We start from the raw sequence: 121,792 nt of genomic DNA on the forward strand, positions 1-121,792 counted from the left end.
CCCCAGCACTGGCATCATCTATCAACAGATAGGTTAGGTTAGCTGTTGTGTCAATATTAATAGGATATAGCCTAGGTATTTCATGTGTGTTCCATGTGACAAGACCTTTCCATTAGCACAACATTTGGGGACCTGATGACCTTGAACATGACCTTTGACCTACTTTTGAAAAAAATAACCTTGGCCACAGTATATTATAACCACACGAAAAAGGGCTTTCATATTTTTAGCCCACCATCATCAGATGGTGGGCTATTCAAATCGCCCTGCGTCCGTGGTCCGTCGTCCGTCCGTCCCTCCGTCCGTCCGTAAACAATTCTTGTTATCGCTAATCCTCAGAAAGTACTGAAGGGATCTTTCTCAAATTTCATATGTAGGTTCCCCTTGGTGCCTAGTTATGCATATTGCATTTTGAGACCAATGGGAAAACAACATGGCCAACAGGCAGCCATCTTGGATTTTGACAATTGAAGTTCGTTATCGCTATTTCTGAGAAAGTACAGAAGGGATCTTTCTCAAATTTCATATGTAGGTTCCCCTTGGTGCCTAGTTATGCATATTGCATTTTGAGACCAATCGGAAAACAACATGGCCGCCAGGCAGCCATCTTGGATTTTGACAATTGAAGTTTGTTATCGCTAATCCTCAGAAAGTACAGAAGGGATCTTTCTCAAATTTCATATGTAGGTTCCCCTTGGTGCCTAGTTATGCATATTGCATTTTGAGACCAATCGGAAAACAGCATGGCCGACAGGCAGCCATCTTGGATTTTGACAATTGAAGTTCGTTATCGCTATTTCTGAGAAAGTTATGAAGGGATCTTTCTCAAATTTCATATGTAGGTTCCCCTTGGTGCCTAGTTATGCATATTGCATTTTGAGACCAATCGGTAAGCAACATGGCCGCCAGGCAGCCATCTTGGATTTTGACAATTGAAGTTTGTTATCGCTAATCCTCAGAAAGTACTGAAGGGATCTTTCTCAAATTTCATATGTAGGTTCCCCTTGGTGCCTATAGTTATGCATATTGCATTTTGAGACCAATCGGAAAACAGCATGGCCGACAGGCAGCCATCTTGGATTTTGACAATTGAAGTTCGTTATCGCTATTTCTGAGAAAGTTATGAAGGGATCTTTCTCAAATTTCATATGTAGGTTCCCCTTGGTGCCTAGTTATGCATATTGCATTTTGAGACCAATCGGTAAGCAACATGGCCGACAGGCAGCCATCTTGGATTTTGACAATTGAAGTTTGTTATCGCTATTTCTCAGAAAGTACTGAAGGGATCTTTCTCAAATTTCACATGTAGGTTCCCCTTGGTGCCTTGTTATGCATATTGTATTTTGAGACCAATCGGAAAACAACATGGCCGACAGGCAACCATCTTGGATTTTGACAATTGAAGTTTGTTATCGCTATTTCTCAGAAGGTAATGAAGGGATCTTTCCCAAATGTCATATGTAGGTTCCCCTTGGTGCCTAGTTATGCATATTGTATTTTGAGACCAATCGGAAAACAACATGGCCAACAGGCAGCCATCTTGGATTTTGACAATTGAAGTTTGTTATCGCTATTTCTGAGAAAGTACTGAAGGGATCTTTCTCAAATTTCATATGTAGGTTCCCCTTGCTGCCTAGTTATGCAAATTGCATTTGAGACCAATCGGAAAACAACATGGTCGACAGGCAGCCATCTTGGATTTTGACAATTGAAGTTTGTTATCGCTATTTCTCAGAAAGCACTGAAGGGATCTTTCTCAAATTTCATATGTAGGTTTTCTTGGTGCCTAGTTATGCATATTGCATTTTGAGACCAATCGGAAAACAACATGGCCAACAGGCAGCCATCTTGGATATTGACAATTGAAGTTTGTTATCGCTATTTCTCAGAAAGTACTGAAGGAATATTCCTCAAATTTCATATGTAGGTTTCCCTCAGTGCCTAGTTATGCATATTGGGACCAATCCGAAAACAACATGGCCGACAGACAGCCATTATCGCTAAATCTTAAATTCTATATATAATAGGTTCCCCTGGTTTGAAAAGTACTAGCTATAGAGGGCTGTTTCTGAATTTACACAGATTAGTAAGACTTAGAGGAAGGGAAAAGTAGAGAAAAGATCAATCTGACATGGAACCTATAAAGATCATTCAATGGTGGGCGCCAAGATCCCTCTGGGATCTCTTGTATGTGTTTCTTGTCACTAGACCTTTACATTACTACTAGTTTGCTGACATTGACTGTGACCTTTGACCTTCTTTAAAAAAGTAATTCTAAATTTCTACTTGTTGCTTTAGAAATAGTATATAGATAATGTAATTAATACAATCATAATTAAAGAGGCTTACCCGCAGACGGACCGGTAAACGGCACATCTCCGATCACTAAATAAACTTCTGTACACGTTTCTATGTGACAAAATTAGAGGCTTTCCGACTTTATTTCTTGAAAACAATTACAGAATATGTATTTAAAAGACGTTTTAAAACTCAACCTGAGAGGGAAATGTATGGAATATAACGGCAAATCTTCTTTGTAAATCGACGCTGCCTTTGAAGTTATCACTGTGCGGCACTGTGCACGTGCTTGTTTCTTTGATGTGTAAATCAAATTAGACTCCACTTTATAGCGGGGACTTATTGCGGGTTGCGACTAAATAAATAATATTTAAAAAATGAGGTTTCAATATCACTTTTCAGCGTTTTATAAGGAAAATACTTGTAAAATGAAAAACTCAACAATTCCAGCAATCTGTCATGTGTAAAAAATCTTTTTCTATTAGCCAATTTTTCTGATCTCTCTGCGGGCAAGCCTCTTTAAGTGCAATGTTTTCAGCACAAAATTTGGTAAATATGTATGCTCCGAAATATACATATATTAGTAATACAATCTAAAAATTAAAGTACCAGTAGATGTAACGACACAAAAACAGGACTGACACATGTAAACTTACTAGAAGTTCTCAGTTCAGGCAAGATAATAATAATCGCATATAAGTTATCAAGGGAAGTAACTCAACACAAGATACAGTTATTGGGATCGTCTGAATATAACTTAACTGTTGTGTTATGTTCATCTTTTTATTACAATATTGACGGACTAGTTATCCTCAGGTAGCTTGGAATACAGGTAGGTGTTAAATTAACATGTTGACATTCTACAGAGTAAACTTTAGGAGAAAAGGCATGTTGGGTATTTTGTTAAAAAACACCTTTTTTGTAAACAATTATCAAATGAATTTGGATTTATATATTTTACCAGGAAAGATAGTTTAATGTCTTGACCTAATATGAGGGAGAACTCAAATTACAACAGATTTTCTCCTGTGTGGTGTGAGAAAACATGGAACAGTTGTTCAATAATGAGAGTCTCCCTTCAGGGATACGAGAGTTGGCATCTCTAAATGGTCAATGGTCTAATTTCTCTTTATAGTCGCATGCCTTCAATGATGTCAAGAAGTACATCACTACACATGTAATACGCACCAAATATTAGGTGTATTAGTGTTACGTCTGCTAATGGGAGACAACCCAGTACATTTATTGTCACATTTATCAAACACAACAAATAACAGTTCAAAAACCAATTCAACTTTTATTAGAACTTTTAAGTGCTGAGTATCATTTGACAGTAGAGACAAAAATCTCTCTCCAACATGATGCAGACTTACCAAATATTTGTATTCAATGTGTTTCCACACTTGAATTGTTTTTTAATCTTCAGGCTTATTCAGAAAAAGAACAATTTTTGTGCCTACTGCTGTAAGGTACAATTATTTTGTTGTTATGACCATCTGTAAAAAAGCATTACTCCCATTCCTTATGTGTCTGGTCCAGAAAATATTTTATTTTTCATTTTTGCAAGTTTTATTTTCCACTCTGATATATCTCTCTACATGTAACTGTCCAGAAACCTATTCATCCAACACATTCATGTCTGTTCTGAGGTTTATTTTGTAAATAACAACATAAAACAATTTCAAACTCGTATCCATATGGAGGAAGATTTCATAACATTAATTGAAACAAGGGTTTTTAAATTCATGACTGATTTTATAGGATATGAATTAAGTCCATTATGAGGAATAATTCACTGTTCCAGAATACAGTAATGACAATATCTGGTTATTTAGATTTAAATGATAGACCATATTCTGATGTATGGAATAAGTTTTTAAAGCGAACATAGCTATGATAATTTTATGATATTTTTGTGCTGACAAACATTTGTAAATGAAATAGCTTAGGAGGGATAATACAGATGTATCTAATAAATTGAACATTAAGAATCCTCAAGATTTTTATCTACATATGTAGTTTTCTTATACATCATGTTTTGCTATATACAACAACCTTATCGGGAAGTCATTTCCATATGAATACCACCAGATGGAAATGAAATTATCATCTTCAATCAAATGTGTCAAAATTGTTTGCTCACTCCAACTGAAATGTCTATTTCATTTAATATAGTGTATAAATATATAAAACTAGCTCTTTTTTTATTGAGTACGTACCTTAAATCTCCAGCTACTTTCGGTAACTTTGTTCTTTTTATCACAAAATGTTTGACAAGCTACAGTTATCTAAAATTTAATCATATACCCTGACACATCTTTGTTTGATACTAAATTTGTTCAAGCAAATGCTTATAATGGTTTCCAGCAGAAGCCAAAGAAAATTGGCTGTATGTTCAGATAGTTTATACCAATTTCAATTTGTAACTATGGCAACCATACTTAAATGTATACAGTAAATATACAGCAAATCTAAAAGACCAAACTCCCACGGAATGAAAAGTTTTAATGTATACCAAGGAAAATTTTAAATTCTGAAAAAAATTAATAGGTTAAAAATGTTGAAAGTAATGTGATTTAAAGTATGTATGCATGCAGCTAATTTCTGAAGGCATAGTAAAGAGTTATAGATCTCTCTGTGGTATGAAAGGCAGGCTATGGATCACATGATACTAGAGGGTGAGTCATGTGATGATCATGTGATCTGGCACAATGTTTTAAAGTCACATGAAAAATCATAAACATGTGTTATTGATACAAGCTTGAGATAACAACCTACTTTCATGGTTACATTTGACTTAGTGGGTGGTCAAGTTATACATATTCAACAGCATATACACATATGTGTCTTGCATGTGCATAAATATACATACAAGTGATAATGAAATTATCATTCTAGAATTTAATAAATGAATATAAAATTACAAGGAGTATACATATATATATATAGGGCTGGCAGTAAAATTATGTACATTAAATAAGTGTATTTCTACATTATCCTACCTCTCCTACTAGGTCCTGGCAATATACCCAGTAATTAAAAATATTAAGAAACAACAAATTTACCCCCTCCCCCTCCCAACATCATCATCCAGTAAATAAAATATTTACTTAAATAAATTTTCAATAGCAGTAATTATATTTGGTGTTTTAAACATTTATGTTAACTTCTAACTGCTTCAATGCAATAAATAATTTATATATACAGTTAGTACTGTGGATGTCCCAGGCCATATCTATTTTACACTGTCAACTTTGCTGATGTACTGAAATTTTAGCTTGTTGAAATTTGTATGCTTCCCGTAATACATATATCGTTAGGACATTTCGTTATTTAAAGAACAATAGATGCAAAAAAAAATCAATTAAAATCATATCGTAAAACAAGATACAATAAAATACAACTTAATTGTTCTGAAATTGTTAACAATTTGTAATTAAAACTATCTTTAATGATACATGCATGTACACCATGTTTGTACATATAAAATATAAAAACAACTGGACCTCGGTGAGCTCCTATAGTGTTGGGAACTGAAGGCATTTCTTTGAGGTATCCTGGCTAATCAATCAGGGAAACATTTTTTGTTTTTCTGGTTTTGATAATTTGTATGAGAGGTCAATATTTTTTCATTATCACCATATTTATCAATTATGAACCTTTGATGAGGTCAATATAGAGCTGTTATTCTAAGCTGGTAAAATAAGATATTGACCGAGGACAAAGCCTGAGGTCAATATATATATTCTACCAGTCTATATAAAAAAGTTTCTAAATATAGAAACATCAGGTCAATATCTCAAAATATTAACCTTCATGTGACCATGGTTTAGCAAATGATAACTATAATATTAACACATACATATCTCTTATCTGTGAAACTCCTTTCCCATTCCAATAATCAGAGAATGATTTTTTTAAGAAGTATGCTATACCACCTTAACAATTTACACATAATTTGTCAGTTAAATGCGCATTTTTCAGTCCAAAACAATGCCCTTCATTTCTAACGTGACAATAATTTCTTGACTAGGACCAAAATGCTACACTTTAAAGATGATATAAACATTTTCTTAATGATTAAATACTTGCGGACAGATTAAGATAAATAAAACCATGGTATGTTTATTTCAGTTTCACTATTACCTATTCTCTATAGTTTTTTTTCCATTGTTCAGTTTTTACCCTTCAGAAATCAAACTGTCCAGACAAACAAGGCTTTGATCTTATCCCCAGACAGTAAAAGCTTCCATTTTAGTTTCCATAGCGATAACAAATAAAACCGCAGAAAATGCTGATCTACAGAAACCAATGACAAAATAATAGGCACTATGTATCAATAAACAGTAGCAATAACACATCTATAATTATAATAATTAATTTTCTCTGAAAAGCCAAGGTGTCTAATAGGAAAATTTAAACATAATATTGGACTATTCCTGAAATTGACCAATATGTATTTATATAATTATGACCCTTGTACTCGGGTAAAAAAATCTGTTAACAAAGGGAGGGAGGGAGGGGGGGGGGGGGGGGGGGGGGGGGGGGGGGGGGGTGTATAACAAAAACCCATGAAACAAACTCTTGGTAATGTTGTCTAAAAATTAACACTTTGGAAATTATTACAAAATTAACAACAAATAAATCGAACTTTGCAAATATTTAAATCAAACTGTCAATTTGTGGTGAGGATGTTTCATACAAAATTCCTGTTATTTGTTTCTGTGTTGTGTAAATTTGGATTCTTAGTGAACTATATTCACAAGAATATAAAAAGTCAGGAGCCCTCAAAATCTTCTTTGTGAAGTTCTAGATTTCTCTGTACAGTTGTCAAACACCTGGTTGGGTTCTTACAATAGACAAAAATGAAAACAAAGCAAAAATCTTGCATAATGATCGAAATGTTTTTGTAAGACTTGAAATTTTGAACACATGCATTTTCTTTTATAAATATGAATTATTTTGAATTGCAAATTTCAATGGTCAGTTACAATATAATGATATACTTTATCAAAGGAGATGCAGAAAACTAGACTGATATACTACATATGTATATCAAAAGAGATGCAGGGATCTAGACTAAAGTGTAGTCCGATTCAAAATCATACATACAGGTACGGAATATCTGTTGGCTTGGATAGAGACTAAACATCTCTATGAAACCAATGAACTATTTTTCTGATTTTTAATAATTAGCAAATCCTTTGACACAATAAACAATATTACAAGCCCACCAGAATGAGGCTACCTGTAACTGGTGTGTGGAGACAGACAAAGCTTGTACCGACAAACGAGATATGTGACATAGACCATAACTAAAACTACGAAAGACTTAAAACTTGTACATCATGTACCCAACTACACATACACATGCAGATAATCCAGGGTCAATGTATGACCTTCAACTTACAAGGTCAAATATCTTGTGTAACTTTAATACAGATAATAAAATATTTTCAACAGAAAACTGATCACAGAAACTTGTCAACATAAGAAATGATCAACTGCTGCTTCATAACTTAATATGGTAACTATGGTTACACCACAACAAGTGAGATATATATGGTTACATAGAAGCTTCCCATCAACCATGATTTATTGCAGCCACAGAAAAGCCTTTTATAAACCATGATTAACTGTAGTTACAGAAAAACCTTTTCATGAACAGTTTAAAAAAAGTTTCTAATAAACTACGAAAACTGGTTTTAAAAAAAACTTCTCATGAACCATGATGATAAATGTTGTTAGAGAAAAGCCTTTATAAACCACAATAACCTGTTACTTGTTTTAGACAAGCTAACGTTAACTGTGGTTATAGATAAGCCACTCATTATCCTATAGTTAACCTAGTAACAGTGGTCACAGAAAATTTATCATGAAGCATGAAATAATGTATGCCCAAGAAATTCCTCATGAACCGCAATTACCTTGTTTATTGAGACATGATACTCGTCAACAACTGTATATATCACCACGGTAACGGAGCATTTCCTATATACCATGGTTACATATATGGTTTCCATAGTAACATTTATCATAGACCAAGGTGGGAGAACAAGGCCCTGACGACATAGCTCTCTGGGGAGATTTTTATTTTCACAACTTCCATTGTATAAAATAAAATTCCCACAAAATATTGATTTGGTAATGCTATTGTGCTTGCTAATTCACTCCCTGCAAATGAGATCCACAAAGCAGTATTAAGAATCACAGAATCTGCACAAATATAAAGGGTTCTTAGTAACGAAGTGTTAATGTTCCTAAAACAGAGACCGATACTCAAATATACATTCAACTCAATATGTTAACAGGCTACCAATCTGGCATATCGAAAGCGTTTTTCACATATATCCCACTAAACCTGTTATCTCTACTGTCCAAATATTTGAAAAAAGATGACTGACTTTGCGTATAGACCCCATGTAAACTACATTTACACTGGAACTTTCATTCTACTTCACTTTCACCACAAATTTTGTCATCCAAACATCATCAAGCAGGACACACTTTAGGATAATCCACATCCAAGACTGGGTCAATTCCACATCCGTGACGGAGTCAAAAATGTTTTATGTGGATACTCCTTGCTATGTCCATATAAGGTAATATAATGTCCGAATCTGCCTAGAGGGAGCCACTAGTCTGACCCCACTTTTGCTATTAGTTCATCACAAATTGCTGTCAATTCCTGGTTTTCCTGGACCTGTAAAGACAAGCAACATAGATCTCAATACCTTTGTTGTTGATAGTCATGTCATTAATACTTCAATATCAACCTAATTCACTTTCATGTATTTCATTTTGACATTGTCGTAAAAATTTGAATATTCCCTGGTAGATTAATTTTCTTTGCCCTTTGAACTTTCAATCCGATATCTCTCAGGGACAAAAAATCCCTTAAGGAATGAATGAGCTATAGCACTGACAAATATTCGTGTTACGTGTGTATGTAAGACGGATAAAGAGAAAACCTATAGTCACCACCCCCCCCCCCCCCCCCCCCCCCCCATCATCATCGTATCTCAGACAGAGGAAATATTCCCATTGATATTACAAGAAGTCTGTCCTTGCTTAACATTATATACACCTCAATGGATATTCAATTTCTTTTCACTGAGCTTGACATGTGAATGAACTAACTCTGCCATTGACGAATTTACCTTTAGTCAGAAACATGTCATTGGATGTAAATCAAGGATTACTATGTATAAGATTCAGCATCCACTATCTCAACTCTTAATTTCCAATGGCTTCCATGATGAGGATTACTACCATTTGGTATCTGATCCAGGATATCTACCTCCACCATAACACTCTATAACTATCCTGTTGCAGGAATAATACAATCTTTCACCCCCTTTAGTGAGATAGTGGGGGTCTCCATTTACCTTTTGTTCTAGTGTCTTCTCTAGCCCTTGAACACGGAGATCTGATTTCCGCATGGCTGCTTCCAGTCGTGCTACATCCGCTGTTGTTGTCCTTTTCACTTTTTCAATTTCTTGATTTGCTCTGGAGAATGAGATTTTAAAATAATTAATATTCTCCCAAACTTTCACATCAGTTTTACTATCAAATAGCATTAGTCATGGATCTTAAACCAACATCTGAAACCTATATGTACATTATTCTATAGTAATACCAGTCTACAATCAACATGTATGCTGACTAATGATTAAGTATAATTATTTGTTAGTTTATACATGTATATATTTAGAGTGTATTGCCTCATGAACAGTCAAGAGTTATTTTCAGGTATAATCCTGTTGTAGTAGCTGGTGGCTACCTCAATGAACAGCATGAATGATGCCAAATACAGCTGTCCTGGCCAAATGGGATAAGTGCCTTGCCAATGGACACAATCAAATCAGCTCAGGACGGTCTAATCTTGGCTTCTATGAGAAACACAAACCAGCCAGTTTTGGGATCGAACACTCACCACAGGTTAAGTACACCAAAAATGGACACAGTTTCGCATCTTCATAGAGACAAACGTAGTGTTCATAGGCAGAGAAGTGTAGGAGATGCCTGGACATAGATATAGTGTGGACAGAAAGATGAATGGATGGACAAAATCATAGCCTCCACCCCTGGTTTCATTAGGGACTAACAATAAATATAGTCCACTTATTTAGTTGTTTTTTTCTTGACACCATCCTAGGTCACCAAATGAAGGTAGTGTCTGCAGATAAGGGGGCTACTCCAGGACATACAGTCATATAATCTGACAAGTTAAGAAAAAGTTCACACAAAAGTTAACAAGAGGCCCATCAGGCCTTATCAGTCATCTGACTTGAACAGACCCAAGTACTATTACAGAATACATAGTCAGTAGTGTAGCGGTAGACAATTGGGATTGTGCAATACTGTATGTTGTAACTTGAGAAGAAGCTTGAAATATGAAAACTTTATGGACGGTGCACGGTGACAGACGAAGCATTGATGGCTATAGGTCATCGTGAAATGACCTAAAACAATATGATAATGTTTCCAGTGAATAGTCCTTACAGGTCTAACTTGTCTTCTGCCTGTTGGAGAACATCCTGAAGCTTTTCTTCCGATTTCTTCAGCTTGGACTGGTAATCCTGAACACATTTCTTTAAAACTTCTTCATTCTAAAACAAAAATGTATAAAATCAAATATGGTACAGCCAACCTAAGATTTGTATTTGAAAACTATTCGTAAGTGTATTGTTTATCCTGCAAGTCTGTTCAGTGAATTACATTTAATCTCTTCTCAGCAGTGAAACATGTCGCAGTGACTAATTATGTGCATTAATGTCTCTTACTTTCATCTACATAAAAAGGTATCTTTAATTTAGATACTTACTCTTCCGGAACATCTGGTCTTATTTTCTTTGTACGTTTCTAAGGGTCTCAGTGCGACTCCAGATTTTTTGGTCATATTTTGCACTTCGATTTATCGATTTAGGGTTAGAATTACGATTTCATTATTATGGATTTAGAATTAGAATTACGATTTCATTATTATGTCAGTGTTCTCTGATGTTTTATCTTTAGACTGATCCAGTTCACCGCGGTTAAACGAGTGGTCTATTTCTATTTCATATCTAAGGTTAATTACAATAGCATGACTGACCTTTTTGAAGCCTTCCACAACCCCTTTGGTTTTTTCGTAACGACGATGGAGATCAGAGAAGGCCATCTCAACTGACTGCAGATCTTCTAAGGCCTGAAAATATACCACAGGTGTAAAGACAAATATTGACAGGACAATAAAGAAAATTTGTATGATGTCAAGGCAAAAGCTCAGTAGAAAGGTCGCAGAACACCACAGAGAATCATCACCTGTGGGAGTACACATGAACCAGCGACCACACTCCTTTGCGATACAAAACATCAATGTTTGTGGCCAGGACCCCTGCTGGTTCCAAAGAAGGGTCAAAGAAGCCATCTACATCTCGGCATCTAGACCCGCACTCAACCACGACAGGGGACATTATGGTTAAAGAAGCCATCTACATCCAGGCATCTAAACCCACACTCAACCACGACAGGGGACATTACCACATACCACTGGTCTATGCCAGCCTGATTCAGTCACATGACTTTGGGTTTAATCCCTGGGTCACGTGACTGAATTCCACACTAGATTATGTCTGTAGCCCCTGACTGACCAGAGTTAGGCCTGAAGAAGGCCACCAGGTAATGGTCGGAAGCTACCCATGAGCAGAATTTTTCTGTTGAGTGACATAGTTAAAAACTGTTCATTTAAAAACTCAGTAGTTTGTCTCATATTAAATATCATTAACACACTATAGGATGTTGCATATCTGAACCACTAGAGGGGCATTTGACCCGCCTGGTAACGCTGATGTTTGGATAAATGATTTCATAACATTTGGTGGACACTGCAGGAGATCAGATAGTTGAAATTTCATGTATGTGACTTTCAATGTTTCCTTTTGGATAAGGAGTAAACAAACTATATATAGTCACAGTCAACTTTATACAATCTATTTTTATCTGTGACCTTGACCCCTGATTATACCAGTTCCATCTCGGAGATAGCCTTTTGATATGAATTAATTCTAGACTCCTTATTACTGAATGTTCCTTGTCGTTTATAAAATCAGATTCATTGGCCTTAATGCTAATATGGATTCACTTATCTTGGTATAACAATACATATGTATAGTTTATATATCAGACTTTGAAATCTGACCCAGTCATGACCTTAAACTCAAACAACATCCAATGTCATGACCTTGAGCTCACCTGGTCTCTCTCCTTTACCACATCCTCCATAGACTGTTGAGATTCTGAGCATGATTTTTCTTTTTCCGCTGAAAATATTAATAAAACATTATCAACATCACATTTAATGATGGTGGGCTAATGTGAATGCTTTACCCTAGAGATTGTCAGATAAGAGAGGTTAATCTGACCGTATCTTCTATCCAAGGTCAGATGTAGACATATTAATCTGACTGATATCGTGAGCCCAATAGAGCATCAGATTAGAGATGTTTATCTGACCATATCTTTTGTCCCAGGTATCAGATTAGAGAGGTTATTATGACTGATATGGTGAGCCCTATAGTGTGTCAGATTAGAGAGGTTATTATGACTGATATGGTGAGGCTATAGTGTGTCAGATTAGAGAGGTTATTATGACTGATTTCGTGAGCCCTATAGAGTGTCAGATTAGAGAGGTTATTATGACTGATTTCGTGACTCTATAGTGTGTCAGATTAGAGAGGTTATTATGACTGAAATGGTGGGGCTATAGTGTGTCAGATTAGAGAGGTTATAATGACTGATATGGTGAGCCCTATATAGTGTCAGATTAGAGAGGTTATTATGACTGATTTCGTGACTCTATAGTGTGTCAGATTAGAGAGGTTATAATGACTGATTTTGTGAGCCCTATAGAGTGTCAGATTAGAGAGGTTATTCTGACTGATATGGTGAGGCTATAGTGTGTCAGATTAGAGAGGTTATAATGACTGATTTTGTGAGCCCTATAGAGTGTCAGATTAGAGAGGTTATTATGACTGATTTCATGAGCCCTATAGAGTGTCAGATTAGAGAGGTTATTATGACTGATATGGTGAGCCCTATAGTGTGTCAGATTAGAGAGGTTATTATGACTGATTTCATGACTCTATAGTGTGTCAGATTTGAGAGGTTATTATGACTGATATGGTGAGGCTATAGTGTGTCGGATTAGAGAGGTTATTCTGACTGATATGGTGAGGCTATAGTGTGTCAGATTAGAGAGGTTATTATGACTGATATGGTGAGACCTATAGAGTGTCAGATTAGAGAGTTATTCTGACTGATATGGTGAGGCTATAGTGTGTCAGATTAGAGAGGTTATTCTGACTGATATGGTGAGGCTATAGTGTGTCAGATTAGAGAGGTTATTCTGACTGATATGGTGAGCCCTATAGAGTGTCAGATTAGAGAGGTTATTATGACTGATATGACGGGCCCTATAGAATGTCAGATTAGAGAGGTTATTCTGACTGATATGGTGGACCCTATAGTGTCAGATTAGAGAGGTTATTATGACGGATTCTGTGAGGCTATAGTGTGTCAGATTAGAGAGGTTATTATGACGGATTCTGTGAGCCCTAAAGAGTGTCAAATTAGAGAGGTTATTCTGACTGATATGGTGAGCCCTAAAGAGTGTCAAATTAGAGAGGTTATTCTGACTGATATGGTGAGCCCTATAGAGTGTCAAATTAGAGAGGTTATTATGACTGATATGGTGAGCCCTATAGAGTGTCAAATTAGAGAGGTTATTATGACTGATATGGTGAGCCCTATAGTGTGTCAGATTAGAGAGGTTATTATGACTGATTTCGTGACTCTATAGTGTGTCAGATTAGAGAGGTTATTATGACTGATATGGTGAGCCCTATAGAGTGTCAGATTAGAGAGGTTATTATGACTGATATGGTGAGCCCTATAGTGTGTCAGATTAGAGAGGTTATTATGACTGATATGGTGAGGCTATAGTGTGTCAGATTAGAGAGGTTATTATGACTGATATGACGGGCCCTATAGTGTGTCAGATTAGAGAGGTTATTATGACTGATTTCGTGACTCTATAGTGTGTCAGATTAGAGAGGTTATTATGACTGATATGGTGAGCCCTATAGTGTGTCAGATTAGAGAGGTTATTATGACTGATTTCATGACTCTATAGTGTGTCAGATTAGAGAGGTTAATATGACTGATATGGTGAGGCTATAGTGTGTCGGATTAGAGAGGTTATTCTGACTGATATGGTGAGGCTATAGTGTGTCAGATTAGAGAGGTTATTATGACTGATATGGTGAGACCTATAGAGTGTCAGATTAGAGAGGTTATTATGACTGATATGGTGAGGCTATAGTGTGTCAGATTAGAGAGGTTATTATGACTGATATGGTGAGACCTATAGAGTGTCAGATTAGAGTTATTATGACTGATATGGTGAGGCTATAGTGTGTCAGATTAGAGAGGTTTATCTGACCATATCTTTTGTCCCAGGTATCAGATTAGAGAGGTTATTCTGACTGATATGGTGGACCCTATAGTGTCAGATTAGAGAGGTTATTATGACTGATATGACGGGCCCTATAGAATGTCAGATTAGACAAGTTTCACTGTTGTAATCCTACATATATTATTATACGTACCCTGTAGTTGGGCGATTGTTTTTTCAAACTCAGCCACAACACACCTGTGTAACAAAAGTTGATAATATAATGTCTAACCCAACTCTCAAGAAAATAATCAGACAAATTCTATTGTTTTCTTCATTATGTTTTTTTTAAGTATCTTACAATTACTTTTTGGAAACAAGAATTACATAACATAATGATGATTTAATGGTACTTTAATCAAGGAGTTGCCTTTAGTTCAATAAAATAAATATTTGATTTCTCCAGATTGGTGTGGTTTGCTGAATTCATATAAAGACATATTTACTAGAATATCTGATGATGATTATATATTCCTAAGAACCACACTTTATATCATATTTCATACCTCATGTCATGATTGGCTTGTTTTAAGCTCTTGCACTGATCCTCGAGACGAGATAAATTCTTCTCTCGGTCAGCAAGTTTTCGACTCCATTCTCTTTCTTTATTGAGAAGCTTGGCTTGGAATTCCAAGTCCAGGTCCTGTTTTAGTTTATTCCACTCCGACTGTGAGTACTTTAGCACCTGTCAGAACATAAAACAAGAAATACAGAATATCACAAGATTTTAACTGTCTCATCCAAGATAGCGTCTGTGACCTTCGACCCCACACCACTAAAACTAATAGTAAAACTAGTGTCAGTAGAAATCATATCTTAAGGAGTTACTGAACAAAACATTCAAGTCTACCCAGCTGTATAGACTAGTACAGCATCAACATGCCTGTAAGTAATCTTAAGATGGCTACCAGTACTTTTAGATCCACTCTAAGACATCGTCTATACAAACCACAGACACTGTCATCCAACAAACCCAACGATGCCAGCAACTAAACTCTTTTTTTCTCTCTGAAAGCAAAGAAAACCTACGACTACTTCTACAAGTATTAAATCACACATCATATAACCTGTAATTAAAAAACACCTTGTCAAACTCTCAGTTCATATTCTTAAATAACATATAGCAGAAAATCATACCATATACCACAAAATTAACATCACACACTGGTCATGCAAATTATTGTGAATTGAAACTTTAATATGATTTCAAAATGTCAGTCTTTATAGTCCTGATCTAGAAATAGACTTATTTTATTTTAACTAATAATTGAAAAGTAAAACCTCAGTTTAACATCAACAGCATTTAACAACATCCTTAAAATATCAAATATGATTCAGACTTCGAAATTACTTTTTTTTTTCTCTTCATACCTTAGTTTTAATCATTTTTTTTTTTCCTTTTTACAATAATGCAATTTCATTCAGAAAACGTTACACATTGTCAGACATGATCACTTGATTTCATACTTCCTCTACAGAACTAGCACAAAGGTTGTTTATCAATCAGCTCCTTGAAGTATACCTGTACTGAAATGTTAATACATCTCAATGTTACCATTGACCAAGTATAAACCATGCAGTCAAATAGTACGACTACCAGATATGGTATATTGTGTTAATTGAGTCTATACATTTCTGTCAATAGGGGATGATTACAGTAATGACTCAGCCAACAGATGTCATGCGCTTGGCACGAAAATTAAAGCTAGCATGAACCCTGAACAATCTTTGCAAAAACACTTATTTTCTACACCAAGAAACCCCCTTCCTCCTTCCCAAATGCCTCAATCCTTAGCCACTCGGGCTAAGATTGAGTTGATTCTGGATATATGTGTATCCAGTTACAAGATTCCCATCAGTCCTCTATCAGCAGGTATGTTGAGTTGCTCAGTGTAGGAAATATGTATTTTTGAGAGAAAAAAAACTTGCTGTTGGCCTTCCTCAAGAGGACATGGCTGCCATTTAAGTTACCAGAGTTAAAGAGTGGTTAGTCAACATAAAGACTTCACTGCATTGATAATTATATATACTTCATTATTTAATATAATGCTTTAAAGTTCCTCCAAAGCTCAGATGTACAACCTTCTGAAAAACAACAAATTTTGTGGTGTCTTTAATTTCAGGGTTTGATATATTCTGTAAAACAACAAAATTTTGTGGTCTTTTTAATTTCAGGGTTAGATTTCCTGTAAAAGAATAAACTGCTATGGTGTATCTAATTTCAGGGTTTGATTTTCTGTAAAACAGTAATTTTTTGTGGTGTATTTAATTTCAGGATTTGATATATTTTGTAAAACAACAAAATTTTGTGGTCTTTTTAATTTCAGGGTTTGATTTTCTGTAAAAGAATAAACTGTTATGGTGTATTTAATTTCAGGGTTTGATATTTTGTAAAACCACAAATTTTTGTGGTCTTTTTGATTTCAGGGTTTGATTTTCTGTAAAAGAATAAACTGTTGTGGTGTATTTAATTTCAGGGTTTGATATTTTGTAAAACAACAAATTTTTGTGGTGTATCTAATTTCAGATGTGGTGTATCTAATTTCGGGGTAGATATTCTGTGAAAACAACAAACTTTTGTGGTGCTTTTAATTCCAGGGTTAGATTTTCTGTAAAATAACAAACAGTTGTGGTGTAATTAATTTCAGGGTTTGATATTCTGTAAAACAATATTTTTTGTAGTGGATTTATATTCATGTTCTCAATTTATTTATTCACTTTGCATTAATTAGTAAGAACAATAGTGTTAGTACCAAAAAGGAAGTTGTTATAGATCTGTCAATGAAAACAAAACAAGGAAATTTTATCACAAGTAAAATCAAACTGTACAATATCTGAATTTTATACTTAATTTGTGCAAAATACATGTAATGAGAAAATCTTAAGTCTTTCTTTCAAGGGTTGAAATCTGTAATCAAAAGAACAGCATACGAAGCTTGAAGACATGATCTGGATCAAGCTCTAGGAAGCATCTTTGTTTAAAACCATGTGACACTAATCTATTTCTTGTGCGCAAAGCATATTTCTCTCTCTTTGATGTAAACAAACCTGGATGATTAATTAATATGGCTGTTGTTACACAATAATTAATGTTAATTACAGATGTAACCATTTCTGTTTACATTATATGATCAATCCATTGATTACACAGTCTAGTGTTATAATCCACTGATTACAATTCTGTATTTTAACACAAGACATATACAGTCTAGTATTTAGATACATATTATCAGTAAAATAATATCTTTAATTAAATATATATTAATTATCAAAATATATATATCATATAGAATCACCCCAACAGAGTTATCATGATTGTTCAGATATCATAACTTTTGATACATACAACCTAACTTAACATGACTTTGGTTTGGTTTGGTTTATTTTGTCCTTTTCATAGGCAGGGTCATTAAAGGACGTGCCAGGTTTTATAGGTGGAGGAAAGCCGGAGTATCAGGCAACTGCCCCACATGGGATTTCGAACTCGCAACGCAGAGGTTGAGGGCTAGTGATAAAGTGTCATGACTTTGGGAAAACATGGTTCGTATGCTGCAATTGTATGTACAAAATGTATTAAAGTACTGTACTGTACACAATAATTCTGATTATACCAGTAATACAAACAATATTAAAACTGATTCAAAATTGAGGGGGGAAATTTGAATTAACAATGTTTATTTTTGTTTGTTTAGCTGGGTTTATAGCCCCTGTGAACAGACAGGTTCATTTTGAGGCTGGGTCTCCTTGTAGTAGTTAGTGACTACCTCACTTAACAACACATGGAAGGCCCGTCGCATGCCTTGTAGAGCAACCGGGGTAAAGTGTCTTGCTCTAGGACACACCAGAACAGACCGGTCAGTTTCTCACCTTCCCGAAAAACACAAACTGACATGTGAAGTGAGCGTCGAACCACGCGCCTGAGATCTTCATCTTGAGGTTATGTGGCCGGAGCACTAACCGACTGAGCTAACATACATGTCCCATGCCTCGAATCCCCCCTCCAGAATTAACAAGTTTGTCCCTATATCAATATTATTGTATTTCAAATGTATAAAAGTGAAATTTTTATGAAACAAATGCTTCAACAAACTGTGAGTGAAATGTGATGAAAATAGTAAATCAACATGTGATATATCAGAAAATATACCTTGATACTCCTGTGAAATTCTAGTTCTTGTTTTCATTTACCAAATTCAGATATTTCTCAAATGTATGTGGTAAAGGACATTTACTAGACTTAAAGTATTTATGGTGTATTTTGTAAAATATAGAATTATCAACAAAATTACATTACTACTATAGAATTGTCAATAAAAGTATATTACACCTAAATTATCAATGTTTATCATAATTATTATTCATTAAAATGTATTTACAGTTGTTTAAAGAATTTTTTCAATTTTGCTTCAAAATGCAGCTTGAAAGATTTGTGAAAATGTTTGCACTCAAACAGTTCATTTCCAACCCGAATTTTTATTATTGAACTTGTGTACCGACATGTCTATTCCAACCATAAACATTGGGTTTTGTTTGATTCAGATAATAAGATTTATAAACTTATTTTTAAAGAAATTTATGCCACATTTAACTGTAGGTAACAAGATTCTTAGGAACTGAACACATCTGATGAAATCTATGGTTATTTATTGATTTTTTTTTTGTTTTTTTTGAGAAATGTGGACCAATCTCTCAAAATATTTACAAAAATACAACTTAAACACCAGAACACCAGTAATTTTCAACCTTCACCAATCCAGGGACTTCATGTTAGCATGTCACTTGTACAGTTGATACATATAATTATATAGGGTCAAGATCACAATCAGTCCAGGGCATATACAACAGTAGCAGAGAATTTAGATTCATGCACATCACATTTTGAAATCCAACGGCAGACATTACACAAGGTCAATGCATTCTTTAAAGGTAGAATTGAAATAAATGAACAATTTGTAAAATGAACTGACTTTTCATTTTAAATAATTTGTTTTATTTTCAATCTGTTTTTTCTTACATCAACACTACAGTCTGTAAGGGTTTAAAATAAACTTTTATAATGTCATTAAGATGTACCTTTAAGATTTTTAACCTTAATCCAGACAGTCCATGCTGATGACCTTGACCCATTTTAACAATATTGTTTTATCTGAGAATTTTAACCTTGACCCAGACAGTCCATGCTGATGACCTTGACCCATTTTAACAATACTGTTTTATCTGAGAATTTTAACCTTGACCCAGACAGTCCATGCTGATGACCTTGACCCATTTTAACAATACTGTTTTATCTGAGAATTTCAACCTTGACCCAGACAATCCAGGCTGATGACCTTGATCAGACAGTCCAGGTTGATGATCTTGACCCACTTTATTAACACTGCTTGATCTGATAATTTTGACCTTGACCCCAATAGCCTGGCTGACATTAAATCGCTCAAGATTTATATAACTATCGCTATAAATGATCTTTTCATTTTTTTCATTTTTTTTTTCATTCAGTACACATACATATATTAAAATTGTTCACTGAAGTAATGTGACAGTAAGGGTGGGTGTTAGGGAGTTACGAGGGATACAAGGATTGTGTTGGACTCAATGTCAATGGCATTGAGGAGATGGAGAGTTAACGGGAGCCTTAGAGCTGGATCCAATGGGACTCCAATGGGACTCCAGCTAAACGATTTGCAGTTAGAAGCATCATCACACAGAATGTGCCGTAACACCGGTATAACATACTCTACCTGTAAACTGTTTTCCTGCGGGGAACAACGATGTGAGAACATTTACATAAAGCTGACAATGTCTTGGAGTATCAGAGTTCAGAAACCCATGCTGACATTTTAACAGAGAGACTTTCAAAACTGGTTCTTCCTGCATGTTATTTTCATATTAAAGGATCATGGAGAACTTTAAGCTTCAGTTTTGGCCATAAACAGTCTTAAGATTGTTGATGGACCTTAAAACAGTATCAGGGACAAAATCCGCTTTATATATATAAAGAAATGAAAACAAGTTCAAGATTTTAAACATTAACAAACAACATAAGACAACAGCTTTTACCACAAAAATTAAGAACAATAAGTTCATGACAATATCTCATTGTTAATACAGATGAATAAAAAATTGTATTACCAAAAATGGAATTGTCTAACATGCAAGTTTCCATAATACAAGTGTATGCATATAGATATTGATTTGTCTGAAGGAATGCTATTTAGAATTATTGACTGGCTTTAATGTTGAATCTTTTAAATGAAGTTGAAATACAAGTTCAATTTCTGTTTTTTTCAAATTGAATTGATCGTAAAATAGTTTAGACTGCTTTTTTAACAATACACTATCAAACGTGTATTTTTTGTCTAGATTATAATGCTATATAGGTTTATATTATACTTACTTGGACAAGTTGTACCACTGACTCCGTGTTCTCCATCTTGTAACCACTTCGATCCCCATCCCCATCACTCTGTAACAATAAACCAATAACATAGATTTATTTCCAGATTTATCTACAAAAAATTCCCAGCTTCACTGCATTATATATTAAAACACTATTAACTCTACATGTAGTCATTTTTAATTTTAAAAAACTCATATTGTTGATGTTCTATATTAAAATGATTATGGGTGATAGTTTACACTGGGATGGTTGAAGAGCAGACTAAATAAGAAGTGATGTTCTGTCATTTCTTCAGATATCAAAACTTCATTTGATATTGGGGATTCAGTCAAATTATCACAAAATCCAGGAAATGAAGCCATAACTTGAACTATGACCTATTTGGTGATTATATGAAAGATTGCTCCTCTAGTTGTTTAAACTTTCAATCAATCAAAAATACAGTCATCTGACAACTTCTTACAAACATGGCTGTCAAACAGCTCAGAATTCTCACAAACATGGATTTCAGACAACTTCTCAACATACATGGCTGTCGAATAACTTCTCACAAACAAGGATTTCTCACAACTTCTCACAAACATGGTTAAACTCTCACACACACATAATTTTGTCAGACAACTGCTCAAAAATATGGATGATGGTTAACCTCTCACATGTTAAGTTGCTAGATAAATTCTCATAAACATGGTTGTCAATCATCTTCTCGATATTGAAATATGAATTGTCAACAACTCCTCAACATTGAGAAAAGACAAGACAGATTGGATATAAATAGCTATATGTAGCTTATTCAGTACCTAAACTACAAGCTAAATCTACAATACAAAATGATGATTCTACACTGCAATGTTGGAGTATATACTTTGTGGGTGCATATTATTAGATCTGATTACATTTTTTATACATAATTTGTGTAAACTAAAGGAAATTTGAAGGTATGAAATCAGATGGACAACAAAAACTTCCTAAAACAAACCATTAATTTCTATCCCTTTAAACTATATACCATAATTTACTGGCCCAGGGGGCTAGTGCACTGAAAAAGAACAAAAGTGGAAGTTGAACTTATCCCCCGATAAGACAACTGAGCAAGAGTTAAAATTTTGGCCGCCATCTTGGACTAGACTAGGTGGACAGTCCAATCTACATCAATAATTTATGACTGAAATGTTTTATAATGAAAATTATTCAATGCATTGTTTATTCCATTCAGATCTTCTGACAACAAATTACAGATGTCAGCATTTCTGTGATATTGAACACTGTATCATAGAAAAGTTGTCTATTCTAGAATCTGTGCAGATCTCACCTCCCATGCAAATGGAACCTCCCGGTAATGTCATCTCACCTCCCACCCAAGTGGAATCTCCCAGTAATGTCATCTCACCTTCCACCCAAGTGGAATCTCCCGGTAATGTCATACCACCTCCCATCCAAGTGGAACCTCCCAGTAATGTCATACCACCTCCCATCCAAGTGGAACCTCCCAGTAATGTCATACCACACACATCCAAGTGGAATATCCCAGTAATGGCATACCACCTCCCATCCAAGTGGAACCTCCAAGTAATGTCATCCCACCTCTCATCCAAGTGGAATATCCCAGTAATGGCATACCACCTCCCATCCAAGTGGAACCTCCAAGTAATGTCATCCCACTTCCCATCTAAGTGGAACCTCCCAGTAATGTCATACCACCTCCCACCCAAGTGGAACCTCTCGGTAATGTCATATAATGTCAGATGAAACACACACTCCCCCCTCCTCCCAGTTCCTCTGGTAGGGGACTTATAATATAAGCAGTGAGTGAACAGTAAACAGGTATATCATATTCAGGAAGGTGAGAATGATAATTTACACGCGGGTAAAAAAGACCACCCATATAGCTCTGTACTCTGAAACACTATATCAGGCTCTACAGTAACTTTGAAATCACAGGACAATTTTTTGTTCACAGGACAACTTAATCTGTCACTTTCAGTCAGCCTTATGTTGCTAAATCTGGTAACATCTGGTTTTACTGCGTACATACAGGAGTTAGGGGTTGTGGGGATATATTTAATGTTGGTGTGTATCTATAGATCAATCATTATCAGCCAGGATAATATATAATATACATTTTTATGTCAAATTTGTCCACCGAATATGAAATTATATGCCAAAAACAGAAACTTTTTTTCTTTTATGTGGGTCAAAATGTAGTCCAATTTAGTGAGCTATTTTTGGTACGTGACACACTGCGTCACGGAGAGATGAACTCATGCCCTTAGGTGGAAAGTTCCAGTGACAATTACCTATATAGTATAAGGGTAGGGTTATAGAGCCTGGACAAGATGCAGTGTTGAATGATGACTGGACCGATACAAAACTATAGTACCCTCCCCTCCCCAATACTGACTACAATACATGTAAAAGTTAATTTAATTGTGATCTGAGTCTGTGATAACTACACCAGCCATATACAAGTTAATTAACATTAAATCATTATCAACAATTACTGATTACAACATGATTGTCATGTACATTTAGTAAATTTGTAGGTATATAAGTACAATATCTACTTTCTGTCATTTTTTGAAACAATTGAAAATACAGTAGATTCAGAAATTCACTTAACTATTATGAGAGATACCATTTAATTTCTGTCAGTTCTTTCACCTAATTTTATACTTTATCTACTGTTTTATTCCATGCTTAGATAAAAGAGTAAAGCAAACTAAAAATAGAACTGCTTAGATGGCAGCATCCCACTTAAATTTGCCTGTTACACTGATTAGCAATACTCTGAACCATGAGGGCAGTATAACCAGTAACCTAAGTATCTAAACACCTAATATATCACAACAGGAACTACCTGTAATCAGTTTCAGTATCGACTATGATAATTACTCCTTGTTAGCTCCACAAAAGTACACAAAACCCTCAATATTTCACATGGATGTGTAACTAAATTCTATAGTGAAGGATTGGAGATTGTTGAAAATTTACATTTCTTATACTATTTCCTACAATAAGCTTGTTTCAGTAGCGAACTCCTCTCCACAGTGATCAAGTTAATCTACAAATGTGACAGAAAATAGAGTGAAACTGTGGTAGAAAGAAAAAGTAGAAATATGTTTATGAAACATGTATGTCCCTACTCCCACTTTGATGACAATGGAGATTTACGTTAAATTCATCCAATGTCCAAAATAAATTTTAAAGTGGGCGGGAATAATGAATCCTAGTTCTTTTCTATGTGACGTCTCCTCTGTGGGTTAAACACTTACAATGTCCTCACACGATTTTGTTGATGCTGAACCTCCCATCACACACATCACCTTGACAACTTATCCGGAAGTAAATGTTAGGATCCGAGTAAAACTGCTCGTGATCAGTCCACAATCACATCAAATCATACTGATATCTATCACTTATCCATGATTAAATTTGACAATCTTTTACTGTATCCAGTGAAACATAAAATTTGATACACATCTCGGTTAATGAGGTTGTGTCAGGAACAATTCAATTACATACGTAGAAATAAAACACTGTCCCTAGGACAGTAATGACAGGAAGTTACAAAGTGCATGATCATACGCATTAATACACCATCGTAAAAATAGAATATATAATTCAAGATTCATGCTGTACATAAGTACCAAATCTCCATTCATATGTGTACCCAAACCTCCGTTCCATACACGCGTGTACAGCCACCGTACTCACATGTACATCAAATAGCCATGAGTGTTCAGTAACAATAAGCTTACATGCAGCCAAGTTAAAATGTAACATAACGTAAAAAACCTGGTCATGCCTGTTTTCTTCGTTTCTCAAATTTAATCTTCTTGTCAGCTGGTGTTTTGCGCTGCATTTCCCAGGATTTCCCAGCACAATTCTCACTTCTTTCAACCCCATGTAACATACTGAAGAAATTGATTTTCTACTTGAGACTTTACGGGATATATTTCATCAGATACTCTTCAGGTGATTTGAACACGTATGTGATCCTACGACTTCCCTATCCTGAACAGTAGTAGGATTCTGGGTATACATTATGAGGAATTGCCTGAAGCATTTTACTGATTTCCACTAGTGACGTAATTATTGATTACAGGATCATCTCAGATAGTCTGCTATACTGCAATGCATAAACAATACCGTCACGAAAACCTCACACACCAACTAATGCCCATCAGTCAGAAATCAATATCTAGATATCAAGGGGTCTCAATATCTCTCTATACATATCAATATATCACTTTAAGGACAAACATTTCAGTTCAATCTACTGTAAATATCTACACCAAGGGGTCAATGTCACAGTCCTGGAGTCAATATCTACACCCAGGAGTCAAGATCACAGTCCCGGTGTCAATATCTACACCCAGGGTTCAATATCACAGTCTTGGTGTCAATATCTACACCCAGGGGTCAATATCGCAGTTTTGGTGTCAATATCTACACCCAGGGGTCAATATCTACACCCAGGAGTCAATATCACAGTCTTGGGGTCAATATCTACACCCAGGGGTCAATATCAGAGTCCTGGAGTCAATATCTACACCCAGGGGTCAATATCACAGTCTTGGTGTCAATATCTACACCCAGGGGTCAATATCACAGTCCTGGAGTCAATATCTACACCCAGGGGTCAATATCTACACCCAGGGGTCAATATCTATATCCAGGGGTCAATATCTACATCCAGGGGTCAATATCTACATCCAGGGGTCAATATCACAGTCTTGGTGTCGATATCTACACCAAGGGTTCAATATCTACATCCAGGGGTCAATATCTACACCCAGGGGTCAATATCACAGTCTTGGTATCAATATCTACACCCAGGGGTCAATATCTACACCCAGGGGTCAATATCACAGTCTTGCATGGTGTTAATATCTACATCCAGGGGTCAATGACACAGTCCTGGAGTCAATATCTACACCCAGAGGTCAATATCTACACCAAGGGGTCAATATCTACTACCAGGGATCAATATCACAGTCCTGGAGTCAATATCTACACCCAGGGGTCAATATCGCAGTTTTGGTGTCAATATCTACACCCAGGGGTCAATATCTACACCCAGGAGTCAATATCACAGTCTTGGGGTCAATATCTACACCCAGGGGTCAATATCAGAGTCCTGGAGTCAATATCTACACCCAGGGGTCAATATCACAGTCTTGGTGTCAATATCTACACCCAGGGGTCAATATCACAGTCCTGGAGTCAATATCTACACCCAGGGGTCAATATCTACATCCAGGGGTCAATATCTACACCCAGGGGTCAATATCTATATCCAGGGGTCAATATCTACATCCAGGGGTCAATATCTACATCCAGGGGTCAATATCACAGTCTTGGTGTCGATATCTACACCAAGGGTTCAATATCTACATCCAGGGGTCAATATCTACACCCAGGGGTCAATATCACAGTCTTGGTATCAATATCTACACCCAGGGGTCAATATCTACACCCAGGGGTCAATATCACAGTCTTGCATGGTGTTAATATCTACATCCAGGGGTCAATGACACAGTCCTGGAGTCAATATCTACACCCAGAGGTCAATATCTACACCAAGGGGTCAATATCTACTACCAGGGATCAATATCACAGTCCTGGAGTCAATATCTACACCCAGGGGTCAATATCTACACCCAGGGGTAAATATCTACACTCACGGGTCAATATCTACACCCAGGGGTCAATATCACAGTCCTGGTGTCAATATCTTCACCCAGGGGTCAATATCTACACCCAGGGGTTAATATCACAGTCTTGGTGTCAATATCTACACCCAGGGATCAATATCTACATCCAGGGGTCAATATCTACACCCAGGAGTCAATATCACAGTCTTGGAGTCAATATCTACACCCAGGGGTCAATTTCGCAGTCTTGGTGTCAATATCTACACCCAGGGGTCAATATCACAGTCCTGGAGTCAATATCTACACCCAAGGGTCAATATCACAGTCCTGGAGTCAATATCTACACCCAGGGGTCAATATTACAGTCTTGGTGTCAATATCTACACCCAGGGGTCAATAGCTCAATCCTGGTGTCAATATCTACACCCAGGGGTCAATATCACAGTCCTGGAGTCAATATCTACACACAGGGATCAATATCACAGTCCTGGAGTCAATATCTACACCCAGGGGTCAATATCATAGTCCTGGAGTCAATATCTACACCAAGGGGTCAATATCACAGTCTTGGAGTCAATATCTACACCCAGGGGTCAATATCACAGTCCTGGAGTCAATATCTACACCCAGGGGTCAATATCACAGTCTTGGTGTCAATATCTACACCCAGGGGTCAATATCACAGTCCTGGAGTCAATATCTACACCCAGGGATCAATATCTACACCCAGGGGTCAATATCTACACCCAGGGATCAATATCACAGTCCTGGAGTCAATATCTACACCCAGGGGTCAATATCACAGTCCTGGAGTCAATATCTACACCCACGGGTCAATATCACAGTCCTGGAGTCAATATCTACACCCAGGGGTCAATATCACAGTCCTGGTGTCAATATCTACACCCAGGGATCAATATCTACACCCAGGAGTCAATATCTACACCCAGGGGTCAATATCACAGTCCTGGTGTCAATATCTACACCCAGAGGTCAATATCACAGTCTTGGTGTCAATATCTACACCCAGGGGTCAATATCTACACCCAGGGGTCAATGTCCCAGTCCTGGAGTCAATATCTACACCTTGGGGTCAATATCACAGTCCTGGAGTCAATATCTACACCCAGGGGTCAATATCTCAATCCTGGTGTCAATATCTACACCTTTGGGTCAATATCACAGTCGTGGTTGCAAGTTTGCAAACACAGGAATACAATTTTTTGTTTTATTTTATTCATCAATGGATATATTATTATGGATAATGAAGAAAAAAATATTGCAAACTATCAAGTTTGCACTGTTTATTGTATGACATGGTAAGTTTTTTGGAAAAAACCTAAAATAATAAATGACAAGTCTTACTGCAAGTTTACAAATTATCTCCCCTTGAATAATCTGAGTCATTTGTTTTTTATTGTTTGGTGATTGGCCAGAAATTATTTCGAATTTCTAGCTTTAACATTTAATTACTTTTGGCTAAAAAGACACTGATGAACTTTATCTGTCCCAAAGTATTGTTTACATATTTTGCCTATTAATAAGGGGAATGACAGTAAAAATGTACTCTCAAATGTTATAATGCTTTTATCTAACATTTTAATTGACAAATATCCTCTTGTCAATTTTGTTTGTTCCTTTCATGGTTGTTTTGGTTAATAATTTGTCTGAATGATAAACATAATACTTTGTAAAAAAAAAAAGAGAAACGAAACTGAAAATAAATCAACACCTGTAAAGAAAGAAAAATAAATAAAATGCACAGCATAATACATCACTAAAGATGGAGGTACACATTATACAGGTATAGGCACATGCAACAGAGCAGCCATGCATTGTATAGGCATAACGTGCAGCTAAAGGTTCTACTGGTCACTTGAGAGAAACAACAGACACATACAATAATCCTCATAATGTTAGGACCATAATCAGTAAGGGTCCCATTCATTCTACAGTGAAATATCTGACAGAAACCTCTGACATCTCCAATGTGAACACAACATCTATGCGAGTTGAAAATTTTATAAACCTTGTATGACACATCACCAAATTATATATCAGGCAAAATATATTATTTGATCTTTAAACTTATTTTTTTACTTGCTATAAAATGAATTTTCAGGATAGACTGGCCTAATATATGAATATATCTATTTTCTATTTAGAGGAATTATAATTAAAATCTATATATTCCTGACCCATCTATGAAAAATGTAAAAAAAAAAAAAAAAAAAAAAAGTCTAATTTCAAATGTTATACATGTACATGCTGTAAAAAAAACTTAAAAAAAAACAAAACAAAAAAAAAATTAGGGAATGGAGGCATTTCATCACAACAAAGTTTCCTGCGCGAGGCCTTTCAAATACCTAAATGGATACAATGTGTGGCGTTAGTGAGAGCAAAAGCAGGCAGAGAGGGTACAAAAGAGTTAGGATATATAAAGGCTTGAGACACCGGACTCATTAACTCTCCAATACCTTTGAGCCTCTAGAGTTACGGCCCCTGGCAGTGGGTGGAAAGTCATAAGCATCGTAATATCTGGTACCGTCAATTTCATCAGGTGGAGACTGTGGCTACCGACAAAAAAACAAGGTCAAGAGAAATGACATTGCGTCATCATAAAACAGAAGTAAACCGTTGTACATCTATACAGAAATAACGACCTGAAACTGCAACAGGGTTTTTTCTTGTGTACTGCATAATAATAGTAAAATATTAGTAGTTGTAGAAATTATATCTGATTTTCAATGACACTATATGCAACTATTAAGCAAATCTCACACACAATACAAGCTTATAAGCATTGCTTCCAACTAAGCTTGAACATTCTGTCATTCTCTAATCCGAAACACTCTAATGCAGACAAGAAATATTTTGAATTGGACAAATGTACCCAAAAGCTCTACTATTTCCAGGTACAATGCAAATTTCACTCAAATTTGATGAAGAAATACAAATCCAACCTTACAGTTATAATCCACTTTCCTGTCCATCTAACTTTAAAAGGGGGGGTTGGGTTATGCTATGACTTTTACAACAGGACGTAACTTTACATCTAGTTTCAACAGTGAACAATTTATTTTTTAAAACTATGCCATTTAAATATTTTTGATGATTCAATATTAATATGTCTAATAGAAAAAATATAATGATGATATTTGTTAAATGTATCAGAAACCTACAATAACATATATATGCACAGATGTTAAGATATATTTTTAAAATATGCTGATGTCCAATTCTACACTAAGGCAAGCTCGGGTCATGTTAGTTTTTCTGTCATCTGATTACAAGATCGTATCAGCTAGGTACATGTAAGTGACATGTTTCAATCTAAAAGTCATCATACAGATCTGAAAAAAAAGTTTATCCTTGACATTGAATGTTACAAATGAGACCAAAAATTAATTTGTTGAGCGGCATTCAGTATTGTTGAATCAACATGGAAACATGTAATGCAAATATGATATTAAAAGAACTTTTGAAGACTTTAATAATGTATAGGGGAAAGAAACCTCTGGATAATTATCATCAGAATTCAAAGAAAATAAAGTTAACGAACTGGGGCCCAGACACTTATTTATCAAAAATATAGATATATATTCATAATCTTGAATTTAACAACTTATTAGGAAACCCAACAATTGAAAAATAATACACAAATTAACCATCTAAATACTCTAATTTAGATTCTGTACAATGAGATTAGCCCGAAGAACCTGAAAATCCTAAGAAAGGGAAACCATGCTTAAAGACAGGAACAGCCTCTATAGACTAGAGAAAGAATCTTTCACCAACTATTCATTAAACAAGAGAAATGAGAAGAACTGATTTTTTTCAAACCAAGAAAAAAAACATGAATATTGAGGCCATTGACATATATACTATTAACTTCTTATACTCTCAAAGGGAGATAACTTCAATTTCACAAGTGGAGAGACAGAAATAAAAAATATTCAAGCAAAATGTGACCATGTGATAGAAAGAATATAGAACCACATATTAACAAATAGAGATAAATAACTGTATATATGGTTACACATCACCACTTTAACAGAATCTGATGTATTTCAGTGATAAGTACTTGTGAGTCCCTAGTCAAGTACCCATAGAATTTTGATTGGACTCACTGAATTTCTGGAAATAGTTAATTTAAAATTGTTGGACTCATTGTTTTTAGCAATACAGCTGAAAAGGTCTTAATTATCAAAATGAATTGTAGATTGATCACTGCATTTTGTTAAATTTTGTGTTTGGATATAGTATTAATAAATGTCATTTTATAAATGAATTGGAAATGCAGAAGTTTATCAATAAGAGAAAAAAACCATTTTGTGGCAATCAGAATGAATGTTAAATAAAAAGATCTAGTAAAAAAGATCAATAGATAAAAATAATTAATACCTCTATTATATATAGATTTTTTTTTTTGATTTTTTTTTGATTTTTTTAATATATGAAAAATGTTCCAAATCGCCTCTTTACCCTAAATTTGATAATTATAATTGTATATTAATTTTATGGCAGTACATGTATTCTATAAGTTTACTGACAGTGATGTATCTCCTGGTGCTAGTCAACATGTAGTGACACAACATATACCACTACCCAGAGTACACAATAACAACACAGGCCTTTGGTAAAATGAAACAAAATTCTTTATAAATACTTTATATTGATAATGACCAAATGCAATCTACTTATAAAATACATGTTCTGGTATACTTTAGCAACAATCATCGAAAAAATCCTTTTTTTTTTCTTCTGATCTTTTTTTTTTTAAAACAAAGTTTTACAAATGTTGACCATAATTGCATAGAGATTACTTAAATGTGCATACAATGTATGTATAATATATTTTGCAATAACAAACATCTTTTTCAATGTAAAAACACAATTTTTACAGGTCATGTTATCGTAAATAAATATATATGTTTATATATACTGTACATTGTTTAATTTCTAAATAATATGAAAACCTACTACATGTACATGTATTGGTATATAAATGTACCGGTATGTATTTTTGAGTTAAAAACCACTATACAAAAGTAAATGTAGATATAATTTTTATGACTACACATACATACAAATACAAATCACTTTGTAACTTCTAATGAAATAAAACACCAGCTGATCACCAGTATCATTTTTATGTTATACAACATATGATACATAATTTGACATTAACAGTAGTCTTTCCTTAAAAACGTTATTTGGTAAATTTTTTGTCAGATTATCAAAACTACTGAAAAAAATCATAAAAAAATACATAAAAACAAAAAATACCTATCAGGTAATTAGAATTACTGTAACTAGTATTCACATTTTATACTCTATCACATGTATTTATATTTATACTGTTTGTTCACATTTTATACTGTAACTGGTGTTCACATTTTATACTGTAACTGGTGTTCACATATTATACATTGTATCTCAGGGATTCACATTTTATACTGTAACTGGTGTTCACATTTTATACTGTAACTGGTGTTCACATTTTATACTGTAACTGGTGTTCACAATAATTATACATTGTATCTCAGGGATTCACATTTTATACTGTAACTGGTGTTCACATTTTATACTGTAACTGGTGTTCACATTTTATACTGTAACTGGTGTTCACAATAATTATACATTGTATCTCAGGGATTCACATTTTATACTGTAACTGGTGTTCACATTTTATACTGTAACTGGTGTTCACATATTATACATTGTATCTCAGGGATTCACATATTATACATTATATCTCAGGGATTCACATTTTATACTGTAACTGGTGTTCACATTTTATACTGTAACTGGTGTTCACATTTTATACTGTAACTGTTGTTCACATTTTATACACTCTATCTCAGGGATTCACATTTTATATTGTATCTGATATTTACACTTTTAAGTTTGCACCCTTTTTATCCTGTACTCGCACACACAACATTTCTGGATCCCATTATTTATAAGCATCACTGCTGTAACCAGAAATTGTTGATAAAAGGTCTGATCAGAATTCAATTCTGGGGAACAAAATTCTGGGCAGACACAATTTACAGCTGGTGCATGTCCATAGATGTCCATGGCATACCTCTAGTAAATCATGATGTGTTTTATACTGTTTTAACTGTACATTTGCTCAAGCCTTATAATACTATCGACAACATCAACACAGATATACAATATCTATACCCAGCAATATACTCAGGTGGCCAGCACTACAGCTCCGACTCAAAATAGAGGGATGGACTTAATTCACACCGTAAAATTAATTGGTCTATTTGCATTTTTAAGTGAACTTCAATAGAGAAGGGTGGGTTTAATACCAGACATTGGCTTACTGCTGGATAAGTAAAGTTAGACAGTAAAGGGCTAATAGGAAAATATGTCTTCACAAAACAGAGAAAAAAATAGGCTCTCTGAGAGCAGCGACAGTAGATTTCTCCTGAAATTTAATAGTTTTTCTCATACTTTTATAATAATAGATACATTATCAGTGTGGCAAAACTGATAAATTATACTTCTCGAAATGTCATTGCACCTGGAATGTCCAGAATGAATTTTACCTTTAACCTCAATGCAACATTGACCATTGACATTTGGAACAAAAAATGTTTTGAAACACTGCACTTCCATATTCTACATACATTTGTATATCCATAAAACATCAAAGATCTACTTTGATAAGTAAGAAGTTATGCCTCAGAAAAGGTTTATTCACCATTTTTAGACGTTGATGGGCCATTAAGAGTGTAATAAGAATAATAATCTTGGACTGATGAATGACCTTTGACCTTAATGAGACCTTCACCTTAAGAGATCCAGAATTGGAACAGAACATCTTGCAATCCTACATATATTCAAACAATCATTATACCATTCATGTCTAATGAGCAAGAAGTTTCATTGACATACCCTTAGTAAGAAGGTAATAAACTAGACAATGAATTTGACCTTTCACCTCTATGTGACCTTGAAATTGGGCATATGGAAATTCTATTGGTCAAACTACTGTGATTCGTGATCAGAAGGAAATTTTATTGGTCGAACTACTGTGATCAGAAGTAAGAAGTTATGAACTGGATAATAAATTTGACCTTTAACCTCTATAGGACCTTGACTTTGGCATATGTAAACAAAAATGGCACCTGTTACGCTTTGCCATTACATACAGTAATCAAGGGAATTTTGTTGATACAATCTTACTGCGAATCAGAAATTATGGTTCTGACAAAACCAAGCATATTTGATTAATGGACAGACAAAACAACCGACAGGAGACAGACGAGGCAGCGACTGTAATGGCCTGACCACGAAAATTGGCAAATGGCTGTTAACCAACAAGCTGTGTGATTTGGACAAATGTATGTCCGAAACTTTGGGAAACTTACAGAAAACACTTATGCCATGACGACAGTCTTTTCCAAAAGGCAATATATCATGCTGCTATTGTAGTATCTTTGTTTTTATTTGACAGTACACAATTTACTGGCTGTCTCACATATATATTAAATAACTGACTTTTCAACATTTTAAAATCAAGCATTAAACAAAATATCACAAACCATACTACATTTCACAATTGATTTGGCAAAGATTGAGGACGTTTTTACAAATTTCTTTTAGTGAAGAAGAACTTGTAAATTTGGTTCAGTACTTGATTTTGAACTGTCAAAAATCTGTTTTGCAAAAAGCTTGGGACAATAACAACATTGCATACATAACAGAAACTAATTACGTAATATTGTATACAGTATACATATAACTGCTTCCTGATGTCAATAATCATACCTACCAGTAATACATATTCACGAACAGGTCCTTACACCTTAAACTCACCCAAGAACAATTTTCACCACCTTTCCCATTTCAATAATTCAAGCAGTGAGGGATTTGGGGTACTAAAAATATTCATACTGCATATTTTTCAAGAATTAAACTAATAAATTATACAAAAACCTTATCCATTTCCAAAAAAGATCAGATTTTTTACAAATTCCACCAATTTTGATATATCTATATAAAAAAAAAAATCCACATATTTTCTAAAATAACTGCTTTAATTTACTCAACCATAGTTAGTAACATTAGGTCTCAGAACAATATATATATCTTCCACAGTATCAAACAAGTAGCAAAGGAACTTAAAAGTGATTTGACCATCTTATTGTGGATTAAATTAAGTGTTATTCACTCCAAAACTTTCATTAGGCCCTGTTTTCTTCTTTTTTAATATATATACATATGTGTTCAAAATTAATACTGCTTTACACAGAAGCACTGCAACCACACAGCATTTCACACAGGATGTCGTAATCTCTGAGGTTGTCTATCACCAACTGACATGCCAGGAGTTACCTCCCTTGTGTAAACTCACCTTCACATTGTTCGTTGGGCTGAAGAGTATCTTGTCGACTGAGCGAGCACTGGCATTCTGTTGTGCATTGCCATTCTCTTCAACCTGTTCCTCAAGCACGCGGGCTGCAGGATGTTTGGGGACGCGGGACGTCTTACTAGGGGCAGGGGGGGTCGTCATCGACAGCAAATCCACACTGTCAAATACAGATATGTTATAATAACGGTCTCCAAAATCAACAACTTCACCAAACAAACGTTTAACAGTCAATGACATCAAATACCTATACATGGCCAAATTCACATTAATATAGTTCTGACTGCATCACAATAAAAAGTCAGCCATTTTATAATAATCTATCTCCACTAATTGGTGTAATTTATATTATGGCAGTTTTTTTCACATGAAAACTAGAAATAGTTCTACATGAACCATTTTATTTATATTTTTAATATTAAGTAATCTTAGTCAGGCACTTATCCAATATTGTGTTAAAAGAAAATAGTAAAATGATTCAGCCTTTTCAGATAAATGAGAACCAAACTCATTATCATATTTATCCTAAAAAAAGTCCCCTTCACTAGTAAAAATGTTTAGTACCATTTTTATCCTTAAATGGGCCCCCTCCACTAGTGTAAACGTTTAGTATCATATTTATCCTTAAATGGGCCCCCTCCACTAGTGTAAATGTTTAGTACCATTTTTATCCTTAAATGGGCCCCCTCCACTAGTTATATATATATATAGTGTAAACGTTTAGTACCACATTTACCCTTAAATGGGCCCCTTCCCCTAGTGTAAATGTTTAGTACTATATTTATCCTTAAATGGCCCCCTCCACTAGTGTAAAAGTTTTGTACCATATTTATCCTTAAATGGGCCCCTACCCTATTGTAAACGTTTAGTACCTTATTTATCCTTAAATGGGCCCCCTTACCTAGTGTAAAAGTTTTGTACCATATTTATCCTTAAATGGGCCCCTACCCTATTGTAAAAGTTTAGTATCACTTTTAGCTTAATTACTCCTTTGAAATTGATGATTCTGCAAATATGAGGAAGGGGCTGTTTTGTGAGCAGGGACTTCTTTGCAGATAAATGCGGTATATATACAGCACACCAGGTGTATGCCTTCATTTTGGTTGTACCTCTGGTCAGCCTGGGTTTCTGTGTTGTCATTCCTGATCAGACTGGTGTCTGGCACTACAAAGACAGAACAGACCATATATAATCACAGACACAACACTACTTAATACTGGGAATCATACAGACTTCATCCATGGACCTAAACAGATGGCGTGGAATTTTGTAAGCTGATTCACTGTCTGCATATCTACATCCCCCCATCTGGATTATTCATCCCCCTCCTTTTCTCAAGCCTTTTAATCTCCTCTTCCTCACTTGGACATTCTTTCTCTCTTCCGGTCTCTTTACTATGCAGGGATCTGTAAGTTCTCAACTTTTCCTGTGGTTTGTAAACTTATAGCTATTTTTACTGCTATCCAGGATAACAAAATTTCACAAAAAAATACTTGACTTGAATTAAAACAATTGATGAACAAATTATTGAAAACACAGCATCTATACCTATTGTATTTGCCTTCATTTATGGATTTAGAGTTAGAATTACAGTTTCGTTACTATGTTGGTATTCTCTGTTGTTTTTATATCAATCTGCCCTGATAACCTCATCTATACATGTTATTTACAGGTCACTTTTAAAATATTTTTCAGCCTTATTTAATCTTCAAATATTCATCCTTCTGGCCTGTTTTTAATTCACTCAGGGTGTTGATCGAGTTAAATACGGTACAGCCTCCCCACCCAGCCTTCCAATCCTAACTTAAAATGTGATATGTAACAGCACATGTAAGAATTTTTCTGTCTGAGTCCGTCTGTAGCCGTGGTATTAACTTAGCACATAGGAAAGCTGTTGTATGCAATGAAATCTGCAGTGAAGTTGTACTATCTGTCTGACATTTAAATACTAAAGCCAAACCTGTTTTTGTCTGTAGTGACAAACTGTTACACAAGGACATTAATCACTAAACTAATAGCACACATAATTTTTTTCTCCTTCATACCTAGACTGACAGATTATAATCTAGTTATTACTGTCAACATGCACACATGTAATAGGGATCAAAACCTGTTATAATTAATTTCATTCTTTAAATTTCAACTGTACTATCAATAATAAATAGCATCCTCAAAGTTCACTCATTTAAAACATTGTTTTCAGTAACAGCAAATGATAGATCAACATGTACATTACACTTGATGTAGTTTATGACTATGAATGCCAAAAACTACAGAAGTTCATTAATACTATGAATTCCAACACCTATAGGATATCAGAAAATACCTACAGGACTGTCAGAACTCTGAATGAGTTGTATGGCACTGCCACTATATAACCCTACCAATTCAGTTGCGAGTTCACCAGCTTATGAACTGCCAACTGAAATTTGAATTTGAAAATTTCAAAAAAAAATCGCACGACAAATAAAAAATCGCAGATGGTAAATATAAGCATTGAACGGCTTTCAGTTGGCATTCATAGTCAATATGAATGCCAACTGGACAGTAGCGCGCTTTATGTTGAATTTGCCTCTGTCCAGTTGGCATTCATATTGACTATGAATGCCAACTGAAAGCCGTTCAATGCTTAAATGAATGACAGTAACTATAGGACTGTCAGAACACCTGCTGGAGTTCATGACTCTATGAATGACAATACATACAGGACTGTCAAAACTCTGAATGACAATACCTGCTGGAGTTCATAACTCTATGAATGACAATATACCTACAGAACTATCAGAACCCTATGAATGATCATACCTACAAGAGATCCTGACTATGAATGCCAACACCTTAGAATAGGAAATCATGACTCTGTAAAGTACAATATTTACAGAAGTTCATGACTCTATTAATGACAATACCTACAGGATTTCATTGCTGTAATAACTACTAGAGTCAATTGGCCTTGTAATACATTAAGATCCCCAGTGTTAACAGTGCCTCCATGAGTTAATGGGCTCATAAGTCAATCACACTCCATGAACTCGCCTACATTCACTAAAGCAGTACTGGAGCTATGTGCAGCTGATGATGATGATGGATCTGTCTTATGGATTAGGCTACAGACCATCACTCTTATCAATCAATAACCCGTGTACAAACATAATGAATATGTCATGAGGACAACAAATTCTCCAGAAAACCTACATAGTAAATATATCTACTGCAAATATTTCATCCAGTTCCTTCTACATACAATGTCTTTATTCATTTTCTGAAACACACCACCTTTTAATAACTACATATTTATCATAATTATCTATTCCATTTCTTAGTGTGTGGAAAAATCACCTCCAGATATATACCCAGTAGTCAACTTTTTCGGCAGTCTTATTATCACCAAATATGATTCAAACTGATCTAATTTTGTTATCTGTGCTGAAACCCATTAGTTCGTTAATTTATTTCACCAGCAGTTTTACATTATAACCACCAGCACCTATCCATCCTCTCAAACCATCATTTCCCTACCACATATCCACCGCTGTCCCTTAGCATTTCCCCATCCAAACTCTATACCCATCTAATCCCAACCCTGGGTTCACATCCCACTGTCCCCTCACCCTATATCTCACCATCCCTTAGTACCTCCCGGCCTTCCTTCTGCCTATAGATCACAATCCCACTTTCCCCACCTAAATCTATCCCTATCCATCATTACTTCCCTCCTTCCCCTGTACTTATCTATATCAAACCATCACTACCTCCCAACCTCACATCCTCCGCACTACCGATCTACCCCCACACTACCGATCTACCCCCACACCTCAGTACCTCCCACCATCCCCACTACCGATCTACCCCCACACCTCAGTACCTTGCATCCTCCCCTCTACCGATCTACCCCCACACCCCAGTACCTCCAACCATCCCCTCTATCAATCTACCCCCACACCTCAGTACCTCCAACCCTCGCATACTCCCCTCTACCGATCTACCCCCACACCTCAATACCTCCCACCATCCCCACTACCGATCTACCCCCACACCTCAGTACCTCCCACCCTCCCCACTACCAATCTACCCCCACACCTCAATACCTCCCACCCTCCCCACTACCGATCTACCCCCACACCTCAATACCTCCCACCCTCCCCACTACCGATCTACCCCTACACCTCAATACCTCCCACCCTCCCCACTACCAATCTACCCCCACACCTCAATACCTCCCACCCTCCCCACTACCGATCTACCCCCACACCTCAATACCTCCCACCCTCCCCACTACCAATCTACCCCCACACCTCAGTACCTCCCACCCTCCCCTTATCTGATCTACCCCCACACCTCAATACCTCCCACCATCCCCACTATCAATCTACCCCCACACCTCAGTACCTCCCACCCTCCCCACTATCAATCTACCCCCACACCTCAATACCTCCCACCCTCCCCACTACCGATCTACCCCCACACCTCAGATCCTCCCACCCTCCCCACTACCGATCTACCCCCACACCTCAATACCTCCCACCCTCCCCACTACCAATCTACCCCCACACCTCAGTACCTCCCACCCTCCCCACTACCAATCTACCCCCACACCTCAGTACCTCCCACCCTCCCCACTACCAATCTACCCCACACCTCAGTACCTCCCATCCTCCCCTTATCTGATCTACCCCCACACCTCAATACCTCCCACCCTCCCCACTATCAATCTACCCCCACACCTCAGTACCTCCCATCCTCCCCACTACCGATCTACCCCCACACCTCAGTACCTCCCATCCCTCCCCACTACCAATCTACCCCCACACCTCAGTACCTCCCATCCTCCCCACTATCAATCTACCCCCACACCTCAGTACCTCCCATCCTCCCCACTATCAATCTACCCCCCACACCTCAGTACCTCCCATCCTCCCCACTATCAATCTACCCCCACACCTCAGTACCTCCCACCATCCCCTCTATCAATCTACCCCCACACCTCAATACCTCCCACCCTCCCCACTATCAATCTACCCCCACACCTCAATACCTCCCACCATCCCCTCTATCAATCTACCCCCACACCTCAGTACCTCCAACCCTTGCATACTCCCCTCTACCGATCTACCCCCACACCTCAATACCTCCCACCCTCCCCACTACCAATCTACCCCCACACCTCAGTACCTCCCATCCTCCCCTTATCTGATCTACCCCCACACCTCAATACCTCCCACCCTCCCCACTATCAATCTACCCCCACACCTCAATACCTCCCATCCTCCCCACTACCGATCTACCCCCACACCTCAGTACCTCCCATCCCCCCCACTACCAATCTACCCCCACACCTCAGTACCTCCATCCCTCGCATACTCCCCTCTACCGATCTACCCCCACACCTCAGTACCTCCCACCCTCCCCACTACCGATCTATCCCCACACTTCAGTACCTCCAACCCTCCCCTTATCTGATCTATCCCCACACTTCAGTACCTCCCACCCTCCCCTTATCTGATCTACCCCAAAAACCTCAGTACCTCCCACCCTCCCCTTATCTGATCTACCCCCACACCTCAGTACCTCCCACCCTCCCCACTACCGATCTACCCCCACACCTCAGTACCTCCCACCCTCCCCACTACCGATCTACCCCCACCCCTCAGTACCTCCCACCATCCCCTCTACCGATCTACCCCCACCCCTCAGTACCTCCCACCATCCCCACTACCGATCTACCCCCACACCTCAGTACTTCCCATACTCCCCTCTACCGATCTTCCCCCACACCTCAGTACCTCCCACCCTCCCCACTACCGATCTACCCCCACCCCTCAGTACCTCCCACCATCCCCACTACCGATCTACCCCCACACCTCAGTACCTCCCACCCTACCCTCTACCAATCTACCCCCACACCTCAGTACCTCGCATCCTCCCCTCTACCGATCTACCCCCACACCTCAGTACCTCCCACCATCCCCACTACTGATTATTACCTCCCACCATCCCCAATACTGATCTACCCCCACAACTCAGTACCTTCCATCCTCCCCTCTGCCAATCTTCCCTCACACCTCAGTACCTCCCACCCTTCCCTCCACCAAACTTTCCCCACCATCATATACGCTAACTCTCCTACGTAATCTACTTCTTCTATCATTTCCTGTATCCCTTTTAATCTTTCCTTACACCTATTACAGGATAAAGCTTTGCCACAATGCATACAGACAAGGGACAGACAAGCGTAAGTTTGTTAAATATTATGATTGCTGGTTTCTGGAAGATACAACATATGGTAATTAATCTTTTTATCAAGTAATTATCACGTTATTACAGCTCCAAGTAACCTGGTACCATATGTATCACAGAGAAGGTTATAATGGAACTTGGTATTGAATCAAGTACACACTATCTCCTTACCACCTCATCACTGCACCCCCCCCCCCCCCCCCCCCCCATTTCATTTCAACAAATTCTATTGCTATAAAACAAATGGATTGGACAACAGGCAAGCCTATATAAGTCCTCTCCTACCCCCTACCCCCATCCCCACCCCCATCACCCACCACCCCCTCCACCAACCAAACACTTTTTTTATATTCAGTTATACATATACAATCATTAGACTGCAGTATAATAGTCACACCTTCCGTGTAACCAATACAAACTATCAATTTACCATTACATGCCATGATTTTTTTACCAATACACCATATGTACCTTCAAATAAATACAAATCCCAAAATAACCGAAGAAATCTGCATACCTCTTCATTGGAGTGGTAAATGGTCTCACATCCGTCGTTAAACGTCAGGTTGTACGGTAATTAGCATATCAGTGTAGAAATGCACTCACATTACCAAACAAAAATGGCTGAATGGGAAATGAAATTCCAGCGATCAGTTGACTAGTAACAAATAAAACGTCAATATGTAGCGGTGTGTACGGTGGGTCGATGCTGATGGCTGTACATGTCAACAAGCGTTTATAAGACCTGCTTATCGTTAATGTATGCAGGACAACCAAGTCCTCCACAGCCTGTAGAAATTACAACACTGAGAAACAGGTAGATCCTGAACAAACATCACAGGATAGAAATTGATCCCGTACAACAAGTACCTAATGTGTCGGCAGTACCTGTGTCACCCTAAATCTGGTTTATATGTCCCATGCCGGGTAGGTATTCAGCTATACGGAGATCGATATTATACAGGCTGACCCGACGACCTATTCAGATCAATATGTGATGACCTGACTGTTCACCAGTACAACATAGCTGTATGTTTGTTTTATGCATCAAGTGAAACTGATTGATCAGAAATGGGTGTAAGACTAAGGACCTTAGCAGACGAACAACAATGGAGGTTTCTACAGAAGAAAACGGTAAAAGGTAAGATATAATGGATGGCAAACTATACCCTATACTGTGTAATTACAAACCAGTTTTTAACTCTTACCTACTGTTCTATAGACAGTAAACAAAAAGACAATTGTTTACAAAACATGCTGTGAAAGATAGCCTTACACTTTACCCTAACACTAAAGTCAGGGCGATATATTGTATTACAAATGTTAGGAACGGAAGGTTTTAAACACCTGGCTAGCACTACCAACACAATGGAGTCCTGTGGAATTACAGCACTTTAAAGTAAATTAAGTTAAATTTCAGGTAGATTCACTGTATAAAAGATATATTTATGTATTAATTTTTCATATTTTAAGATTGTTATATCTGCCATTGAGGTACCAGAAAATTTCACTTACTTCTTCAATAATTCTTCATTCCAGAACTGACTTAATTTAAAGCGACATGTCTAAATTCATTATCCAGAAAATTAGCTTTTACATTTTTTTCTCTGAATTAATTATACAAATGCTCATACTAACGAGGTTCAAGTTAACACAATTAAGTCTTCTCTGTGGTGTAGTAATCATTGTGTGTACATTTAATGATCCCTCTCATTAAGTCATTAGCATAATTACACATGTACACGGCAGAAACCAGTATATATCAATATCAACATTTTCACCTTCAATACAAAATTCTTGTATAATAAAAACTCACCCTTCCACAACGGTTTTTAAAAGCCAATCTGAATCACAAAACTCCCATTTATGTTATAACAGCCATGCCTGTTAACTTCTAACACAGCCACACATAGTAGCCTCTAGCTCTTCAGAAATGTATACAAGCTTCACAATCCATTCAAACGCATTGACTCAACAAGCTTACCAGAGATAAGTAAATAACTGGCCGTCAATACAAAAGGTCTCTGTTGTAGAAAAGCTTAGTTAGCTTACAAACAATTAGGCCAGAAACAAACGTAACTGTAATGTTGACCGCTGTGATTATATGGGACCTTAACTACAATGACACATTTTTTTCACTGCTACAGGAAGGAAGTGACTTACATGGACATTTTATTATAACATACTGTTATTTAGAAGTTTTCTTTTTGTGGAGGATAAAGAAATAGCAAAAAAAAAAAGATTTTTAAGTAATCTACTAAAAATTTGGAACAGGTATCAATATTTTGGACTTACAGAATAAAATATCTTCTTTGTTTTCATAGTTTTAAATAATGAATTGAATTTCTGTAAAATCTAATCTATAACAAATATTTTATTTTACATGGTTCGTTTTTCACTGCATAAAGCACACAAGGTATATCAAACTTTGGTCCAGTCCCCTTCTACAGGTAGAAAATCCTTACTATACAAATCTTTACAGGTACAAGGTTTGTACAGGTAGGGACAAGAACACACCTGATCAGGGGAAAACAATCAGCTGTTTACAGTTGCCTTTAGTTAATCAACTGAGTGAATCAGATTTACTTAGTGTGTATAGAACAGCCAGCTTGACATTTTATACAGGTGATACAAACATATGTTTTCTTTACCAATTATCTCCCCTGTTTAACGAGATTCCAGGGTGTATAATTAACATTGAGTTGCTAATTACACCGACATATCAATTAGACAAATCCTAGCAATAGACAAAGCCGTGTAAGCGGTAAACCAGTTACTATTAATTACTAACAAAATAAGTTGATAATTCGTCATCAGCTGAAAGGGCAAAGGATCATAATAGTGCATGGACATAAATATAAATAAATACAAATAAATCTTTGTGTAGCTTCTTAAAGGATGGTTCGTTTTTTTTTAATGTGCGATACTGCTGAAACCTTATTTTGACATCTCATTCTGATTGGTGTAATATATATGCAGTATATTATAGACATTCTTGAAATATTTCATTATTTATATTGCATAAAGATATATATCCAAATTTCATTAAAGGGTTTCAAAATGAGTCAAATTCAGGATTTAAATCTATTTCATAATAAACAGAAATTCCTATCAATTTAAGCATGTTCGTATTGAGAAATGTTTTACATTTTGTACTTTTAAATACATATAATTAAATATATCGGCATTCAGACTTTCCTACATATACATCACAAAGGTTCTTTTCTCATTGAGAGAATTTTTAATTACAAGACCAATAAATCTGATTCCAAATGTTTTTTTTCCCCCTAAAACTGCATTATTAAGATTATCTGTCATCATCATTCTATAAACACACAGACCATGACAGGAATTTCAGATTGATCTTTTTATTACTTGATTTAATCATCGTACAAATACATTAGGTCCGATCATGTTTTAAATCACTATGATCTATACAGGTAATCAAATCAGGGTAAAACAGTACACAGTATTCCCCCGACTAAGTTGTACGAGGGCCATACAAATAAATTTGTCGATATTACCAAATATCATAGACAAACATGCACTTGGCCAAGAAAATTTGTACATTTACAACACAGGAAATGTTACCGTAACCTATATGGTTAAGCATATCGTTAACCATGCTTCCTTAAGTATCAGGTACACCATTTTCTCGTTATTGCTGAATTACTATAATAGCTTTGAATATACCAGAGGGCTATCAATTCATTAATCCATGAGTATTTAATTAATGTATACATATACTCATCACTTATTTTCAAGAAAAGACTTGTTTAGAATATTTATAATATTTTTGCAGACCATCTGGTAGATTAAACTTTGGCTAAGCATGCAACATCCTCTTTAGATAAAGTTATCCGTTACATGATCATGTACTTATTTTGTTAGGTGCATCATTTGTCAATCTGTAAATTAAATCTCCATATCTGTTTAATAATAAAACAATATTTATCCACAAATAAGCCCCTGTCAAAAAATCAGTCCCTGTCCACAAATTAGATCCTGTGCACAAACTAGAGCTGTCACCGAGGGGGTGACAAGTATACCCCCCCCCCCTTTCCATGATTGGTTTTGATACTTTGTGAAGCTGCCTATTTATGGTACTATAACCAAATCAAACATGTTCTATGTTTAGGTAAGAACAAATGAGCTCAAATGAGAAAGACATTGTTACAATCAATTTAATGAGATTGAGCATTTTTTCGGAAAAAGCATTTACTGGAGGCACAAGTGCATGCAGTCCTTCAACTGTGTAAAAAGTTTCAAGAAAATCCATTGAAAACAAAATAAATCCATAGCGGGACAAACTTATAACCATTTCTTACATAAAGGGTCATAACTCTGGGTTTTATAGGAAAAAGCTGTTCCTGGCGACAAAATCCCATGTTGTCCTTCAACTCCGTATAAAGTTTCAAGAAAATCCATCCAAAACTATGTGTATGCATAGACGGACAAAATTTTGCTCATTTTTAAAGAAAAAGGGGCATAACTCTATTAGAACTGGTTATTCGGCAAAATCTTTGCATAGAGCACAGCCTCATAGGGTCCTCTTACTACATACCAAATTTTAGTAAAATCCATTGAAAACAAAGCAAGTGCATAGCCGGACAAGCTAGTAACCATTTTTTACATAAAGGGGCATAACTCTGTAAAAAGTTTTTTTTCGGAAGAAGTCGTTACTGGAGACACAACTTCATGCCATCCTTCAACTCTGTATAAAGTTTCAAGAAAATCCATAAAAAATTAAGTGAATGCATAGCTGGACAAAATTAAAACACATTTTGTATGAAAAAGGGGCGTAACTCTGTTAAAAAGGGCTAAATCGCAAAATCACTGCAGGGGACACAAGTTCATGTGGTCTTCTAACTATATACCAAATTTGAGTGAAATCCATAAAGAAATGAGCGAATGCATAGCCTTTCAAATTTTGTGACAGACAGACGGACAAGGTGATTCCACCTAACTTCATTGCGGGGGGTATAATAAGCCCCTGTCCACAAATAAGATCCTGTCCACAAATTAGTCCCTGTCAACAAATAACCCCCTGTCATCAAATAAGCCCCTGTCCAAAAATATGTCCCTGTCCTAAAATTAGTCCCTGTCCACAAATAAGCCCCTATCCACAAATATAAGTCCCTACCCAAAAATAAGCACATATCCACAAATAAGCCCCTGTCCACAAACAAGTTTCTGTCCACATATAAGCCCCTTTCTTTATTTCTGAAGAATCATCAATTTTAAAGTAGTAAGATGAAAGTGGTTCACTAATAAGTCCTCCCTTTTTAGGATAAACACGATATTGTGTATTTCAGTAATTACAATACAATACTCATCATAATGCTTCAATGGGTATGTATTTTTTGTGACAAATATCCCTATTTTTCAGGCCCCATATCAACTCACCAAGTTATAATGTGGGGCATCATTTATCTCACATTTTCACTCGACTACTCTTGAATCTAACTGTTGCTTTTTTATTTCCCGAAATCTGCATTTCAATTGTTTCATAAAAGTTTCTTTTAGTTTTCTTGACTCAAAGTAACAAAACATTAGACGCTATATTGTATGTTTTTTTTACCTTTGTGTAGGTGCGGTGAATGTATTATAGAATACATTATTATCCCAAATTAGTTAAAATCCCACGACACAACACCTAAACCTCCTCACATGTTGATCTCTAGAATGATGCCAGTAAATAGTGCACATAAATTAAACTGCCTGAGTCGGAGGTCTTTCCCAGCGTGTTCACAGTGAATATGTACTCTTTATCCACAAAACATGATTAAATGTCAACTAATCAACTATCGGCAACTCTTTATCCACAAAACATGATTAAATGTCAACTAATCAACTATCGGCAATACTCAACAATTCTAAATATAATCAGGTATCTTCCAAGAGAAAGTTTATCATTTTCCATTTTACGATACCCTCTGCAGGTGTTTCCTCTGACCGTGACCTACATATATACAAAGGTATAATGGGTATCTACAAGGGTAAAATTCTCAGCCAGTCTCCGCTATTAACAACATTTACCCACAAGGACACTTGGCATACGATTAAATATAAACAAACATAATTACATACATCTGTTTGCCACTTGACGCGATTATACCTGTAATTTACCTGTGATTGTTGATTGTACCTATAATACCAACAGTACACACTTATGACCACAAAGAGAAATTTACGAGATTAGCGATAAACCTTAGCACTGAATTGGAATTAATTAATTTTTCAGATCAGCCATCTGTGTGTATACAGTCTCCACGTATGAAAGTAAATAAGTGATTTTTAGATTTGGGCTAGATCCTTCAGAATATCAAAGTAACCATACAAGCAATAAGGGCTGTACAGGAACTCGTTATCAGATTCTGACTTATCAAATTTCACATTGGCTTTTCTAATAGAAATAATGTATTAATTCAAATTGCACAATTCTGTTGTAAAAGCATTAACTAGAAAGCAAAAGAAAAAAAGTTGTTTTTATGAAATTTAGAGAAAAGCTTTCAATATGAACAAATTCTTTAACCAATTTAACTGCTGGGTATTTATGGGTTTTTTTCCTTTTTTTTTCAATGATAATTTTTTTGGTTTGTTCAGAAGTAAAATATGATAAGTGAGAAATTAATTACCTGGGTATGAATTCAAATACCAGGAAGGCCAGAAAGTGCAGCTGGATATTTTTTTTTTCTATTCAAAACTCATTGACATAATAAGGCACTTGCCTGACATGACTGACTCTAATCAAACAAAATCAACTGACCTGGTTTATAAGATTTCATTTTCCTCCAAATTAGATAACGCAATAATATAATACCATACAATGAGAAAAAGAAAACTCTACCAAGGAATGATATATATTTACTTCAGTTTTCTACCTCATTAGCAAATTCTTATTGGATGAAAAGGGAGAAAGTGGAGGTTTGATAAGGATGGAGGTAGGTGTATACACATAGAGCACAGTAAACTGTGTAAGTACAGTATGGAACTACGTACAGTACAAACCTGGTATATACTGTCAATTTTTACATACCAAACAACAGCTTAGAATTAATCTATGACTAAGTCTTTCAATGTGACCTCTATAATGTCCTTGTATGTGCACCAACATATATATACCCATATTTACTTACCATAGGTAATGTACTACAGGTACCGAACACAGGTAAACTACAGGTAACATACTATACAGGATAGACTGTTTATTGTGGTGACTGACTGGTACATTTAAATCTCGGCCGATCCTCACACATACAACACTGCCAAGACTACAATGCCTTATTAGGTCTCAGATTTCTTAAATTATTGATCACAGACAAGCTATTCTTTTGTGCTTTTGCAGATCGGCCCTTGGATATAGTACAACATGCGACATGCTGGCCATAGCTGTGTTAAGATGTTCAAGGCTTTGGAAGTAAGCAACCAAAGATACATCCAAGAACTATTCCGACCACCATGAGAATTATTGTAACACCTGAAGGGCAGGTGACCACCATCATGGTAAGAAGCTTTGTTAAACATTAACAAGACAGAGTATGATGTTGTAAAGATATGATACATATGTACCAAGGGAAATCTCAACATATTGTTAAACATTGGCAAACAAGTCTATATGTATTTTTCAAGTACACTGCATATTATCAGGTCAGGATTGAGATATTAAAACAATTATCCTAAACCTTTGACACTTGGTGAGAATTTTACTAGAAATAACACTGGTAAGAACTTTACTAAGTATTACGCTAGAAACCTACTAGAAATGATACTGGGTAAAAAACGCTACTAGAAATTACACTGGGTAAAAACTCTACTAGAAATCACAGCAGGGTAAGAACTTTACTAGAAATCATACTGGGTAAGAACTTTACTAGAAATCACAACAGGGTAAGAACTTTACTAGAAATTATACTCGGTAAAATCTCTACTAGAAATCACAACAGGGTAAGAACTTTACTAGAAATCACAACAAGGTAAGAACTTTACTAGAAATCACAACAGGGTAAGAACTTTACTAGAAATTATACTCGGTAAAATCTCTACTAGAAATCACAACAGGGTAAGAACTTTACTAGAAATCATACAGGGTAAGAACTTTAATAGAAATCATACTGGGTAAAATCTCTACTAGAAATCACAACAGGGTAAGAACTTTAATAGAAATCATACTGGGTAAAATCTCTACTAGAAATCACAACAGGGTAAGAACTTTACTAGAAAGCATACAGGTAAGAACTTTACTAGAAATAACACTGGGTAAGAACTTTACTAGAAATAACACTGGGTAAGAACTTTTACTAGAAATCACACTTGGCAAGAACTTAACTAGAAATTACACTGAGTGGAAATTCACTAGAAATTATACCCGATAAGAAATTTACTAGAAATCACACTTGGTAAGAACTTTACTAGAAATCACAACGGATAAGAACTTTAATAGAAATCATACTGGGTAAGAACTTTATTAGAAATTATACTTGACAAGAACTTTACTAGAAATTACACTGAGTAGAAATTCACTAGAAATCATACTTGATAAGAACTTAACTAGAAATCATACTTGATAAGAACTTTACTAGAAATCATACTGGGTAAGAACTTTACTAGAAATCATCCTGGGTAGGAACTTTACTAGAAATTTCACTGAGTAGAAATTCACTAGAAATCATACTTGATAAGAACTTTACTAGAAATCATAATGGGTAAGAACTTTACTAGAAATCATACTGGGTAAGAACTTTACTAGAAAACACACCAGGTAAGAACTTTTACTAGAAATCACACTTGGCAAGAACTTTACTTTACTCTGAGACCCAACTCCCCCTATTCCACCCCATCCCACTATGAGACCTCACCCCCCCCTTCCTCCACCCCATCCCACCATGAGACCCTGATCCCCCTCCTCCACGAGACCCCACTCCCCCTCCTCCACCCCATCCCACTATGAGACCCAACTCCCCCTCCTCCATCCCATCCCACTATGAGACCCAACTCCCCCTCCTCCACCCCATCCCTCCCCAGACCCCCCCCCCCCCCTTCCACCACCCCATCCCACCATGAGACCCTGATCCCCCTCCTCAACCCCATCCCACCATGAGACCCAACTCTCCCTCCTCCACCCCATCATAAGACCCAACTCCACTTCCTCCACCCCATCCCACCATAAGACCAAATTCCCCCTCCTCCACCCCATCCCACCACAAGACCCCACTCCCCTTCCTCCACCCCATCCCACCATGAGACCCAAATCCCCCTTCTCCACCCCATCCCACCATAAGACCCCACTCCCCCTCCTCCACCCCATCCCACCATGAGACCCCACTCCCCCTCCTCCACCCCATCCCACCATGAGACCTAACTCCCCCTTCTCCACCCCATCCCACCATTAGACCCCACTCCCCCCTCCTCCACCCCATTCCACCATGAGACCTAACTCCCCCTCCTCCACCCCACCCCACTATGAGACCCTTTCTCTCTTCCATGGAAGACTTCGAGAATCACACAATTAATTTCTCCCAAAGGAAGATGAAAGACTTTAATGGTTTTGAGATAAGGCAGTCAAAGGGAAATAACTCTTCCACCTGTGGCATCATTATCACTACATGCTATGCCTACCATGTTATCATTACCAGCATTTATATAGGTTGTTGAAGATGTTATGAAACAGCATATCATTTAAATTTCTATCTTTTAGTCATACACAGACAGATTTATCAATTTGGATTGAGCAAAACAAACATCTCTCTCTATAAACCCAACTTTCATCTTTTCTTTTACAAATACTGTAGCTCAGGTTCATTGTAATCACCATGTTCTAAAGGAGATATTTCAAGAAGCACAGAAAGAACACAACATGTTCTTGCCAAGTCTGAATCCTTGTTATCTAGAAAAGGTTATAAATATTTACAAAATATTTTCTTAGTCAAGAAATATTGGTTTTATATATATACCGTATTTGACCTAATAAGGGTGCAGGGCGCGGGTAATTGACAGTGGGGGCGCCCTTATTAAGATGAGTTATTCTGAAGTTTTATAAAACAGACTATACCTTATAGCAGAATACCAAAGGTTGTGGAAACGATAAAATATTCAGTCATAAAAATATCCCAGATGAAGATATCTATTCATTATCATATATTAAGCTTAAACATCACTTGAATACTCATGTAAACTTGTAAACCATGCCAGCTGATCTTTAGACCAGAGAACGTGTGTTCCACCATTTATGTTCAAATGGAACTCTTTTGTGTTCTATTTATAGAAACAGGTGATTTCCCAGATCATATCAGACATCGTTTTCTTTGACCTAATAATTGATTTTTACAATGTCTTTTACTAGCTTTCTGTTCTGGACAAAAGTTATTTATCAACAAGAATGAAGTCTTTACTTTATCTTCAAATAAAGATGGTAAGTTATTATTTGTATGTGTGTTTAGTTTTGGGTGCTCTTTGCACTGACATGTCATCTGTAGCCTGTAGGAATACACAAAATGTGGCGAAAACATGTGTTCCAGTTACTTAATTTGCTGAAGAAAATTGAACACATAAAGTAGCAAAATATTTCACATGAATTATTACTTTTGAACACCATTTTGACACTCAGTCAAAGATTTATTTCCTTGAAAAAAGGTAGGGGCGCCCTTATTAGGGCAGGCGCCCTTATTAGGTCAAATACGGTATATATATAAATGCTGAAGTTATAAGGACTAAAATTTTAATACTTCTGTATTACTTACTTCTTTTCAAAATGAGCAATCACATGATTATGATTCTACAATGACATCTTCTATAACTTTACCAGTGATAAGGGGTATCAATATAACACATAAATGTAGTACATGTAGATGTTTTACCTACAATTCTGTAAAGTTTGACTTTTCTAGTCAGCTGGTGATTACAGAGTCAGTAAGATTCCAATTTATCAATAATATAATACTGTAAAACAGCATTTTGTTCATCCTGATTAACATTTAACGAGGGAAAATAGCCATAAATCATATGAATAGAATATCAATAATACCTCACAATCTTTTTTATAAAAAGCAAACCCCAAAAAAATATTACATGATTATATTGGTAGGTAGGCAGTCTGGGAGGCTTTCAATATGTACTCCCCTCATGTACTAGAGAGCAAAACAACCCAGCTACCTAGGTATTCAATTAAAACCCCAACAATTGTCTTATTACATCTTCTTTTATTTCCAACTCTTCTGCTTCATCCGACCTAATATATGCATTCATATATGAAACACCTGTATATATACGTACACTGCCCTCCAAAAGTTCTGTTACACTTGGAACGTTTAAATCGAATGGCTAGCCAATAAAATTTGAGAAGAGTGTTGTAATATCCGTAGGATAATCCATTTGTAAGTGACGACTGCAAATTATTTGAAAAATACCTCACTTCTTTGAGTTTCAGGGAGAGGGAATGGAAGGTCCTATTTTCCATAATGTTCAAAAATGAATAAAAATATATGCGTTTTTTTTACTGACACAGGGCTCAAAGTGACTGGCGCCTATTTTAGTGGCCATGGCGCCTTAAATTCACCATTGGCGACCAGTTATTGACCTATAAGGTGCCTGCATGCCCACAAAAAAATGTGTAAGTTTGCAATTTGGTAAATCTTTCAAAGGTTTTAGTCAATGCTAAAATGACTTTCACAATTGAAAAAGTTACAGACAGATGTTATATTGAACTAAAAAATTATAAGATTTTTTTTTTTAAAGTAAGACAACTAGGCCGGGCAACTAACTTTTCCAATTGGCGCCTAGATTTTATGACTTGGTAGCCAAATAGGCCACCTGGTAATAATATCCACTTTGAGCCCTGTGACACAAATAAAAGTAATTGTTTAACTGATTAACAGTAAAAAAATATGTAAGAAACGCATTTTTGAAACTTATATTAAACATAGAGGGAAATATCTAGTATGTTGCATTTTGAGGATTTTCATTGTACCAAAATATATGCACTGTTGAAAAATGAACATGAACATTTGAAATCATGAACAAAAACATCCTAAGAAGTTATGATTGTAACAAATTGTAATAAAGACTTTGAGATTAACTTCGCTGTATTTTATGTAATAATTGTAACAGGACTTTTGGAGGGCAGTGTATGTTAGGAAAATTGTACAATTACCAGTAAACTTTTATTGTTCTTTTTTTCTCTTAACGACCAAAAAAGATTCAAAAGAATCCAAGGGTTCAGACCATTACATCCAGACAGGTGTCAATTGGATATAAGGTACAAACTAGAATTGATGTTAAAAATCACTTACCTGTACTGGCAGTACTATCTTGTACGAGAGGGTCAAACTTGGTAAACAAGGAATCCCGTGCCAGATCTCCCTAAACGAACCAAATTAACATCAAAGTTAGTCCATCACACACACTGAACAATGTTGGGGACCTTAAGAGCTACTTGCAATTGGGCTCCTAGACAGTAGACACTATCAAAGTCTATTAAACTTTTTGTACATTTTAAACACCAAAGTGATTAGGCTGCGATTTAAGGGTGACTCCGGTATATCACAACAAGAACTGGGATTTAAGTGACATTTTGGTGACTATATTGTCATCTTTATCAGACAAATGACCAGTACACTTATGGGTTATGTCATCAGATTGACAGGACTTTTTCACCTACATTATATGTAGAAGTCAATACGGCATCTGTGTAGAAATAAATTCAGGTACGCTTTCTTATAACCTGATCGTACACTTCAGAGTACATTCAATGTACTGGTCATATGTCTGATGAAGGTGACAGAGTGTAGTCATCAAAACGTCTCGCTTAAATCCATTACTGGTTGTGACATACTAAAGTCTATTTCACATACCTACTTACCAACCTGAAGATGTTTCATAAATACATGGAATACTTTAGTAATTGTAGCTCTGTACTGACATGTTAATTTCTGTGTTATATCATAGTTCCCTGCTAGTATATACAATATACTGGCGTATTTGTCATTTTCTGATGAAGGTTATAGAATCACAAAAACATCACTTGTTTTGTTACAGATATAAAAATCTGCAATGAAAAGCTTACCTGGCCTTTACTACCAAACTTCTCCAACATTTCCCAGTCGGCCGTGTCAGAGAAAACTGGAATGAAAGTAAATAAAATTAGTCCACAAAGAAAACGGCTTCAGATATGTTATTTAGAAATACTAATTTGTCATATTAATGTACTATTCAGGAGCTTATGTCTTAACCAAATTTAGTTGACAATATTGTTTTGTATCCTTTATCCATATCTACCTTCATTGGCAGGCACAAATCCTTCATTCTCATCTGAATCGGGCATCTCAGCAGCTCCAAAGTCATGCATCATCTCCAAACTCTGGGCCATCTGATTGGAAGATTCTGCATCACCTGACCCTGTTGCAGCCTCCTCATTGGTTGTTTCCTGTTTTGAATCAGGTTCTTCAGTGCCTGGCACTGCCACTTTGACAGGCTCTTCCTCTCTTGGTGGTGATGGACTACTTTCCTTCTTCGGAACAAAAATGTGAATGTCATCATCGCCCTGTCAAGTAAAATGTGAGTAAATAAATACGGTATAAGATAATTACACAATTACCTAAATATTCTGTTATATACAAACAATATCCCTTGGCAAATACCTTTTAAATGAACTGGTCATCAGCTGTAAATATTTATTATACTACATGGTAACTACAGAAAAAACTCTTCCCTTTTGACATTTAAAGTCTTTTTAAAGTGTCCAACACCAAAATAAACTCCATTAAATTCATAAATTAAAGACCATAATTGAAATCAGTACAATAAAATTTCCATTTATTCTCTTTTAGACTATTTACTTGTCAAACATTAATTTGAAAATTAACATGTATATAGAAAATACTTTTAAACTAAAGACAAATAAATGTGATTTACATTTGAACCATGAGACAAGCATTGATCAGAAGTACCAAGGTGACAGCGTATAAATTAAATATTGTCTGTTGGCCTCACTATCCATCTTCATTCATTCACTTTTCGATGATATTCACTTGATCAAAACCATATTTTTTCTGGAGTTGCTATCAGGCGTCAATCAACTCATTTTTGCCATTGTTATCATTATAACCAAATACCTAAAAGCTATTTCATTTTACTAGTGTTAGACCATTTCCTATTACAGTCAATAAATGTTTACCTGGTAACAAGTAATTAGTAAATTGAATGTGAGAATCCATAATCAACTGTAGTAAGTTTCCTTCTTATGCAATGAGGAAAAAATTCACAAAAATTTGCCCAACACTACCATAATTTGCACAACTGGATGCTGGTTATAATGCAAACCAAAATTCCATTGACAGACGTATAACTGTAAATGAGTGTAAGGGAAAATGACAAGAATACTGACATTATAACAAAGCCAAACTCAAAACAGATTAAACAAGGGCAAAATGTAAACAAAAATATAGATTTGCATGGAAGCACCTGAAAAAGTACAAGGAGAATACGACCAGGTGTTCCAGAAGTGTAAGCATCTTCTATTTCATTAACAACACCCGTCATATAAATCCAGGTCACGGCGACACCCGCCATACAAATCTAGGCCACGACGACACCCGCCATACAAATCTAGGTTGATTCAGGTGAAGTCACAATATCAAATAAGGGTTAAGAGTGATGACAGTAGAACCACTGGGTATATCAACAAGTATCTCTTGGTTTGGATTGCTGTCAGTCCAACTTAGTAGACTAAGGGCAGTTAACTCACCTGTGACTGTGCTCCAAAATTCTCTGGAGGTTTAAACTTGGATCTTATCTTTGGCTTTTTAATTCCTTTTTTACCAGCAGGTTTTTTACTGAAATTCAAGTTTTTTCATTAGAATAATACAATAACATGTACTCAACATAAAAACAGTACTGATGGAGTTTGAAAATACAGCACTAATAATTCAATTCAGTGTCTTGCTGGTGTTTCTAAATTTAATTTTATGCTCCAACATATTTTTTTTTTCAATGTCAGATTGATCGAATGGAATGCCATTGTTTTCTAATGTTTGTCTTTAATGTACTATATTCAAAAATGCTAAAAGTAATTTGTTGAAATTAATTATTCACCTTGGTGGTTTCATTTTCGTCTTGTCATCTTTTGGTTCATCATCAGGCATTTTAGGTTCTTCCTTGATATCCGTGGGCTTGATGTCTTCTTCATTAGAAAGGCTTTGTTGTTCCATGCTCGTTATTCCTTCCTGGGGTTCCTCGGATGTACGGGACATTTTGTTGTCCTGTTTAACGGGTTCCTGTTCTGGTACTACAGGATTTGAGGAAGACTCCTCTGACACTTGAGCAGGACTTTTGGGTTGCGTTGTTGATGGAGGAGATGACGAAAGCGTGTTCTTACTTTTAAATGGATCCTCTATATTGTAAATGTTATTGTTGGAGTTTGTGGGGGGTGAATGACCCATTTTTGCTACAGTTTGGAAAGGATTTGTGTTTCCACCAACTGGTGGGGATTGTCCTACAACTGATTTAGTTGCAAATGGATTTGTGTTTTCATCTATCTCATCAAAGTTTAAATTATAGGAACCCCTTGGTATAGGGATTGGAGAGTGTCTTTCTTCTTCCATTTTAGCTTATCTACACTGTACAAGGCTTGGGCATTTCATTTACCTACAACAAACTGAATTTAAAAAACAAGTAAATAATCAATGTAAAAATCTGTCATCTCCTTCATCATCATCATCATCATCATCATCAAAAAAAGATAATCTCTCCCTTATTTCATTCACATTAATTCCTTCATTAAAAATTAAAAATAAATAGTCAAGGAACTTTTCTTAAATTCTGTAATGCTTTCTTGGAAATAAATTTCAATCTAGGAATTTTGGAAATGTTGATGAAATATGAGTCAGGAGCTATAAACTTCTTCAAGCTGTAGAAGAATACAGTCTGATCTTGCATAAAATATCAAACAACATAGAAACAAGTTAATTTGTTAAAGGATTTTAACGAACAAATTTTACAATTTGATAATTTGCAACTGAGAAGCATATATATTTCACAATGGACTTGCAGTATATTTACAAAATTGAGGAACTTCAAATCTAAATTTCACAAGTTTTTGCCACCTCATTCACATGTTCATCAACAGATGCCATTTCCTGGCCTCCTTATCATGACAAATATACACTGTACAAACTTTAATTGTTATACATCTGCATTAGTATCGATGTACATACCGGTACATTTAAATCTAGACATTTCTATAGCACCTAATATATTTTCAGTCAAAGCCTGTCATTCATAAAGTAAAATTTTCACTTTTTGTGCGAATATGATCTGTATATTTTTTGTTGTAGGTTGCTAAATTGTACACAGTTCCTGCAGTCTACCAATTCAACAATCAAGAAAATACATTGAACAGAAAACTGTGCCCACGTCTTTAGACCTTTCCTGACATCGAATCTGGATGGTGTTTGTGTACTTCTGGTACACTACATGTACAGTATATTCCAATATGAACAGTTTAGTTTATATGTCAATGGATTTCAATACAGTTCAGTTACAGAGATTAATATCACATGGAAGAACAAAAAAACCTCTTCACCAGAATTCCCATTTTGGGAATCATTGCAGGACATCATGCTTTGTCATTTCATGATCAGCCTACGACTAGAAAACACATGTACAATGTCCCAATAGCTAGCTATATATATATATCTAGTAGTACTGTGAATTTCATTGTGTATGTTTTCTAAGGGTGTGTAATAACTGATTTGATTAATCAATACATTGATAAAAACATTGGAAATAAAATTAGGTTTAAGACACATTTAATTTGTGGAATTCTCTAAACCTTATTTGTGTTTGTAGATAACCAAGACTGTTTCTTAAATGTATTGTAATATTTCAATGAACATCACCATCCAATGATGAAGAGATAAAATGGTGACGTCTGTCTAGGGTCAGGTTGACATTATACTCGTGTAAGTCTCGGATCATAAGTTTCATTCATTATTTGACATTTGATAGTCACCCCATTGATGCTGTATGAACCTTTTGTGTACATGTTATATAGCTATATACATTGTATATATAGATATAGGGTTGTGTCTTTTTCATTGGAGAAACAACAACTTATTATATATATAAACAAGAGACATTTTAGCATTACTAGTATTGTTCTATCCGCTTATAGGCCTTATTACAAGTGTAAAAGTTGATATATTCATTACAGAGACCCACAGGTTATATAAAATATGTCTTATCAAATTAGTTTGAAGCTATAAGACTACAGTTGTACATTCTGTATTGGTTACATTGCTATATCCCAGAACTGGTAATCCTGCAGTGGAATAAAATATATCATAAAGAATATAAGAAGCATGGTTTCATTACTTCTTTACCATCTATAGTGCATGTTCTAACTTAAATTTGAATGGGTTTTTTTCACGCAAACTAAGAAGTTATCGCTCTATGCATACGTATGACGTCATCCAAACACAGAACTGCAAATCAATAATGGGGATGTTGAAATGACGTCAAACTTGGTTCCAAAAATCCAAAACAGATAATTTAGCAAGGTTAAGTGACCACACCGGCAGGACAAACCGCTTATTCGCCACCTTAAAGTAGATATATGTTTTCTTCAGTGAATATTTGTTCTACAAGAAAATATTCTACACTTCCAGACGCCCGTATATGATACGACACCCGCTCTGAACTTTTAGTTGATTACAGATAACCATATTTCTTAATTATAACTCTTAAATCACAATATTATTTTCAATATTCCAAATAACAGATCACATACAAGCTTTCGATTAAGGGCACACCACGTCATTAAAGATAAAGAAACAAACCATATGACAGCCCGGAGCCATCAAATCAATTCAGACGAAGTCCAACACCCATATAACAAAAGTTTGTAAAAGTTGTTTCGAAGAAGATTTAAGGCTCAATTTTAACATACATACACCAATGTTGTCTTTAGAAATGTCCATGAACGTTTTACAAACCATCTGTTGAAAGAGTTATTTAAATATCAATGTTCGTACTCAAATTAACATTTTCCCTCTCGCGGTCCCATCCTCTGCACAATAACAACACGTACTTTGTCACAAGAGTTCCAGTCTAAGGGAAGTAACTATTGGTTTCGCGGCTGTGACAGTTTATTTCAGACAGGGACATACATAGATACAAGCAGAGACTTTTATAACTGAAGTAAATATATAGATCTCTGATACAAGTATGTACGTCCCTGATATTAGACCATATAGGATTGTTGTATTAGTTTATAGCGCAGCTTAAATAAACGTAAATCAATTATAAACGGTGCCTCTACATCCAATAAAACAAGTTATGCTCCCCCTTATGTTTTGGAAATTGCTATACATATGTTAATATGATGGCACGTTCCCGATTTCTACAGACTCTTTACAATTTCAAGTTTTGTAGTGGTCGCAGTTGGAAATAATTTTTTAAACTGTTAATTGTAGGATTATATACTTCAATTCAATTCAAAAATTTTTAGCTCCATTATATAACTACCAGTGTAATTTGACGATAAAAAGGTAAAAACTAAATCAGACTAGATCATCAAGCTTGTCCTCCTCATTATGACTTTTTAATAATAAAACTACTATGATTCTTATAAACTGTATAAATATTAATATCATTCTCATATTTTTTTCATAACCTTTGAGTGTATCACGAACACGTCCATATGATTCTTCCACGGATCAGTTAAGCATACATGATGGTATCACATTACGGTACGAGTACATCGCTAGGGATCACCACAATTTCAAAATGATGGATGGAGGAAGTACATGCATGTTCACGCAAAAAAAAAAAAAAAAAAACGGTGGTTGTCGGCGTTTCCAGAAACAACATCAATAATGACAATAAGAATAAAGATTAAATTATATTGTTTTATTCAGTTCTTAATAAATATGCATTATAATCATGTACACACTCATATACACATTGTAAATTAACCCAAAATAAGAGCTTATTCTTTCTTTTTTTATATATAAAACTACTAACTTACATTTTTCACTCAACAATCATTAATTTACTTTCACAAAACAAATCTAATCTAAATTCCAACTCACTTAATTTAAAATAACATTAAATAAAATAAACTTAACTATTAATGGTATAAATATGATAAACATTCACATCAAGATCATAAAACATTGTCAAGTTTAAAGTTGAAACATTTCAATTATTTAATAAATTGCTCTATAATATTACCAGTTCTCAATAAATTAACTTAAATTGTATTAATAGAAACTATAACATCTATAATACAACATCTACAAATCAACATAGATAGCAACTATTTCTGGACATAATATAAGAATGCAGTAAGTATATTTAAATGCACAATATACAAAGCTCTGGTACTTCAGTTTGGTGCTGTCAGCATCCGCAACATCATGAGTACTGGTCCAGCACTACCAGTCTGAAACATAAGAAATTACAACTATATATAGAAATAAGTCAGCATATCATTGTGAACATCAATTTAATGAATTTGTACTCTCTGCTTGTATCATTCTTTTCATTCAGTTTTTGAAAAAAAAAAATCATTTATGTATCTTTAAATATATAGCTGGTTGCAGTTGCACTGATTGGCATATCTACCTCAAGACCTTCTTCTCAACGAAACTCAACATCCTGCTGCTCCATGTTGCGGATACCAGCAGAGTTCATGATGTTGAAGCCAATGAGGATGGTTGAGTCTGGGAACCTGTCCTTGATGTTGGTGATGAGGCCAATCAGAAACTTGTCGTGTAGCTGTAAATAAATGTGTGATTATCAGTTAATTATGAATGGAAACAAAAATTAATCACTATCGGGCAAGCATTAATTTGATCACTAAAATATTCTAATATGATGAATATCCATGTAAAACTACTCTAGAAAAGTTCACGAACCTGGATGTTTTATGACATACCTTCTGTTTTCCTGGGGATCTTGAAGAGTACCTCATGATCAAGATCTTTGATCAGCTCTGGAGCAGCCCTAAGTGTCGACCTGGTGTAGCCAGTCTCGCATCATACTACTGAACTTGACCGAAGTCCACCCTAGATCCATGTAAAACAAATCTGAAATGATAATTATATTGAACAATTGTAGTAGTTTACTGTGCATTCTAATGTGCTGCATTTATCATATGCATTTTTTGCAGGCGAAGAGCAAGTGTGCCGTCATCTTAACTGTACAAATATTAATATAATTCTCATAATTTTTCATTAAAGTGTATCTTGAATACGTCCATATGATCCCGCCATGATCATTTCAGGGGCTATATATCCGAGGCTATATATCCGAGTGTAACGTAATCAGAAACCTTGGCTAGCGAAGATGCTTTCAGTATCGATATGTCAAGTGATTTCAACAGCGTTCAAAATTTACTTCAGAGGACTGTGTCTAAGCCGGACTACGTCCAATCCGGATCTCTGTCTAAACCGGTCAAAATGTAGTCCCGAAAAATTCCTTTTCATCTGTAGTAGTTTTACTCTGTCTAATCCGGACTCTGTCTATTCTGCAATCCGGCCATAACGACCCATTCTTCCAAACCTACTCAATAATGGGCTGTGATTTCATATCCATCCTAGTGTATCTATTAAGTCAGGCGTATCAATGTTTGTATATACCACATGTGAAGTGTATTTGGTGACATAGGATGTCGGATTAGACAGGTATGCGCGTTCTGAGTAAAAGTCAGATTATGCAGATTTATGTGAAGTGTATTTTATGTCATATAGGAAATCGGATTAGACAGGTATGAGTGTTCTGACTGAACGTCAGATTAGACAGGTTTATGTGAACTGTACAACCTAATTAAAATTAGACTTATAATTTCCATTCCTCTACGATACTCTACGATACACTTCAATACAAGATTGTAATACAAGATTGTATTACAGTGTATCGTAGAGGAGAGGTAATTACAAATCTGATTTTAATTAGATTGGTGAACTGTATTTTAGGTCACATAGGATGTCGGATTAGACAGGTGTATGTGAAGTGTATTTTATGTCACATAGGATGTCGGATTAGACAGGTATGAGTGTTCTGACTGAAAGTCAGTTTATTTGAACTGTATTTTCTTTCACTCAGTATGTTCTCACAAGCTATCATGTCCGGTTAGACGAGTTTATTTGACCAATAAACTGCCAAAAACAACATGATGTCATGTTAGACAGGTTTGTCTGATAAATGTCCACGTCGTAATAGTCCACAAGTTGGTGACAAATTTCATTGTACACCTGTATGGCGGCTACTTTCTGAATGTCTGCCAAGAAACTTTAGATAATGGGGATGGGTTATGTGAGTACGTGAGAAATGAATTATTTCGAATGGGACTGGGATATACATCTTATAATGTATGTGGTATTATTACGAGCGATAGAAACTTCAATGTTGTTAAATTCATGATACATGATATATTTCAACAAGAGTATAAAGAAAAGATTGAATGAAATAAAAATAGATCCAAAATTTATTTACAAAAAATGCATGATAGGGGATAAAGGGGATAAGCTCCTCGCGGTTTGCCCTAGGAATCATTTCCAGATACAAAAAGTAAAGGGAACCCTGACCAATCGTCATGCTGATATCTGCCCTCATATCTTGTGGACAGCAATGGAGCTACACTTAGATGCAACGAAGGCGGGGCATTACCAGAACGGAATAATTATTTGAAAATTTTCCTTTCTTGTCCTTGGAAACTGAAGTTTCTCCGTGTTTTAGAAACTCTTGACGTGCGAAGAATAAGTACCTTATCAGATAATGAAAGCCCTTTTCTGGATGATTCTTCAGAAAAACAATAAAGTAAATTGTCAGATAACCCTTTCTTTTGCAGCTGTGAGAGTTTGGATTTTGTGACATGGTTCTATACAACTCGGAGACTATGACCGAGAAAACATTTCATGTAGTACATGACGGATTTTGTCAGGACTGTCTCTAAATTCTGGCTGTTACACTCGCCAATCACACTACACTCATGGTGGTTTGCATCTTGTTGCCCCCCCCCCCCCCCCTCTCTCTCTCTCTCTCTCTCTCTCTCTCTCTCTCTCTCTCTCTCTCTCTCTCTCTCTCTCTCTCTCTCTCTCTCTCTCTCTCTCTCTCTCTCTCTCTCTCTCTCTCTCTCTCTGTTATAATGTCTGGATGCAAGTAAAACAGGACAAAACACCATAGCTGAATGAGTATACGGGAAGCGATTATTAAAACGCACGTACAAGAACCAAATGTGTTAAAGTAATGATCGTGGCTCTTATAACACTTTAAAGCTGGTAACGGAACACTAACCGTAAATTAACTGAGTAAAAAAATACATTTCAGCTGTATATTTTTAGCGCTTAGTCTGGTTCCCTGTTGCGAATGCATTTGATAGTCGTTTACACATAAAGATGGATTGGGGATGGAGTACTGTTCTCTTAAATACTCTTTGATAGCCGTTTATGCATGAACATTTTATTACATTACTCGCCATTTTATTTCCGTACCTTAAATGAAATAAGCCGTTCAATTTCAACCGAATTACATGTCATGCTTTTTTTGTGACTATGAGCTGAGAAATAATGAAAACAAATATTTTTCATTTCTTCTTGTGCTCAAAATTACATCACAAGCTCGAAATTATTTGATTTGACCTGGCATTTTTTTGTTCCTTTTTATATTCCAAACGCACATGTAGCTGCAATGTTCTTTTTCGTTTTCCTGGCTAATGTCGTCATGCTCGTTAGTATTGTAGTGGACTGTACGATTCCTATTCTTCCGTCTCCCTCATCTCTCTACCTGTAACAGTATTATTCCATATTTCTGCGAATATTGTACGAAATACAAAATGCCTAATCATTTTCTTCAAAACTTTCACATATGTTTTGTGCAAGGCCACCAGAATCAGGGTTGGCACATAAACTACAAAATTGACTTCTATATTCAATATCTTGAACACAAGATGTGGCACAAACATCCAACTCACAATCCATACACGAGGATTATTCATAATACATAAAATTACGGACAGTGGGTTGTTAATCAGTGTCAAGACCATGTGTCTAATTATGGAGACTCCTGATTGGTGAATCAACTTTGGGGGTTGGGTGCAGAGTAATTGACTGGGGGTAGGTTTACGGACAAAGCATCTTGGGAGATAATTTTTTGTATGGTTTTGGTATTATTTAAAGTATGTTCGAATGAGACCTAACTTATACACAAAGAGTAAAGTCCTTCCTTTTTTTTTTTTTTTTTTTTTAGCAGCAGTATAATGATTAAAAGTCGACATATTACTTTGTATTTACAAATATATAGTTACATCCATTACAATTATTTTCGAGTATCTAACTTAATGCGCCTACCAACTAACTGTCCTTGGCATTCAGATTCAAAATTGAAGTTTCATTTATCACACTGTACATACGAGTAATTTATTTGCGGTTTTGTAATATAATATGCGTTTGAGTGATGATAATAAAAAGCGACTGAGAAATCAGCGTGGCTGCGCAAGCACTATCATTTCGGATATTTTTCGCCAGAAATTTCTGGTAGGGGGTGCCAGAGGGCGAAGCCCCCCGGCGGAAAATGAATATATAGCAAATTTGCAATCATTCGGGATCAGGCGCGGATCCAGGATAATGCGAGCGTGGTAGGCGCAAGCCGAATTTTTTTTCCATTTCTAAGGCTATGAAAAAATGTCCTCCTCCGAATATGCTAGTGAATACTAATATCTAACATAATCGTATTAAGAAAAGACATACAATAATAGGATATATACGACATTATATGTATATCCCTGGTAACATTTGATATAAATTAATAAAGAGTTAAGATTGATATCGATATCTTTGTATGTGGTATCCCGCCTTTCGCATTTTCGTTGATTTTATTGTACACTTCGTACATAGAATTTCTAGATGTCTATTCCATTTTTATACGGCTCTGAACATTTAGCTTTCAAAAATAGAAAAAGAAATGCTTTGTTTACATGTGAACAAAACCACGTATTTCCTTTTTTCATTTGAGATAAAACATACTTTGGTATTTATAAAGATCAAGTGTGGGAAATTCGGTTCATCACGATCGGGCACCTGCTTTTGATTTCCGCGCCAATTCGGTTGTCATCTTGTGTGTCTGCAAGCGATTTGAATATAGTTCCGGTTGCTTGGCGTATTATTATGTAATTCATAACTTCATACGCGGTTATTATAAATATCTAATAAACGGATTTCATGACAAATATTAGTTCTTGATATCAATTGTCACTAACAAAATCATGTATATTTCGCAATAATACCTTTAGATATGACTGATTCATGCTTATGCGACATGGAACTATTTTCTTTGGTGAACCTACTTCCGGTAGACTTGAGGTCAGCTGAGACGACTCGGCTACAAAAATCTCGACAAACTACGTGGTTTCTAAATAGACGTCATGTAGTTGTTTTGACACCAACAATCCTTCGAAGTGTTATCATAAGTTTGATCTGATACAGTGTAACCATGAGGATTTAAAAAAGAAGACAGGCAATGCCCTGTAAAAACGATGCTCGAGTAGAACCTCGGCTCGCAGGTAAGGAAGTCAAAAATTGGGACCATCTCAATCAGGGCATCAGTAAATGATATGTGGAGTCACTAAAGTAGAAAATAACACAATATTTACTCTATATTTCAAGTATACTTTTTATATATTTATCGAACTGCGATTATAAAAACATTTGGTTCCCGTGAATGGAAACAAAATGTCTGCTTATCGAGAACGGCCCACAGAGTCAGAGGCCACCATGGATCGGAGCTAGGCTGAAATAGGACGTTCTGTTCCCGAGGATAGACGCCGTTTATACAAAATCGGATGTTAGCAAAGATAGTTGTTAAAATACTAAATGCATTGTTAAATTACGTAGATTGTTTAAATTAGTTTCCACACTTGTTATAAACATGCATGTTGATCTGTTATGTTATGGTCGGTGTTATCTGTGACAGGTTGGCGGGGCAACGAAATATAGGCCTACCTTAGGGACAAATAAATAAACTGTGCCGCAGATTTTAACTAGTTTAAGATAAAATACTCCAATTTGGATTTCTCAGCGAAAACTGTCTTATTTATATAGGAATAAAAGGTAAGCATGTTTGATAACTTCATGTTACCAACTGAGGATACCCCGGAAGATTATATTGCGTCATTGACTCGACCTTGACCTCAAGCTCAGATTCTAAATTCACCTGTTCGGGGAATGTACATGTCATCATCTATATTGTCTTGAAACAGAAAAATAAATTTGTTTCGTCTAAAATTCTGTTATTTTGTTATTTTCATTTATTTATTTTGTTAAAAACATGTACAGTCAAATAATATCATATACCGTCTTGGGACTAGTACGTATACTGTCTAGAAATGTTGGCAAGCTTCCAAACCACAGATCTATTGCTGGTGATATGAATAATACAGTGATGTATTTTAATTGTAGCTGTCATTTTCTAAATTTTTTGATAATAGACTTATAGTATATTAGAATATTATTAGAGCTTGGTACCACGGAAAATGAATTACCACAGCATTTAGTCAAATAAAATAGCTAGGATGTACCATGGATACAGCCAAAATAGATATGAAATAGACATGTTAAGTAAAGTGTTAACAAATAGGCTTTAGAGGTACAAAGTCAGTTTACATTGATCACAAGAATGAGCTCAAAGTGGCGTTTATTTTAGTGGCCATGGGGTCTTGAATGCATGGCCACTAAAAAAACTGTAAATTTGTGATTTGGTTAATCTTTCAAAGGTTGCAGTCTAAGTGACATTCACAATCGAAAAAGTTACAAAGATGTTATAAGACAACTAGGCCGGGCGACTTACTTTTCCAATTGGCGTCTAGATTTTATGACTTGGTGTCCAAATAATCCACCTGGTAAAAAAATCCACTTTGGGCCCTGGCATTATGAAGGGCTGAAATAAGATTTTAAGAAAGATTTCTTGTGAGCCTCTGATAACTTTTATATGCTCATGTCACAGCATAATATTAAGTTCTACACCTTAAAAGATTTTGGTGATTTGCCTCATTTGTCAAGATAAGGCCAAATAAGAAATTATGTTTTTCAATTTTCATCCTATATATAGCTGCAAGATATCTTTTGAATCGTGGGCCTTATTTACATTCACAGTACTATAGTTATGGTTTGTCATAACATCAATGTCAACACATATTATTGTTTTGGTGGTTATTGGTTAAAATAAAGGGTATTCCACACAATACCTCATTAGAAAAAGAAAAGAAAAAATTGTAGACTACATACTAGCTATAGCTAATATATTTATTGTCATAAGAACAAGACTTCTGCATTTGTAAAATTTTCAGAAAATATAGACGGTATTACATACACAATTTCAGTATTTCAATGCATCAGTTTTGGCATTTTATGTTGTAGGTATGGCCCTTTCCCTTAACGAACCAAGATGTTCCTCTGCAGTCATCCATTCATGGACTGTACTCCGCCTGGGTACAGTTGAAGAATCGGAATAAGGCAGGACATCAGTATCACGTCAACGGCAGCTACGATAACATTTCATCATGATTCATTTATCATTTCTGGGAGCTTGCAGTAACTCCGGAAGGCATCAGGGATGTCTGACTCAATTAAAGATTTTCTATGGTGGTGGTGATTATATTGAACCAATGGACTCCATTTGTTTGTAGACCTAAAGGTCAGATATTAACTGAAGGCCAAGAACGAACTTGCTTTGCTCTCATGAGGTACCTGGAGCATCAGGTACACATGGAGACCTTGCATCTGCCATCGGTCCAGATATGGTTGGGGAATGAGCTGGAGAGTAGGGGTATTGACTCCATGATCTACTCGCGTCATATAATCCAGCTACTGCAGCAAGATGACGAAGAAGAGATTGACTGTCCTGATTACTTTGATTTCAACAAGTATAAACCTAGGGTGAACAAGAAAGGCAAAGTCAAGAAACCAGAGAAAGTGAACCAAGTTAATTTGGAAAAAACAGAAGACAGGAAAAAGAGTGCTGCCATTGAATGTCTTCAGGCAGCTGTATCAGAAGAGGTAAGTACTGTATATCTTTAATTGAAGCTGTATTTCTAAACCATATCTACATTTGACATATCTGTTGTAAGCTGCTGCATGCTATTAACATTGAAATAGATTTTAAAACCAATTTAAGATTAACATTTAAATTTCTGGTGTCTTGATCACATGAAACAAAACTTAAGGAATGGCTTTATAAAAGCTATATATAGATTTTAATGGAAAAATAACAAGATATTCAAAAACAAATTATAATTCACATGTAATTTTAACGCACAATATAATACATAATTATAACATATTCTTTTTAGTTTTGTCAGTCAATGTTTTGGAAATTATCCACATTGATGTAAATTAATGTTTTTCATCATGTTTTCACCTTTTCTCAGGATACTGGTATTGAGATTTTGGTTGAAGAGCTATGCACAAAACTGAAAGAAGTTTGTAAACCAGCACGTAAGTATGTTCATCTAGTGTTCTAGATTCGTCATATCTAGATTGTTGGCTGTTCAAAACGCCCTACATCTGTGGTTTGTGTTACAGCGCTGCGCGCTGAAGTGTGTACGGTACTTTTTCAATAGTAGTACAGCAACGTTATATGCGTACCGTCGTGTACACCGTCTAGACCTATAGTTTCACTGTTTTTTTGTCAGACATGTAAGTAACCAAGGTGATTTGCATTACATGTATAAGCTCACAACTACATGAGTATAACTGCAACTTGCAAGGTTTAACCAGCTAAATTTACAATATATCTAATATTTATACATTTAAATGTTTATTATGCAGATGTTCTTTCAATATGGACAACACAGTCAGTGTATTTTGAAAATTACGCACGTATTGATTGATGATCGTCAAGCTAACCAGCCCTTCGAACTGTCACCAGCTGACCAGGTCGACCCTTCAGTTCGGTGATATATTTTCCCAATACACTGATTTGAGAGTGGGAAAGTCCATTGTATAGGGTAGATAGCATTTGCACTTCCTTTCACACCTCGTGTACAAGCTAAACTATCTGGGTCACGATAGCGATTCAGTTTACATGTAATTTGGAAGGGTCAAACATCAGACAAAACTGGGTTCCGGAGCACAGGGGCTTGGCACGATGGTGATGACGTTCCATATATGTATGTATAGTATATACATAAAGAATACATGGTCAGTGTCTTAAAATATAAGCTGTATTTTGGCGAGGGTAAAGAAATCGCCACTTTTGTCTTTCTGTCCCGAGCCAGAAATACAGCTTATATTTTAAAACACTGACTATGTATTCCATTTATCCTCCAACAGTCATGAAAATAATCATCAAAAATAATCATTTTTATGTGAAACGGTGTCAAATATCACAGAAATATGTTCGTCTTTTAAACGTAGTTTCACTTTGAAGTAGGTCAGTCGAACTGACGCACGTGCTAAGATTCCAAAATACAGCTGTTTTCCGTCACAGCCGTATATACAGCAAAAATATATATACGGTGGGTGTATTCCGACAATGCGGTGGCAGTTGCAGGATAAATTCATATATGGACCTTCATTTATAAACTTGTCACTGAATATTTCACTTGAAGAACATTTTCATAACCCGCCATTCTCGCAAGTTTACTCATGTGCACACGAGTGCTGAGAAAGGTGTGTGCATTCAGTTCGACCAATCAAATCAACGCTTACTCAGCGCGATCGACTTTGTTAGAGTACTGTCGATACACAGTAATACCTGTCGTACTTGTGTTACACTTTGACCGTACACACTTCAGTGCGCAGCGCTGTAACAATCCTTGTTATCACAATTTATTGAGAAGGGATGGAGAGATATTTCTCAAACTTTGACCTGTAGGTTCTCCGTGGTCTGTAGTTTGTGTCTTTTTCCATTTTGAATCGGGTTATCAGATTCAAGGCAGCCCAGGGCTGCTGGGCTACTGTTAGTGTCAATCCCTGTATTCAAACTACCCAAAAAGAAAAACTCGCTCACTTGGTAAATTTTATGCAAATTTCACAGCCAGATAAAACTATATTTGTAACTTCACATGCCGATACGTGACATTTTCATATTAACATTTTTACATGCATGGATACTTTCAGATTTGGAAGACCCTGAAATTTTGCAGCTTTCTGACAGTTCCACCAGTACTGATGAAACTGACACATCAAACAGCAGCCCAGAATTTTCTGGAGATCCAGCTGAAAGGTTCTTATTGATTTTGCATGACATAACTTGCTTAAATTACAGTTCTTTTCCTCCAGCTGCCATATTATTATTAATTTGATCTGGAGCATATGTGTGAAAGGGATTTCGAATATTACTCGCATATATTAGTATATATAAATACCTTTTTGATATACGGTAAACCTCCGATTAATTCGAACACGCGGATAGTTCGAACACACATTTTTTTCTAGAAAAACAGTAATTTTTTGGCTAGTAATAGTTCGAACTCTGGCTGTTTATAACAGACACCATTTCGAATAGTTCGAACTTGTCAAATGAAGAACGTAAAGTAACATTTTTTCTGGCAAACTCCATTGAAAGCTCGCGACGACCCGGCCCCGATGACCGGCCCAGAAAAAATGCCAAGATTTAAATTTGATCAACAAGCACGTTTAGGTTATTAGATTGTATGTGTGATCATTAGAATGCGTCTGTGATTTAATATATGCCACATATTTTAGCGTTAATTTAGTTTTTGTTACATTGCAAAATACACCACGCACGAGACAGCTGGTTGCAAATGTAGGCCCCGACAATGTATAAATAACATGCGATATTTGTATTTGTGCTGTGTATGGCAAACTAAGAAATCGTCCGTGAATTTTCACATATAACTAGTGTTAACTTAGCATTATGATTATTTAATTGTGACTGGACATCTCTTAAGTACTGCCAATCAAAGTATTACCTGAAAACCTGCGACCTCACATTAGGTAAGCATGCTACGCGAGGTGTCGCTTGCGGTATAGTTGAAAGGATCGGCTGCCCGATCGTGCTGAGTGACGTTAAAAGCGTTCATATCCTGTCAAAACAATCCACAGGTGTCCCAATTAGTGATGGATAATTTTGCAGGTATCAACTATGTTTGGTAGATAATACGACTGGGCATATTTAAAAGCAGACATGTTGATGTTCTGACCTAATTTTACCAACATATATATCGCCTAGGGTATTTTTACAGTAGTGCTTTCGTAAACGCAACAGGTTATGTAGACTGCTTTTGATGTATTTAAGAGACCATTTATTTAATAATATAGCGATAGTTTCTCATTCAGATAAAAAAATATAACCATGCAAAGATTATACTGTACAAATGTTTAACTTTTGTGTCACAAATGAAACGTGTACGGTACTGTTTTGGGGCCTACTGTAGCTACGCATTGCCCGAGCGGCTTCGCGCAATAACCATCATAGTTATCGCGAAATGAAGAACGTTAATGATCAATTAACATTGAATTAAATGAAATACTATCATTTTACTTACTTGTAAATGTGCCATTGTTCAGGCCGCCGTTATTACGTATCAGATTTACGATGGATGTGTTTGTGTCTAATGATTTTACTCTGCCGAGATTTTCGTCGATATTGACTCGAATAGTTCGAACTCGCGCTTATTTTCTGAAGCATAATTTCGAATAATTCGAACAGGTTCGTCAATATTTATTTAATTTTGTTCGAACTAACCGGAGGTTTACCGTATTTTCTTTTATAGACAAATAATGTTATTTCTTAAATTTCCAAGCCACTTGTGTAGTGTAAGTAAGCCGAGTGGATTATGATAAAATTATTTTGAAAGGGCGTTGTTTAGTACTGAGAACAGAGTCCAAAATGTTGTGTGTTGCAGTTGGTGTAGGAAAATGTTGTCGCCGCCATTAATTTCAATCTGTTCACATTAGAAGGTTAACATTTCTAACAAAATCCTATAGCTAGCTGAACTGTTTTTTTGTTTTCTCCACAGGTACTATGCAGCTTTTCCAGCATTACATGCACAGGAAAAATCAGAATGTGGTGAATTTTCATCACTCTACTATCAAGACAGTGTTGATGTATGGAAGAAAAATCCAATCACAATGTCCAGTTGTGAAGGCTTCATCGGCAATTTTGACTCTGGAAATGAATCGGAGAAAGATAGCAAACACAGAGCTGGTAAAGACAAAGGAAGCAAAATAAGAAGTGAAAACAAGTCCAACAAAAGTAGTAGGAAAAAGAAATTGACTCGTAATCAGGGAAGAACCACTGGGAAAAATAATGAAGTTATAGGAAAATTTTGTCGCTTTGCAAGTTGGCCTCAGGATTGGAATTATGCTTCAGATTCAGCTGTGGACTATCATAAAGAATGTACCATAGACAGAGAGAGAGAGCTGTGCAGCCAAGTTGAAAACCTTCTGAAAGAAATTCTTCTTCCACATGCAAAATACGATACACATCATCTCTTTGGTAAAGCAAATAAACCTTGTTATAGAACAGCACCAGCATCACTGTCGGATGATCGGTTCAGTCCAGAACTGCAGGAAAAAGATTTCTGGTATACGCAGCCATTCGATGACTTGTTTGAAGCTGAGGAATCATCTACCCCATTTCATCAAAGACTGTATAAACGGCACAGTTATCCGTCATTTGAATGCTTTGATCAGACAGATGACCAAGACATTCTCTGCAATACGTCCAGGCTACCCAAGAAATGTGAAGTGAAAGATGATGCTGACCAACATTTGGATGATGGGAATGGGATTGCCGTCGAAGTCACAACTGATTTGCAAACAACGGTTATGAAAGACGATGAAACCCTTGGCGTGCAGTTATTAAGCCTAGAAGAAACTAGTGATGGGAAGCTAGATTCCACAGATGGAGATGTGTTTGGCCTGCAGGATTTGAATCTAGATACTACAGTGAGCCAGCATGATGCAAGTCTTGATAATGATGACAGTTTTGGTCTTCAATCTTTGATGATGGAGAAAGAAGAATATTTTGAAAATCTGTTGGAAGAAAATTTACCAGAAAAGGACATCCTTGTCATGCCGATTCAAGAACTTGTCCCAGATACCCTCTCAAACCCAAATCATTCATATTTCCTATCATCATCACCTTGGACAGCAACTGAAAATGATTTTAGAGAAGTTGTCATGCCACACAAAGATGGCACAGAGCAAAAGAGACTTGAAGATGGTTCAAATTATACATCACCTGTTCAAAACATAAATACAGGCTTCAAGACCAGACAAAATCAAGAGGCTGGCCGTGTTGTCTCTGATGAATATCAAGATGACAAGTTTTTGAACAGCTATGATTATTACAGGGAAGATAGTTTGCCTTTCTCAGATTCTTCAACTTCTGTCTTTGATTCAGTGTTAAAGTCCAACCGAGACTCCACTACCTCATCTAACTCGTTAACTTCAGTGACAACCATGACAGAGCATGGACCTGACACTGAATGGACATCACCCAACTCTGAGGAGAAAACAGCAGTCCCAGACTATGATTTATTCACCAATCCATTTTCATCACTCTATGCTTCCTTTCATACCACAGACTTCCTGTCTCCAGCTTCCAATACAATTGATCATGAAATCTCCATACCAGTCGACAGCAATGAAGCCACCCAAGCAAATAACTTGCCCAACCAATTCCTTTTTGGGAGAGATGCAGATGTTGTCAGTGGTTCTCATCTAAGTTGGGATATGTGTAGCAGTTCACAATTAGCTTTTGGTGGAAAGGCATCACAGCTGTGGGATGTAAACTACCAGGGGAAGAAAATACATGAGTACCCATGGAAACCATTTCAGCACTTGGATCAACTACAGGAAACTTCAACTGAGCCAAATATTATACAAAGTGTTAACTTGACTGGTAACAATCCATCAGATGATGATACATCTCTTAACACTCTTATCCCACAAATAACTTTCTCCTTAATTTGTGACGAAGAAGAAAGCGCTTTCATGAATAATGATAGTGACGAAGAAAATGCAGATCATTGTTTGTTTTCCCGAGATTGCAGAAAGGATTTTGACAGGAGTTATTCGATGAATGAACTTTCATCTCTGAGGTCAAAAACAGAATCTATAAGTTCCAATTCTCAGCTTTCCAAAAGCTTTGAACTTGTACCTTCGGAACATTCAGCGTTTCAGGATGTTATACCAAAGAGAATACAGCATGCTGTAAGTGAACCAAATCTACAACAATACCATCTGGACAGCAATAAAAATGAACCCAAGTTTCTAGATGAATGTTTGCCACACACACCGAAAAAGGAAACAGATTCCACCAGCCCAAAAGAACATTTATTTTTCTCACCTAAAACTCATTTCCAGCCGATTCAGACACCTGTTGAGAAGAACAATGATACAATCCCAGATGCTTCCTCTTCAGACTTCCATTTGCGAGATCTTTTTGGAGGCTGTCCCAAAACATCGAAAACACCCTACCAAAAGTTTCAAGATGCTAGGTCAGACTCTAGTGAAGAAAGTTTCATACCCATGTTTAAACTGCGGAAAGAACATGATAAATACATTCAAACAAATACTTCTATTACAAATCAACTAGAAGAACCAAACTTAGACGGTGAAGAATATGTTAATATTTGTAACAGATGTGGGAATGTCATACAGGTCAGAAACTGGGGGCATGAGGACAACAAGGAATGTATTTGTATGGAGTTTTATCAGAATGCACTTGAGGACTTTGATATCTATGGTTATGTTGATAGCTTAACTGTCTCTGAACAAAACACACCACAAAATGTCCCCAAGGATATGAAAAATGCTTGTACTGATTCTGGTTATGAAGATTTTGACACAGGAGATACAGGGTTTGAAGGTTCAAGAAATGCTAGATATACATTTTCAGGAGGACATGTTCCTCCAGTTGCAAGTATTCCTGCAGATAACGCATTCGAATGTATAACAGTAGAGAAGTCTTCTGGAGAGAAACAGATATTCAACAGGGAGGACGGCTGGGTTATGTATAAGGTTGAAGGAGGTTTAGGTCTGCAGTGCTTAAACGAGGCTCATATACGGAAAAATTTGAAGTATGCAAAGGCTGGGAAAGAGGAGGAGGATGTTGAGGAGGATGAAGTAGAGGATGGTGAAGAATTTCTTATGCATCAGGTAGAAGAAGAATGGCTTCTAAATGGGTATTACTGTGAAGGGGAGCTCTCAGATGACACAAACAACTTTGAATACCCAGTCACACACAGTGTTTGGAGTACTGGGCAAGATTCGAAGACCAGAGAAGAACAAATTTTTATAGATCAACAATTTTCTGAGAGAGAGGCTTGTATTGAACCATGCATGAGAAAGCTATCGCTGTCTAGTTATTCAATGAATCCATATGCCTCTGAGAATAGTATGTGCATAAGGGATTTTGCTCAAGAAATTGTGCAACCAAGAGATGGGGAATGCATTCAGAAAGATACAAGTAAATTGGGTGAGGATGAAGAAAATATGTCCAATTTTCGGTTTGCTGAAAGGTTTCGTCCAACAGAGAACACCAACATGACTTATGGAGCAGCCATTGAGGGAGAACAAGGTGCTCCCCGACTTCAATCAAACCAGGAGGATGAGGATGTTGTAAAAGTGAAACTAGTTTTCCACCAGAGAGGGAATGCACATGTTAACTTTGGCAATCAGGACATGTACTCCAATACAGAGCTACAGGTATGGAAAATCAAACAAAAGTTTCATTTTACAGAATTTTCAATTAGCATTGCTGTTGTAAAAATTTGAATCGAGAAGACAGAGTATAAATGAAATATACTCCATCTTCTTTTTCTTTTATTGATTGGTTAACAATGCTGGGTCTACCAGTTTTAAGTTTGAATATGTGTTTAAAGAAAGAAATTAATAATCAATTACATCTTTTCTCGTTTGATATGATGATACAAGTTTATTACTTGTTCAATTGCAATGAGAAATTGTCTGAATACAAATGAATATCTAAACAGCTTCATTCAAGACATTTTATTGTACTTTGATTACATATCAGCCATTGTAAATTTTGTAAGCAATGAGTATATTTTTTGTCCATTTTCATTTTGTAGGAGAATATTGATCCCCAGATTTTTATGCCGATGCCAAGCCAAGCTGTCTTTTCCACAGATCTGGAAGAGGAGTGGCTGAAAGGAAAACATGATGAAAAAGATATGACTTCGCTATCTTCATTGAAGGGAGCAGGTATTTAAAGATCTTGTTGAATAGCAGAAAAGTTTTTGTTTTTTTTAAGTCTATCAATTAGTGATATAAAACAATGATTGAGGATTTAATTAAGTTTATCATGTAATTGCACCTATTCTTTAATTTTCAAGTGACATACTTGGGTTAGATGGTCAATAATGAGAAAAATCAAGAACAAAATATAGGCTTATATGATCATGATATATATATGATAATATTTTTTAAGGGAACATTTATTTTTCCTTTAGTGTTCCATAATGCAGATTAGAATTATAGCTTTAAGGCATTTAGAAATTGCCCACAATATATTGTATGTAATAAATTTAAAGAACAACTAATTGAATTTGTTAAATTACAATAAAGCTTCCACGATTATCAATATATATTAGTTGTGCATCAAAAAGGTTCATACACAAATTGTTTATATTTCATGTCTGTCACTTTTGTTATGTATGCATCTATTTTTCCATGTAGGTGGGAAAAAGAAACCTTGCAGCTTCTTCATGGAGGGAATCTGTCGACGGATGGACTGTAAATTTGCCCACGATGTGTCCAATATCACCTGTCGGTTCTGGGAAGAGGGAGATTGCTTCAAGGCTGAGATGTGTCCTTTCTTGCATGGATATTATCCAAAGTCAGTAAATAATTATTTTACAGAATTCTCATTACTGTGAATAATTCTTTCTTTTTTTTTCATACTAGTTAAAACTTCCATGGTTTTACCAAAAGTTTGAAACTAAAATGATGTACCGGGTATATTTCATCGGAGTTATGAAAATCAAATTGGCAATAATTTGCTCTTTCAATTTTATTTTCCAAGTATCTATTTTCTGTCCTCAAAAAGAGCAAAACATAGAACTTTTACTTTGTACATTTAATATGTTGTTTGGTATGAGTGATAAATGATGCTACTGTAAACTAGATGTATGCTAAACTTAAACATCAGAATAGGTTTTCTTATATCACAACCAGTATTAGATTATTATGAATAATCTTTCGGTGACTAAAAGAATCTAACCTTATCTTGAGGGTATGAGAAAGGAATCACCAACCCTCGGGGGATATTCTTGATTGTCTTACCCTCGGCAGAGTCAGAGTTAAGGGATGATTATTTTTCTCCTTTCATACTATTTTATTTACCAAAGTCCTGTTCGAATAAATGTGTGTAAAAGTAGTTCCAGCTAAGTTCCAGCACAGAATGAAAGCACATGCTATCTCATAACCTAGGGAGTGAGGGAGAATTCTCCTATCATTCAGATTTGTCTCCAACTTGTTCAAGCTTTCTTTGTTGCCCTCTGTGGTATATATATATGGCATCTCTGCCAACCCTCAGGGTATGATAGATCACACATTTTTGCAATGATACAGTGATGTCGACAGTAGCAGTTTCATTGCATCATGTCAACATTGTGTCGCATCACGATATTTTTTCAATATTGGAATATCTGGATGCTTTGTAATTTAAAGTTTGACGGGAGAAAATAATCATCCCCTACCCTGAGGATGTATCAGAGAAATATCCAGCTCTCAGGGTGATATTCTTGATTGTCTAACAAACCGTATAATATCATCCCTCGGGTTGATGAATGGAGGTTTCTCAATTACACTTTTAAGGTAGGGGAAGATTCTATTAGTCCTCAGCAGAAAAATCTGAAAATGATTCGAGAATATAGTCTGTTGTCTTCATTAGACAAATGACCAGTGAAAATGTATGTGTACTTAGGTGTGCAGGTAAAATTGACAGGTCTTTACAGGTTCTAATCTTGTGCACTCTTTAAGTTGTAAATAGTGAAAATAGAAGACAGTTTGAGAATTGCTCTCAAATTCATGATGAATAATGATGAAGTAGTAACTTCTTAATGTCTCTTTCAGTGTTATTATGCTTAATGCAAGTTAATAGTAAAATTATTAAAGAAAATTTCATATTTCAAAATTCAGCAAACAGTTATCATGAAATTGTATTTGTTACAGAGTTAAAGGTGAAGCTTCAGGAAGGAAACCAAAGGGTTCAAAATTTGAATTCCAGGCTGAGGACTTCCCAGATTTGAGAAAAGTTTGTAAATTGTCATATTTATCCCAAAATAAGCCCCTGTCCATAGTGTCAAATTTGGGGGAGGGCAAGTGAAGCATAGTGTACTACAAGTATCCAAAAATCAAGAAAACCTGTAGAACTAGAAAACTCTGGTTTCATGATGCCCGAAATAAGTTATTTTTATAGGTGATTTCATTAAATACCATAAACTTCCTTAGTATTATCACTGCTTCAAATAACTGCTGGATCCTGACCAGTCAATATAATGTCTCTGAACCAGTCAAACATTTATGTACTTCAAGCTTGCATGATCGGTTTAGAAAACTGGGTGGGATGCATTTTTTCATAGAAACCATCACCAATTGGATATTCAAAAGTATTAGGAATACTAGCAAAATAGGGCTTTATATATAATATATCCATCAAATTTTGAAATTCCCTCGAGCTCCCACCCATCCAACACAGATAATTATTGAATAGCCCTTAGTATGATCTAAAATATTAGTTTGCATATGTCATCAGCCTTCTTTGAATAAATTTTTGCTTTTGTCTTGTAAATCTTCACTGTTTTAAGAAGAAAAATATTCTTTTAACTGACCCACATATGTGGCCATATCTGATAGAAACCAGATATTTCTATCCTGTTCTTGTTGGAAATTTGAAAAAAATTATAGTGTCTATAAAGACTGGAATTGCTTAGTGCAGCAACTATCAAAATTTTGTGTTGTGAAACTTAATATAAATAGTTAACATTCAATGCCTGAATTGCCACAACATCTACAAATGCAGGGATTAAGGCAATAATACATTAGATAGAGAGAACCATCCTTTCACACAGAATGATACAATAGTTTCAATTTAGTAGCCTTTGTTCACTCGGGAATGGAATCAAATTCATTAAGACAAATTCAAGTATGAACACTACCAATCTTTGTTTTTCTGCTGTGGAGGGCAAATTTAACATAATGAATGTAGATTTTTAGCGTTTCATCAGATAATGGTTAAAATTGCCTCATTGTTTCTGTACCAATTCTCAGATCTCTTGAGAAGAGTTAATATTTCTCTGGACAAGTCCTGAAATGAATTGAGTGACTAGATACTTCATTTTTCTGTTCAGGTCATAAAGGATGGTGATTGCAAGTCCAAGACTGTGCATGCCAAGAAAGTAGCATATTTTGATGCAAAAGCAAGTAACAAAAGCAGCAAAAGAGCACAAACGAGGTCGGGAGAAAAAGGAAAAGCTGCTCTACAAAAGCCGCAGTGTGAGGGGAAAACCCGCTCACAAACGAACATAAAATGTACAGCCTTCCCCAGTAAGACTACCTCTAGCAGTGCTCCCAAAAATAAACAGTGACTCTGTGTTTATCTAGTCATACTGCAAAGTAGATGACTATTTGCTTTGTTGTAATTGGAAGCTTTCTTTGTGGTTTTTCATGAAAACTGAAAGATCACTGTTGTGGCCATTTTTAAGTACTTGCCAAAAACAAAGCTTCTAAATGCTGTCTTTTGTTGGTTCATATTAGAATCTTTCGTTCTAACAATGTTATGTAGATTATAAAATGTATTCATATGTATGTATATTCATGAAAAAAAAAGCTATTCAGTGTCTAGCCAGTGCACACAATTACCTTGTGTCATCATGTGTTGCTTTTGCTCAGATTAATAACCAGTATTTTAAATTCAAAATTTCTTTTGTTTTTTTTTTTTGTTTTTTTTTTTTTTTATTGAATTTTGGTGCTTTTCCAGATAAAATTTTTTATTTGCTTTGAAAATTGGCCACATGTTTTTTTTATTTCAATTTTTACAATGAAGAAAAATATTTTTGAATGAATGAACACTTACATTGATAAGTGTACATATCTATTAAAAAAATAAACACCAAATATTTACCAATTAATAACAAAAATCAACATCAGCACTTGCTTTGCATACATGTTATGCTTCTTTGACTACTGTTCTCCCAATATTATTGTTTAGTGCTGAGAGTAAAAATCTAATCATCTTGTGTTTATACAGATTAATAACATTCCTTCTATTCAAAAAGTCATATGACTGCCTCTTGCAAAACTGTTTTGTCTCCAAGAAAACAGAATCAATACTTAAAAGGTGATTGGTAAATGTTATATTACTGTTCACAAATGTTATATTACTGTTCAACGAAGATTATCAACTGCTATATGCTCTGGTTAGATATGACTTGTGTGTACATTTTGTTATTGTATAGAACTTCTGTGACTGTGTTTCAACTTATTATGGTTAATGTAGGGGCTGCAGTGAATACCACAGTAATGTAAGTCTGTAGTTACCCTGAAATATTTACATTACATTATTCACCAGTCTGGACACAAAGGTAACAAGTGATGACTATTATTCAAATTTGATTGCAGCATAGCACACAGTTGTGTCACATGCATGTTGATATATCTTTTTGGGATTTGACATGTTAATGATACGTTATAGTGAGAGAGCACCTGCAATAGTAAATCTAAAGTGGAAAGTGTATAAATGGCTGTTGTAATTTTCAGTGATGTATTTGATGTTTTGAGAGAATGCTTTATAGACGTACCAAAAAAGTACTTGGGAGATGTACTCTAGTTGTATATATTTTTACAGTCTTGAAAGAGATGTTTGTATATATGTGGTTGATGTGGTGATTGCTGTATAATTAATCTAGCATTGAATAGTAATATACAGTAATTTTTAATGAAAAATCTTTGCGGGGCACAAGGAAAGCCGTAAATTTAGACTGATCTTGTAAAGTTTAAAGTGTACTTGTTAGATACACCAGATGACAATGACAAGTCTTTTTTTTAATCATCTGAAAGATTGGATGTTTGTAGAAAGCAAAATCAGTATTAAAATGTTTGAACAATTTCCTTGATAACAATTCAAAAACAGGTTGGGATAGCAAGAATATGTGTTTCTTTTAAAAACAGGAGTTGGTCAGAATCAATCTGATGTACAGATTTTGAGATCATGTCTGAGAACCCAAATCCCCCAAAGCATAAAAAGATATAATTATATAGTATTATGATAATATATATTTTTCCTTTATGAAAAGAGCACCTAAGTGTTGGCCTTTTTCTATACATTAAGTATAGCACCAGTCCAAGCACTTTTATATATATGTTTGTGTATAAACCTAATGAGATGAAATGGTAGAATAATCTACTCTGCAAATCCCTGCTACATTTGTTTCCAAGGGGAAATTTGCTTCCAATTCCACTATTTTTAAACAGAAATGAAACTAGTCATGATAACTGTATTGGAAATGTCTGCTTGGTTGTATTTCAGTGAACTTTATTCTCTTAACATAATTAATTCCAAATGACCATGACAGAGAAGTGTCGGAGACATTTTACAGGTTATGTGTCCCGACATTTAACAAAGATTTTATCACTTGTGTGTTAATGACATTAATGACTTGAATACTGAATGGAAATGATTAGCGAATGGTCTTATAGAAAATGAATAAGTTATAAACTTGAATGTCATCACTGGAATATTGCCAAGCTGCAAGCAATTTCATTGTCGAGTAAACCATTGAACAGGGGATACCATACTTTTGTTGCCAAGAAAAAATATTATTTTACATAGGTTATGAACTTATGATATGGTATTATTTCGAAATGCATTAGAAATGGTTAATATTTTTTCACAGAACTAAAATAAGATATTTATACATGTTCAATCTGTGTGCTGAATTTTTTTTTTTATCTATCAAACTAACATACAGGAAATGATCCTGTATACTTTTGGATCGGTTTTTATGCCTAAGATGAATATTTACAGATCTAATGCAAAATACTTTTTCTGTCCAGATGATTTGATTTGGCAACATGATATTGTTTACTCGACAATGAACTTGCTAATGTATTAAGTAAAAGACATTTCTGTATTGCAGATTATGTAGGCTTCTGCTAGGAAAAGATACTGGAAAAATTGTGATAATCTAATGATGAATAATAGTGTTATATATAATGTAAATGTGTAAACTTTGTAATCGTGTGTGATAAAAATTTTGAATGCATGTTGTGAATATATTAAGAGGATATCTAGTGAGGAATGTTTATTACAAAATACATTAATTGGTTTCAAAGAGTCGACATAAAAGTTTAGAAGGGGCAAGGTAAAATATAAAGTAATTGTTATTCACAAATCACTTTTATTGCTCAAATGACCAGAAATTTTAAAAAGAAGATAATGATCATCACATGAAAAGTTACTCCACACCACAAAAACTTCAATAGTGATGTAACACTACACCATATTTTGTTACCCCACGCCACAAAAACTTCAATAGTGATTTAACACTTCACTGTATTTTACTTTTATTTAACTGGGAGAGATGTATCCAAGAAAGTAATGAGAGAAATATATATATATGGTTGTATGCATGAGAGAACTTTTTATGTAAATTATTAAATGATTATGGATGGAAAGAGTGTTAAAATGTTCAAATAATATGAATTGATAGATGATGCTCCATAATCTGTGCTGCAATGGAATTAGGGATGTAGTTATCCTGATAATCCATAGAGGAACAAATGAAGTGTTTACACATTAAGCTATTTAATTGTTGTCACTCATTACAAGTGATAAACAAATTAAATCAAATGTAAAAATAACAGATGTTCAGAGATATTTTCCCTGATCAATTAAAAATTTCTTGTTAATCACTTGCAACTTGTTACCTCCATATTCCTTATAACGAAAAAAATAAAAAAACAAGATAATTTAATGGGGAAAAAAATCTTTAAAAAAAAGTGCTAGAACTTTTTGTGACTCTGCAACATGGTCATACAGTACTTATTTATATTGTCTGTTTTTATAGAATTGTTAGTCTGCCACACATTTAATGGGGCAGATTATGTTTGAACAAAAACTTGAGGTTTAATGAACTAATAAATGGCCATGTGTAAAGATGAATATCCAGTTTGAAGGCTAGCAAATGAAACATTTTATTGGTAGATATATTTGGGAAATTGAATTCTTTCTTTCATGTATTTCAGATTCGTGAAAATGTATGCATCTGATATGCGATGTAGAAAATTAAGAAAAATGACATTTTGTGTCTTTTATCTGTTAGTTTCAGTGTTTTTTGTTTGTTTGTTTTCTGATATGATAAAGTTTGACATAACTGGAGATTAAATAGTTTCCAAAGTTACAAAATAATAAGTCTCCTAGATTAAAAGAAACAATATAAATGAGTCAGGAAGGGAAGCCTTTTGAATTATCCGAAATCCTGATTAAGATAAATCATATTGATATCAATTAATAGTCAGAAGTGTTAAGTTTGTTAAATGTTGTGTTTTCTGTGAAAGACAACTTGTTGTTCATGTTTACTGTTATTTATATATTGTATAGATATAAATGGTGTACTTTTTCAAGTGTTACCAAAAGAATGGCTACAGTGTTTTCGAAAGAGAAAAAAAATGTTCTTTTGAATTTTCAACGTGACTTTCCTTTCGTGACTCAAGATTAGTATTGTGTCGCTAACAAAGTTTTCCTGTGACAAAAGCAATAATTTTTGGGAATAGAGGGAATATAATTAATGTTTTGTCACAGTATTCAATATTTTGAACATTTTATGCAGCCTTGTGTCGATTGCAAATCTAAATCAAAGATGATGTAATGTATTTTAAGTTATAAGAAAAGTCTTATGACTGAGAAAATAGATGATTGAACATGATATATGAAATATTGTATACATAGAAACTTACAGGAAGAGAAACTTCCACTCTCTCACAAACGATACTTTTCGTCCCATTTAAATTTCTCCTGGAGATGTATAAACTAGGGAGTTAAAAACTTTTGCAACATTGTCAACTCAAGTGAGTTTGCCCAGGTCTTGTTGGGCAAAAGTGGCCGAAGTTATAAGGGGAGAATGGTATATATAATAATATCATACTTCTATATAGAAAATTATATGATGTTGCAATACATTTCAAACATTTTTATATTACATGTACTGACATTGAAAATCATCTAACATACCTTCCTAATATTTGAAGTCTTGCCTCACAAAGGTAAATTTAAACTATGGAGAGAATGCTCCATTTATTTATTTTATTTTGTTTTTTGTTTTTTGTTTGTTCTTTTTTTTTAAGAAAATAAGCATGATTCAAATAAGGATCTTCCAATGGAAGAAACAATGGATAAGAGACAGTACGTAATATGAGTGCAGAAGAAGTACGAAGAAAGTCATACAAACTCATTCACATCCCAGAGATACGTTTTATTGTCGTCAGGAAGAAAGGAATAGACCCATACTTAATGTACAACAATGGCACTTGTTTTGTTTGTGAAGGTTCTTGTTTCTTTTTTCTTACTTTTTTTTTCATGGTATTTATAATACTCATTATTTTCGTCATTTTGTACAGATTATCGTTGCCTAGTCTTTTCATTTGCCTTGTTTTTGAATCTGATGTTCAGCTGAAGCTGTATTTTTGTGATTTGCCACATGTATCTCAGTCTTGATATAAACATGTTAAGGGCCTCCAGTGTCGTCAGCTGTTGTCTAATAAGACATTGTAAACTGTTAGTTGTATTATTTTTCTATTTATGTTAGATCTTTGCACATTTGTTTTAAGCATAACATGTTGATTATCTGGCAAAATGTCATAGTTCCCCATTTGTAAGAGTTTTTTTTTATTGTCGCCTAGATTTTTAGAATTCCCCCATTGTTTCTACTAAATATTGCCTATACCACACAATGTATCATCTGAATAATAAATGTATACATGTTTGTAATATTCACAAAGTTTGAAGCAATACATAAGCAGATTGTATTGATCTTTTTTACATCAAGGTAACAATTTGGAGCAGTTCCTTTTATTTCATCATAATATTGGTATGTATTTAATCTTTCAGGTAACATATCCTTCATTTTTTTCCATTGATATCAAGTTTAACATTGTTTTTGCAATGTTTTTGCAAATATACATTCAAACTTTATTTTTCATGATTTTTTTCCCATAGTATATTAGGAATATTGTGATCCTTCTTGATAAATATGCAGAGCATAGGTTTCAACGTTTAATCCACCATATATAGAAAAACGTGAAATAAATTAACATCCTGTCAGAGAGTAAGTTATGTTTACTTCTCGTATTCAATTCTTTGTACTTAGTCTGTGCTAGTTAATAACTAAAAAAATTTGTGTGAAGACTTGTGTTTTAAGACAGTTCTTACCTACAAGTGTCAATTTTCTTGTTGAGAAACATAGGGATTTCATTATTTTCTGGATAAATATATTAAATGAAATTGAGGGGAGAAAAATAAACTGTGTTTAAGGAAAAGGATAGGACTTCTAACAACACAGAATCTCAAAATTAGTTTTTTATTTACTTAATGATTGAAGTATATTGATAACCTATCTGACAGGTCATCTACTAGTATAACAGACATGTGTTATCGAGTGTCTTACTAATATTTGTAGATTCAAATGTTTGCAGAATAATATCACTGTTTATATATACGTGTGTATATGATTTTCTATAAAAAGTATGAAAAAAAAATATTTAAAAGAATGAGAGTTCTGTGAATCACGTATCATTGTGAGAAAGTGAATTTGTTGACTGAATATTTCTTGGAAAGCCCCTCATCAGAAATAAGCTGATTTAGTGGGCTATTCAATCACCAACAACAGGCTGAAGAAAATGCCTGTTTTCTGTATCGTTTGTTTTGTATTTAATTTCTCGTGTTTGTCGTATAGGTCTGTGTTTGTCATCATATGGGGTTATACATTTCTTGTTTAGATTTTAATTCCATGTGATCTGAACATCTGCATTGTGTCGCGGTGACAAAAACAAAACTAAAAAACCCACTTTGAAGCTGAAAATCTGATAAATTTCAAAATAAAAATTGTCTTGTTTGGCAGAGAAAACTGTTTTCTTTGCACAAAATACAAAACAATAAATATTAAGTGCTACTTTTATTTATCAAAATTAATATATTTTTGAAACTAAAAATTCTGCAAATTTTTGGCTGAATTGTTATTGCTTACAAAAAGCAATGTTGAAATCGGTGAAATATTAATGATGGAATCACTATATATTTTTTTTTATGCCATCTATAATTCAATCAACCCTGGTTTCTATGTGAAAACACATGTTCATCAAAAGTGTTTTAATGTACATGTTTTTTGTTTGAAATTTAAAATGTTATGATATCTATGTGCTGTGTACATCATTTCAAGAATGGTTAGATTGCAAGTGTGTTATGACAATAAAATCATCTATAAAGTCTTCATTTAAAGAAGATACACATTTATGTCAAGTTTTCTGGATAATTCCCTGCAAATTTCAGTTGAAGGTATGAAATTTAGCAGTATTTTTGTTGATTGAATATTCTTTTATTTTGCAAAAGTAAATGAATACGAGATGGAAAAAAATCACACATCACACATATGCAATATATTTGTTAATGCATATGTGTAACAATTAGAAGGAATTTTTTTAATTTGTGCATGTGTGACAAAAAAAATTAAAATAAAACTAACTTCATTGAAGTTATTCACAGTAGTAGATGAAGACAAAGTAGCAATAAAAAGGTTGCCTAACAATAAGGCCTGCTGGTATACATAATTATTCCAGAGATGGTCAATAAGGCCTACTGGTATACATAATTATTCCGGAGATGGTCAATAAGCAGGTATTCATTCGTATGAAAACCGCAGTCGTTTTAGACTAGTGGTGATCTGTAATATTTCCGAGATAACCACTTATAAGAGATTGATGTGAAACTTGGTTAGCGTTTTATGTAATAATTAGACTACTCTAACCAGTACAATAAGGCGTAAGTATGTGGTTCAGGTTGGTGTTGTCCAGTATATGGACGAAGTGTTGTTGTTAGTGAAAACATCACCTGTCAGAGACAATAAAAGACTTCCAAACACCTCTGTTGCACCTTTGTGTGGCAGAATGTGTGATTGGCTGGTATGATATTGTCAGAATAAAGGAAGAAGTGAACTGGTGTCTTTTGTTTTATTTGCTTATTATATGGTCGTCCTCTGTCCGTCCGTCCGTCCGTCAACTTTTTAACTTCTTAAAAACTGGGTATTAATAATTGGCCAGGAAGTAGCCTACTTGAGGTAGAGTTTTCAAAGCCACATCGGTTATGTTAAAAAATTGGGGCCGCGGTAGCCGAGTGGTTAAGGTGTCCCGACACTTCAACACTAGTCCTCCACCTCTGGGTTGCGAGTTCGAAACCTACGTGGGGCAGTTGCCAGGTGCTGACCGTAGGCCGGTGGTTTTTCTCCGGCTTTCCTCCACCTCCAAAACCTGGCACGTCCTTAATGACCCTGGCTGTTAATAGGACGTCAAACAAAAACACACCAAAAACAATCAAGAAATATCTCCTGTCCAGAAGAACCAGAGGCTTGATTACAAGCATGTACCTAGGACAGTGATGTGAAGTTTCCGGATATATACCACCTTGACCTATATTCAAGGTCAGCGGTCAATTAAGTAAAAATCTATTGAAAAACTACTCTGTTTTCTAGCATGATATTTGGGATTAAGATAACTATTATACAATGCTATAAAATGTCTTCGTTTTGTTAATTGGTCTCTAGAACTTTCAAGGTCACGTGACTACTTTGATAATCTAAGCATGAGGTCTGGTACTTTGCATGAGGAGTGTTATGAAGTTTCTTCATATAATTGACCTTAAGTTATTTTCGAGGTCACATGTGTCAAATACAATGTATTTTTTTTTTTTTTAAAGTCCTTTGAAAATCATCTCAAGTTCTGGAAGACATGCGTACTCGTGTTTGACCAGTAGGTATCTTGTACAACGCCAAGAATCTGATCAAATTCCAGAAGACCCAGAGGTTTCATGTTTTGCCAGTGGGTACCAAGGACAGAGTGTTACTAGTATAATTGGCCTATTTTGAAGGTAGCGTATAACTTATATAAAACTTCAAAAATATTCTGAATTCAAGAAGGCCATATAGGCCTCACGTTTTACGAGTCTTTAGGCCAGACTGCTGTATAGTTTCCTCATAATTGACCTATTTTCAAGGTCACAGGAGTCAATTGGGGAATATTCCTGTGGAAATCTTGGCAAAGTCACTGACCACAGCTAGGGACATGTCTAACCTTATATTAAAAACTAGTCAGAAATATCTATACATAAAGACGAGGGAATCGAGATCGCCAGTGAAATTCTGACCTTTTTTTCAAACTTCGTTGAGTCATACAAAATCTCCACCTACCTTCATTATTCTACTGCCGATCTCTTCAGAAGACTTCAATCTTTTGGTTCTTCCACTTTTTAAGTAACCTGAGACGAAGTATATAACTTATATATAATTAAACTGAGTTATCTCGAATAGTCTCCATCATGGCACAACCGGCACCACATTGTAATTGCCTTGTTCTCCATCGTTGCTATGCGGGTTTAATGTTAAGAAACACCTTAAATCATTATTGAATTTGTATACAATTCATACCATATCAAGTTGTTCTACTGATAAACATGGACATTTACAACCCACGTGTACACATGGTAGAGGACTTGTGGTAAGACGTTTGCTCATACAACTAAACGGTTTCTGCGGACGAATTAACACAGAATATGTATCGGTCTTTAGTCTCATGCAAATGTTATAGTCGAGAGGAATAACGTCAATGTTCCGTGAGTAAAATTGTTCATAACGTGCGTAGACAAATTTGCATTTTTATCAGAAAAAATCAACTTAATGACGTTTAATCTTTGGATCGTCCTGTTTGATAGTTACATTTAATAAAAAGTCTTTCACCACTCTTTGAACAGCTTCGTGTTGTCAGCTTGGGCTCGTATGAAGAAAAGGTTTTTCTGTGTTTACTCCGGTTTCCTCGACCCTTTAAACAGGACTGTCCTTGAATAACCTGTTGCGTGTATTGATCGGGTAGCATAAAACCCTTTCCTCTAAAATAAGCCACCACCTGTTAAGTGAATGACTATTCGAAACAACTTTAATTGAGTGATATATGGTAATCACAAAGGAAATCGTCAAAATACTTTAAAAAAAAAACATTCACAAAAAAAAAACAAAAAAACTGGTAATATCCACATCACCATCACCTCAGCCGGTTGTAAATTTAAAAAGCGTCTTCATTGCCACAGGTGTAAAATATGAAAATGTCTCAAAATTTCTATTTAATTAACACCAATCAATCCAACAAAACGCGATAATCTCACAATATATGATATCGATAAACTGAGATTTATAGTCAATTTGATCGAGGATTTTGCTGTATATGTTACACAATTAGTTGAATTTGACATCTTTGTTCATAACCCACCCCCACCCCCACCCCCACCCCCCTGTGCGCAACTTAGCAAAAACTCCTGTCCATTTTTCTGGCAAATTATAGCCAATTTATCATATCGTTCCGTGATCTGGTTATTTTCCTTGAAGGGTTGCATGATCAGATAAATGAAAAAAAAATACCTCAAACGTGTTATAAACTCCGTCCTCCGTTTGCATTTACTATAGGAGTTATGGTTGCTTGGGTGTTAAATTCATCACAACTCTGCCACCGCGTCTGGGTGAATTGGATTTAAAAGCGACTGAAAACTTGTTTTCCATGAATGTAAAACATCATCGATATTTAATTCCAAGTTCTTTCTCAACCTCAATCGGAACAGACTTAAACTTTTCATTGCCTACGCCAATTTTACTATTTCCTTCCAGAATTGTTTTTCGATTTCCCGATTGGTTAGCTTTGGCGTTTAATTAAAACCAATATCAGGGGAAAGTCACCATGTCCTAAAGAATGATCGTTAGAGGGAAAGACGCCCCTATGTCCTAAAGAATGATCGTTAGAGGGAAAGACGCCCCTATGTCCTAAAGAATTATCGTTAGAGGGAAAGACGCCCCTGTGTCCTAAAGAATTATCGTTAGACGGAAAGACGCCCCTATATCCTAAAGAATAGGCGTTAGAGAGAAAGACGCCCCTGTGTCCTAAAGAATGATCGTTAGAGGGAAAGACGCCCCTATGTCCTAAAAAATTATCGTTAGAGGGAAAGACGCCCCTGTGTCCTAAAGAATAATCGTTAGAGGGAAAGACGCCCCTGTGTCCTAAAAAATTATCGTTAGAGGGAAAGACCCACCTATATCCTAAAGAATTATCGTTAGAGGGAGAGACCCATCTATGTCCTAAAGAATGGTCGCTAAAGGGAAAGACGTCCCTGTGTCCTAAAGAATAATCGTTAGAGGGAAAGACGCCCCTGTGTCCTAAAGAATGATCGTTAGAGGGAAAGACGCCCCTATGTCCTAAAGAATTATCGTTAGAGGGAAAGACGCCCCTGTGTCCTAAAGAATAATCGTTAGAGGGAAAGACGCCCCTGTGTCCTAAAAAATTATCGTTAGAGGGAAAGACCCACCTATATCCTAAAGAATTATCGTTAGAGGGAGAGACCCATCTATGTCCTAAAGAAAGGTCGCTAAAGGGAAAGACGTCCCTGTGTCCTAAAGAATTATCGTTAGAGAGAAAGACGCCCCTGTGTCCTAAAAAATTATCGTTAGAGGGAAAGACCCACCTATATCCTAAAGAATAATCGTTAAAGGGAAAGAAGCCCCTGTGTCCTAAAGAATAATCGTTAGAGGGAAAGACGCCCCTGTGTCCTAAAGAATGATCGTTAGAGGGAAAGACGCCCCTATGTCCTAAAGAATTATCGTTAGAGGGAAAGACGCCCCTGTGTCATAAAGAATTATCGTTGGACGGAAAGACGCCCCTGTGTCCTAAAGAATGATCGTTAGAGGGAAAGACGCCCCTGTGTCCTAAAGAATGGGCGTTAGAGAGAAAGACGCCCCTGTGTCATAAAGAATTATCGTTGGGCGGAAAGACGCCCCTATATCCTAAAGAATGATCGTTAGAGGGAAAGACGCCCCTGTGTCCTAAAGAATGGCCGCTAGAGAGAAAGACGCCCCTGTGTCCTAAAGAATGATCGTTGGAGGGAAAGACGCACTGTGTCCTAAAGAATTATCGTTAGAGGGAAATACGCCCCTGTGTCCTAAAGAATAATCGTTAGAGGGAAATACGCCCCTGTGTCCTAAAGAATGGGCGTTAGAGAGAAAGACGCCCCTATGTCCTAAAGAATGATCGTTAGAGGGAAAGACGCCCCTATGTCCAAAAGAATGGCCGTTAGAGAGAAAGACGCCCCTGTGTCCTAAAGAATTATCGTTAGAGGGAAAGACGCCCCTGTGTCCTAAAGAATAATCGTTAGAGGGAAGACCCACCTATGTCCTAAAGAATTATCGTTAGAGGGAAAGACGCCCCTATATCCTAAAGAATAATCGTTAGAAGGAAAGACGCCCCTGTGTCCTAAAGAATGATCGTTCGAGGGAAGACCCACCTATGTCCTAAAGAATTATCGTTAGAGGGAAAGACGCCCCTATATCCTAAAGAATAATCGTTAGAAGGAAAGACGCCCCTGTGTCCTAAAGAATGGCCGCTAGAGAGAAAGACGCCCCTGTGTCCTAAAGAATGATCGTTGGAGGGAAAGACGCCCTGTGTCCTAAAGAATGGCCGTTAGAGAGAAAGACGCCCCTGTGTCCTAAAGAATTATCGTTAGAGGGAAAGACGCCCCTGTGTCCTAAAGAATAATCGTTAGAGAGAAAGACGTCCCAGTATCCCATTTTCTGTATAACACTGAATGGTCGTTAGAGGGAAAGACGCCTCAGTGTCCAAGTTGATGATCGTTACTGGTAAATACATTTACTGTATCCCAGAGAATGATCGTTACGGGTAAATACATTTGCTGTATCCCAGATAATGATGGTTAGAGGGAAAACATCCTCTGTATCCAACTGAATGATAATCAGAGGGAAAGAAACCTGCTGTATCCAATTGAGTTATAGTTCCACGCCTTATTAATCAAATAGAAGGGAAATACCTGCTTATCATATGAACGATCACAAAATACACCTGGTGAATCAAACTAAAAATCTCGTTGGTGGGAAAAGACACCTGTCTGTCAGACTGAATGACCTTAAAGCTGACAGTGCAAGTTAAAAGCATCCAATTAAGACTAAAAAAGAAAATACATGTACAGATTTCCAAAAATCGTCTCCGAGACATCCCCCAGTTATGGTCGTGTCGTATCTAAGGACGGACAGACATTTTTCTTTTTGGTTATGCGTGGATACGAACCGCTATAAAAGCGCGTGTGTTCATTGAGACAAGTATCAGTCTATCGATACATGCGCAAAGCGACACATCTCTCCATTGTATATAGTATACGTTCTCAATACACACGCCAACGGATTTTTATTTACATTGTACGCAATTGCAGAACTAGAAGAGATAATTGTATATATACATATATAGTTTATTTCACAATAAAAGAAAGAGAAGAAAATATTGACAATATTGGGCCACAACAAAACATACACCTAATAAAATTATAAACAGAGTAAATAATATGAGTAAATTCCTACCCGAGTCTTTCCAGTGGGATGTGCAGCAAGAATAACTTTACAACTGTATATCCATAGTTTCCATCGAAATATTTCCCGTGTTTTCGTATCATTTGTGCACGTGTCATAACGCAATTAAAGCGTGATAAAACTGCACTACTGCACTACAACAGCCCTAGTTTAGTGTAGACAATAGGAATACATCCGAGAAGTTCCGAGTGCTAGTGTAGACGCGAGTAAAAGTCGAAACTCCTCGGACTGTTTACTTGTTATCAAAATGGCTGCACCCACGAAAAACACGTGAGAAAATGGATATAGTATTTGGGATTAACTCGTTATGCATTTTCAGCATTTATTTGGAGACTTTATTTTGAACAAGATTTGAAAGATTGTTGAGAGACACTGACTATCTTTCTGCTCAGGTTACAGGTAAGTGCTTCTGTTTGGTGTCGTTCGCGAATGCAGTTGTAGGTTACGTGGTGTACAGATATAGTGTAGGTGATACAGGTGTGTCACCGTGAACACCCGAGGTTAGAGTGAATGCAAGTGTGACGAAGCACCTTTTTATAGTAGCAGCGGCTTGGATGTATCCACGCATAGCAAAAAAGAAAAATGTCTGCCTGTCCTTAGTTACGACACTACCATAACTGGGGAATGTCTCGGAAACGATTTTTGGAAATCTTTGTACGTGTATTTTTTTTTTTTTTTTTTCAAAATCTCAATTGGATGCTTTTTAACTTGCACTGTCAGCTTTAACGGAGGAAGGACACTTGTAGCCCATGGAGTGATCGTTAGTAGGAAAAGACACCTGCCTATTAAACTGAATAATCAGAGGACAGATCGTAAGTGGGAAAACTGAATGATAAACCACTATGGCTACTCTTCAACAAATCATATATTACAGCTTTATACAAAAAGGGTGAAATCTGAGCCAGAGAATTACCGCCCAGTAAGTTTAACAAGTATCGTTGTTAAAACGGGATAAAATTGTAAATCATATGCAGGTAAATGATTTATCTAGCGATATGTAATTTGGTATTCTGCCTGGTAGATCTACAACACTTCAGGTGCTACTAGTCCTGGAATGATGGATATCAGAGAGTAGTTATAAATGGTTCATCATCAAAATCCGATGACGCACTAAGTGGAATGCCTCAAGGTGGCGTTATAGGACCAATTCTGTTAGTAATTTACATCAGCGGTATGCCGAATTACACAATATCACCATGTTCTTTGTTTGCTAATGACACAATTATATCGCAATATCAAAAGTCAAGAAAGTACATGTATTCTGCAATCAGAACAAGATAGCCTCCAAAATGGTCAGAAGACTGGTTGTTAAAATTCCATCCTAACAAATGCAGGACATTGCGTATTAGTAGAACAGGAAAAGATCAAGGAACGGAAATACCACCTGCATACTTCAAACGGAAATTCAATTACTCTTGAAAAATAGTTGTTGAAAAGGACCTGGGATTATCGGTAGATGATACATTGGATTTCCGATCACACATGCAGAATTCCATCAATAAAGCTAAATCCATTCTTGGTATATTCACAAGATCTTTTACACATATGGACGAGTCTAAATTCAAACAGCTGTTCACAACATTAGTCCGGCCGCGCTTGGAATATGCAGCGCGTGCGTGGAACCGTTATACATTGAAAGATGTTTAAATTATCGGAAACGTCCAACGAGGAGCTACTAAGCTCCTTCCAGGGATGAAAAACCTTTCAGACAAGGAGAGACTCAGGAAACTGAATTACAGTTTTCAAAATATTAACAATATCTTCGATGGAAGAATCACCAAAGTTGTTTACTTTTGATACTAACGAAATAACTCGCGGTCACAACTTCAAAAAGTATCAATATCGCAGTAGCACAGAACGAAGGCGAAACTCTATTACATTCAGATTTGTAGATATTTAGAATAATCTTCCGGTTCAAATTGTAAATGCAAGCTCAATCAGGCACTTCGAAAAAACGTTGGACGAACACTTTCAAACCATAATCTATGATTATTAGAAACTATGCGAAGATCATTGTATGTACGTAGAATGTATATCACTGTATTTTTCAGATATAGATATAAAGGAGTTTAGTCTGCGTCCATAAATTCACCATTTGATATCATCAAATGGAAGGGCACTTGTAGCCCATTGAGTGATCGTTACAGCAAAAATCACTTGCTGTTTCTCCGTCCTTCCCAATTTCCCAGCCTTCATTCATAGTAATGACATATTGGTAAAATCCCAGTATTTTACATATGATATCAGCACTCCATATTAACAAACTAATTGAGCGCGCAAATTCGTATAGTCCTAATCATGCTGCAGACTGTGGATTACAGTATATTTCAATCTCGTTCGGACGAACAAAGACGTTTAAGAGAGTTTTGTGTGTATACGCTGAATGAGAAGGCCCATGATCGGTCTACGTGGTATACCATCCGACGGGTTTTCCAAGTAGTTTAAATTGTGCACTTGGATGACAGGAAATCAAAGCGGTTTCCCGGTTAGACAATTGACCAGGATAGGACAGCGAGAGTAGAAATGAGCTATGACGATTGGTATTTGTTCATGGAGCAATGTCGAACTAGTATAATTTTTACAAATTCACAAGGAAAACACATCTTAAATGATCTTGTGAATTAATTCATCGGCATTATTTTCTTTGTCATTGGCTTGTCACGGTGTGCTAAATGAGAAGGAGGCGTGCCAGTAACATTCTGAGAACTAGATTAACGAAACAACAAACGCTAGGATATACTAATTTGCATTTTTATTGTATAATTTGAGGCATCAGATTATATGTGGACAATGGTGCTTCTTAAATATTAAAGTGTAAATACAGAATGTAAAAAAGCAACAAAATATTAAGTTCATAAAATTGGTCTATGTATGATAAATCACTAACACAATATTTCATCACAAACTTCCATATACAACTTCTAGTCAACAATCTGGCAGTACCCTGCGATTAGTACAATATGTATTATCATCGTGATAAATCTTTTAAAGATTACATATGTTATATTTGGTCTAGCAAATACGTCATTGTTGTACATGGAGTTCAATCTCCCAGTGTGCATTGCGGTCCAGCCTGCGAAAGGAAAACTGGGCGAGATCGCTTGTAGAACGAACATAATAGAATTTGACCGATGGTTGGTTTCCCCATCACCTGCTCTAAACTATATTTAACTTTGAAATATATTGAAAATATCGGAAATCCAATATATGATAAGGGTCACTTCTATATGACAACTTTCGTATACTTATTTTCCCAATTGTATAAAAATAAATATCATCAATTGAAAATATCTCGACTTGGTTCATCTTCGTCACCGTAACGTACCGTATGTGGTTTATTTTGGAGCTTCCAAATAAAAAAATGTGCAATCGATCAATTACGTAATTAGTTGATTAAAATGCAATTTGGTTCAAACAAAGACATACTGCTATTGAATAATTTACGTACACATTTTAGATTATAGCAAATTAAGTTGATAAGGTTAAGATTAAGTATAAGTAACCACCAACCCGATCGGTCAAATTCAAATAGTGACTTTTTCTGATTCATTTAATCTTTATTTTATTTTCACAACCCCGAAAATAATCCACATTTCAGCGAGTCTACCCAGAGTTCATGTAAATGAGAGAAGGGAACACCTCATAGAAATGTTTTACACCAATGTGAAGGTTAAACGTGTCAAGGGTAAGACGGTGTTTGATTGATACAATCTACCTAATATTCACGTACAAACACGTGTACATTGTCACCTCGATTCACTGTAATTCATAAAAAGAGTACTCTAGCATTATAAAAATGGATTCTAATATCAAATGGCGATTTAAAATTACTATTTGTAAAACATTGTACTACGGACACGACCATATGGCAATATATCAGGGTAAAAAAGTAGGTATGTAAACGTATCATTATATATGTGTAAAAATGGCATTATATCAAAATTTTACAACTTTTAACAAAATATGGAATGCTTAATTAATATATACAGTGCAACAGATAACAACCTTGAATACAATCATGTACAGCGCCAGCTTGTTATAAAAATGGAATTTCGTTTACACCATCTGGAGTTAAAACCCCTTTGGAATCTTAATGTTGGGAAGCAATAATAAAAAAGAGTTGTATTATAAGTATCGGCAACGAATCACATTAATACATATCGGTACTTTCGCTTTGACAATACATGTACATACAATTATCGGATTTATTGACATATTTATTGACAGGCGATATCGCACGTGCTCTAACACCAAACACCCCACTAATATTTTATCATTTATATAAAGGCAGTATTTATTTTTATTTGTTATTTATTTATTTACTTATTTTTCAGTTTTGTTTGTTTTCAAATTTCCCGAGTTGTAATTGGTCATTGTAAAATATCAATTACAATTACATTGCTGATGAAAAAAAAAACCCTTACTAACCAAAGATAATGATTAGCACTTAGTATGCCCTACTTATTGGAAAGTTAAACAACACACTTGAATAGTATTACTCGAACCGGAATCGGAGTGATCACATGACACGTACAAAACGGTCGATCACGGTTTTTTGTCAGTAAATGTATAGTCAGCTTGGTCGAGAACGCTATCATAAACAGGGCGTATTACATATAACAGATATATAACATTGTTGTTTTAATCAAAGTAGACAAAACTTTCTCTATTTTTCTAATTATAAATTATCGTTTTTTTTCATCTGTAGATACTATTATATACATACGTCTCTAACTAAACATACGCCCGACACAAATAGAATTATTTTTCAAGTTTCATTGCCCCTAAAATTATAATTATGATAGTTGAAAATGGTGAAAGTCGTTAAAAATTACGAAATTTATTTTGTTATTTTAATTTGTAAAATCAATTACATCTATCAGCAGGATTGGAAAACAAGCTTAGAGTAATTCCTGTTATGAATTTTTTTCAAGTGCACAATTTTTTTTTGGGACTGGAAGGTTCTACCTTCAATGACATGAATAATATTGGAGTACATCACGTGAAAATTGACGTACTTGGTTTTAAAAAGCATTGAAGTGCATCACGTGAAACTGCTTTAGACTTGTCAAGTCCCGGATTTTAACATACTTTTCACCCTTAAATCAGCAATAATGGAGCTATTAAACTTATAATACAATTAAAAACACCAACAATTATTTACGTGGTTGTCTAAAAACACTTGGAAAATACACATGATATGTGGGCAAGTACATTGTATAACAAATTTGCGGACTTTCAAAAAAATGTTTGAAGTAAATAAGTATTAATAAAAAAACACATAATGAAAAAAAGATATTCCCTGTCTATATTTACATATTCATCATAACAAATAACAAGAAAACAAATACACTTCAAGGGATGGGAAAATTTAAAATACACGCGAAAAAAAGACAGGACGTTTAAAATAAATGCAAACGTGGTAAGAAAATTGATTATAAAATGATATACGAATATATAGACAACGATAACGTTACATCAAATTTATCAAGATAGAGTATCTACAGTAAGACATTTGGCTTACTCTCGCGCTCTTCCTTAACCACAGGCGTTCGTGTAACCATCAGGTTATAAACATGACTGTCGTTTGTAACGAACCCCTGTGCTCAATATAGCAAAAAGATGGGTCAAAATAAAAATCAGATAGGTCTATATTAGCATATAACTCTATTAATACGTCAATGTATATCTTAATATCTTTTCAAGAGTACCTGTCAAAAACAAAAATTAAAAATATTAATAAGCACAGCCTAGCGGAGAGAATTGGTACTAAAGCTAGTAATCTACTCTATCATCGAAATCGGAACCCTCAGATTTCGAGTTTAAAAAAATTAATATTCATTCTCACCAAGACGTGAAACACAGACGGAAAGAAATTATGTACAATCAGTAAGTATTTCTAAATAATTCATAGCAAGTATTGTATTTTATCGAAAACCCTTTCAGGAGAATGTGTGTGTCTTTGATGAAAAGGTAATCTCGTTCGTACCGTTCGGCATCGGTCGTCTGCTCGTAATTTCTAACAAGGTCTGTTGAGTTTCGAGACGACTGACTTGGGACACACTGGCCTTCCAGACTGTTGAAGTAACACATGACATGTTTGATGGCGTTGTATAACGACTCCAAGTCTGGGGTATACTGGCCGGCCGAGTAGTAAGCCTCCTCCGCTATAGTCTGTTCCAGAAATATCATCACTCGTGTCAGCTTCTCATAATCGGTTAGAAGTGACTGCGACATCTGAAAGATGGAACAGATGATAAAGTAGCACCTTTTACGATGTGGAAATATGAGGGATGAGCTTACATTAACATAACGTATTTTTAAAGTTCCTCCAAAACCGACAAGATATTTTTCATGGTAGAAGTAAAACATTTTATAATTGAAATTGTCGTTCGAAATCAAACATAAATTTCAAAACTTGAAAAACAATGAGCTGTAAAATTTATTAAGGGGGGGGGGGGGGGGGGGGGGGGGGGGAAAGCTCTCAACATTATAAGCCGACGTTACGTCATTTCCGGAAATGCACAGTTTAAGAGTTTCTTTTAAGGGTTGGATTATAACACTTGACTTGCATAAGTTATTGTATATGTTTTTACAAAAGGTCAAGATGCCATGCAGTTTCATATATGTAAGTACGTTTTTATTGTATGTGTAATGGTAGCGCAACTTGAATGATTCTACAGGGGCTTTTGGGATATGAAGCTTCCGGCGAGTCGAAGATTTGTTTATATGATTATTCGCCTGCTGGACGAAGAACGGGGAAATCGTAAGTCACGTTATAGGGCAGCTGACCTCGTGCGCTTACATCGTCTTTCCCTCTAACGATCATTCTTTAGGACATAAGGGGGGGGGGGGGGGGGGGGGGGAATTATTGAAAAGAATACCCGAGGAGTTCCGATTGATCCTCGTCAACACGTGCGATTATTTTAAGTTTATATGATTGGTGTGTTTCGCAGTTATTGTAAAATGATTTAGCCCCCCCCCCCCCCCCCCATAAGATAAAGAAAGCTTACCTCACTACATAAGTCCAGAATGTTTCCGGGACTCAAATCGATGGCGGGGAATCCGGGAACATGCCTAAAAATGCTGTCCAGGTCAAACTCAATGCTACAGAAAGCTGTTGACACCAGTCCTGCCACGCGCTCGACTTTCTAGAAAATATAAATTCTCAACTCAAAATCTAACAGCATTAATAAAGAAAAACTTATCTTTCAGTAATGTGAAATTATCGAGTATTAATGCAGAATACTAAAAATACATGTTTTTTTTTGTTTTTTGTTTTTTTTTTAAATTTTTTTGACGGTTTTAAAATTGAGATTAATTCTATTACACAGCCACACATGTTTTGTGACACCGAATACATATATATATTAAATCAAAGTTGTTCTGAAATACATTTTATGCTGTGAATTTAATGTAACTACAATGTTTTACAACCACACGGATTTAATCTGAGCCATATCCACTACCTAATATTAAGATTACACTACCCAATATCAAATATAACTCACATAGCCTTCTCGTAAGTTTTTGGTCCGTATTAAAGCTTCTTCAATATTTGTCAAGATGGATCTAACGGTCTCGGTTCTTATAGCTGGCGACATGGGTGGGAGACCCGGCGGAGTGGGGCCTACAGAAAGTCCACAAGGGTACCTCCATTTCTCACTGTACTCGGGGGATATAGGTACTCCAGTGCTCCCGCTAGCAAATAACACTAGCAAAGCTAACACTCCAATATCTAAAACACGTCAAATAAAAATATGTATTAAAATGAATGAATGAATGAATGAATGAATGAATGAATGAATGAATTACAGCATGGATGTATAGTATGGATGAATGAATGAATTACAGTATGAATGAATGAATTACAGTATTGATGATTAAATGAATGAATAAATGAATGAATGAATGAATGAATGAATGAATGAATTACAGCATGGATGTACAGTATGGATGAATGAATGAATTACAGTATGAATGAATGAATTACAGTATTGATGATTAAATGAATGAATAAATGAATGAATGAATGAATGAATGAATGAATGAGAAAACGCATTAAATCAAACATTATTTTTCTGGATTTTAGTATGAAAACTTCAGTTTTACAAATGAGTCCCACTCAGTAAAACATGTATAACAGATATTGTTCACAATCGAGAAATCCTAATAAACAAGCGCTCTATATAACTCGTGTAATCTAGAATTTTAGCTTCATTGTCCCAAGATATGCAGTTCGATGCAAATCTACCATACAATTTTGAACGAACTTTATTTTTCTACGATATATACATATCGCCGTGTAAAACTCAGGACAAAACACATAATTTTGTTTAGCCAATGTCTTCTCCTTTTCACAAATATGTACCCGTTAAAGGAAAAAAAATCATGACCTGAAAACTTTTGTATTGTGGAACCTTGTATAAATCGGCCGATATATAAATCTAGATTTTAAATTGACATGAGTGAATACCGTTCTTCGCGCCAACCTCCAACATTTCTAAAAGCATATCGATTGCTTATCTTGATTATATGGTCGCTAAACACATCAGGATGCGAATTACACGTATCTCGATATAGGAAGGGTCCAGTGATCAGACAGAGTGAAATTTATCCAAATCCCTATTTCTTACAACTTTTTGTATCATTGATCTCCGCAAGGGAGAATAACGATTGATGATTGTTCAGAATGGTGTTGGTTACCATGTTAAAGTAGTGTATAAATATGAAGTATTTGTACAGTATCTCTTACCTTGCTTCATGGTTAAAGAAAATATTAATTTTTACTTTCTCGTGTAAAATTTAGCTTCTCTATACCTCGTCTTTTCTTGACTGATATGATAAGGTGCTGAGGATTTATATGAATTTATACCTACCATACTTGTGAAACTTACGTAGGTGCCAACAAGATAATTCCGTTTCCGTTTCAATTAAAACTTTACAATTATCATTCTGGTTTTACTACTTGTAAGGATTTCGGTAAAAACGAAAGTATGTCTATTTATAGACATCTGAAACACATTTATAAATACACAAGTGTAGGCTGCTTATATGCTTTGTGTGTGAGAACTGGGCCATGACAAGTTACATGACTTCTCGACCAATCAATGACAAGGGATATTGTGAGTGACTTTCGTTCAAGGTTACTAGCTATATAGTATACAATTGTTTGAACCAATCAAGGCCGTACTCCATGGATCAGGGTTTCTTCAAACACTATTTTTAGTTCTCCTAGTGTACCTAAAGTGTATAACACTAGCTTGCGTGACAGGGTCAGGGGTCAGAATAGTATACATGTGCCTGTAACGTTTACCGTTGATTTCAATACGGTATTGTGTTTATTAATACACTACTAGATGTGGATAGGGAATTTGTCTTTGGGGGGGGGGGGGGGGGGGGGGGGGGGGTTTGTTTCGAGGGTCACCCTCTCCCCTCAAACCAACTAATCAACTAATTGTTTTCCATTTCCATATATTGGTTCTTTCTCATATTTATCTGAAATTACGTCATCATTCCATTCCCGTGCTGCTAAAATCCGTTTTCTCTTATCAATGAATACAGTCTCGATCCGTATAGCATATCAGTGGTTGGCTCATTGGCGCTCGAATAATGTAAACGACAGATTGCTCTTGTTCACAAAGACTTAGCACAAATTCCCAGTCTCAAATATATATATATACAGTATATAAAAAAAGGCCATTGGTTAGGGAATTGGTGCCATTTCTCCCCGGTAAATTTAATATTTTCAAGACCGTTCCTTATCAATATATTCGCAAATAAATTATTTGTTGTTTAAGAAGTTTAGAAATTAACATAGAGCACACTGGATTATTATCGACCATTTAAGGGTAAATTCACTGCATCCGAGAGTTGCACTGTCACATACTGCTCAAACATCGATGATCCGATAGCCTCATTGAAGAGCCATATTTATTTACCAACTGGATACACAGACGTTTTATGACCTTGAGATAACCTTCAGTGTTATTCAACAATATATGCTGGGTATTATCGACCACTTTCGGGTATTATCGACCGTGAGAAAACTTTTTTAAAGAATTGGTAGTATATTTTTTTTTTTATTATCGACAATATTTTCATCCAAACTATCTATAACACACTCCTCGGTCATAAACGAATCTTCTTTAAAAATCATAATTGTAACTACAGAAATGTATAAGTTATATGGTGCCGAAAACAAACTATGGAGACAAAATACAAAATGTTAGTTGTTTCAAGCTACATGTATATGGGCCTTACAAACAGAGGTCGCACCGGAACCTGCAGTATACCTGAATATCTAGTTGCATCGTTGCTGCACGGAATCTACTACTATAAACTGATATTTATCATCAATCTGATACGTAACCAGGTGCTTATTATTTTCAATTGTTTTGTTGTTATGCTAATATGTTACAGTGGGATTAAAGCTTGTATCCTATTCATGAGGGACTATTCTGGTAAATAAATATAAACACAAGTGTATATAAAAAAGATATAATCTAATAAATAAATCCTTTTATTGTAAGCTTATATCCATCAAATTACCAATTTGATTTTGAAAATATATGTACGGTTTATTTTGGTTATATTCCACTGCATATCTTAATTCTGATTGATCAATTACAACAGAAAAAAATGAAATACGTGCCGGTGAGTGTATTTGAACACGTAAATTCAATTGCAAAGCAAATTCGCGGCACTATCACTTTATTTTATCTTTTTTTTCATCATTACACTACCATTCAAATAGTTTACTAATGAGTCAAATATATATAACACCTTTATAATGTCAAATCATACGTGCAGAACTCCCCTTTATTTTTCGATCTAGCCAGAGGTCGATAATACCCTGCGATTATAATTTCGTCAGGGTATTATCGATCATCCCATATTTCTTGTAGCTGACATGACTATCCCATTTTTCATAAAAACCTTAAAAATAATGATTCATATACAGTTCATACAATAAAAACTGTCAGACTATCTTCTTGTGCATAGTAAAAAAAAAAACACTTTCATTTTCCCTTTCCAGTTAAATTATCCCGTAACGTTACGTTGTTTTGAAAGACCCGCGCTAGCCAGTTTCAACAATGTCATCCATTAGGAATTTAAAGGCTCTCAGAAATCTAAGGAAAACCTCTAGTTATTCCGAAGGGAGTGACAAGACAACGCTTCTTACGACTTTATCAAGCTTTAATAAGACAAATGGTCGATAATACCCAGTGGTCGATAATACCCCAGTGTGCTGTTCTAGATGAATACGCTGCCCTCCAAAAGTTCTGTTACACTTGGAACGTTTAAATCGAATGGCTGAGAAAAGGTGTTGTAATATCCGTAACATAGTCCATTTGTAAGTAACAATTGCAAATTATTTGAAAAACACCTCACTTCTTTGAAGTGGCAGGGAGAGGGAATGGAGGGTCCTATTTTCCATAATGTTCAAAAATGAATAAAAATATCATATTTTTTTACTGACACAAATACAAGTAATTGTTTAACTGATTAACAATAAAAAAATGTTAGAAATGCATTTTTGAAATTTATATTAAATAAAGAGGGAAATTTCCAGAATATTGCATTTTGAGGATTTCCATTGTAACAAAACATACGCACTGTTGAAAAATGAACATGGACATTTAAAATCATGAACAAAAACATCAAGAAGTTATGATTCTAACAAGTTTTAATAAAGACTAACTTCGCTGTATTTTACGTAATAATTGTAACACGACTTTTGGTGGGCAGTGTATAGGTGCACGACCATGCATAATCCGTTAAAGTCACTGGAAGAATTAACTAGTACATTTACGCCGACACGACCAGCACGAAGCTTGTGGCCACGTGATTACAAGACATATATTTTGGAAGCACGTGCAATCAATGAATATCACCGATTGATTGGTCGTGAATAACTATACATCACCAAAAACTAAATTGGTTGTACGTTTGAAAATGATTGCAGCGTATTGAATATGATTGTAATTTTATCGAATGTGATAGTAATTATATTGACTGTGATTGTAATTTTATTGAATGTGATTGTAATTTCATTGAATGTGATTGTAATTTCATTGACTGTGATTGTAATTTCATTGAATGTGATTGTAATTTCATTGAATGTGATTGTAATTTCATTGAATATGATTAAGATTGTAATTTTATTGAATGTGATTGTAATTTTACTGAATATGTTACTGACAGTCGGAGTTTCCTCTTGCCCTTACACCAAACTTGAGCATTCTGACAGACAGACCAGACATCTACCTATCAGAATGTCCAAGTCTGTTGTCAGGGCCAGAGGAAACTCAGGCTAGGCTACTGACAAGGTCACACTTGTGGTGTCAAATAGTATATTTAAAACAGTGAAGAGCATGGTAGTGATTTCCAGATATTAAGGTCAGGTAACAATGAACCTATAGTATTATGAAAATAGCGATTATTTCATAATAAAGATGAAAAATGTCAGTAGCCTGTATAAATGTGTAGTGGTTACAGGGATAATCCTGATTTAGTTGAAAAACTTTACCTACCAAGTAGGAATGTTATTTCAGGTGCACTCATAATTCATCAAAACATGGAAAAATTAAACATTAGTTGTAACAAAAATCATGTCTGAAATCATACGATCCAACAGTGATCAGATTAATATAAATATTAGATAATGGAAGAGAATTAAAACTTTACCTTACCATGAAAATAATACAATACAACACATTATTGTCGTTTTTATTTTATCATATAAAGATGAGTTGTCTTCCTTTATTTATCAACACATAGATTTGTCGTGTCTTTAATGTCTCAGACTAAGACTGGCATGGCTCACTCAATACATTTGCATATCGACTGAAAATAGCATTTTATAGAACAACATAATTGACAAGAAATATCTTTAAAAAAGAAAAACGGCATAGTTTTAATGCTGGTGGTTATAATGTAAAACTGCTGGTGAAATACGTTGTCATTTGAAAAGATACATCCACTTATTCAGCTTGCATTCAATCATAACTTTGTTTCGTTTTTAACTGCATATCTGCATTTTGCATTAACCGCTACATTGACCAATCACATACTTCATCTTGACCAGTAACGCCACCTGTCGCGTCATATACGGGGCCAAAAGAATATTATACGGCTATGCCGAAAAACCTTGAAACCCTTAATTTGAATGGAGATGGCATAAAGCCGTCTGTGAAACTGGGGAGAAGACCAAGATACGGTTTTAGTCATGTTAAATGAAAAAATACAAGAGGCCCAATGGGCATGCAGTGCATAGCACACATGGTATTGCCTTGTTTGATCAAAATTAACAAATTTGACTTCTGTGGCTTTGAATATGGTTAAAGGTCATTTCTTTTCGGAGCTCCATTATATGAACCGACCAGCCAAATACCATGACTCTATAGCTCTTGGTTAGTGATAAAAAGTCATTTAAAGGTTTTAACAAAATTCACCCGTGGCCTTGACTACTTATCAAGGTAATTTATTATCGCAAAATTACATAACATGCCTCACCCAAAAAACATGTCGGCCAAAAATCATGACATAGGAGTCTTGGTAAATGAAAAATAAATAGATAAACACAACATTTAATGGTCTTCAGGAATTTGTTCCCAGTGACCTTTGATACGGGTCAAGGTCATTATTTTCGCAAACTTGGTTGGACATCATCAAAACAACATAGTTACCAACCAAAGTTGATGCTGGACGGACGACCAATCTAATTAAAATCAGATGTACATTTGCACTACGCTACTCTCATACAGAGAGTAGCGTAGTGCAAATGTACATCTGATTTTAATTAGATTGGACGGACGACGGACGCCACACCACGGCATACTTCGGGCCATGTGAACTAATAATAATGGACCATATTCATTCGAATATCACAGCATTGTTATAAATGTACATTGTTATATCAATCCATGAAGATGGTATATATTGTGCATGGGTTGGTCATTCATTCATTCATTTGTGTTAATTCACTTATATCATGCTTGCTGTATGAATCAGTTTCGGGTTTTACTGTGGCTCAGACCACAGGTATAATAGCATAAACTGTTATTATAGGTTTCCGGCCTTTCGGTCTTTGAGTGGGCGAACGGCCCTCGTCCGTCAGTAAGACGGCTAGTACCTGTGAACTTTAAATGTCACCAGTGAAGAATTTATTTTTCATTTACCTCATACCAAACAGTTTAAGGATGACCGAACCTTCTGTGACGTCAGATAATGGGCGATCTTGAATCTCATATATTAACCAGTAAAGTTATGTTTTAAGTTTTAAAAGGACAGCAAAATATCACATTGAAATATTCAATGATTGTAAATATGAAATGTGTTTTATTCAGATGTGAAAATCCGAAGTGCACATGCAAGGAAACGGATTAATATAAGCCTTATACTTGTTTCCGAATCCCATTCAAATTATGATCGTATGATTGTGTATTGTATATGTATGAATTTCGTAATAAGCATGCGTCACGCATAGTTAGACTGTTTCGATGGGACATAACCCGGAAATGACTTGGCTAAGAATTGATTCAGTGTTTACTAAAAGTTTCTTTCAGCCACCTACGTCATTTTAAGTAATTTAAGATCTTAACTTGAGGACCCGATTGTAAACTATCTTTGGTACAGACCGTGTTTCGTATCCTGTAAAATTTTGTGTGTAATAAGATAATCCATTTGGAATATGTACTCAATACATATTTTTATACCACTTGTATTATAACAACCACGGCAGTACAAACCGCATACCTGTACATAGTAGATAATTTACAGGTACACGTGTACTTGTTGTTTTGGCTGATTTGTAGCACATTTACCGGTACAAAATGTATATAAATTCGTAATTGTGTCCTTGCACACTTGACCCTAATTGCTCCGGGTTGCATTACACGGGCCTCTGGTGTTATTCAATGAGGTAATCACCAACTACTACAAGATAACACTTAGTATTCACGGTGACTTCAACTGACATTATTGAAATTCGGCGTGGAAGTGAAAGGGTCAAGTCCTTCTTTTGTCCTCAAAAACGATTTCTATTTAAAAGATCTAAGAACTGGTGTCTTTAGTCATTCATTTGCCCCATTAGAAGATTTCTTTTATATTTCAGAACTTGTATCTGGGGTCGTTATTTTGCACTCAATAAACGATTTCTCTTATACCGGTATTCAATAACATGATCTCGAGTTTTTCTTTTGTCCTCAATAACGATTTCTATGGTGTTCCGTTGGGGCCAAATTTCCAATATCGCTCCTTCGCTCCTTCGACCTAAACGCGAAGGAGCGAAGGAGCGAAAACACGATGGCGAAGGAGCGAAAACACGATGGCGAAGGAGCGAAAACACGATGGCGATCGTGTTTTCGCTCCTTCGCCATCGTATTTTCGCTCCTTCGCGTTCGGAAGTTCGATGGAGGTATACGTAGTTTCGAAAAGTGTCCGTTTTTTTCACATTCCCTGATTTATGTTCAGTGGTTTCAGAAATTAGAAAAATGTCACTAGTGCACTATATATTGATATAAGACATTATTTCAATGAATTAATTTGCACAAAATTGACCTACAAAGACTACCAATTCATGTACATACATGTATATTTGAATGTACACAACTTTAAGGTTCAAAATTAATTTAGTGCTCGACTCTTTGATTCTGAATGAGAATAATATTGCAAAGAAATATTACTTTTCTATCTATGATTTGATCCTTAATTAAAGATATTAATCTACTTGCATGTATAGTAATAACGACCATATATTATATTTGGAAACACTGACTTAGTCACGTGACGCCACCAGAAAGTTGGAAAACAATCATTTCAGAATAACACCACCTATATAAGTATATATATCCCCTGCAGCTATAACGAATTATTGATTATGTAGTGTAAGGTACCTTCCAGCAGCTATCCCAAAATCTGCCCACTCCCTTCGATTTCCTCCTTTTGATATGAAGATTTAATAGTGTTTATAAATGAATCCTTTTAAAAATACCTTACCAGGCAACCAAATTGTTAGAGTTTTACATAAAAAATAAATTACGCAAACACTAAATTTGAGTTAAATATTGTTGTTTTATCATATAGATTCTACAACTTTCAAAAATGGTTAATCAAAACTTTCAATTCAGTGAGTTTTAGCCCTATTTTTCGTCGACTTTCAGTACCGTTTCCCTTAGACAAAAAAAGGTGTTTTCCAAAAATTTCAGTGGTACATGTATTTTCCCAAATGGAAAACAGTAATAAGATAACTACCAAGTACATTTTGTATATCAAACTGAAAGTAAAATGAAGTGTGGGCGGAGAGAAGTGTTCATTAATAGTTCGGTTCATTGAGCCACTTTTCCAACTTGGATAAGATACATATATACATACAATAGGACCAGTCGAAATACTATAAGACGTGGGACATACTATTGGAGTGATTGTATATTAACCTTAAAGGGACATCACGGTAAAAACGTTGTAATTTTCAATGAATGTACGTGTTTTGTTCCTTTCCAGTTATGTTTCTGTGCTGTCCCAATGTTCACAGTCGATCCTCATGTCCAGCTTGACCACTTGATTTAGTTTGGAATCCCCCTCTAAATTTAGCGCGGAAATTATTTTTAAATCATCACGTAACTGTTTTGAAATCGAGGCAACACAAACACACGATAGTTTACAAGGCGAATTGGATTAGTTGGACGACGATATTATACAGTGGTTTAATGTTAAATAACACGTTCTGTATATATTCCGGCACATATATTTATGTGTAAATAAGTGTAAACACCGTACATATAGTTTAGTGACAGTAGCGATGTACTGGTACAGGCTGTATAAATATTACCGAGTTTGTGTAAATATTACCGAGATTGTCATGACCTACTATCCAGCAATCAAGCAGAATACGAGCAGCGTCCGTATTACTGCTGTTTTCATGTTTGAACTGTATTGTACTTAATTCTAGGATTGTGTTTGACCCATTTTCCAATTATTTTCTTCATTGCGGAAGCTGTTATCGTTTTCAACCGCAGTCGATTCACATTGGAAGCCATTTTTGTTTTCATGTGTTTTAGTGTGTTGTGCGCATACGTGTTATCGTATATGTGACAAAATTTGCATATTCAGACTATTGATCAACGAATTGTGATAACCTTTTTATAATTAATAATTGATGTTTTTTATATACATATATCATCAAATTCGAATGGTTATTGTTCATAAGGATATTTTTTTTAAAGATATACCCAATAATATGAAAAAATACAAAATAAAAATTGGTTTACCGTGATGTCCCTTTAATAGCGATGACAATTTCACTTAAACTCTAATTTCCCCGTTTCTTGAGTCCAAGATTCTTTAAACGTCTCTTCAAGGTACGGTAGCTGCAAAATCATTTGGAATACTTATGCATACATCACATAAAATAAAATAAATAAATCAATTACTCCCCATCGAACTTCCGAACGCGAAGGAGCGAAGGAGCGAAATTACGATGGCGAAGCAGTGGCGTAGGAAGTCGTCAAAAAGTGGGGGGGCAAAATTTTTTTTAACCTTAAATTTTACGCACTAAACAAATCGTATGCCATCTCCGCAAAATTAGGCAATAATTATCATTTCAACATCCCATGATAATTTAGATAATTTATGTAGTACAAAATAAGTTATTTACGCAAATCATGAATCACCAGGCCCGGCCAGGATTTTCGAAAGGGCGGGTGGTCCAGTAATTTAGTAATAATGCGAGCGCCGTTGGCGCGAGGCGGTTTTTTTTCCTTTTTTTTTTTTTTTTTTTACGAGGGGTCTGAGGAGCCGCCCAGCGGGTCCAGGGCAGCGCCCTGATAGGGGTTTCAAGGGGGTCTAAGCCCTCCGCGGAAAATGAATATAGCACATTTCCAATAATTCGGGATCAGGCGCGGATCCAGGAGTTTTCGAAAGGGGGTCCAGTAATGAAGTGATCATGCGAGCGCCGTAGGCGCGAGACGATTTTTCCCCCCCCTTTTTGCGAGAGGTCTGGGGGTCGCCCAGCGGGTCCCAGGGTGGCGAGAGCCCCCTGTGGATCTGCAATCGAAAGGGAGGGGGGGCAGTAATTTAGTGATAAAGCGAGCGCCGTAGGCGCGAGCCGAATTTTTTTTTGTATTTCCTCGTACCTGTCGGTAATTAGTATCACTCTATTCACGTTAAAACCGCGCATTTTTATTCATGTTGTGTTTCTGTCTTGTTCTCATTATGAACTCAATTAACTTCACAAATTATCATCAACTTATTGAATCTATGTGATGAAGTTAAGCAAAATTTCGTATTAAGATATAAATATTGACTTACCAGGCTATTGCAGACGACCGACACACAGGTCTGAGGATTGATATACTAGTATAAAGGTCGGAATGTTCCGGATGTACAAGATACAGTTTTTATCGTTGCCTTCAAGAAAACATTATCGGTTCGAAAATATACAGATATTTATCGAAGTGAATATATAAATTCGTGTTTTTTCCCCCTTTTTAGATTTTGGATGTCAAAAAGTAGGGGGCAAAAAGATATGTTTGCCCCCCCACTGAAAAAAGTGGGGGGGCGCTTCCTACGCCACTGCGAAGGAGCGAATACACGATGGCGAAGGAGCGAAAACACGATGGCGAAGGAGCAAAGTTCCATCGCTCCTTCGCCATCGTGTTTTCGCTCCTTCGCCATCGTGTTTTCGCTCCTTCGCCATCGTGTTTTCGCTCCTTCGCGTTTAGGTCGAAGGAGCGAAGGAGCGATATTGGAAATGTGGCCCGAACGGAACACCATAGATTTCTCTTATATCCATGAACTTGTATCTCGAGTCCTTCTTTTGCCCTTGATAACGATTACTCTGTATTTAAGAACTTTTATATTGGGTCTTTTTTGCCCTCAAGATCGGTTTTTCGTATATTTAAGAACTTGTATCTCGAGTCCTGCTTTTGCCATCAATAACAGTTACTCTTATATCTAAGAACTGGTATCTTTGGTCCTTCTTTTGCCCCTATGTCTAAAAACTTGTATATTGGGTCAATCTTTTGACCTTAGGACGATTTATCGTATGCTCTCAATAAGGAAAATCTTTTATTTAAGAACTTGTATATAGGGTCATTGTTTTGCCCTCGATAAAGATTTATCGTTTATTTAAGAACTTTTAACTTGTGTTCTTCTTTTGCCCTCAAGAACGATTTCTCTTATTTTCAAGAACTTGTATCTCGAGTCTTTGTTTTTACCAACAATTAGATATGTTTAAATCAGTATTTTTGTTACCCCATCACCAAAATTCGTTTTTGTCTGATGCCTTTATCTATTCACAAAAAGACCCTGGGAACTGATGGGTCTTATTTCAGAATAAATATGATACCTTTAACATGTTTAGCTCACCTGGTCCGTAAAACCTCACCTGGTCCGAAGGACAAAGGTGAGCTTATGCCATACCATGGCGTCCATCGTCCGTCCGTCAACAATTGACTTATTTGACTTCTTCCTCATAACCGCTGATCGGAATTTGAACAAATGATTAGAAGCATCCATATTGGTAGGGGACTGAAAATTGTACAATTGATGGGGCTGACCCCCTGGGGGCCTCTGGGGCGGGGCCAAAAGGGGTCAATTTGGCTATATTGATATAAACGACTTCTTCTCTAAAACTTAGCAATGGATATCTTTCATATTTGACTGGGAGCACCCCTATGGGGTAGGGATTCAAAATTGTACAAATGGTGGGGCTGACCCCCCAGGGGGCCTAATGGGTTGGGCCAAAATTGGTCAATTTGGCTGAATTGATATATAAATGACATCTTCTCTGAAACTAAACAATGGATATCGCTCATATTTGACTGGTAGCATCCAAATGGGGTAGGGATTAAAAATTGTACAAATGGTGGGGCTGACCCCCAGAGGTCTGAGGGGCGGGGCCAAAATTGGTCAATTTGGCTGAATTGATATAACAGACAATTTCTCTGAAACTTAATTATAGATATTGCTCATATCTGACTGGTAGCACCCATGGTGTAGAGATTCAAAGTTGTACAAATAGTTGGGCTGACCCCCGGGGGCCTGAGGGGTGTGGCCAAAAGGAGTCAATTTGGCTAAATTTGTCTGATATAAACGACTTCGTCTCTGGCAGTGTAAGTGATGCTTATCATTCATATCTGACTGGTAGCATCCCTAAGGGTTGAGGATTTAAAAAGCTACAAATGGTCCAGCTGACCCCCAGGAGGCTGAGGGGCGGGGCCAAAAGTGAGCAATTTGGCCATTTTGCTTTAAACAGTTTTTTTGTAGTGTTGAAACTGTTCAGATTCCCAACCCATAACCATATATGGCATCGCTGGGCACCATGAGATAACCCCAAGCCTGTTGTAGAAATAGGCCCTTTGGTCTTTCCCCACCCCTAGGGGACTTTGTTACTTTAAACACAATCATGTTGTAGAAACAATCCTTGGGGTCTTTCCACTCCCGGAGGGAGACTTGACTTCGTTTCTTGGTTTTATCTTTGAATCAGTTGAGGTCCCTTCCCCATAACTATATATAGCATTGTTAGACATTAACAAATAAAGCTATTAACAGATTTGAACATGAACATATTTTGACATTTGGTCAAATCCAACCAGGTGAGCGATACAGGCCCTCTGGGCCTCTTGTTAGTATTGGAGGGGGCTTATTTAAGGATAAATACAGTACTAAATCTTACACCTTTATTTGAGGATAAATACTGCACTTAACTTTTTCTATCTTGATGATAGATATTGTAAGCAACTTTTTCTCTTTGCATTTTGTGTTTGTAATTTGAGAAAGAGGTAGCTAAACTCTGTTGGTATACCAATTAATCTAATTATTCCAGCTCATTGTCTGCTTTCTTTATCACTGGCCGATTTAAAGGGGGGGGGGGGGGGGGGGGGGGGGGGGCCTTGACCTTGTTTATTAAAGCAGTTGAATTTTCCTTATCTAATCTGAATGCACTAGTATATAAATTGGTATACTCAAATCTTGGCGCATAGCTGAATTGAAGTAGAATTGCGCAATTCATATGATGTGCCATATAAATCAAAACACAGAAATTGCCAATAGTGTAGTAATAATTTAGAGGAATGCATTCAGTGTGAAAACCACTAAAATAAGATTACTGCTAAAATTTATACATTTACAGTACAGCATAGTTCCCCCAAATCTTGACCCTCATTGTGCATTTTATTTAAAACAATGTATACATAATGTAGGCAGCCTTTTAAATGTTTTAATGAATCTTAAATGGAATATAAAACCTTCATGATTTACATTATAAATTTTTGAAAACATTACATGAAATGTGTGAAAGACCTTGTTTCTTCATTACTTTCCAAATATCTGCACTGTGTTTCAGTTACCAGGTAAGCCAATCACAAAATTTACTCTTGGCACAAAAGGGTGACCCCAGGGTCATGAAATTCACAATTTTGGTAAAGCACCTTAAGGCCCTTCCATCTATGAAGAGTATTTGATTCCACCATATCTGAGAGTAGAGAAGAAGATTTTTGAAATTTCTGTCAATTTGACCCTTTTTGGCCCCGTCCCTCAGGCCCCTAGGGGTTGAGGACCAAATTATTCACAATTTTGGTTGACCTTTAGCCAATGAAGCTCTCATTCATTGAATTTGGTTCAGCAGTTTCGAAGAAGAAGAATGTAAATTGTTTACGGACGGACGATGACTGACAAAAGGCGACAGGAAGTCTCAAGTGACCTAAAAACTACAATTATGGTATTGGTGAATTGGCACATTTAACAATAGCTTTTTTACTGGAGTACATGAGAAGAATGCCACGAAATAGCTGAGAATACCTTGGGAACAGAGCTGTTTAATATATATAAATACGGGGTCTTTACTGTCTTAGGGACAATGATTGTGACTTTTCCCCATATACCTATGAAACAATCTATTACCTGAATAACGTCTTTATTTACAAGCATACTGGATGTTGCAAAGCAATACATATCCTCTAATGACCCTTGCTAAAAATTGTAAAAGCAACCTTGACCTTGACCCTAAAATCCCTGAAACCTAGTCTTCCCAAGATATCATGGTTCTTTAACGGTGTGTGAAGTTTGATCGAAATCCTTCATGGAATGAAGCCGCTAAAGAGTGCTGACAAACATTGACATTATGTACCTACGTACATACATTGTACGTAAAAGACAGACAGAGAGAAAACGTATAGTCCTGGCCTCTCGGTTTCATCGGTTTAGGACTAATCAGAAAACATTAAGGCAAACATGGATACAAATTAATTTACTGTTTGAAAATATTCTCTGTGTAGAAATTTAAGGAGGCTTTTGTTGTGGCTGCCAACTTACAAGTGCTTTTTGATACAGTAATTTTTGTTCATTGATGTTAAAATCCCCAATTATGATGTTTAGAAGTGGTGATGTACTGTTTACAGCACAGGGCCTATACACGTTCTATGACCCAGAATAAAATATTTATATCCAATCCCCAGATCACCTATTAAGGTCATTTATAAGTGCTCAGGGTGTCCGACCCTTGGCTTAGATATTTCATTCTGAGTCACAGAATGTATCAAGCCCCTGTGGTTCACATCAAATCAGTGTCATCAATATATACTTAACTTGCATAAGTGTTGTCTGGCGCATTTTGGAAGTTAAATTACATGGAAAGCCAGAAATGATTAATGCACACTTAGCTAATTGACAAAGTAATGGTTCTGGCTAGGGCAGTGTAAATTATCATGGTGATTTTACATGTATCAATGTATCATATCACAGCGGCGAATATCCGAGGTTGGTTGAGATATGGTAACACTGTATCCTTATTGCTCGTGACGGCAAGTTACAGGCCTCCCGTATATCGTTCAGTTGAGGTAGTCACCAACTACTACAAGGAGACCCTGTCTCAAAATGACCCTGGATGTTCATAGGGCAATAATCCCTGGAAACATACAAACAAACAAAATATCTGTGAAGTTCAATAAGTGCATTTTGAACTGACATGTTTTCATTGTAATAAAGAATATCATCCAGCTACCTTGGTTAGTAAAAGAATATTTACGGAAAAAATACAATATGCATCTAATATGTTTTACATATATCTGGCTCTGGTTTCATCAACGTCCTTCCTTACATTAAATTTCCAGTAGGAAAGTATTACAGAATCTAAGAAAAATTCCTTAGCTCAGAATTTTTCCCATAAATTCCAACAATGCTTTCCTATGTAAAGTTTTGATTTATATAGGAAATTCCTTAGTTAAGGAATAATGAAGAAACCTGACCCCTGGTACAAATCTATTTTACATTAGCAGTTACAGTTTTGTCTAACAGCTCTAAAGGCTATTACATGCAATACCTATAACATCATGCTTCAGTGGGGTAGCACTATAAATCGGCAAAAGTTCCGGTCTATCACAAGGAGACTTAACACGTACATACCGCAGCCTCCCAAAACACACATACGCACTCACCACACGCATGCATATCGCAAACATGGGAGGCCGTCCTTAAATGACCTTAGCTGTTAATAGGACGTTAAACAAACCAAACCAAACAAAACCTAGCTATAACATACAATATCTATTACATAGAATACTAATTTTTCTTTATTTTGTAAAAATGTTTTTGTTAATACAGGTAAACCGTATATCAGACATGATCTGTCAAAAAAAAAAAAAAAAAAAAGAGGGAAAACCTATATCAGTATATGTATAAAAAATCTATAGTAAGATTTAGATTACTGCAATTTTAAGGGTGTTACATTTTTAAAAATATATAATAAAAAAAATAAGCCCAGGAATTTTTTCTAAGGACATTATATGATTGAAACATCTAAAAGTTCCTGTTAAAAAAAGTAACAAAAAATGTAGGAAATACACATATTAAAGGCATTCCTAAATACAACAATAATCTGTTTAGCTGTTTGCTCTCATGCACAAATGATATAAGTGTGCTTATGATAGAGATAAGCCTATACTGAGTATATTATGGACATGACTAAAAGTTTATATAGAGACACTTTACAACATACTTACTATATATACATAATGACCCTTTTATTGTTTCCTTATTTAACTGGCTTTCAATAGGATGTTTAACAAAACAAAACAAACCAAAAGGATGTGTACTACTTTACACAAATGCACTACTACCGTATATATCTTACATGTAAATATGCTTAATCTCAAGTTAACTCGATTTTGATTTCATTATAATTAGAACAGGGGGCCCAGAGAGCCTGCATCATTCACCTGGATATTTCAGTAATTATGGCAAAATACCCTAATTTAATTATTTTTCAAATATTGTCCTACTGTTGAATTGCTTGAATGGTTCAAACTACAGGTGGACCAAATCCTGTCAGTGTTGCTCCAAAACCTAATTTCATCAAAATCCATTCAGGCATTCTGGACTAGTAATTTCCCCTATTGGACCCCACCCCTCCAGCCCCAGGTTATCCAGAGCCTCTATTAATACAAAGTAAGATCTCCTTTGTGCAGTAATGCCCCAGACCAAATTTCATCAAATTCCAATCAGGTGTTCAGTCTGGACTAGTAGGGAATGATTAACCTCGATTTCCCCTAATGGGCCCCACCCCTCCAGTAACAGGGGATACTCACCCTCTGTTTATAAGACGATAGATCTCCTTTGCCTCATTATGCTCCAAACCAATTTTCATCAAACTCCATACAGGCATTCAGGACTAGTAGCGGTTTAAAGAATTTACCTCAATTTCCCATTTCACCCAGCCCCTCAAGCCCCAGGGGAGCCACACCCTACATTTAGACAGTGTTTGATCTCCATTGCCTAATAATGCAGGCTTAATTACAGGCTTTCAGGACAAGTAGCAATTTAAAGGATTTACCTCAATTTACCCTATTTAGCCCGCCCTCGGACCCAAGAGTAGCCAAACCCTCCATTAATACAAGAGGCCCAGAGGGCCTGTATCGCTCACCTGGTTTCATGAGATATGAAACAAGAATGATGCTTGTCCCATCAAAAAAAAATCATTTGTACAATTTTAAATCCCCACCCCATAATGATGCTACCAGGCAAATATGAGCAACAGCCATTGCTTGGTTTCAGAGAAGAAGTCGTTTATATAAAATATAGCCCAATTGACCACATTTGGCCCTGCCCCTCAGGCCCCTTTGGGGGGTCAGCCCCATCATTTGTACAATTTTGAATCCCCACCCCATAGTGATGCTACCAGGCAAATATGAGCGATAGCCATTGCTTGGTTTCAGAGAAGAAGTCGTTTATATCAATATAGCTGGATTGACCACATTCGGCCCTGCCCCTCAGGCCCCTGGGGGTCAGCTCCATCATTTGTACAATTTTGAATCACCACCCCATAATGATGCTACCAGGCAAATATGAATGACAGCCATTGCTCGGTTTCAGAGAAGAAGTCGTTTATATCAATATAGTCGGACTGACCACATTCGGCCCCGCCCCTCAAGCCCCTAGGGAGTCAGCCCAATCATTTGTACAATTTTGAATCCCCACCCCATAATGATGCTACCAGGCAAATATGAGCGACAGCCATTGCTCGGTTTCAGAGAAGAAGTCGTTTATATCAATATAGCCCAATTGACCACATTTGGCCCCGCCCCTCAGGCCCCTGGGGGGTCAGCCCCATCATTTGTACAAATTTGAATCCCCACCCCATAATGATGCTACCAGGCAAATATGAAGGATAGCCATTGCTCCGTTTCAGAGAAGAAGTTGTTTATATCAATATAGCCCAATTGACCACATTTGGCCCCGCCCCTCAGGCCCCTGGGGAGTCAGCCCCATCATTTGTACAATTTTGAATCCCCACCCCATAGTGATGCTACCAAGCAAATATGAATGACAGCCACTGCTCGGTTTCAGAGAAGAAGTCGTTTATATCAATATAGCCCAATTGACCACATTTGGCCCTGCCCCTCAGGCCCCTGGGGGGTCAGCCCCATCATTTGTATAATTTTGAATCCCCGCCCCATAGTGATGCTACCAGGCAAATATGAGCGATAGCCATTGCTTGGTTTCAGAGAAGAAGTCGTTTATATCAATAGTGCCAAATTGACCCCTTTTGGCCCTGCCCCAGAGGCCCCCAGGGGGTCAGCCCCATCATTTGTATAATTTTGAGTCCCCTACCCATAGGGATGCTTCTGACCAAATTTGTTTAAATTCCGATCAGCGGTTATGAAGAAGAAGTCAAATAAGTCAATTGTTGACGGACGGACGGACGGACGATGGACGGATGACAGATGCCACAGTATGGCATAAGCTCACCTTGGTCCTTCGGACCACGTGAGCTAACAATGTTTGATCACCTTTCCCCGATAATGATACAGACCAAATTTCATCAAAATCCATTCAAGCATTCAGGACTAGTAGGGAACTAAAGGAAATGTTGACAGATGACGGACGAGTAAGGTTAGTTGAAATCCCATGATATTTATATGACAAGGACTTATAGTTATGGGAAACCATTACAAAAGTCCCCCAAACCCCTTGCATATTCCGGAAGATGCAAATGTGGTCTCTTTGGCAACAAAACCAATGCAGTTGAATTGACAATCCCTTAAACCCCTATAAACAAAATGTTCATAGAAATCAAACAATATCTTAATTTAGACCATTCAGAAGCTTCTATGTGGTCACTATGGCAGCCAGATCCATACAATTGAATTTGCAGTCCCCTAATGCCCCTGTAAACAAATTTTCATTGAAATTGGACAATATTAAAATATCTATGGCAATGAAACCAATTCAGTAATACATTGTACCCCTATAAACCAATTTTCATTGTCAATATGTAATTTTTGTCCAATCAGAAACCAGTAAATGGCAGCCATTTTCTTAAAATGTAAAAAGCTGAGGTTGCAAAAGTGAACACTGTTTCATGGTGAAACTATATACTAAATTTCATCAAAATCGGAAAATATATCAATCTCGACCAATCAGAAATTATCTCTATGGTGGCCATTTTGTTTTTAATTTCAACTCTGTTTATACAAAATTAAAATTCATCTTGTAACCATCCATCCCACAAAGTTTTATTGGATTCCATTCAATAGTAAAAGAGTTATAGCAAATTAGTTTTTTAAGCCAATCAGAGGCCGTGGTGGCCGGATCGGAAACCTGATATAGATTACGCACAACTACAATGTGCAAGGATTATTGCCAGCAAGTTTTGTTGAAATCCACTTATTAGTTTAGGAGGAGTAGCCAGCAGATTGTTGTGTCTATGGACGGACAATGGATGGATGGACAACATTATTCCAGTTTACAAACCCCCCCCCCCCCCAAATATAAGCAAGTGCCATGAGGAGGATGGCAATTATCAGACTTTTATTTTATTAGGATAGTAGATGAAATGTGTTTTATCAATTAGGTAGCATTTCAATGCACTGATATCTTATAGGCAATATAGCATTTTCAGGAAGTTGTGCTGTTGTTGTGAAGGAATAAAGAATATGATATTATACAAGTATGTATAATATTCTGACAATGGCAATTAGTGTAGCCAGGGACGTACATAGATGTACGTCCCTGGTGTAGCCTACAATTAATTTGTATTGGACTGCACAAAACGTCTGTTATCGGGCTTGACCAATTGTAGACTAGAGCACTGACTGTGGACACGCACTGTCGCACAACTCCTTCAGGACAAGTTAACGTAGACTCCAAGTTCACACGTGTATTCTCATGGAAACCAGCTTGTCTCCTACGACTACAACACTAATTACAATATCTTCACAGGACACACACATGAATTAGTTGATATGTTTATTGTACTCAAATAAAAGGATTAAACATTGTCTTATACATGTATTTCGACTTTAGATCAATAATAATACGTTTAAAAAGCATTTTGTTAACTTCCCTGTACAGAGATTGACAAAGATACAAAGAGTGAGCTCATAGGTGAATTGGGAGTTCTTGTTTCTGATAGCCTGTACCGAATTTGCTGTAATTAGCACCCAGGCACTTAAAAAAATGGTTAGAGCTAGAGGGGGCAATAATTAAGGTAACTAAATCTATGTTTTGAACAAAAAGTGTAAAAAAATTCTAAGAAAATAGTTTGATGCATTGTGACCAGATATTTAAGATTTAGCAGGAGTCTAGTTTTGATCAACAAACTTCATTCTCTACATATAAAATGTAGGTGATATTGACTTATTTTGAAGTTGTTTCATGATTAGGATGGCCATTTATATAATTTCAATTTCTCTAGCAGAAAGGTGCGGGGCACTTATAGGGGAGGGGCACTAATTAAAGCGATTACGGTACATTGTTATGTATTACATAAGATCAATTGTAAGAATAATAGCATTCAGTTGAAAATTGTGTAAAACCTGTAAAGAGTTGAGAGTAATTGTCACAAAATTACTGACAGTGAAAAAATCACAGGTAAGTTGAAATGTCATGTTCTCTATTTTGATTTATACAACCAGAGTAGCATTTAGTTTATTTTCATGTATAATTCGGAAATCTTATTGTAAATCTTAAATTTGGGTAGCATACATCCTTAATCAACCAATTTATGAGCTCAATATCCTGGACGGAAATTATCAACCAACACATAGCACAATTATCATGTTGTTATATCACAGTATATACAGTCCTGGTAGGCCTCCGGTCAGCTCCTATCGGCAGTTAGTTTGAACACGTCATATTGTTATAATGTTTA

At 35.9% G+C, this 121,792-nt stretch overlaps 2 protein-coding genes and 1 long non-coding RNA gene across 8 annotated transcripts; 2 read left to right on the forward strand and 1 right to left on the reverse strand.

Moving 5' to 3' along the window:
- Positions 1-3,581: 3,581 nt before the first annotated feature.
- LOC117339355 (transforming acidic coiled-coil-containing protein 3-like) lies at positions 3,582-59,543 on the reverse strand. 5 transcript variants are annotated; one of them, XM_033900895.1, is made up of 18 exons: positions 59,426-59,543; positions 56,568-57,129; positions 56,221-56,308; positions 54,753-55,017; positions 54,541-54,596; positions 53,768-53,837; positions 36,353-36,407; positions 35,229-35,403; positions 29,329-29,424; positions 21,192-21,260; positions 20,536-20,550; positions 15,301-15,479; positions 14,949-14,992; positions 12,535-12,602; positions 11,396-11,488; positions 10,804-10,910; positions 9,687-9,807; positions 3,582-9,001 (listed from the first exon to the last, which is right to left on the reverse strand). In XM_033900895.1, exons 2-18 carry the CDS (start codon positions 57,074-57,076, stop codon positions 8,936-8,938), a joined length of 2,076 nt encoding a protein of 691 aa, XP_033756786.1. In that variant the 5' UTR covers positions 57,077-57,129; positions 59,426-59,543; the 3' UTR covers positions 3,582-8,935. The 5 variants fall into 5 exon arrangements, with proteins under 5 accessions (XP_033756786.1, XP_033756787.1, XP_033756788.1 ...); XM_033900896.1 differs by having other exon boundaries at positions 59,507-59,540; XM_033900897.1 differs by lacking the exon at positions 20,536-20,550.
- On the forward strand, positions 42,101-58,824 carry LOC117339357. Of its 2 annotated transcripts, none has more exons than XR_004535176.1 (4): positions 42,101-42,621; positions 48,829-48,986; positions 54,765-55,031; positions 57,809-58,824. It is a non-coding gene; the product is annotated as an uncharacterized LOC117339357 (long non-coding RNA). The 2 variants fall into 2 exon arrangements; XR_004535177.1 differs by lacking the exon at positions 42,101-42,621 and adding an exon at positions 48,642-48,662.
- A 6,286-nt stretch (positions 59,544-65,829) lies between the features above and the next one.
- Positions 65,830-87,673, forward strand: LOC117340045. Its single transcript, XM_033901803.1, has 9 exons — positions 65,830-66,036; positions 67,889-68,527; positions 68,899-68,965; positions 70,592-70,697; positions 72,457-76,153; positions 76,537-76,669; positions 77,144-77,303; positions 78,641-78,722; positions 79,819-87,673. The coding sequence occupies exons 2-9, from the start codon at positions 68,111-68,113 to the stop codon at positions 80,053-80,055; spliced, it is 4,899 nt and encodes a 1,632-aa protein (XP_033757694.1). The 5' UTR covers positions 65,830-66,036; positions 67,889-68,110; the 3' UTR covers positions 80,056-87,673.
- The last annotated feature ends 34,119 nt before the right edge of the window (positions 87,674-121,792 follow it).

This window comes from Pecten maximus, chromosome 12 (assembly GCF_902652985.1).
Source record: "Pecten maximus chromosome 12, xPecMax1.1, whole genome shotgun sequence".
Classification (NCBI taxonomy): domain Eukaryota; kingdom Metazoa; phylum Mollusca; class Bivalvia; order Pectinida; family Pectinidae; genus Pecten; species Pecten maximus.

Excerpts from the sequence above, each read along its gene's own strand:
- LOC117339355 (XM_033900895.1), bottom strand. The coding sequence starts at position 57,076 with ATGGAAGAAGAAAGACACTCTCCAATCCCTATACCAAGGGGTTCCTAT. Across the intron at positions 53,838-54,540 it reads AGTTTGGTAGTAAAGGCCAG|GGAGATCTGGCACGGGATTC; the intron begins GTAAGCTTTTCA and ends TGGTTCGTTTAG. Across the intron at positions 9,002-9,686 it reads AGAAGACACTAGAACAAAAG|GTCCAGGAAAACCAGGAATT; the intron begins GTAAATGGAGAC and ends TTGTCTTTACAG.
- LOC117340045 (XM_033901803.1), top strand. The coding sequence starts at position 68,111 with ATGGTGGTGGTGATTATATTGAACCAATGGACTCCATTTGTTTGTAGA. Across the intron at positions 76,154-76,536 it reads ACTCCAATACAGAGCTACAG|GAGAATATTGATCCCCAGAT; the intron begins GTATGGAAAATC and ends TTCATTTTGTAG. Across the intron at positions 78,723-79,818 it reads ACTTCCCAGATTTGAGAAAA|GTCATAAAGGATGGTGATTG; the intron begins GTTTGTAAATTG and ends TTTTCTGTTCAG.